This window comes from Hemiscyllium ocellatum, chromosome 18 (genome assembly GCF_020745735.1).
Source record: "Hemiscyllium ocellatum isolate sHemOce1 chromosome 18, sHemOce1.pat.X.cur, whole genome shotgun sequence".
Taxonomy (NCBI): Eukaryota; Metazoa; Chordata; class Chondrichthyes; order Orectolobiformes; family Hemiscylliidae; genus Hemiscyllium; species Hemiscyllium ocellatum.
In genome coordinates, this window is record NC_083418.1 from 6,747,705 (window position 1) to 6,891,883 (window position 144,179).

Sequence of the window (144,179 nt, forward strand, 5' to 3'; positions counted from 1 at the left end):
GTACGAGACATGATTAGAAACTTTGTAGGTGTCATTAATATAGACAGTATCGTGGACAGTGAGGACGTTTATCAGAAATTGAAGTTGTTCCTTGAACAGCTGGGGAATTGTGCCGAGAATTGGTCATTGGTAGTTAACATGGATAAATGTGCAGTCTTGCATGTTGTAAAGACAACACAAGATCGGAGTTTCACGGTGATTTATCGAGTCTTAAGAAGTGTAGTGGAACAGAGGAACCTTTGTGCTGAGATGCACAACTTTCTGAAAGTCGAGTCAAAGGTAGGCATGGCAGTGAAGAACGTTTATTTAATACACCAGCCTTCAGCAGTCAGGTAGTCGAGTATTGAATTTGGGAAGTGTTGCTTCAGTTGAACAGGATATTGCTGTGGCCGCACTTGCAGTATTGTATTCAGTTTTGGTCAACTTGCAAGAAGAAGCATGTTACTAGTCGGGAAACGTGCAGAAGCAATTTTAAAGGACGTTGCCAGAGCTCAATGCTTTGAACTATAGGAGAGGTTGGGCAAGCTTGGACCTTTTCTTTCGAGGGTAAGAAAATGAGTGGGGACCCTACATAAGTGTAAAATAGCATGAGAGGAATACATAGCAGGAATGCATTCAGTTTCCCTCCCAGAGTTGTGGAAACAAGGTCGAAAACATGTCAGAGTAAGCCTGAAAGCGAATGTATAAATGAGAACCTGAGATGCAACTGTTTTGCAAGGAGGGTGGTACCCATACGGAATGGGCTGCTGGCGAAACTGTTGAGGTGGGTGCATTTGCACTATTTAAAAGGCATTTAGACAAAAAAATGGATAGAAACTGTTTAAAAGGATATGGACTAAGTGTAGTGAAATGGTGTTAACACAGGTGGACATTTTGGTTGGTTTGGCCCATTTTGACGGAAGTGACTGTGACTGTGCCATAGAGTTCTTTGACTCTATGACATTTGCTTTCTCGGTTTGTGCTTGGTACCACAGGCCTCTTTTACATAAATCCATTTGGGAAAAGCTTGGTAAACAAAGATCAAATGTCTCATTCAATTTAGTGGAATGTCAAAACTCTTTTTAAGTGTCTTATTTTGAGCTTAAACCCGATTATCTGTGAATAGCTTCGACGTGTACTCATGTCTGCATCAGGAGCGCATATGTGTTTTGCATCACATCGAGCCTGCCATTCAATAAGATTGTGTCCAATCTAAGTGTAACATCAACTCCACAAAATAGCCTACTGTAATAACCTTTGACTCTCTTGTTGACTCGCAATATATTTAGCACTGATATAAAAAAACAATAACGTCCTACCATCTTAATTGTAAATACCAGCTTGCTGACTTTTTTCCCCACTTTTTCGTTTGTGGGGCATGAGAGACATTGGCAGACCAGCATTTATTCCCCAATCGACATTGTCCATGAGAGGGTGGTGGTAAGTCGGCATTTTGAACGACTGTAACCAGGTTCAATACATTAACCAACAATGTTGTTAATGATGTTGTTACGAGGATGTCAAAAGAACAGCAGTGAAGGAATGGCGATGTATTTCGAAGTCAGGGTCGTACATGATTAAATTATCTGATGCTGTTTATCCTACGTGTCTTCTATGCAATCCTTCCAAATAGAAGTGGTCATCCATTTTTATGTTGTTGTTTGACGATCTTTCCTGAATTTCTGCTCGGTGTTTTGCTGATAATATCGAAGTATGCAACTGATCGTCGGTGGTGAAGAGCAAAACAACGAAGTCCAAAGAAAATTGCAGTTCAGGAAGAGGCCCATCAGTTCTCCAATCCAGCGCCAATTCAGATCCTCTATCTAAAACTGTCGCATAAATTCTAACAATTGGTATCCCTTTGCTCTGTGCCCATTCATCTATCCGTCTAGATACACAGTAAATGATGCTAGCATTCCCACCTCGACCAACTCCTCTGGCAACGTGGTCAGACACCTACTACCCTTGAGGTAAAGAACTTTACACTCCTTTCTTCCAACAATCATTCCAGTTTCACATTAACCCATCATGCCTCGCAACTGATTTCCCCACCCCGGGAAAAACCTTAATGCACCTTGTCTATGCAGCTCATGATTTTGTAGACCTCAATCCGGTCTTCGCTCAACCTCTGTGTTTTTTTTCCAATGAAAGTAATCCTAATCGACTTAATCTCTCGTCATAGCTAACACCCTCCATACCAGCAACATCCCAGTGAAACTACTCTGCACCCTCGGCAAAGTGTTCACGTTCTTTTGGCAACGTGACGACAAGAACTGTGCGCTGTATTCCAAATGTGGCCGACCCAAAGTGTTACATAACTGCAACATGCCTTGCGAACTCTTACTCAATAATCCTTCTGATGAAGGAATGCATGTCATAAAACTTTTCAACGACTCTGTTGACCTGAGTTGCCACCTTCAGGGAACAATACCGTTGTACACCCACATCTATCTGTACATTAGCTTTCCCCGGGACTTTACATATTCTGTGCAGTTCGCTTTTGAAATGGATCTTCCAAAGTACATCATCCCTCATTTGCCCATATTGAACTCCATTTGTTATTTTTCTTCTATTTTTCTATTCAACTCACCAACCAACCAATGTATAATCTGCTGTTTTCCCCGAGAGTCCGCTTCACTATCTGCTACTCCATCAATCTTAGTATCATCTGTAAACTTATTAATCAAACCACCGCTACCTCCACCAAAATCATTTATGTACAGCACAAGCATTAGTTGTTACAGCACGGATTCCTGTAGAATACAAATAGTCACAGGTCTCCATTTTGGGAAATTCCCATCCACTGCAACTCTCTGTCTCCTGTTGCCCAGGCAGTTCTGCATCCATTTAGTTAGTGTGCCCTGGACCATGTGTAACTTCACCTTGTCCATCAGCGTACCATGGGGACACTTTTCAAATTCCTTACAGAAGTCAATGCATTTGACATGTACAGCTCTTCCCTCATCAATCACATTTGTCACTTCCTCAAATAATTCTGTTAACTAGGGAAGGCACGATCTTCCCTGCACAACACCATGTTGGCTATAATTGATAAGCCTATATTATTCCAAAATGGAGCAGATCCTCTCCCTTGGATTTCTCCAGCAGCTTTCTTAACACTGACATAAACCACTACAATATATAATTAACTGGATTATCGCTGTTAGCCTTCTGAAGTGAGGGGACAACATTAGCAATTTTCCAGGCCTCTGAGACCTCAACCTTGTTCAAGGCTGGTGCAAAGCCATCTGTTAAGGCCCCAGCTGTTTCCTCTCCCGCTTCCCTCAGTAACCTTAGAGAGATCCCAAACAGATCCGGAATTTTGTGCACCGTATTGCTTTTTGGAATAGCTAACACTTCCTCTATCCTTCTGCCGACTTGATATACAGTAATCAAATATTTATCTCTAATCTCAACATTTCTCATGTTCCACTCCTCAATGAATACCGTGGTAAAGTGCTGATTAAGATTCTCACCATTTTTTTCAACTCCACGTACAGCTTTAGTCCTTTGGCTTTGAGTGAGCTCACCCTTTCTCTATGTACCGCCTTCCTCCTAATGTATGAATAAGCGACTTTGGGATTTTTCTTAAACCTGTTTGCTAAAGATGTCTCAAGACCCATTTTGGCGCTCTTAGTTCTTTGTTTCAGTTTGGTTCTACATTCCTGATAATTTTCCAAAGCTTCGTCTGTCTTTAGTAGCATAGACATTATATATACTTCATTCGTCCTCTTAAATAGTCTCAACATTTCACCTGACATCAATGTTCCCGAATCTTGCCAATCCATCCCTCATTTTCACGGGAACATATCTCTCCTGAAATCCAACAAAAATCTCTTTAAAGGTTTCCTGTTATGGAGTAGGCCAGATCGCTCAACACATTCTTAAGCAGGCAGCACAGACCATTTCTTTGCAATTTGTTTCGATGAGTCAGTTAAAATTATCTGGAGTAAATTACCAGATTAAAAACAGTCAAAAATTAATTTACAAAATTGCAAAATGAAACACAGGGAACAGAATAAAGAGCCCCTTCAGAACTCAGTATATCCAAACTAGACTTAATTATGCTGTTCCAAATATACGCAAACGTCCCAATAAGCAAAACCACTTGAGGCACAGTCGAAAAGTTAAAAAGTGGAGCAGATGCTTACTGGTTGACGTTAGAAGGACAGAAAGAGACAGAGACTGCCCATACAGCACGCTGTTGAAAGCCTAACCAGTTCAGGACTGAGTTAACCTGCACAACCCAGCTCGAGAGCTGACCACTCCCCTTTCAAAAAATGGGCACTTCTAAAACATGAATAATTTGGGCTGAAGTCTCATCTGTTTACATATAACTGAAAGGACTCTCAAAATTATTTTCTTCTTTATACCAAACCAGTCCAATCGGAGCCTGGCTTGGTTTATTACCTCTCTGAAAATAAGCAAGGACAGCATGTCCTTGAGCCAAGGAACAGCTTTTTAGAAAAGAAAGGGATAAGTTTGTGACACCTTCCCTCTTAAAAAGGAATTACCAATCAATACCAAAAATGGACTCATTTTCAACACTTCAAAAACACGGTTAGTGATCTCAACACACATATACACTATACTAACTATAAACATGCACAGCGACATGTGAATTCAGGCCGTGGCACCCCAGGCACTCTCGCCTCCAGTAGTGGAATTGGATATGCATTGGTCTTTGCAACGGTGTTGACTGTTGGATTGTTCACTAATGACCTTTGGGCAACAACTTGCTTTGGTACCGTGACCCTGGGTAAGCTCCCATCACTGAAACTCACTTCAATTATGCCATCTTGGAACATATACTCGATATCCTTCTGAACACATGCCAACCTTAGAATATTATGTCTTTTAGGATGTTGCTTAATTGGAACAGCATCTCCCATATCTACATCATGTCCAATTATTTCTGTACTTTCCAGTTTATTTCCACATATCTGCCCATATAATAGTGATACTTTTTCAATTCATTTCAATTTTCTTGTAGAAGGTAGCTCAGCAATTTATCCCAACATTTGCCAACTTCCTCATTGTCCAATTTGATTTGAGGAATGCCCAATTCGCAGTCCTCTGTACTTGGTTCTCGCTTCTGTGCTGTATTCATTAGCCACTTCCCCTCTTGCTTTCCTTCTTTACCAAAATACCTTTTGGCAAGTTCACGTGACATACTTTGTGAGATTTCTTCCTGAATGGAGTCCTTATCAAGGATCTCACCTCACTCAATTTCGTCTCAATTTGATAACAGTCCAACAAGCCTTGCTTTTAAAGGTTCACCTGTTACTGGAAGTAACAATATTCCCTGATCTGCAGTGGAAAAATTGTGACTTGGTGATTTCTTAACGGCTTCCTTTTTCATTGTATGCTGAGATACTTTTAAATGTTCTGGTTCTGCTCGCCGAGCTGGAAGTTTTTGCTGCAAACGTTTCGTTCCCTGGCTAGGGAACATCATCAGTGCTGTTGGAGCCACCTGTGAAGCTTTTAAATGCTGTCTTGCCAACTGCACAGCTCAATCTAATCGTTCGCTAACATTTGACCCATAGTCCAAATGGGTGGTAGCTGAATTCTAACGTATTAATTTATTTTTAATCATTTTAACGGTCCTCTTAATTCATGCCCAAAAATAGATTAAAATTGACTGAATTGTTCGATTCGTTAGTTTCAGCTCGAATCGCAAAAAGTGAAACCAGAACTCCCTTATCCCAATCATCTGTAAAACACTGAGCATAAGCTCTCAACATTGTATTTTGTGTTTGAGGCCATATCTCTCGCGCACCGTGCGATTATGGATGGTACGCAGTTGATTTGAACTGATTTATCCCCAAGTTATCCATAACCTCCTTGAATAGTTTGATCCTTGATCTGACGCGATATCCATTGGCAGACCGTATATTGAAAAAAAATGTAAATTCTCCCATAAAAAGTTTAGCTGTGATGTTGCGAAAAGGAATTGCCTCTGGAGTACTGGCCGAACATCTACTATTGTTATTAAATACTTATTTCCACGTTTTTCTTACTGTGTTCTCTCTTTACCCTCTCTTTTGCTGATCTCTCGTTTTTCTCCCTGTTCTGCTGCTCTTTCTTTTTGCTTCTTGTCTCCTTTTAACCGGAAATTGAACTGTTTCATTTCTGCTGCCCTTACCTTACCTCTCGCCTCCAATTCGGAGAGAGTTTCCACACAGCTCATCGTTGGACTCTTAACCAGTTCTGGATTGAACTAAACTGCTCAGCTCAGCTAGAGAGTTGACCACTCCCCTTTCATGATACAGGTCACTTCTGAAACATGACCATTTTAGTCTGAAGTCTCATCTTTTATACACATAAACAAAATGCCTCTCAATATCCTTTTCAAATCTGTACCAAATCAGTCCATTCCGAACCTGGCCTAGCTTTTTACCCCGCTGATAAAGATCAAGGACAAATTATCCTTGGGACAGCTTTTAGCGAAACAACGTCTGGCGTTGTGACACTCCTACGTATAATTGTGGATTTGTTTTTAAACAGCTTCTCCTAATCTAAATTGCCCTGACCCTGCCGAATTTTGGTACAGTTTGCCACCGCCCAGTTTAGCACTCTTCGTTTCAGACCACTATTGGCTTTGTCCATATGCTATCTAAAATTTACTGAATTGTGATGACTATTCCCAATGTAATCCCTTACTGAAAATTCAACCACCTGGTTGGGCTCATTCCCCGACATCACCATGGCCCCTTCCCAAGTTGGACTAATTACATACAGCCACGGAATACCTTTCTGGGTGCTTCTTAGAAATTCTGTTTCACCAAGACCTCGGAAAGTATGTGAATGCCAGTCAATGCTGGGAAAAAAAATTTAAAAATATATTTCACCAGCATTCTGTTGATCCTGCATGTTTCTATATTCTGTTTACATATTGTACATCGTTCTCATGCTCACTTTTGGGAAGCCTGTAGTACAGCCACAATAATGCTACTGCGCACTTCCTGTTTCAGAGCTCTGCTGATAATACCTCAATGTTCGAATATTCCAAAGTGCCTCCTTCAGCAGAGCAGAGACATCCTCCTTGACAAGAGGATATGGACTCTATTTATGTTCCTTTATACCCGGTCTGAATCATCTATATCCTGGGGTATTTAGTTACAAATCATGCCCTTTCGTCAGGCAACTCTCAATTATCGCAAAAACGGAATTGGCCCGGATACTGATCCATGCCCTAAGCTCATCTGCTTTACCTAGTACACTTCTTGCATGAAAAACAACACCTCAGAGCACTAGCCACATTGCATTCATCATCTACTGTCTGCTAAATATTCCTCTTTGTCACGCTGATCATATTATCTCATTCCTTATAAGCTTTAGTTACTATCACCTTGCTGTCCACTAACATGCTCATTCATTCCCGTCCCGCTGCTACGTTAGTTTAAACACTCCCAACAGCGTCAGCAAAAGCAACTTCAAGGACACTGATTCCAGTCAGGCCCAGGTGTACCCTATCCAGTTTATAATGGTCGCACCGCCTACAGAATCCGTCCTAATGTCAAAAAACCCTGAACACCCCCTTCTCACACCATCTCTCAACCAGGCATTCATTCTGCTTATTCTTTTATTTCTACTCTGAAAAGCACGGGCACTGGTAGCCATCCAGTGACAACAACCTTTGTGCGCTACTTTACAACTTGATTCCTGACTCCCTAACTTCTACCTGTAGGACCTCATCCCGGTGTTTGTTGCGTATATAAATGGTGCCCACATGCACAATGACAAGTGGTTGTTCACCCACCCACTTGAGAATGTTCTGCGGCCAATATGAGACATTGCCAAACCTTCCATCTTGGAGGGAATATACCATTCACGGGTTTTCGGCCTTTGGACTGCTGATCTACTCCGCTTACAATTAAATCAACGTTGACTATAGCCCTTCTTTTTTTTCCTGCCTTTCGGCTCAGCAGAACCAGACATTGTGCTGTGAACCTGGTTAGTCCATCTCCACCGACAGTATCCAAAACGGTGTACCGTTTCGCAGGGAGTTGGCACAGGCAACAACTGTCCTTTGTGCTTCTTTTTTGCTGCATTTCAGTAACATGTTGCCTTTCTCCCTTAGAAATCCTCATTTGGAATGATAGCAATTCTCCAAACGTACTGTCCACGAATCCCTCCGCATTGAATATATTCTAAAGTGAGTCCATCCATAGCTCCAGTGCCGTCATGGGATCAAACAAGAGCTTCAGCTGGACAACTTTCCTGCACGTGATGGGATATTTTCCTTCCCAGCTGCCCCTATTAATATCTCATTCTCGCTCCTTTCGAAAGTGGAAGCATGGTGCTCATGCTAAGACCCAAATAAGTGGGAAATTTAATCTGCCGACAGTCTCCTGGTTTTCTCTCTCTCCAGCTCCTGACAAAAACGGAGGGCTGATCCTGAACTTAATTTCATTTTTATTTGAACTGAAAATGTGTTGCTGGAAAAGCGCAGCAGGTCAGGCAGCATCCAAGGAACAGGAGAATCGACGTTTCGGGCATAGGCCCTTCTTCAGGAATGAGGAAAGTGTGTCCAGCAAACTAAGATAAAAGATAGGGAGGAGGGACTTGGGGTAGGGGCATTGGAGATGCGATTGGTGGAAGGAGGTCAGGTGAGGTTGATAGGCTGGAGTGGGGTGGGGACGGAGAGGTCAGGAAGAAGATTGCAGGTTAAGAATGCGGTGCTGAGTTCGAGGGATTTGACTGAGACAAGGTGGGGGGAGGGGAAATGAGGAAACTGGAGAAATCTGAGTTCATTCCTTGTGGTTGAGGGGTTCCTAGGCAGAAGATGAGGCACTTTTCCTCCAACCGTAGTGTAGTTATGGTCTGGTGATGGAGGAGTCCAAGGACCTGCATGCCCTTGGTGGTGGGAGGGGGAGTTGAAGTGTTGAGTCTCGGGGTGGTTGGGTTGGTTGGTCCGGGTGTCCCAGAGGTGTTCTCTGAAACGTTCTGCAAGTAGGTGGCCTGTCTCCCCAATATACAGCAGGCCACATCGGGTGCAGCGGATGCAATAAATGATGTGTGTGGAGGTGCAGATAAAGTTGTGGCCGACGGATCCCTTGGGGCCTTGGAGAGAAGTAAGTGAGGAGGTGTGGTCGCAAGTTTTGCATTTCTTGCGGTTGCGGGGGAAGGTGTCGGTAGTGGAGGTTGGGTTGGTTGGGGGGTGTGGACCTGACGAGGGAGTCACTGAGGGAGTGGTCTATTCGGAACGCTGATAGGGGAGTGGAGGGAAATATATCCCTGGTGATGGGGTCCGTTTGGAGGTGGCGGAAATGACAGTGGATGAGAGGCTGTATATGGAGGTTGGTAGGGTGGTAAGTGAGAATCAGTGGGTTCTGCCCTGGTGGTGGTCGGAGTGTCGGCGCTCAAGGGCGGAGGAGCGGGAAGTGGAGGAGATGCGGTGGAGGGCATCGTTGATCACGTCTCGGGGGAAATTGCGGTCTTTGAAGAAGGAGGCCATCTGGGTTGTACGGTATTGGAAGTGGTCCTCCTGGGAGCAGATGTGTCGGAGACAAAGGAATTGGGAATATGGGATGGCGTTTTTACACGGGGCAGGGTGGGAGGAGGTGTAGTCTAGGTAGCTATGGGAGTCTGTCTGTTTATAGTAAATGTCCATGTTGATTCGGTCGCCCCAGATAGAAATGGAAAGTTCTAGGAAGGGGAGGGAGGAGTATGAGACTGTCCAGGTGAATTTGAGGTCGGGGTGGTAGGTGTTGGTAAAGTGTATGAACTGTTCAACCGCCTCGTGGGAGCACGAGGCAGCACCGATACAGTCATCAATTAAGCGGAGGAAAAAGTTGGGGATGAGCCAGTGTAGTTGCGGAAGATGGACTGTTCCACATATCCTACCACGTCTGGGGGAAATTGCGGTCTTTGAAGAAGGAGGAAATATGGGTTGTACGGTATTGGAACTGGTCCTCCTGGGAGCAGATGCGGCGGAGACGAAGGAATTGGGAATATGGTATGGCATTTTTACAGGTGGCAGGGTGGGAGGAGGTATAGTCTAGGTAGCTGTGGGAGCCAGTCGGTTTATAGTAAATGTCCGTGTTGATTTGGTCGCCCAAGATAGAAATGGAAAGGTCTAGGAAGGGGAGGGAGACACGTCTGGGGGGAAATTGCATTCATTTTTATTTGGAACTTTTCGTTCCTAGAAGCTCCGGTCCTGTCTCTCTGTCTCTCTTCCTCTCACTCTCTATCTCTCTCTCCCTTCTCCCGAAAATACTCGAGTTCAGTTCAATTTAAGTCGGAAATTCACCTTTCTGGTAGCCCTGGCTCCTCTCTCTCTCTGTCCTCTGGAAAATGGAGGCCTGACGCTCGAGCAAAGTCCCTTTTAAGTGGACTTTGTGATTGTTGTGCCATGTGTGTGAGTTGCATTCTCAAGCTTTTTGAGTCTTCTTGGGGCTGAACAGGTACATGCAAGTGGGGAGTTATTCCATCATCCTCCTGACTTTTGCCTTTGAGGTGGTGTACAAGTTTTGTAGGGTCAGCAAGTGATTTACTCACCACTGTATTCTTAGTTTCTGACCTGCTTTCTCTGAGAATAGATTAGAGTTGCTGATGGACGGAAATCCCCAAGCATGTTGATCGTCAGAGATTCAGTGATCACGACACAACTGAATGTTAAGGGCTTGACTTAGATTATGTGTTCTTGGTGCATGTAATCCCCTGGCATTTGTATGGCGCAAATGTTATTTTGCCCTTTTTAGCCCAGCATATTGTGCTGATTTCCTTGCAGTCGGACGTCGACTGTTTTGCTGTGTCTCTGAAATCCCGTCTGTCCACAAGGCAAGAATCATTTCAGGACACTCTTTTTGTACTGACGGGAAAAAAACGATATTTCTTAAAACATCAACAGAAGTGCCGACTTGGTCATTGGTCGGATATTTTCTGAAACTCCTGCAGTCCGCCTGATTGACAGGGAATCAACCAATTTCATCAGGGTGTGTTTCTGCTGGTCTTAATAGACGCTGCTTTAATCATAAGTTGTGATTTTCTGAATAAATTCCAAATAAATCAACTTTGTCTCAAACACAAATTGTGTTTTTTTCAGTATCACAAACTCAAGCTGAATTCATTTGGCCTACTTAGCAAGAGTTATCAGTTATAGGAAACGTGATATCCTGCTGCAATTGCACAGGTCTTAGGGAGACTACAACTGGAATATTGTGCACAACTTGATCCCTTTATCTGTGGAATAACATTCTGGCTCTGGAGGGAGAATAATGAAGATTTAGAAGAACGATTCCTGAAACTGTAGGGCTGACACATGCTGTGAGATTTGAACAGTTAAAGCTCGATATTCATTCACTCTCATAAAAGGGGGATTCCGGAAGATTCTGTCTATACTAGAAAGGGTAAATGTAAGAAGAATTCTATTAATAAGCAAGAGTCGAGAACTGCGTGCCAATCTTTAAGAATAGGACTAAGCCAGTAGGGCTGAGATAAGGAGGATTTTCTTCATCGAAAGAGTATCGAGGTTCTGGAATTTTCAGTCACAGATACTGATTAAATCCAAAACATTGAATGTTTTCAAGGTGGAGTGATGCAGAATTCTTGATGTAAAACGAGGAGAAAGGAGTAACAGGTTATTGAGATGCTTGATCAACCACAGAAAGGATAGCAAAGATGATTCTGGATGGGAGCGAAAGCAACAGGTCAATTCTTATGTATGAACTTTACCTTTCCAAACATTGATTGGAAACGCTGCAGTTCGAGTACTTTGAGTGGGTCCGTTTTTGTACAATGCATGCTGGAGGGTTTCCTGACACAGAATGTAGATAGGCCAACAAGAGCCGAGGCCGCAATGGATCTGGTACTGACGAATGAAACAGTCCAGGTGTTAGACTTGGAGTGAGGTGAGCGTGATCACAGCTTGGTTACGTTTACTTTAGCGATGGAGAAGGATAGATATGTTTCGCAGAGCAAGAGCTATAGCTGACAGAAAGACAATTGAGATGCAATGAGGAAGATTCAGAATACGTAGAATGGGGAGGAAGCTTCGGTGATGGGCGAAATTCAAATGTAGAACTTGTTCAGGGAACATCTACTCTGTGTCCTTGACAAGCATGCATCTGTCAGGCAGGGAGGAAGTTGTCAAACATGGAGTCATGGTTTACTCCAGAGGTTGTCTCCCTTGTCAAGTAAAAGAGAGAGATTTAGTTGAGGATGAGATGTAAATCTCTGTTAGATTGTTTGAGAGTTACAAGTTTGCCAGGAAGGAACTGAAGTGGCAGGAGAGGACATGAGAATGCTTTTGCAGGTAGATTAGAATCCCTTCGGCCCAATGAGTCTACACCGACCCTCCGAAGAGCAACCCATTTCATTCTGACGAATGCACCTAACACTATGGACAAATTAACATGGCCAATTCATCTGGCCTGCACATGTTTGGACAGTGGAATGAAACCAGAGCACCCAAAGGAAACCCATGCAGACATGTGCAGAATTTCGAAACTCCAAAGAGACAGTCGACCGAGGCTGGAAACGAACCCCGGACCCTGGTGCTGTAAGGCAGCAGTGCGAACCACTGAGCCACCACGCTTACCCGGTAAGGGCAAGGAAAACCCTGAACGTTTCTATCGGTGTGTCAGGAAAATCACATTGACGAGTATAAGGTATGGGTTAGTGTCGGAATGTGGTACAATGATGTGAGTGGAGTCTAACGAGATAGGAGAGGCGCAAAATGAATACTTTTCGTCAGTATTCACGCTGGAAAAAAGACAACGGTGTCGAGGAGAATATTGAGATAATGGCTATTGGAATATTCAGGATTACGTTTCATAAGGAGGAGATGTTAGTGATTCTGGAGAGTGTGAAAATAGATAAGCTCCATCGGCTGAATGGGATTTATCCCAGGAGTCTCTGGAAAGATCGGGGGAGATTGCAGAACATTTGTCTTTGATCTTTATGTCATCGTTGTCCACAGGAATAATGCCAGAAAACTGGAGGATACGAAATGTTGTCCCTGGTTCACAAAGGGGAAGAGAGACAACCTTGGTAATTGACCACCAGGAAATCTTATTTTGATCGTTGGCAACATGTTGGAAACGATAATAAGAGATATAATCAATCAGAAATAATTGTTCTATTAGGGATGGATGACAGTAATGTGAAGGGTACATCGTGCCTAGCAAACCTTAATGTGTTCTTTGAGAAGGTAACCAAACAGTTGGATGAGGGTAGAGCGGTTGATGTGACGTATATGGATTTCAGTAAAGTGTTGATAAGGTTCCCCAGGGTAGGTTAATGCAGAAAATGCAGAGGTATGGGATTGACGGTGATTTTGTGCTTTGGATCAGACGTTGGTGAGCTGAAAGACAATGAAGGGTGGTGGTTGATGGGAAATGTTCATACTGGTCTTCAAGTCCTGGTGATGCACTGCACGGATCTGTTTCGGGACCATTGTTTTTTTTGTGAGTTTGACAAATGACCAAGATGAAGACTGAAATGGGTGTGTTAATAAATTTACAAATGACACTGAGGTCAGTGGAGTCTTGGTCAGTGCCGAAGAATGTTGCAGATTACACAGAGACGCAGACAAGATGTTGAGCTGTGCCGAGAGATGACAAATGGAGTTTAAAGTAGGAAGGTGTGAGGTGATTCACTTTGGAAGGAGTAACAGAAACACAGAATACTGGGATTATGATAAGATGCTTGGCAATGTGGATGAGAAGAGAGACCTCAGTGTCTCTATATGTATATCTATCAAAATTGCTACCCAGGTGGATTGGGTTGTTAAGAACGCATGGTGGAGCAATGAAGTTTGGGAGCCATGAGGTCATGCTGCACCTGGACAAACACTGACGTGGAAGCACTTGGAGTATTTCATGCATTCATGTTTGTTGCATTAAAGGAATGACATGGAAGCATTCAAAATGGTGCAGAGTAGTATTACCTGGATGTTGCTTGGTATGGAGGGAAGGCCTTATGAGGAAAGCTTGAGGGACTTGAGACTGTTTTCGTTAGAGAAAAGGAGTATGAGAGGTGACTTAATAGAGATGTATAAGAAGGTCAGAGGATCAGATAGGGTGGACATTGAAAGCCATTTTCCTCATTATGATGATGGTTAGCAGAATGGGACATAACTTTAAATTGAAAATGATAGCTGTAAGACAGAGTTCAGAGGTAATGTCTTTGCTCAGAGAGTAGTAATGATGTGGTACGCTCTGCCTGCAACAGTTATAGTCTCGCCAATGCTGAGGGCATTTAAATGGTCATTGGATAAAAATATGTATTATAATAGATAAATTAGATGAGCTTCGGATTGGTTTCACAGGTAGGTGCAACATTGAAGGTCGAAGGGCCTCTTTTACACTGTGTTGTTCTGCGTTCAATGTTTCCTTTCTGTATTGAATGGTGCAGAAAGTTTGAATGTCCATCTCGTCGGCTGCTATTTTCTCTACGAGTTGCAGCTATTCAACCCATACTTGTACGCAGTTCTCACGACACTCCATCACCTTTTGAATTTGTAGGGAGCAATTTTAAAGACATCATCCTGCACCGTGCAATACAGTGAAAGCATTGAAATCTACAATCCCGATCCTGCATATCCTTCAGAGGAAATAAATGCTATTGCAGAGTTTAAAGATTCCAGGTGATTGAATAGGTAATTCTTCTGCCTCAATAACAGCCTGGAAGGAGTTCCTAAGCCAAAAATCTTGGTAAAGAGCAGCAGTTGTCAATTGCGCACACCAAGCCTCTCCTCTATTCAGCAACGCCATGGCTAATCTCATTCTTAAATTTTCTAAATACACATTTACTATTTTATTCAGCAAAGAACAAAGCTCATGTTTGAAGTTCAAACATGAAATTTTTCCATCAATCGGATACCATGATCCGTGGGAATGAAGGCTGCAGACAAAACAATCTCCTGAGAAATAAATACACTTGTGTTGTGATTAAAGTGAAGTTGTTTATTTTTAAAGTGCATTCCTTCACACCACCGTGGAAAGTATGCAATATTCAAATAGATGAACAGATGAAGATCATTCACCTACTTTGCGACTCACAACCCTTGACTCAACATTGAAACAAGAATCAAAATTCTTCATTGCTCTCTGGACAGAACAGTTTCAGGTGCAAATGATACTTGAGAGAACAGGTATCTAATTGTCTTCGCTTAAAGTTTGAAGAGACAGCATTTTACATTTTGAAATCTAGTTCTGACTACCTCATGTGGAGAAACATGACCTGAAGAGTTCCCTGAGATATAATGTCTGGACTTTTATGTCTTAATACGATCACTGCTCATTCATATAAACTTCAGTAGCCAAAAGTTAAAATCACAACACCTCCGCAAATAATGAATATGAAGAACAGCATGTTAGGCAATATGTTTAAAATTAACACCTCAGAGGTCGTAATCTCAAGTTTGCAACCAGTGTCACGTGCTAGTCAAAGCAGGAATGGCAGAACAATCAGGATAAACGTGTGGCTTGGGAGATGGCGCAGAAAATAGAGGTTCAGATATTTGGGGAATTGGGATAGCTGATGGGGGTGGGACTTTTGCAAATTAGTGGCCTACACCTGTGCAGGAGTGGAACCAATGACCTTAGGGTGGTTTGGATAACGCCGTTCCGGAGTCTTTAAAGTATTTTGTCAATGAGAATAGAACCAAATGAGAAGGTTGTTAGACAGGAAGGAGGTAGTTACTAAAGTCTATAAGGAACAAGATAATGAAATCAGCGTGACTAAGCAGAAGATTTGGGGGAAAGTAGAGGATGAATGCAGAGGGACTGGTGGTATCAGGTGCATTTGAATTAACGCAAGATGTATAGTAGATAAGGCAGATGAACTTCGTGCTTGGATTTGTACCTGGGGTATGATGTTATTGCTATTACTGAGACTTGTTTGATGGAAGGGCATGATTGGCAACTAAATATCCTCGTATCTTAATGCTTCAGGCCAGATATAGAGGGAGGTAAAGGGATAGAGGAGTTGCATTACTGCTCACAAAAGATATCACAGCTGTACTGAAGAGGGGTACGATGGAAGACTCGAGCAGTGAGGTAACATGGGCAGAACTCAGGAGTAGGAAAGGTACGGTAAAAAATGTTGTGATTGTACTATCTGCCTCCCAAAAGCGAACATGAGATAGAGGTGCAAATATGTAGAGCGATCACAGAAAGATGCAGGAGCAACAGGGTGGTAGTGATAGAGGTTTTAATTTTGCAAACGTTCATTGGTATTCACTTAGTGTTAGAGGTCTGGATGGAGCAGCATTTATGAGGAAAATCCAGTATGCAAATAGTCCAACACGGGAACGGGCAACACTGGACGTGCTGTTGGGGAATGAGACGATTAGATGGTTGAAGTTTAAGCAGCAGAATACTTTGGGAAGAGTGATCACAAGTTCATAAGTTTCAGAATACTCATGGACAAAGACGAGATTGGTTTTAAAGGAAGAGTGCTAAATTGGGTAAAGCCAGCAATACTAAAATGCAGCAAAAGCTGGGGAACGTATCATAGAATCCCGACACTGTTTGCACAGGCTTTCGACGCAACAGGTCTAAACCAACCCTCTGAAGAGTAACCCTCCCCAAGCCCATACCCGACCCTGTATTTACTCCTGACTAATACTCTTAAGCGACGCATCCCTTGATACCATAAGCGATGTAGCAAAGCCAATTCACCTGGCTTGCACATCTTTAGATCGGGAGCAGCTGTTGGAGGTAAATCCACTTTCGATATGTGGAAGGCTGTTCAACAGTGGTTTATTAGAGTTCAGGAGAGATTTGTTCCTGTGAAAATGAGTGATAGAAATGATAAGATTAGGGAACCATGGATGAACAGTTTAAATTGTGAGACTTGGTAAGAGGAAAGAGGAAAGACATGCAGGTCCTTGGACTCCTCCACCGGCAGGACACAACTACACGACGGCTGGAGGAGGAGCGCCTCATCTTCCGCCTGGGAACCCTCCAACCACAAGGTATGAATTCAGATTTCTCCAGCTTCCTCATTTCCCCTCCCCCCACCTTGTCTCAGTCGGTTCCCTCAACTCAGCACCGCCCTCCTAACCTGCAATCCTCTTCCTGACCTCTCCGCCCCCACCCCACTCCGGCCTATCACCCTCACCTTGACCTCCTTCCACCTATCCCACCTCCATCGCCCCTCCCCCTAGTCCCTCCTCCCTACCTTTTATCTTAGCCTGCTTGGCTCTCTCTCTCTTATTCCTGATGAAGGGCTTATGCTCGAAACGTCGAATTCTCTATTCCTGAGATGCTGCCTAACCTGCTGTGCTTTGACCAGCAACACATTTGCAGCAAGAGGAAAGAGAATGCGTATATAACTTTGAGGCGACTAAATATAGCCTAAGCCTTGGAAGATTATCGGGAATGTAGGACAAATCTGAAATTAAGAGGGGTGCAATTGGTCATGAGATATCCTCAGCGAGAAGGGACAAGGAAAACACCAAAGCTTTTGTTTCATATATAAGCTACAAGAGGGTAACTCGGGAAAGAGTTGGCCCCCTCAAGGACAAAGGAGGAAAGATATGCCTGGATTCAGAGAAAATGTGCAAGATTCTTAATGAGTGCTTTACATCTGCATTCACCAAGGAGACGGACATGGTGAATGTTGAGTTTGGGACAGATCTTTAATTCCTCTACATCACGACAGGGAAATGAGGAAGGAATTGTTGTGTATTCAAAAAGACATTAATGTAATGTCCCCAGGTCCGGATCTATCCCAGGTTATTGAGGGAAGCAAGCCAGGAAGTAACTGGGGCTTTAACAGATATCTTAACAGCATTCTTGAATACGGAGAAGGTCCCAGAGGACTGGAGAATTGCTTATGTTGTCCCCTTGTTTAAGAAGGTTAGCATGGATAATCCACTTAATTACAGACCTGTGAGCCTGACATCAGTGGTAGGGAAGCAACTGGAGGAAATACTGAAGGCTAGGATATGTACTCATTTATAAGAACATGGGTCATCAGTGGTAGACAAAAATGGTTTTGAGAAGGAAAAGTCGTGTTTTACAAACCTTACAGAATTCTTGAAAGAAGTTACAAAGTTGATTGATGAGGGAAGGGATGTTGCATATGGTCCAGTGTGTTTTAGTTAGAAAGGTGGAGAACTGGTTGGGCAACAGGAGACGGACTGTAGTATAGGAAGCTTCTCAATACAAAGACCTGAGACCAATGGTGCGCGCAAGGATCCGTGCTGTGACCACTGTTGCTTTTGATATGTATAAATGATTTGGAGGAAGTTGTAGGTTGCCTTATTAACACGCTTGAAGATGCCACTAAGATTGATGGAGTAGTAGATAGTGAATGGGGATTGTCAGAGAATACAGCAGAATATAGGAGAATCGCAGAATTGGCAGAGAAATGGCAGATGGAGATCAATTTGGACAAATACAAGATGATACATTTTGAAGGTGCAATTCAAGATTAAGCAAGAGAGCAAATGAAAACGTTCTGGGGAATTATGTACTGAGAGATCTGTGTTTTGAGGTACATTGTTCCCTGCAGGTGGCAATGCAGGGCAATAACTTGGTCAAGAAGGCATGCAGCATGCTCTGCTTCATCGGATAGGGTATTGAGTACAGGAGTTGGCAGGTCAGGTTCAAGTTGTATAAGACTTTGATTCGGCCAGATTTGGAATACAATGGAAAGTTCTGATCGCTACGTTACTAAAGGTTGTGCGTGTACGAAAAGGGTGCCAAGGAGGCTCACCAGAATGTTGCTTGACAGGGAGAGCGCCAGCTGTGAGGAGAGGTTCAGTACACTAGGATTAGTTTCATTAGAAAGAAGGAGGTTGAGGGGATTCTGATGAGACCTACAAAATCATGAGAAGTGTATACATGCAGGATAGCAAGAAGCTTTTTCCCAGAACAGAGGACTCAATTATGAGGGGTCACGAGTTAAAGGGGAAAGGGGAAAGATTAGGGTAGATATATGGGAAATGTTCTTCGCTCAGACAGTGCTGCGTGCCTCGAATGCCTTGCCAAAAAGACGGTTAGGGCGGCAGCCATGACGTAATTTAAGATGTATCGAGACAGATACATGAATGGACAAAGAGCATAGAGATACAGATCCTTGGAACTGAGGCAGTAGGTTTCGATAGTGGATCTGGATCGGCTCAGGCTTGGAGTGCCGAAGGGGCTGTTCCTGTGCTCTCCGGTTCGCTATTCTTTGTTCTTTGTCACATGACAAACAAATAACGTGCTAGATAAGTATCATGTCACTAAAAAATGCTTCAAATGTAGAAATTAGCGTTCTCATAAAGTCATACTCTTTCTGGTCACCGGTTTAAACTTTCACGGTTTCTTTTATGCCATCAGAACTCATTCTACGTGCCTCACCTCCCTTCACACGAATCTGCATTCGATTTATTTGATGTAATTTCGGAAAATGAACTGCAAAGATAATGATGACTGGATAATATTAGCAGAACAACCATCTTCCTTCACGAACTCAATTTTGGATTTTATTTTTAATTAACAGCATGAACAATTTCTCGCTCTACTTTCATCATTGCGTTTCTGTTTCTGAAACAAGTCTAAGTAAATTACACTTGGTCATATTTTGTGCTGATGCACACTGTCATGAAGATCTACAGCTCAAAAGCAGGCCCTTGGGATAATTTACTTAAATAAATATTCCAAACACGTATTTCTATTTACATCTCCAGTTTGTTTTATTTTCCTTATAAATGTATAATTTCTAACATATTTCTCCAAATGTGCTCTTTTTAAATTACCAAACTAATTTGACAATGGTGCAGTTTCATATCCATGAAAGACAGAATGATGATGGTCATGTCTTAAGGTATTTCCACCAATGTTTCACTCAGCGATCCCAAAGCCATCTATCCACACTGGGTTTATGTTATGTTGCTTTTTGATAGAAAATATGTTAGTTTGCAAGGTGTTAACTCGAGCTGTTGGCTCAATGATTGTAACTAATGTCTGTCTCCATGGATTCTGTGCCGATGGATCTTTCTCTTTATTAACAAGTCACTCCGTTCAATGATTTATCTTCCATGATCAGTGGAGCATCACCTCTGGCACGCGCAGTGAACAGCTATCCCAGAGACAAAGAAAGAGGAATAATTATCCTATGAAGAAACCATACCGGTGTGCTCAGCAATGGATCAGAATCTAAAAGCAATATACTGTAATGCAGAAACAATGGACAGAAGTTTATCCTGGGGTCTTTACTATCTTTCTCAAGATTGGCCGCCATTATCATGGCGCTTCTTATCTGTACTTTGGGTGATTCAAGCTGGTTACTACCCCATTCTCGCTATTTTGGGTGTTCCTGGTAAGTCTCTCCATCCGACAGTTATCTCCAGAAACCAAGTTGCACCGTATTACTATACTAGTTATTGAAATTCTGAAAGGATTGGGGCAACTGCCATAATTTCCATGCATAGCCTCGATGTCTTATCAATCAACCTTAAAGCCATTATCTGAGGGGAATCCAAATCCGATGAGCGATCTTACACTGAATTGGGTTTTCTCTCCACATTCTCCTTTTCACAAATACTGTAGGTGAAGTTTTGGAATGCAGATGTTGGAGAGTTAGCGCCGGAAAGTGTGGCGCTGTTAAAGCACAGCAGGTCAGGCTGCCTCCGAGGGTCAGGAGAGTAGACGTTTTGGGAATATACCCTGTATACAATCTTAATGAAGGTCTCAGGCTGCAAAACTCGAGTGTCCTGCTCCTCGGATGTGGTCTGACCTCAAGTGTTTTTTTTTCCTACGCTGCACCTTTTGAGCATTAGCAATCTATACTATGATCTCCAACATATTCCTCGTTTCCAGTTCCGTCTAATTCCGGTTATTGAATAAGATCTGTATTTTTGTTATATGCAGGTTTGTGTACTCCAGTTCTCTTTCACCTAAAATTCTAATTGTAACGAATTCGACCAGAGATATTTACTGCTGTTCTGCCAACAGAAGTTGCTTTCAGTGGAATTCTGCTATTGTCACCTTATGACTAACAGAGAGTCCCAGGCTCATACTGTATGGACATGGTCACAAATTCAGCACCACCCCTTTGCAGCTGTTATAATTTAAGACAAAACTGTTCACACTTACTGCGAGTAGATTTTCATGTATTTAATACATTAATTATGGTTCATTCATGTACATTAGTAAAAAGACAGTGTATTCCTTGTCCAGTCTGTGTCATCTGGCATGGTAAGGTTCTAGGGAGTGTGCTGAATAAAGAGGACTTTAAATGCAGGTTCATAAATACTTGGCCGTGAAGTCTCAGGTAGATAGTATAGTGAAGGCCGCGTTTGGTATGCTTCCCCTTATTGGTCAGAGTAGTGAGTACAGGAGTTCAGAAGTTATTTTGCGGCTATAAAGGACATTGGTTCGGCCACTTTTGGAATACTGCGTTCAATTCCTGTTTCCTCCCTGTCAGAAGAATATTGTGAAACTTGAATGGGTTCATAAAAGATTTAAAAGGTTGTTGCCAGTGTTGAAAGATTTGAGTTATAAGGAGAGGTTGAATAGGCCACGGCTGTTTTCCATGGAGTGTCAGAGGCTAAGGGGTGACTGGGCAGAGGTTTACTAAGACTTTAGGAGCATGGAAAGGATAAATAGTCTCTTCCCGGGGTGCAGGTTTCTAAAACGAGAAGGCATATGTTTAGGATGAGAGCGGAAAAATATAGAAAAGATCTAAAGGGCAACTTTTTCATGCAAATTATGGTACATGTATGGGATGAGCTTCCTGAGGAAGTGATGGAGGCTAGTACAATTGCAATATTTAAAATGCATCTGGATGGGTACATGAATACGAAGGGTTTGGAGTGATATGGACAGGTGCTGGCACGTGGAACTATATTGGGTTGGTATGTCTGGTTGGCATGGACAAGTTGTGATTCTGTGACATTATCTGCGACTCTAGAAAATATAATTGGCTCTGAACTGTCGTCAAGAATGGCTGATGAATACACTTATTTCCAGGTAATTCAGGAGAGACAGCAAAAGCTGGTCTTTCCAAAATTGCACTCATGTGATAAAATATTACACAAAAAGAAATATGAGGCAGATTCGTCTGTGTTTGGAATGTTTCCTAAAAATCCTCTCCATTTTCGTATCTAATGTCACATTAAAAGTAAATTCATTTCTCTCTGTTTATTTCCCTGAATGTGGCGTTTGCCTTCACAGGAACCACAAGTGTTGACGTCAGAGATGCATATTTTCAGGAAATGGTGCGAGATACCTCATTAACCACGTCTATGGAGAAGTTATACGTCCAGTTTTTAGATTGGTGGTAGTAATTGGCATCTGGCCATACTTCCTTAGAGAGGGCAATTAACCCAAAAGAGGAAAAAACAAGGAAGTGTACTGTTCTGATCAACACGTGTGGTCATCCTGTATATTTGTGGGATGGAAAACACTTGTTTCATTGGAAAGCTAGTGAAGGTGTTACGAATAGTTTCTTTGAGGTTGTGCTCGAGCTTATCGATAGATCCAGTGAGGACCTGAAAAGTTGTTGACAAATTGGGCCAAGGTTGTAGAGAGGAGAACCTCTGAAAAGAGAGGAGGCAATTAGTTTGGGGTAAGTCAGAAACGTAAGGAAGGTTGGGCTCGCCTGACAAATGCTGACCTTTGTAGGCACACTTTTCCACGTATTCACTAAGTGGTAGAGGTCACCTTCCCAGGCGAGATGCACACACTGTCTCTGGCTTCGTGGACGGGGTTAGCAACAAATTGGTAAAGTCGGAGCACAGGCTTTGTTCAAGCAGGCGTCAGCAATGTGTCACCACTTTCAGCAAAACATGGAGTATAGTGTCAGGATGTGGGTGGTGTTCACATTGACCGTGGAGATAGCAGTTGTATTGAGTTTCTATAATCCGTAGCTTCCCATGCAGTAATGTTTGTGTTTCCATCAATTCCTGGGACGTCGACCACCAATGTATCCATTAAGTGATAGAGGTCAATTTCCCAGGCGAGATGCGCACACTCTTTCTGGCTTCATGGACGGGGTTAGCAAATCTCCTTAAAAAAAACTGGTGAACTGAGTAATTTCTCTTGACTTCATTATATCTATGATAAGCAAATCTCATTGGCTGGACCAGCTTTCATGGCCCTTCCTGACTTGTGTGAAGTAATGTCCAGTCAGTTGGTTTATTGGTCTGCAGCGGCATCGATGGTGGTGATAGAACCAGAGTACTTTTCAGGAGAGAGTTGCAGGGCATTGACCCAGCAATCCTGAAGAAGCGATGACATATTTCCAAGTGTGCAAGTCAAGCGGTTTGGAGGGGAATGTGGAAGTGATGGTACTCCCATGGACCTGCAGCAATTGTCCTTCTGGATGGGTGTTTTCGTTGTGTTAGGTGTTGTGTAAGGAACCTTGGAGATTTTCTACAGTGCACAGTAGAGATTTAAAAACAATCAAGTGCGATGAATTTCTTAAAGTTGAGGATTATTAAATCAGCTTTTAACTTAATGAATAGTGAATCAGATTTGATAGGCGGAATACATTTTATGGGCTTAACTTTACAACATCTTGTGTGATCATTGGGGGGGGGGGTGTAGATGTCACCCAGAGAAACAAGTGATTAACTTTCCTTTCTGTGAGTGGTGAAATTTTGGAACTCTCTATCTGGAATATGATGCAGTAACAGACTGCAAACATGTTGTCAAGGCGGAGGGAAATAGGTTTGAGGTCAGCAAGGGATGAACGGATTTCCAGATTTGGCAGAAATGCTGATTCAACATAACAATCAAGTCAGCTATGAAGTTATTCAATCAGAGGGAGGTTTGCATGAAAAGCTGCATTTCATATTCACAGTTTCGATGCCTTTATTTATAGGTTCTGCAACAAAGTGTTCAAAAATCATACAAAACTCATCTTTAACATTTGATCTCAAAAGGTAAGTCAACTTGCAAAACATAAGGTTTGGACCTATCAAAATGGTAAATATTTTTCCTGTACATATTATGAAGATTATATAATAACTTGTAAATTCATTCTTTACTCGTCAGCGCGCCCGTATTTTTTAAAAAAGGCCAGACTTTCGCCATTTCTATTGTTATGACACTGAGTTGAACCGCTCTGTTAATTAGACCAAACACATCAAAAAGCTCAACTCGGAGTGATAGAGAACGCCAAAGTTCCAGAATTTAAAGAAAATAACATCATTTTTTAACTCTAAAAGTGAACATTAAACATCTACTCAAATCTCGAAGTCTCCCTTTTTCTTAACGACTTTTTAATTGCTGCCAACATTATAACAATAGACTGTTTCAATGGACAATTATGAAAGATACAGCAGCCTAATTTCAAATCCACGCAACCATTGTCTTCTTTGGTGTCTTTCTTCTTCTGGTTGAGAATCTCCCTGCATCGTCTTAACTCTTTTCCAGCAAGTATGTTTTATAAGAAATTTAAACTTTGATAGAGAGAAAGATGTTAGATCTCCATGCATTTCGGTGTCGACATCAGTTGCTCTCTGAACAATTTTCAAAATGTTTGCATTTTTACGCGGTCAAAATCGGATTGCCTCGTTGTTTCGATGTTGGCCAACAACAAGCACAAAATCGATTGGATTTTAGTATCCTGGGTCATAATTTGAAATAATCAATTAAATTCGAATTGTTGCGAAAACTGCAACCAAATCTCACATATCCATTTCATAACCAGATGTGACATGTTTTTTTTTGGACACTCTGGGACTGCTGCCTGTTCATGTCCGAAGTTCTTCTAATCTCGCAGTTCAGAACAGCTTCAAGTCCCTTTTAAAGCAACATTACGCCTCTCCAACTTGATAACACTATGTCTACCAAATTTTGAGTCATAGAGATGTACAACACGGAAGTAGACCCATCTTTCACACTTATTTGTTGAGACTAGATATCCTAGTTAAATCTATCCCCATTTATTAACATTTGGGTCATATCATGATAGATCCATCCAAATAGCATGGATGGATCCATTTTAAATATTGTAGTCGTACCAGCCTTCATCACCTCCTCTGGAAGCTCCTTCCATATATTCACCACCACCTGTGTGAAAACATTATCCCTTTTATTACTTTTAAATCATTCCTCCCCTCCTTAAATCTGTGCCTTGAATGTGTACTGAGTGTGTCGTTTAACCTTCCACGCCCATCATGATTTTATAAAGCTAAAACTCACACGACACCAGGATATAGTTCAACATGTTTAATTTGAAGCACTAGCTTTCGGAGCATCGCTCCCTCATCAGGTGATTGAGGAGTGCACAAATGTAAGACACATAATATATACGGAAGGTTTACAGTGTGATGTAACTGAAATTATACACTGAAAAATACCTTGACTGTTTGTTAAGTCTCTCATCTCTTAGACTGACCATGAGAGTTTCACTTCTTTAACATGTAAATCGCAAAACGTTTACATTAAACGTTACTTTCACAATTTAACAATTGGTGTCAGCCGAGAGAATGTGTTGAAGGTGTTCTCCCCCGTGCGCTATTGTCTGTGCCATTATATTTAGACTGATTCTAATTTTTTTTAAAAAATGAGTTAACAGGATCTCACATAGTTTCATGCAGTTTTTGAGCAAAGTAGAATGTAACTCTGTTGTGGTTCTGCTCGCCGAGCTGGAAGTTTTTGCTGCAAACGTTTCGTTCCCTGGCAAGGGAACATCATCAGTGCTGTTGGAGCCTCGTGTGAAGCGCTGCTTTGATGTTTCTTCTGGTATTTATATTGGTTTGTTCTTGCCGCTTCCGGGTGTCAGTTTCAGCTGCAGTGATTTGTATGTGGGGTCCAGGTCGATGTGTCTGTTGATGGATGTTCTTGCCGTTTCCGTGTGTCAGTTTCAGCTGTCGTGGTTTGTATATGGTGTCCAGGTCAATGTGTCTGTTGATGGAGTTTGGGGATGAATGCCATGCTTCTAGAAATTCTCTGGCTGTTCTCTGTCTGGCTTGTCCTATGATAGTGGTGTTTTCCCAGTCAAATTCATGTTGCTGGTTGTCTGACAAAATACCATGCAGGGACTGCACAAAACACTATATAGGACAAACAGGAAGACAGCTAACAATCCGCATCCATGAACATCAGCTAGCCACAAAACGCCACGACCAGCTATCTCTAGTAGCCATACACTCAGACAACCAGCAACATGAATTTGACTGGGAAAACACCACTATCATAGGACAAGCCAGACAGAGAACAGCCAGAGAATTTCTAGAAGCATGGCATTCATCCCCAAACTCCATCAACAGACACATTGACCTGGACACCATATACAAACTACTACAGCTGAAACTGACACCCGGAAACGGCAAGAACATCCATCAACAGACACATCGACCTGGACCCCACATACAAATCACTGCAGCTGAAACTGACACCCGGAAGCGGCAAGAACAAACCAATATAAATACCGGAAGAAACATCAAAGCAGCGCTTCACACGAGGCTCCAACAGCACTGATGATGTTCCCTAGCCAGGGAACGAAACGTTTGCAGCAAAAACTTCCAGCTCGGCGAGCAGAACCACAACAACGGACACCCGAGCTACAAATCTTCAATCAGAGAATGTAACTCTGCAACTACAAATTCAACACATAAGTGTATATGTGTATGTCTGCATGTGGGCGTGCTTGTGTGTGTGTGTGTGTGTGTCTGGGGTGGGGTGTTATTAGAGAGATTGTATACATGTGTGAGTGTAAAGGGGCCAAAGTTTGGGAGAGGGTGCATGTGTGAGTGTGGAATTGTGTGTTTATGTAGTAATGTGTGTGCGTGTCTCTGGTGTGGTTTGAGAGTGTCTGTGAGAGACAGGTTATACGTGTGTGAGTATAAATGAGTCTAATCTGTGAGAGGGTTCATGTGTGAGTGTGGGAGTGTATGTGTCTGAAGAAGTGGGTATGTGTTTCCGTGGCCGCGTCTGTGTATAGGAGTGTCTGTGCGTGTGTGTATTGAATGGTGATCAACTGCAGTGTGACATGAGCCCAAAGTTTTGTGATTTACGTATGAAAGAAGTGAAACGATCATGGTCATTCTAATAGGTGAGAGACTTAACAAACAATCAAGGTATTTTTAAATGTATAATTTCAATTACGTCAGACTGTAATATTTTGCTATAAATTTTGTGTCTTACAGTTCTGTACTCCAAAACCACCTGATGAAGGAGTAGCACTTCAAATCCTAACGCTTCCAATAAAACCTGTTGGACTATAACCTGGTATTGTGTGAGTTTTAACTTTGTACACCCTAGTCCAACAACAGCATATCCAAATCTTAATTTTATAATCTTCGATAAGGTCACTCAGTCTCTGACGCTCCAGGTACAATGCCCTTGGCCTATTCAGCCTTTCCCCAATGCAGACACACCAACCTTGCCAACATCCTTGTAAATCAATTCTGAACCCTTTCCAGTTTCACAACATCCTCCCGGAAGCATTTAGACGGGAATCGCACACAGTGCTCCAAACATGGCCTAATCAATGTCATGTATGTCCAGAGCACGACCTCCCGACTCCTTGCCTCAAAAATCTGACAAATAAAAGCGACGATACAGAACTTTTTTTTTCGTTATCTTAGTACTGTTACTTCACTTTCAAGCTTCTATGAACCTACACCTCTGGGGCATTAATTGAGTAAACTCCCTCTGGACCTCTTTTAAGGAATTCACATATTTGCAAAAGAAATACTGACAAAATCTGCACATAAGATTCAAGATGTAAACTCAAGAATGCCCTGTATAACTGAAGTACAGCATCCTTACTCTAATGTTGATTTCCACACAGAAAAAGAGAGAGAAAGAGAGAGAACGAGGGAGATATGTATGATATATGACTCAGGTAAAGCCTCTGACATTGCCGAAATGGGGACATCTACGCCCTAACTATAACATAAATGATGGAATTAGTGATACGCCCTGTTATTATAATATAAGTTTTGTTTCTGCCTTTTGCTCCAGTGATAACTCATGTACTGATCAGTACCTCAATACCGAGAAAAGAAACCAGAAGCTCATTGTAGCTAAGGCGATTTTGAGCAGTTTTTTTAAGTGAGCTCGGGAAAGAGTCTAATAGGAAATGCAGTTGATGAGCGTTGGCAAATATGTAAACATGTGTTACATAATGAGCAAAGAAATCTAAAGGAATTGATGAGCATACAAACTTTCCAAGATTAGCAAGTGCAGTCAAAAAATAAAATAACACCCATAAAACGATGTAAACTGTTCGTAGGCCAAAGGATAGGGATGTCCTTTTTAGGATCGCACATGTGAGATGTGTAAGTCAACAAAGTGGGCAAGAATTAACTAGGTTCATAAATTGCTCGGAAATATGAAGGAGAATAGTGTGAACTTCTATGTGAGTATAAACAAAAAAAGAGAGCTGTTAAAGTCATTATGAGACATTTGCAATATAAGACTAGGAATATTGGGTAGGAAAGGAGATTTTGTAGATCATTCAAACTAATATTTTACATTAATAATCACATTGGTTAGATACAGATATATCAAAAAGGATTCACAAGCTGCAACAGCAGAAAGATCTTGCAACAGGTCTTGTCTTCAGGACAACTAACTTGACAAAAGAATGAGACGACATGAAACCACCACAAACTGATTGTCTGTATAATGGACATTACAGAGATATTCCGACATTTTTTCTGTTGAAATATCCGTGAAGTCACTCGCGTGATGGAGGATTGCAGTGTTTTCAAAGTTAGAATGTGATGCCCATCTTCAAGGTGGGCGGGACACAGAAAGCAGGAACCAAGAAGCTAGGCAGCCTTAGTTTGGAAACTGCTATAATTTATTATTATGGGGAAAAAACACAGGGTATTTACAAAAACCGAACTGAATCAAAGAGAGTTAATATATTTTGCTGAAAATGAAAACGTTGCTGACAAATGTGTTGAATTGTGCGAAGATGCTGCTCCTTGGACAAGGTTATGTTGTCCTTGCTTTTTCTTTTCAGAGCCGTGGTACATAATGCTTTGAAGTCCTTTATTTAAAACACAATTTTTCAGTCCAGGGTCTTGTTTGGTTTAGTTTAATCAAGCAGTTAATTTTCTTTTTGAATCTGCCGGTCACAGAAATAGTTCCATTCTGGTTCTCTGTCCCACTCGCCCCCCCCCCCCCCCCCCCCCTCACTCTCTCTCTCTCTCTCTCTCTCTCTCTCTCTCTCTCTCTCTCTGGCATCTTTCTTGTGAGAACCCACATTTGATTTTCCTTTTTTATTCAAGAGTGTGTTAATGGGGATGTTGCAACTACTTGGAACAGCTTGATTAAGTCGTGAAAGATTCGATTGGATTTTAAGGTAAACTATTTTATTGTATATTCGACTTTCTTTTGTTCGCGTTTTGTTTAAAATTGAGTGGTTGGCCATTGCATCACTCATGGAAAATCCAACTCACAACTGCTGAAAACAACTAGAAACGTTAGGATCTGGCTATGTTCTTGAAATGCTTTTAAGGGGGTCTGGATGGTCCATAACAATGTATTGAGTGTAGAAAAAGCAATACAAATAAAATATGAAGCATCCGAAGATCATTTAGATTTTACAAGCATTTGTTAGTGTACCACATAAAACGTGTATTACACAAGATAGGACTTTGTGTGTTTTCTTCCAGTTTGGTAATGTGTTAAGACAACAAAGATTGATTCTTGTATAATAGGTCTCTAACACTTTGGAAAGATATAATTAGTGACCTAGCACAATTTTATTTCCCTTGGATCCCAGTTACTTATTATCTATGCTAATTAATTTGAGGAGAGAATAGAACGTAATCGGTCGACATTTCATGATGTTGTACAATATTTTGCAGTGAATGTTCAGATAAGGATATAAGAAAGCTGAAAGGAGAAATGGGTAGATGAAATTCCATTTAAGAAATTGTGATGTCATGCACTTTCGTGGGAAGAATCAAAGAAAAATATATTATTTGTATGGTGAAAGTTATGCCAAAACAAGCAGCACACAGATCTGGGTGTTGTTGGAAATGGAACATAACATGTTAATGCAGAAATGCATTGAGGAGCGAGGAGAATTCATTGGGAGATTTCTGGAATGAAGGAAATAACTTATCAAGAGCAGCTATGAACAGATAGATAATTTAGGCCTTTTATCCAAGTGGTTGAGACTAATGAAGGATCGTGTTATTAATACAAAAGAAATAAAGATGTACTTGACAAGATGAATGATAAGACGGTTTTGCTAAAACCATGCAAATCTGGGAGTGAGGAAAACATAGTTACAGAAATATGGACGCTGGTTAATAACTCAATTGCAAAGGAATGTCGTCCTCAATATGGCAGTGAATGCTTGAACTCTCAAAACTACAAACTTGTGGTTGCTCGATCACTGGAAGTATTTTCAGAGGAGCAAGATTTTTTTTGGTCCGTCCTGGAAGTTGTTGGATGCAAAGAGTGGACAAAGTAGAGGGACAAAGCAGAGTTGAGATCAAGAGTGAGTCAGCCATGATCATTTTGAATGGAGGCTGGAAGTTGTGAATGGCGCAATCTTTCTCCTGTGTTTTCTTTTATATTTTCATGTATTGATATTGGAAAATCTGTGGTTGTTTACCTCAGAAATTTTGTAAAATTTTGCATTCAGTTTGATTACATGTGGAGGTTCTCGTGTTTGATGGGGTGGAAAATGTCAGATGTCACATGATACCAGTTTATAGTCTTAGAATCATAGAATCGTAGAGATATACAGTACGGAAACATGACATTAGGTGGAACTTGTCAAGGCTGAACAGACATCCCAACCCGATCTAGTCCCACCTGCCATCACCTTGTACATACCGCTCCAAACTCTTCCTATTCATATGCCCATCAGTCCTTTTTAAATGTTGTAATCACACTAGCCTCCACCACTTCCTATGGCAGCTCATTCCATACACATACTATCCTTTGCGTGAAAAGAATCCCACTCAGGAATACCGCATGTGCTCACATCTAAATCATTTATGTAAATAACGAAAAGTAATGGACTTGTGGCATTCCACTTGCCACACGCCTCCAGTCTGAAGAACAACCTTCACCCACCACCCATTGTCTTCACCTTTGATCTAGTTCTGTGCGCAGATGACTAGTTCTTCCTGCATTCCATGACATCTAATCTTGTTAACCAGTCTCCTATGAGGAACCTTGGTGAACGCCTTACTGAAGACCGTAGAGACCAGGTTCACCACGCTGCCCTCATTAATTCTCTTTGTTACGTCTTCAATAAACGGTAACGAAGAAGAGAAAATGATACATCAACGATCAGCAAGGCGGAATTTGTGTGGAATTGTAAGAGATGTGGGAGATACTAAACGAGTAGTTTGCATCAGTGTTTACTGTGGAGAAGGATATGGAAGATTTAGAAGGTTGGGAAACAGGCATCTTGAAAAATGTCCATATCATAGAGGAGGAATTCCTGCATGTTGTGAAATACATAAAGTGGACATTTCCCCAGGACCTGATCGCATGTCCCTAGAACTCCTTGGGAAGCTGGGAAAGTGATTACTGGTCGCCTTGATGTGATATTTGTATCGTTGATAGTCATAGCTGGGGTACCAGAAGACTGGAGGGTGGCTAAAGTATTTTCACTGTGTCAGAATGGTGTTAAGGACAAGCCAGGGAACTAGAGGCCAATGAGCCTAAGGTTTGTGAAAGTCAAGTTGGAGGGAATCCTGAAAGACAGGATGCACATTTATTTGGTACAAGCGCATTTGAAACCGCAAGGTTTCTGAGCACTCTCCTTCATTAGCTGAAGGGAGAAAGAGGATTTGGTAAGCCAATTCCGGCTGAGGCATGACGGCTGTATTTACAGTAAAACTATTTCTGGAACATGGCCATCAAATAAAGCAAGAGACAAGGAGATGACGAAAAAGGTTAGTGTGCAAATCGGGGTGAGTGGTTATCTGGTCGACCCAAAGTGTACCTTCCAAGAACTGATTCTGCCCATGCTTATCCGTACATGCAAGCCACTAGAAGGACTCAATGTTCTCCTTTTATTTCTGTGTATCATGCTAAAGGAATGAATAGTTCACTGATTGCTCTTGCGTTGAATGATCGGGGGGTTGGGACAGAACATAGACTGAGGAGCAGGAGTGGGCCATTCGACCATTTCTTCATGATCCAACAGCCACTGAGACGGTGTCTGATCTAGTTGTGATCTCAGCCACATTTTTATTCAAGTGCCTAATTTTCTCTTATTCTCTATTCCATCATAATTGTAAACGACTGAACCTGGATGCAAGCATTAGCATCCATGAACGTCTGTGGGAAAGATTTCCACTTTGGAATGTACATTAGATAATTTCTCCTCATCCCTGTTCTATTGGAGGTTGAGGGGAGTCACTGTTTCGATTTGTAAGCAATCACAACAAATTTTATTTTTTTTCAGTTTTGGTTGGTGATGTAATCGATGGCAGCATTTTCTGATTGGATCGAGTTTAATGTTTCAATCAATTGAGATAGTTTTGTCTTAACAAAGTCAAATATCTGGTTAATTTTGAAAATAAATTGTCACAAATGACAATTGAGTAACAATTTGGACAATGCAATATGTTCAGGTAAGTTTATCTTCGTAAAAATACTGACATGTTTTGCACTTGCACACTGAAAAACAAATACACAGAAAGGTACATAATGACACACGCAGAAAGACACAGAAATAAATATATTCTGATGGGCACGTACACACATTGAGGTACACATGTTCAAACAAACATCTGATGGCATTCATCGGGACGGCAGGTTGGCAGCATTGGAGGATGCTGCAACTGGAACTCCTCTACTCCACCAGGTCATTTTCTTAATTTCCTTCTTTTTCTTCGCTTTCCGGCAGATTTTTCTCAACATACAATCATTCCCAAAATTTTTACTTGTGAAACTTACTTGGAGGGAGAAGAGGAGGTCAATTCCACACCACAATTAATTGCTAGTGTGTTTCAAGGGTGTGTGCCAACCGAGGGCAGTTCAGAAAGCATGCAATAGACGAACCCCAGGTCAGAGGCTGCGGGTGAAGCGTATCCTAGGCCCTATGCCATCGCAGATGATGCAAGTCTCTTGCGGATTGGAAATGATGCCTCGGGTTTTGATGCCCAGCATGTTTTGGAGACTTTGTCTGAGGTGGTCTGCAGGCTTGGCGCTGGCATTGACTGGGTGAAAAGTGCTGCAGTTCGAGTATTGCACAATAAAAGATTGATTCTTATAGTGGAATTCTTGAATAATTCCAGTTCATTTTGTAAACATTGTGTTTCTTTGTGAGAGTTACTTATTATACTTTTAATTCTGTACGAAGTACTTCAGTATCTGTACCAAGGCATATTGTATTCAAGATGGCGACATATGTGGCGAACTTATAAACTTTTCACTCCACTCATTCGATTGTATGTGACAACGGAACTAAATCTGATTCTGGAACAGTAAAACGAAAAATATACAGAATAATAACTCCAAAGTTTTTTTTTCTCATTAAATAGTGCATCTCGTGGCAAAAGGAGAATTGACAGACTGTCAAAAATTTTATTCTTCCATCCAAGCTAATCTATTTTCACAAGATGCTGGCACTGGGGTTTCTTCCAGTGCATTGAAACAGACACACTTAGCTGTGAAGGCAAACAAAGAAATACAGAGGGGATAATAGACTGTTCCTTCTCCAGTAGGTCACATTTTCATCCTCTTTCGCTTGAAATATACGGTAACATTGCTGGAGCCAAAATTGATGCATGTGAGGTCTCTTTGAGGATTCTCAACTGTACGATTCAATCCCAGTTTCGTGTTCTGTGTAGTTTCAGTACTTCTGCTATTTTACCCACGAACTATTCCTCAGCAAGAAATACTCCCACTTCATACTTTGAGATACATCGATTTATGTTTGCATAACTTTCATATTAGTGGACAAAGATATAGTGGCAACCAGCCTCAGGACTTTTTTTTTACTTTTGAAACGGTTCACATTACATAAGAGGAACTCTGAAGATCTTAGAAAACGAAAAGTTCGATAAATAATCAGATTAATTCTGAACCCAGGTTCCGTGGAAAATTGGGAATGAAATTGGAGGATCACTGGCAGATACATTTTCTTCAACCATACAAACGGGTGAAATATCAGGGGGATGAAGGGAAGCTAATTTTGTCAATTAGTTTTATAAAGACTGGTAGAAACAAACCGGAATTTAAACAACTGTGTGTTTGACACCTGCGATGGTTAATTGATTAATTTATTGTGCAAGCCAGGAATACATGCATTTGGGCAGGCAGTGACTAATTGGGGATAGTTTTATGTGATGAAAATCATGTTTCATCAATTTGCTTAAGTTTTGTTTTTGCAAAGTGAGCCAAGAAGATTGATGACAGCATACAGTGAACGTTGTCTCTGTCGTCTTTTGTAAAGCCTTTCAACCGGTTGTTATAGTAAACTAATTAGATAAATTGGACCACTTGGGATTCAGGGCGAGCTTGCCAATTGGATTATAAGTTGCTTCAGAGAGAGGGTGGCAGTTGAGGATTGTTTCCAACCAGTAAATCTCTACACTCTGTTATATTCAGCTTCCTTGTGTCACAGCTTAGATGATTTAAATATCCTCTTCATGCGCAGTGTAGTGTCGTCAAAGGCCCGAAGAAGGTCAGTTTGCCCCTGACTAGTCACATACATGTGCAGAATGATCTACTACTGTCTCATTGCAACGATCCTGACTGTGAATGGGTTCTTTCTCTACCTCAGTAACAACGTCGAGAAGTGAATTTAGACAACAACACATATCTGGAACATTAATTGATAATTCAGCTCTCCTGTCTGCCACATTATTCTGATAGTTCATGGTTGATCTGATTGTGACTGAGCACCCATTTCCTCTCTGTTCCCAAGAAACATCGAATCCATTATCCACCAAAGATCATTTAAGCCGAGCCTTGAATATCTTCACAAACACAATCTTTACTGCTTCCTGGAGATGAGAATACCACAGATCGCACAACCCCAAGAAGAAATGAGCGTTCTTATCTCAACCTTAAAATCAAGGGCTCATTTTTAAAATGTGTGAACCTGAAAATAAACCACCATCTCATTCGTTGGACAAGGAAACAACTATTACTAACAGACATAAACCACTCAGTTCTTCACATCTGGAGCACACAGTAATATTGCATTTTTTGTTTATTAAATATCTATCAAATTTAGCCTCCACTGCACTTTTGTACATAAAATTTCTAGGGAACATAAGACCATAACAGAATAAGAAATTGTAGCAGAATTAGCTCATTTGGCTTATCGTATCTTCTCCGCCATTTATACATATTTGAAATGTTTCTCCATCCCATTTTCTTTCTCTCTCTCTCCATAACCCTTGAAATTTTATGAAGCAAAAACCTTTCTAACTCTGCCTGATAGAAACGAATAATTCTTTGTCTGCGTGTATCAGTGTGCTTTAGTGATTGTCTGTATAGTGATTTTTTTGTCTATGTGTGTCTGCCTATGTACATCTCCGTGTCTGCGTCTCTGGGCAATGGGACCTCTGATTTTTGGTGTTAAATTTATTGAAATGAGCGTCAAAGCCTCTCTCTCTCTCGACAGTTTAAAATGATGCCCTGTCACCCACTGCTGGTTTGTGCACAACACTGCACAAGCAGCGGATTCTTTTTTTGAGAAGGAGTTAGAGACTGTGAATCTCTTACATTGCACAGCTGCTTTGTTCTTCAAACAACACCGTTAAAGACGCTGAGCGTTTTCGTAGAATCTCTTGCAACGTTGTCCTGAGATATTTGCAGAAAGTTATGGACATGGCAAGTCAGTTCTTGTGGATGGCTGTAAATCTGAAAGAATTTGTAAAGTTTGTCGAGGAGACTGTAGAGTTGCTGTCGTGTTCAGGCGTGTGGCAGACGAGGATCAATGCAAAGTAGTGTAAGTTTAAAATACATTGAAAGGCAATGTAAAATTGGTGGTATCATTAAAAAAGAGTACAGAGGAGGAGAGGAGTACACGTGAGTACAGAGTATTGAAAAGGTCAGAGTTTGTGGGGAGAACAATACATCGAGCAGATTACTTTCAATGCGTGATGTGATTGAAGGAGCAGGTACAGAAGGAAACCTCTTTGTTCTCTTCCTCGTCGGTGTTGCAGTCAATATGATGTGAGCACTCCGCCCGCCCAACCACCGATGAATCAAGACTTTGAAAATGCCAGTTGTTCCATTGACAGTGAAGACAGGTGACATCAGGGCCATGGCTTCTCAGTTGTGCTAGGTGAAAATGGAATTGACATTAGAGTTAAAGTGAAAACTGTCGTTCAATTGACATTGCTTCTTACTCAGTTTGTGGATCGTGGCTATTTTGCGATCACAACGCGTGTCGTCCTCGTCCTCTCTAATTCGTAACAAACTCCTCTGTACAACACAGCAGAAAAGGTGCTGGACACTCCATCACCCGGCTTCCCTGTTTCTAATTTATTATAGATTGCTCCTCCTGAAAAGAAGCAAAATGAGGTCACGAGTTATGGCATAATGGTGAGCCCCTGTTGTTCGTGATGATTTAAGCATGGAAATGAGGTGGATAGGTATAAAAAGTAAACCAGTCAACAGCTTTCAATTCAAGTGGTGTTTTCAGAGTAGGGGTACAGGGGAGGCGACAGAAAAATAGCGATAGAGACAGACACACTGAAAAAAGAGCATACAGCAGGCAATCGCGAGAGTTTTCGAGCAAGAGAATTGATTCTATGTAGGCACCAGGACAGCAAGACAATGAGCATGAGTGATCAGAGACCATGCAGTGGAAATTATCCTGGAATATTGGGGAAGGTTTAGTGCAGTTGAGCACGAGTGGAGACGGGACTGCTCAGTAAGTGAAGTAATATATTTGGGTGGTTGTGTTGCCCGAAGCACAACTGAGATAGCATCTCCCATCCATTCTCCTCCTCTAAAGAAAACAGAAGATTCTGTACGCCGAATTAGGAAGTTTTTTTTACTATTCTTCATTTTTCTACAGTATCGTTCTGAATTTCACAACAGTGTGAATGGTGGATGGGGCAGTTGGATGTTCCTCCTGCAGAAAGTGGGATGTGAGGGTCACCATTCGTGTACTCAACTCCATTTCCTCGAAAACTGCGTTGGGGGAACTGGAGCTGGAGTTGTTTAAAGTTCTGAATATTCTGGATGCTGGACAGGGTTATTAGGAAGAGTTACAAAGTTACATACCTCAAGTGCAAGATAAATTCAGATGAGTCACAGTCAGGGGACGGAAAGGAAATCGACAACCAGGTCAGGAAACCCTCGTGACCGTTCCCCTCAATAACAGCTATACCATTTGGATGCTATTGAAAGGATGACGAAAGCAGGGGTAAGCCATGGGGTACAGGTCTCTGGCACAGTCTTTGGCCCTGTTGCTCATACGCGACGGGGGAATCTAAATAGAGGATTAGTCATTGGAGATTCTATAGCTAAGCGTACAAAAACGAGGTTCTGTTGTAACGAGAGACACCTGGGATTGTTGTGTTGCCTGTCAGGTGCCAGGGTTTGTGATGTCTCAGATCGTGTTTTCAGGGTCCTTGAGGGAGATGGGAAGCAGCCTCTAGTCGTTGTGCAAACATGGACTGAGGACATAGGGTAAAGGACAAAGATTTAAAGCCGAAATTCAGCGAGCGAGGGTGGAAGGTTAATCCAAGAACAAACAGAGTTGTTATCTCTAGAATTTTGCCCGTGTCACGTGCGGGTGAGGCAGCAAATATGGAAAGAGAGGAGTTGAACACTTGACTACAGAGCTGGTGCAGCAGAGAGGGTTCCAGATACTTGGACGTTGGGGATCATTCTGGGATATGTAGGACCTCTGCAAACAAGATCGTCCTCACATGAACCAGAAGAGTACCACTATTCTGGGGTGGAAGTTTTTTAAATGCTCTTGGAGTGTGTTTAACCAAATTCAGAACGGGGATGCGAAGTTAAATTGTAGTTCGAGTAGATAGGAGCTTGAGAATAGTAAGGCCAGAAAAAGCTTTCTAGGTTGCAAGAGTGCAACAACAAGCAAGATGTTGGTTTGAAGTATGTTTACTTCAGCGCCCGGAACATCTGGAATGAGGTGGGTGAAAGTGCAGCTGGCTTGATACGTGGGACATGAATTTCGTGGCCATTTTAGAGACATGGAAAGAACACTAACAGAAATGGTTGTTGCAGGATCGAATATTTGAATGTTTCTTTGCTACTAGAAAAGGCGTTCAAAAGATTGGGGTTGTGGCATTTTGGTCAAGGAGAGTATGACGTGGCAGAAAGAATATTGACGCTTTGTCGACTCAGGTAGTATGCTTTGAGGGTGTAAACAGGAAAGGCGAGGTCACCCTGTGGGAATTTTCGGCGGATCTCCAATAATTCCAGATATGTAGAGGAAAGGATAGCAAATATTATTTGGACATGAGCTAGAATAACAAGGTCGTTGTTATGAGGGTCATTAACTTTCTACTATTTTCTGTAAATACTATAGTTCGAATACTTTAATTGGTCAGTTTTTGTCCGATGTGTGCAGATGGTTTCTTGACACAATATGTAGACAGGTCAACATCAGCGGTGCAACATTGGATTTGAAACTGGTAATGAACCTGGCCAGCTGATAGAATTCGTTGGCAGACTGCATCAAATGCTTCCGCTTTCTGTAGGTATATCATGAAAAAAAAATGAACAGAGAAAGATTAGCGTCAAACCATGACTGTAGTCGGAAATGGTGCATGCAGAGTGAGGAGATAGGGGTAGCGCTAAATGAATATTTTTTCGTGTGTACTCACACTGGAGAATTAAAAATGTTTCGACGACTTTGCTGAGATATAGGCCACTAAACTAGAAGGGATTGAGGTTCGCATGGAGGATTTATTAGCAATTCTGTAATTTGTAAAAATAGAAAAACCCACTGGGCAAGATAAGCTTTATGCTCGAATTTCCTGGGAAGCTATGGAGGAGATTGAGAACCTTTGGCTTTAACTTTTTTGTTGTCACTCTCTACAGGCATAGTGCTGAAAAGATGCAGGTTTGCAAATGCTGTATCCTGGACCAAGAAGGGGAGTAGGTTCAACTCCAATAATTATAGACCAGTAAGCCTGACTTCGGTTGTGGTAAAGTGTTAGAAAGGTAGACACAGAGTGGCGGTTGCTAGGCAATGTTCACCCTGGAGTTCAGTGAATGGTGGTGTAACGCAAGGACCTATTTTGTTTCCATTGTTCTTGCTCATATTTATAAATGACGTAGATGAGGAAGCAGAAAGTTGGGATAGCCAATTTGCGAATGACACCAAGTTCAGTGGCATTGTGGATAGTGATGAAGAATGTTGCAGGTTACAGACGGAGATAACTAAACTCCAGAGCTGTGATGAGAGGTGGCAAATGCAGTTTGATGTGAAAAGGTGTGAGGTGAATCATTTTGTAAGTAGCACCAGGGTAAAAAAAGAGTACTGGGCTAAGAGTAACATTCGTGGTAGTGTGGATGAGCAGAGAGAAGTTGGTGTCCTTGTACATAGGTGCCCAAAAGTTGTCAGCCAGGTTGATAGGGTTGTTAAGAAGGCATACGGTGCGTCAGTTTTATTGGTAGAGGGATTGTGTTTGGAAGTCACAAAGTCATGCAGCAGCCATGCAAACACTGGTCCAGTCACACTAAGGGTATTGTGTACTGTTCTGGTCGCTGCATTATGAGAAGGATGCAGTTGATTTTGAAAAGGGTGAAAAAGAGATAACGACGAAGTTGTCCGGTATGGAGGGAGGTCTTACGCGATAAGGCTGAGGGTCTTGAGGCTGTTTTCTTTAGCGAGAAGTAGTTTGAGTGGTTACTTATTTGAGACATATTATCAGAGGGTTACATAGGGTAGTCAGAGAGAGCCTGTTTCCTCATATGGTGATGTCTTGCACGAAGGAACGTAGCTTAAAATTGAGATGCGATTTATATAGGGTAGGTATCAGAGATAGTTTCTTTACTCAGAGAGTAGCAGGCGCGTGGAATGCACTGCTGGCAAATGTAGTAGACTCACCAACTTTAAGGGCATTTAAATGACCATTAAACATTTGGATGAACTTGGAACAGTGTGGAATAGGTAAGCTTCATATTTGTTCTGCAGGTCAGAGGGTCGAAGGGTGCTGTAATGTTCTAGTTTCTGTATTACTGACACTTGTCATAGAACATAGAACATAGAACATAGAAGGATACAGCGCAGTACAGGCCCTTCGGCCCTCGATGTTGCGCCGACCGAATCCTACCTAACCTATACTAGCCCAATAACTTCCAAATGCCTATCCAATGCCCGCTTAAATGACCATAAAGAAGGAGAGTTCACCACTGATACGGGCAGGGCATTCCATGAACTCACAACCCGCTGTGTGAAGAATCTACCCCTAACATCTGTCCTATACCTACCACCCCTTAATTTAAAGCTATGTCCCCTAGTAACACCTGACTCCATTAGCGGTAAAAGGTTCTTAGTATCTACCCTATCTAAACCCCTAATCATCTTATACACTTCTATCAGATCTCCCCTAAACCTTCTCTTCTCCAATGAGAACAGCCCCAAGTGCCTCAGCCTTTCCTCATAAGATTTTCCTACCATTCCAGGCAACATCCTGGTAAACCTCCTCTGCACTCGTTCTAAAGCTTCCACATCCTTCCTATAGTATGGCGACCAAAACTGCACACAATACTCCAGATGAGGCCTCACCTCGTCATGTATTGCTGGATGTTTCTTCAAACCGCAAATACTTCACTGAGCTGGTTGCTGAGCTCACATCATTCTTACTGTGTTTGCTGGTGTGGTGTCCTCTGGGAATAGAATGGTACGCCTCTATACTAACCCATCCACAAGGATCTCTATGTCACGGTCGACAAATTGTGGGACAATTGCACCTTATCTGCCATACTCGGGTAGTGCAGGGCAGTTCAAAACTGAGAACACATAAGCATGTGCCAATGCACCTTTTAAATATGACACCAGTGCCAGGAATTAAGGAATATACAGGGGTATTGTGACGACGGTGAATACGTCAAGCCATGATGATTAGGGTAATCAGGCTGTCATTGGATGAGAGGGATGCTTTTGGCTGGGGCAGCTATTCAATGAAGTAAGTTCTGTAAGATCAGACCAGAAAACAATGTTGGTATTGTGCATGCAATCACTCTGTCACACTTAATTGAAATGACACAAAGACCAAGTTTTTTTCTAAATTCAGTCCAATGATTCAAAGATTCTCGCAGATACACAGCTATGAAATAAATTCTCTTTCAAAACTCTCCATCACCTGAACTCACGTGAAAATCAATGCTTTAATAATGGTCCATGTTGCAAGTTGCTATCGAAATATCTTCATTTCAACATTCTGAAGCATGTGAACACATCCTTCGATGATACTGTCTCTCAATCTCTCCCTCCCAAAACCGTCGCAATGGTTGATATTTAAAATGATTCCACTGACATCTCTCTCTGGCAGAAATTCTCATTTCCACAGCGCCACTTGTCACAATACTCATATAAAGGGACAAGGGGGAAGGTGATCGCCGACTGTAATTATTGCTCCTGCAGATTGTGAAATTTCAATTTAACAACAAAGTGAAATTAAGAATTAATGATGACCATGAATCCATTGTTGAAATGTTGGAAATAAGCCATCTGCTACACAAACATCCTCGATGGAAGGAAACTGTCATCCTTACCTGATCCAACCTACATGTGACTCCAGAACCATATGATGTATTTGACCCTTTAATACTCTCTGGGCAATTAGGAATGGCCAGCAAATGTTTGCCAAGCGACGCCCTCATCCCAAATCCCGTCACTTACAGCATGCACTACGAACTTCCAAATGTTAGGCTGGGATCTACCATAATGCACTGTGGTGGTGTACACAGCGCGACATGCTGGAAGGATTAACGGCTCCAGGTTGACGAATGAATTCAGTAGTGTTCACTGCACAGCTTTCCATGTTGGACAGATACTCAGTTCGGATTAATAAATCAAGGCGCTGGTGTGGTTTGCAGTTTTCCGCTCTAGATAGATTACCAGATTGCACTGAGAAGTACACGAGGCTAATCTGCAATGTTTTCAATGCTGAATACATATTTCATATTGGGTGTAAGCTGACGGCTTAGTGGTATTCAGAATAAAAGTGAATAGCATCTCTACGGTGAGGAAACAGGTCATTTGGCCCAACAAGTCAAGACCGACCATTTGAAAAGTTTTCCAGTCAGAACCATTTCACGTCCCTGAAACTCTACATTTCCCGTGACTAATGTTTTTAACTTACATGTGCCTGAACGTATTGGTCCATTTAAATTGAGCAATTCATATTTTCTCATCCTTCAATTGTAGGAGCAAACCAATGGAAATTACTACGTTGTTCATCCAAAACCTAGGTAATACTCTGGGATAGTGAGTTCAAGTACTGCCATCGAAAATGTTGGAATTTGAACTGAAACAAAATTTGGGACTAAAGTCGAATGATGAATCAATTGTCAGGGTAAAAAACGCATCTGGTTCACTAATGTCGTTCAGAGAAGAAAACTGCTGCCCTTATCTGTTCTGCCCTACATGGAAGTCCAGACCCACAGCAATGTGGTCCGATCACTACCACCTGGGTAGTGATGGGTAGTGAATGCCGACAGGGTAAGTGAGATCGACATCTTGTGAGTGAAGTTTAAAAAATAGGAGCTCTTTAACAAAAAGGGTTGTTTCTGCGAGATGAAATGAGCACGTGATATAGACCAGCAGAAATTGCAACACCTTTATTTTATGTACACATTCTTGCCATTAGACCCTTCAAAGTTTCAATCCATTCATTCTGCAATGTGACCATGCATCATGTTGTTGAATACACACTTTCCAGGCAGCGGCTCCAGCCTCTATATTCAGAAGCAATCAGCCACTCTCATTATCTTGATATTTGCAAGTCGATAGAAAGGATCTCCTAAACACCTACTCCCTCACCTTTCTTATCCCAAAAAACCACATCAATATATCCGGTGGACACACAACGCAATGGAGCCACTGAAAGACAGCAGACTATTAAAGACATGGTGCAACATTTTTGATGTCTAAACGGATTAAAGATAACCCTCCAGTACACATTATAGTACTAAGTCCTGCAACATCTCTCCATTTATATAATGTACAGCATTTTAAATTTCCTGAAAAATTCACAGATTTACAGTTACCCACATTATATCCAATTTGCCAAATTTTTGTGCATAACCAATTTATTTATAGTGCTTTTACCTCCTCTTGATAAAGTTGCTTCCTGCGTTATGGATCGGGCCATACCTCTTTAAAACATCGCGAGGATGAAGTCCAAATACAAGCTGTTCTTCTTGTGTTAGCAGGTGGTGCGTGCATATTCCAGCAAAGATGCAGCAGGAAAGCATCTCTCCGTTTTAAACAAAACAGAATTTATTTACGGAGCACTGGAAAAATCAGAAACACAAGAAGACAGAATAGAGAATGACTTAACCTATCTGAAAAGCCAGAAGATGATCACAACTTAATGATGGTGTTCCAAATGTTTGCAACAGCCCTCGCAAGCATCCCTTTGACAAAACCTAAAATCAGGAACAGGTTATTGCAGGAGAGAGAGAGAGAGAAAGGGTCGGTCTTGACTTGTTGGGCCAAGTGACCTTTTTCTTTACCGTTGAGATACTATTCACTTTTATTTAAATAGTACTAGGCCGTCAGCTTACACCCAGCATGGACTATGTATTCAGCACGTTTCTGAAAGACGTTTAACAAAACTACTAACACCAAAACATACCAGAGTTAAGCTGACTATGAGAACTGTCGACTCCCCTTTCATTGTTCAAATTTCATTTTTAAACTTGAAAGTCTTTTGCCTGAATCACTGTTTGTTCGCGATAATAAAATTGACACTAAATCGCTTACAAAACGGACACATTGGTATCTATGTTTTACGACCCCTCTGAAAGAAAAAAAATCAAACCAAGGAGAACCTAACCTTATTCGAAGAACATCAACGTCATTCCAGACTGTCTTAGCGTCACTGACCAATTTAGTTAGCATACATTTGTTCCGTTAATCTCCATCTTTGATGTAGATAGAAAGTATTTGAGGACCAAGCATGATGACTGTGTCACTGCAGTTGTCAATTTCCGTCCTGCTACTCCTATGTAGCACCTTTTCAACGCTTCCATTTCTCTTCCATTTGCTGCATAACACTCATGAGAGATTAAAAGTTCTATTCCAATTGAAGTGTAACAGGCTAGATTGGCAGAACGGTTTCATTCCATTCCTGATTTTTCTAATCCTGATAGGCTGGATACACTACTTCAACACAGGTACAGTCATGAACGGTACTGAACGTCTTTGAATCATTGATGATCAGCTCACTTCTGACTTCATGAAGGTGGGAAGGCTATGGATGTCGCAGCTGCTGATAGCCACAGTGCCACATGGATGTCCAGTTTCGAGTTCCTCGATCCTTTGGAAGTTTTCCATATTTCGCAGGAGGTAGGGCCACGTAATACAGTGGATGGTATCTTCAGTTTGATGTTGAGATACTTGCTCACCTTGGACTGAGTGTTGAACACCACAACAGATATAATTAAGAGCAGATACGTTTATGACAAGTACTTGATGAGAATATTTCTCTCTTGTTGTTTCACTCATCACTTCCTACAGCCTGGCTGCTGCGTACTTGAGGTCCTGCCCTGCTCAGTCGTGATGGTCCTGTGGAGACACCCGTGCTGATGGACATTGAAGCACCACTGCCAGAGTACCTTCTGTTTCCTTATCACTCTCATTGTTTCCTGGAAAATTATTTTTACATCGAGGAGAACTGAGTTGTCACTGAGGGGTGATGTGTATGCCTGTAAATGACCATCATCAGGCGATCTCCTTGACCATGTTTGATCTGTTACCAAGAGATGTATTAGATCCAGGAATCATTCTTGGGTAATTGCAGGGCAACCCCTGCCCTGAATGCATACAATGGGGTCACCACGACAAGTGAGCTGAAAATGTGTTGCTGGAAGAGCGCAGCAGGTCAGGCAGCAAGCAAGGAGCAGGAGAATCGAAGTTTCAGGCATGAGCTTTTGCAGCAATATATTTTCAGCTCTAATCTCCAGCATCTGCAGTCCTAACTTTCTCCACCACCACAAGTGAGCCTAATATCGCGATAGGACATGACATATCCAGGGATGGTGGTGATGTTTCATGGAATATTACACATCAGGTTGATTTAGTTTTTATGATGATGCCAGACAGTTTCTTGAGGAGTGCAACAGGTCAGGCAGCACCCAAGGAGCAGGGGAATCGACGTTTCGGACATGAGCCCTTCTTCAGGAATGAGGAAAGTGTACCAAGCAGGCTAAGATAAAAGGTAGGGAGGAGGTACATGGAGGAGGGGCGTTGAAAATACGAAGGAGGTTAGAGTGACTGTGATAGGCCGAAGTGGGAGTGGGGGCGGAGAGGTCAGGAAGAAGATTGCAGGTTAGTATGGTGGTGCTGAGTTCGTGGGTTGGGACTGAGACAAGGGTGGAGGGGTAGGGAAATGAGGAAACTGGAGTTCATGCCTTGTGGTTGGAGGGTTCCAAGGGGGAAGATGAGGCGCTCTTCCTCCAGCCGTCGTGTTGCTATGGCCTGGCGATGGAGGTGTCCAAGGACCTGCATGTCCTTGGTGGAGTGGGAGGGGGAGTTGAAGTGTTGAGCCACGGGGTGGTTGGGTTTGTTTGTCCGCGTGTCTCAGAGGTGTTCTCTGAAAAGTTCTGCAAGTAGGCGGCCTGTCTCCCCAATATAGCGGAGGCCATATCGGGAGGAGCAGATGCAGTAGATGGTGTGTGTGTGGAAGTGCAGGTGAATTTGTGGCGGATATGGAAGGATCCTTTCGGGCCTTGGAAGGAAGTAAGGGGGGAGGAGTGGGCTCAAGTTTTGCATTTCTTGCAGTTGCAGGGGAAGGTGACAGGAGTGGCAGTTCCATTGGTGAGGGTTGTGGACCTGTCGAGGGAGTCACGGAGGGGGTGGTATTTTCGGAAAGCTGATAGGGGAGGGGAGGGAACTATATCTCTGATGGTGAGGTCCGTTTGGAGGTGGCGGAAATGACGACGGATGATACGATGTATGTGGAGGTTGGTGGGGTGCTAGGTGAGGACCAGTGGGGTTCTGTCCTGGTGGAGATTGGAGGGGCGGTACTAAAGGGCAGAGAAGCTGGAAGTGGAGGAGATGCGGTGGAGAGCATGGTTGATCACGTCTGGGGGGAAATTGCGGTCTTTGAAGAAGGAGGCCACCTGTCTTGTTCAGGATTGGAACTGGTCTTCCTGTGAGCAGATGCGGCGGAGACAAAGGAATTGGGAATATGAGATGGCGTTTTTACAGGGGGCAGGGTGGGAGGAGGTGTGTCTAGGTAATGTGGGAGTCGGTCAGTTTATAGTAAATGTCTGAGTTGATTCGGTCACCCGAGATAGAAATGGAGAGGTGTGGAAGGGGAGGGAGGAGTCTGAGACGGTCCAGGTAAATTTGAGGTTGGAGTGGAAGATGTTGGTTAAGTGGATGAACAGTTCAACCTCCTCGTGGGAGCACAAGACAGCGCCAATATAGTCATCGATGTAGCGTTGGGGGTGGTGCCAGTGTAACTGCAGAAGAAGAACTGTTCCACATATCCTACAATGAGGCAGGCATAGCTGGGGCCCATGCGGGTGCCCATGGCTTTCCACCTATCGCGTTTCCAACGCCCCTCCCCCAAGTCCCTCCTCCCTACCTTTTATCTTAGCCTGCTTGTCACACTTTCCTCATTGCTGAAGAAGGGCTAATGCCCGAAACGACGATTCTCCTGCTTCTTGGATGCTGCCTGAGTTGCTGCGCTTTTCCAGCAACACATTTTCAGCTCTGTTCTCCAGCATCTGCAGTCCTCACTTTCTCCTAGTTTCTTGAGCAGTCAAGATTAGGAAAAAATGCGTCAATGGAACAGGGAAAAATGACTTAAAAACTGGATACAAGGCACTCTATCTGAATCTATTTTGCATTCTTTAAAACATTGAACTATTCATTTCCTTCAGTCAGTTGAATGGATAGGATTAAATGGCCTTACAGAGACTTGGCGACAGAGTTACAGATGTAAGCTCTTTCCTGATGAAGGACTTTTGCCTGAAACATTGATTTTCTACTACTAGAATGCTGCTTGACCTGCTGTGCTTTTCTCCCACCACTCTAATCTAGACTCTGATCTCCAGCATCTGCAGTCCTCACTTTTGCCTAAGAAACTCAATACACCAAGCATTTTAGTTTTGTAGTTTTGGACAGAAAATAAAAAAGGAAGTGAGATAACCCTCCTAAAAATTGTATGTTAAATGAAATAACACACATGTATGAAAAGTATCAATTGAGTCGAGCTTGGGGTGAGATTTCCACTTTGAGGCTGAATGTAGTTCACAAAACTCGTCACATTAATTGGATTTCGAGCCATAGCAGCGACAATCACATTGGGTGTCCGTCACATCTTTCTGCATGCAACTCACGACTGACTGGAGATCCTGCAATTAATTAGCATCCCTGGCACCAGTGTCACATTTGATATTCCAAAGCGTGGCTGGACAATGAGACAATCCCTACAGTGTGCAAACAGGCCATTTGGGCCCACCTGTCCACAGCAACTCTCTGAAGCGTAACCCAATAACAATCATCCCCTTACGCTTATCCCTAACTAATATAACTATGGAAAATTTAACTTGGCAAATTCACCTAACCTACATATCGTTGGATGGTGGGGGGAAACTGGAACACCGGGAGGAAACCCAGGCAGACACGAGGAGAATGTGCAAGCTCCACACAAACAGTCGCCTGAAGCTGGTATCAAACCCGGGATCCTGCCACTGTAAGGCAGCTGTGCTAACCATTGAACAACAATGTCACTCTGTCATTCCAGAAGTGGAAAAGCACAGCAGGGCAGGAAGCATCAGATGAGCTGGAGAATTGACATTTCAGGCAAAAGCCTTTCATCAGAAAAGTATTGGCAGTACGCACTTTCTTCTGTAAGTCCAGAGGTACATTACACAGTCCCTGACATTGAGCCTGCACGTGTCAGACCAGGTGAAATTGATCTCCTACACATCCCCCGATGCAAGCATGGGCATGGGGCTCATTGGGTTAATAATCACATTGCAAGGTGACATTTAACCTTCTGCACTCCACTGCTATCCAACGAAACGTCGATTCTCCTGCTCCTTGGATGCTGCCTAACGTGCTGTGTTTTTCCAGCATCAAACTCTCGACTTGGATCTCCAGCATCCGCAGTCCCCACTTTCTCTTCCATCACAAGGGAAACACCACGGAGAATCTCGCCATTCCTCTTGAGAATAACGAACCAAAAGCAGTATGATGATGGCAACATTATGATGGGCCTCACGAAACATCTCTCCAAATCTGCCATTAATCTCGTCGCAGCCTATGTCGCTCAAATTACATCGAAATAGTTTGGCTAAATCATGTTGTGGGTTTTATGTCGAAGTCTGAACTGCAGGGCAAATTTTGTGCTTGTTCGCTGCAGGAAATTAAATATGCAAGTACAGACATAGCTGGCGAAACTTGGCAAGTCTGGCAGCATTTGCAGTAAGGAAACAAGGATAACGTTCAAATTCAGGTGTCACTGTTATCTGAACAATTTTCTCAGATCTCCAGCATCTTTACTTCTTAATTTTACTATAAACAAACAAATATTTTTTCATACTGCAATACTAATGGACAATTTGATTTCGATAAAGGTGAGGGCAGAAATGCAGGATGAGTCAGTCACAGCTGATGGCCCTTTCCAGCGGCGTTTTGGATGTTGTGGAATTCTCAGGTGAGAGAAAAGAGTGTTCTGTCAGAGTTACGTCACTGGAATCCAAGCGACATTACAAACATGACGAATCTAGAGAAGCTGGTGGTAATGCAGTATCTCTGAGTTCATCTTCTGTTTAGCCACACATGCATGCCCAGACTTCAAATATTGAAAACAGCCAGAATCGAAATTGCAGCTATTGGCTTGTATCTTGCTGAAAGGAGGATGTAAAAATGCACTCAGGAGAACATCAGCAGATAAACGTGGAGAAGGCAGGAGAATGGGGTTGAAAAACAAATCACCCACAATTGAATGGCAAAATGATTTTGATGGACCAAATGGCCAAATTCTCCTCCAACGTCTGATGGTTTTGGAAATATTGGTGTACATTTGAGCACATATTTCAAGTCTCTCAGTTAGACGTTATTCTGGGCAAAAAGAAAGGCATCATTGAGAAGTTGAACAAACCATTGTTCACAGACTGGAGTAATGAGACGTTATTCAGGGCTGCGCAGTTATTTTGAAGATGTCATCTTACATTCATTATAGAGTTGAACAGAATTATTTTATACTCTCAGAGTGTTGTGAGTGGTTGGAACTTTTTTGCCCAGACTGGAGTGAAAGCAGAAACATTGAGTTTTTTTATTACTTAGATAGATCAACGACATACTCTCTACTTATCTGGGTGCGGCCAAACATATCGAGGTCAGGACACAAAAAGATGAGGAATATTCAGATTTAATGTTCGAGTTGGTTTGACAGGCTAAATGGCCTATTGATGCATCTTAATGGAATATACCATTAATTGTAGCAATTCGTCTCTACTCCTCCCCATGTGGCCTGGATGTTATTTCGAACAATGTTAGGTGGCTGGTATGGACTGGGCCAAATTTTACGGATAGAAGTGCCTTTGTCTGTAGATATTCTCAGGTACATAATTAACATTGCATTCTAATAGCCATCCTCAGCTAATTGAATAAATATTAAAATCCTGAGGAAAGTGATCCTGTTCCAGCGAGAAGGAGTCTGTTTCGTAGTTCCACAGACAGCTAAAAGCGTAAATACGTTCTTCGTTCATTTTAATTTTCATTTATAATAGGCCAACCAGAAATTAGACTAAAACAAGAAATTTTCAGCCTCTGTTTGCTTTCAAGTACCAGAGAAAGACAATGGTTTCAGTCTCGGTCTTCAGAACTGTAAGGAAGTGATCTGTGTATACCCTCGAGTGATCGAGTGTGTGGAGATGCAGTAGGAATCATCTGTTCTTATCGATATGTGTTTTTTATGTTAACAGAGGCGAAATTCCGTGTGATTTACGTCAATTTTTCTGAGTAACTTACACATTCCCATTTATTATTTCAGCTTCATTCATTCCAATAAAACCCCTGAAGACAGTGAGGCACTGAACAATCTCACTAGGTTTTCAGTCAAACTAGTACATTTACCTCCATGCTGATGTATACTTTATTTGTTTACCTCCCTCACAGTTACCAGAGTGACGATCCATGTCCTCCTTCATAAAGATTGTGGATTGTCTTCATGTGTCAGTCATTACCTGGTGGCCATGGCAGTGGCAGATCTAATGGTCATTATCCTCGACCTGATATTGAGACAAATTCCAATTGTTTATTGGTCAGAATTTCAATTCCTGAGATACATCCCCGTGTGTAATATCCACGCCGTCTTGCTTAATGCAGCCACTGACTGTTCTGTCTGGTTCACCGTCACTTTCACCTTCGATCGATTTCTGGCCATTTGTTGCCAAAAACTGAAAAGGAAATATTGTAGGGCGAAAACGGCGGGTGTAGTTCTGGGAACCGTGACTGTGCTGAGCTGTTTAAAGAACATTTTCTGGTATTTTATGCTCACAAACCGGTATCGGCTGGAGAACGCCCCCTGGTTTTGTTTTGTAACAGATGATGTTCGTTACTCTCGTATCTGGGTCGCAATCGAATTCCTCCACAACATTCTAAACCCAAGTCTTCCTTTCGTCCTTATTCTGCTGCTCAATATTTTCACTGTCAGACATATTTTAGTGACCAGCAGAGCCCGCAGGAGACTCTGGGCTCACTCAAATGGGGACGCTCAGTGTGACACAGAAATGCGAAATCGAAAAAAATCCATCATTTTACTGTTTGTTGTTTCGGCCAATTTCATCCTGTTATGGTCGATGTTGATGGTGTATTCCATATGGTACCGAATGGACTGGATTGGATATAACGCTGTGTACCTAGATCCTTTTGTGCGTGAGTTGGGTTACATGTTGCAGCTCCTCAGTTGCTGCACAAACACCACGATTTATGCGGTGACCCAATCTAAGTTCAGACAGCAGCTGAAGAATATGCTATCCTTTCATCCAAATTAGTGAATCAAATTCGTCAATCAATCCAGAATTATCTCATTTCAATTCACTATTTCAGAAATGAAAACGCTTGTGAATATGTTAACTGAATGAAGATCGTGCTCATTTGTCCACAATTAGCACACAGTTTAGAGGGGCCCATTCCATGTTTCTCTCAATTCAGGGGTCAGTGAGAAAAGGCGACATTGCACTTACTGTATGTATAACTTCGACCTGAAAACAATCAAAAACGTTCATCAAAGAGTTCCAAGCAGCAATATCAGTACAGATCTATTTCTGTCTTTTTTGAAGAAGCTAAGCTAAAGACAGACTCAGCCTCAACTCCTGCTGTTTAGGGAAGGGAAGGGGATCGGGGCTCAGATAAAGAGTTGGGTTAAAGTCAGATCTGCCTTAGGTGTTACCCACCCTACAATGGCTTAGGTAGAATTGTTCTCTTTCCCTTGTTCCATTTCCCTCTGTACCTCCCTTCCACTCTCGCATCATATCTCTCTCGCTTCTCTTCTCAACCTATTTAATTGTCCGGCCCTTTCCATTTTCCATCCCTCTCTATCCTTCCTGCCCTCTGAAATTTTGTGTTAGAGAACTGGCCATGCCATGACTGAAGATGTGGCAATAGGTCTACAACACTGGTTTCTAGCGAGCAATGAGGGAAATTACCCAACAATATCCTGAGCACGAAATGCATGGAATGTTCTGTCGAATTAATTTGAATTCAATTAGTTACTCTCCAATCATCAATGAAGTTATAGAAGTGAAGCCAATCGTGCTCTGATGCGCCACAATCTCAACAATAAACTGTCGACTGATACTCAATATCTTTGATAGTAAATGTCTCTGCTGATCCTTGAAACTTACTTCTCGTATTTGATTTGTCACTAAACTCCCGAACGTTCTGACAAGAAGGTGGTGTTCAAGTGCAATCACAACAATCTTTCTGAATGGTCCGCCAGGTTTGAAGAAAGAGAGAGAGGAGCACAGGGAGGAACAAATTGGGAGATCACGAGAGACAGAAAAATATGGGGACAGAGAAAGGGAGAGAGAGTGGGGGAAATCGAGACGGAGAGAGGGAGATAGAGAAAGTGACACATGAAGGTTGGAAAAGGGAAAGAGTGAAAGGAGACTGATAGGCAGTGAGGGGTGCACAAGGGAATAGAATGAGCGTGTGAGAGGTCGAGAGGGAGAGACACTGGGAGAGACAGTGGGAGAGGGAGGGAAAAAAAAGGAAAAATGTGAGAGACGCGAGGGCAAACAAGGCAGAGAGGGAAACAGAGAGACATGGAGATGGAGGGATCAGAGAGAGAGTGCGAAATGGGGCAAAGCGGGGAGATAAATGCTGTGAACAAGACGAGTGAGAGGGACAGAGAGGTCCACAATTGTCCACAATTAGCACACAGTTTAGAGGGGCCCATTCCATGTTTCTCTCAATTCAGGGGTCAGTGAGAAAAGGCGACGTTGCACTTACTGTATGTATAACTTCGATCTGAAAACAATCAAAAACGTCATCAAAGAGTTCCAAGCAGCAATATCAGTACAGGTCTATTTCTGCCTTTTTTGAAGAAGCTAAGCTAGAGACAAACTCAGCCTCAATTCCTGCTCTTCGGGGAAGGGGATCGGGGCTCAGATAAAGAGTTGGGTTAAAGTCAGATCTGTTTGAGGTATTACCCACCCCACAATAGCTTAGGTAGAATTCTTCTCTTTCGCTTGTTCCATTTCCCTTTGTACCTCCCTTCCACTCTCGCATTATATCTCTCTCGCTTCTCTTCTGAACCTTTTTCACTGTCCCGCCCTTTCCATTTTCCATCCCTTTCTATCCTTCCTGCCCTCTGAAGTTTTGTGTGAGACAACTGGCCATGCCATGAGCGAAGATGTGGCAATAGATCTACAGCACTGGCTTCTAGTGAGCAATGAGGGAAATTGCCCAGCAATATCCTGAGCACGAAATGCATGGAAAGTTATGTCGAATTAATTTGTATCCGATCAATTACCCTCCAATCATCAGTGAAGTTATAGAAGTGAAGCCAATCGTGCTCTGATGCGCCACAATCTCAACAATGAACTGTCGACTGATACTCAATATCTTTGATAGTAAATGTCTCTGCTGATCCTTGAAACTTGCTTCTCGTGTTTGATTTGTTACCAAACACCCGAACGTTCTGACAGGAAGGTGGTGTTCAAGTACAATCACAACAATCTTTCTGAATGGTCTGCCAGGTTTGAAGAAAGAGAGAGAGGAGCTCAGGGAGTTACATATTGGGAGAGCACGAGAGACAGAAAGATATGGGGACAGAGAAAGGGAGAGTGAGTGGGGGAAATCGAGACGGAGAGAGACAGATAGAGAAAGTGACACATGTAGGTTGGGAAAGGGAGAGAGAGAAAGGAGAGTGATAGGCAGTGAGGGGTGCACAAGAGAATAGAATGAGCGTGTGAAAGGTCGAAAGGGAGAGACACTGGGAGAGACTGTGGGAGAGGGAGGGAGAAAAAAACAAAAAGTGAGAGACGCGAGGGCAAAGAAGGCAGAGAGGGAAAGAGAGAGAAATGGAAATGGAGGGATCAGAGAGAGAGTGTGAAATGGGGCGAAGCAGGGAGATAAATGTTGTGAATAAGACACAAGAAGAGTGAAAGGGGGAGAGAGGTACATTCTCAGGTGGGCGACGGGGAAAGAGACATGAAGGGAGAGAGAGGGGAGAGACATAAAGAAAAGAGAGGGGAAGAGGGATTGTGGAAAATGAGGGCGAGGGTGCGAGACAGGGAGAGACAGATTGGGAGAGAGAAAATGAGCAATAGAGATGGAAAGACAGAGAGAGGGAAAATTTCTGGATCTCTCTTCTGATTGCTCCCTTGTGATTAAAGTGATGCAATGCCACCGTCTGCTTGTTTTCCCATGCCAATGCACAGCGGATGATGGGGTTTGAAAACTATGAACATTTAAATCAGAGAGTGAAATTAGTTGACAGCAGTATCAACAGACAGCGACACACAGTGACACAGATAGGTGATTTGGAGAGGGTTGGTTGCACAAATGCTCCTAAGATCGAAATGTGCTACCATTTAGAAATACATCTGTTACCTGTGAAATGTAGAAATTATTTATGTTGAACCGTTTTCCTGCCGTTATCAAACACTGTGGCTCAGCATAAAAATAGGAAAGCTCAGATTTACATGTGTCTTAACTTTTCTTCTTAGCTGCAGCTCCTAGGAGACCATTTAAATGAGATGGAGGTTGAACTGGATGCATTCAGGATCATCCAAGACTCTGAGCACTTCGTAGTTAAAAGTTTGTTATGAAATGGCCAGCTTAAGGTGCAGGCAGAAAGTAGCCTGGTTAAAACAAGGACAGACAAAGGGAGTTGGCAGAGAGTGGAAAATACCCAGTGGCCATTGTCCTCGAAAACAAGTATACCATTTTGGATATTAATGGACGGATGAGGAACGGAGATGACTGTTCAGGGGAAGGCAGCAGTAGCACTATAGCTGGATATGGGACACAGCGGGAAAGGTAAACGTTAATAGGACTTAAATAACACTGATAGTTAGGGGACAGACAAGAGATTATGTGATCTCAAAGCAGAATCCGGGATGGTGCGTTGCCTCTCGGGTGCCAGATCGGCGATATCTCGCAGTGGCTGGAATATATCCTCAATATATATGTGTGACTGACAAGAAGACATTGCGCACGTTGAAAAATTGACATAGGTAGAAATAGGAATGGGGTTTAGAAGAGTAACTGGAAAACCAGGAATTAATTCCAGTGCCACGTGCTGTTGAAGGATATGACAGATGAACGCGTGGCTGAAAAAAAATTGTGCAGCGGCATGGATTCGGATTGTTAGGTAATTGGGAAGTTTACTGGAGTAGAAGTGAATCGTTCAACATGGACGGTGTGTATTTGAACTGCAGGTGGACCAATATCTTTATGGCCAGCTGTGGCAGTTCTGCAAGAAGTTGTTTAAATTATTTTGGCTCGGGGTAAGGGGATGGGGGTGTTGAGGGCTGTGTGATCCTCAACACAGAGACGCAAGTGCAATGCAGGAAGGAGGTGCAGTAATCAGAAATAGTACATTGAAGAATAATGTCATGCTAGAAGCTGACAGGGGCTGAAGAATGACTATTGGATAAAATTACAGTAATTTCACAGCAAGTGGTCTGACAGGTGTAATCGATGAACTCAGGGCATGGACAGGTAGGTGTGATATTGTAGCCATTACAGAAATGTAGCTGAGGGAGATGCAGAGTTGGTAGCATAATGTGCCAGGGTTCAGTTGCTTTTGGCAGTACAGAGGTGGTGGAATGAGCGGCGGGGCTTTGTTGCATTTTCGATTAACTTGAGTATCACAGCATTAATCACAGATGACATGGCTGAAATATCCTCCAGGTTTGTGGGTGCAGCTAACAAATAAAAATGAAATGTTGCTAGTATTGAGTATACAATATAAACCCTCATGTACTCTACGGGAATTCGAGGAACAAACATGCAGCGAGACTGGGGAGAATTGCATGAGCAATAGGGCTGTCATAGCAGAGGACTTCATTATTCCTAACATAGGCTGTGAGTACCACAGCGCTAAGGGTTTAGATGGGGTCAAATTTGTTAATTTCGTTCAGGAAACTTTCCTCACACTTTATATAGACGGCACTACTCTGGAAGGGAACGAACTGATTTACACTGGGGAATAGGGCAGGGCAGGCGAATGATGTGACAATGGGGAGCACTGTGGGACGACTGACCATTACTCTATTCATTTTAAAATAGTTATGGAGAAGGGCAGGCGAATGATGTGACAATGGGGAGCACTGTGGGACGACTGACCATTACTCTATTCATTTTAAAATAGTTATGGAGAAGCGCAAAACTGGTCCACATGTTTAAGTTATAAATTGGGCTATGGGGAATTTTCATGAACATAGGAAAGATTTTGCAGGGATTGATTGGAGCATATTGTTTGCAGGCAAAGAGATCGCCGGCAAGTGGACTGGGTTTTAAATTGAGATACTTAGGTTTCAAGGCTTGTATGTTTATGTGAGGGTGATAGGGCAAGTTTGGCAGAAATAAGAAACTCTGGATGAACCGATATATTGAGGGTTTGAACAGAAAAAAAGGAGGCGTGCATCAGTTACAGGCAGCTGTGATCAAGGCAATCCCTAGGGGTTTATTGGGGATACAGGAGATTATGAATAATGAAATCAGGTGGGCCAAAAAATGGCACGAGGTAACATTGGTAGACAGGATGCCGGTGTCCCCAGAGAGATTATTCGTATATGCTAAAGGAAACACTATACTTAGGTGGAAAGAATAAGACGTCTGAATGACGAAACTATATGTTTGCTAAGGTTTCCCATGGTCGGCTCATTCATAAATTAAGGACGCGTTGGACACAGGGAAACTGGTCAATCGAGATGCAGAATTGTGTAGTCCACAGAAGACAGAGGGTGGTGGTTGATGGATAGGATTAATTCTGGAGCATGGTGACCAGTGGTGCTCTGCAGTGGTCGGTTCTGGTACCTCTGTTCTTTAGTTTATTTATAACTAACTTGGATGAGGAGGTAAAGGGGCAGGTTAGTATGCTGACAGATTACATGACGGGTGGTGGAGTTGAGGATATTGAGGAGGGATTTTGTCGGTTGCAACAGAACATTGACAGAATGCAGAAAAGAGCTGATAAGTCACAGGTGACGTGCAACCTGGAAACGTGTGATGTTCATATTGGAAGCTCGAATTTGGAAGCAGAATACAAAATTAAAGGTAGGATTCATGACAGTGTGGAGGAACAGAGAGATCTTGGCGTCCTTATCCACAGATCCGTCACAGTTGCTACCAAGGTTGATAGTACAGTTCAGAAGGCATATGATGTATTGGCTTTTATTCGGAAAGGGATTGAAGTGAAGGGCCACAGGGATATGCTAAAGCTCGATAGAGCACTGGCTAGACCATACTTCGAATTTTGTTTTCCTTTCTGGTCGATTCATTGTAGGAAAGATGTGAAAGGTTTTGAGAGGGCGCTGAGATTTTTCAGGACGCTGCCTGGACCAGGGTGTATACCTTCTGAAGAAAGTTTGAAGGAGCTCGAGTTTTTTTCTCAATGGAGAGAATAAGGATGAGAAGTGAACATATAGAGGTGGACACGATGATGAGAGACAGAGATCGAGTGGACAGCCTGACACTTCTAAACATTGTGGAAATTTCTAATAACGGGAGCAAAATTTTAAGCTGTTTGGAGGATGGTTTAGGGACGATGTCAGAGGAAGATTTTGGGGCGGCACGGTGGCACAGTGGCTAGCACTGCTGCCTCACAGCGCCTGAGACCCGGGTTCAATTCCCGCCTCAGGCGACTGACTGTGTGGAGTTTGCACGTTCTCCCCGTGTCTGCGTGGGTTTTCTCCGGGTGCTCCGGTTTCCTCCCACAGTCCAAAGATGTGCGGGTCAGGTGAATTGGCTATTCTAAATTGCCCGTAGTGTTAGGTAAGGGGTAAATGTAGGGGTATGGATGGGTTGCGCTTTGGCGGGTCGGTGTGGACTTGTTGGGCCGAAGGGCCTGTTTCCACACTGTAAGTAATCTAATCTAATCCTTTACTCAGAGATTTGTGAGGACGTGATTTACACTGCCAGCAGTGGTCGTAGAGTAAGATACATTGGGGAGATTTAAACGATTCTTGGATAGGCACATGGAAGATAGTTCAATGAAGGGTATATAGTTTAGTCTGACCTCACAGTAGGATAAAAGGCCAGGGTAACATCGATGGCTCAAGAGCCTGGATTGTTGTAAGTTTCATGCTCATCCGAAATGCTGACCTCTCCACTTCCTGATGCCGTCTGGCTTGCTATGCCCTTCCAGCCTCCTGCTTATCGACCTTGAATTCCAGTATTTGCAGGGTTTCTTTTAAATCTCAAACAACACAATTTTATTCTGAGAAGGGAACAGAGTCCACTGCGGCCAGGAAACATAGCATTATCGCACAGGGGAACACAGTATTTTCACACAAACGAACGCAACATATGAGGGAGATGGAAATTAGCCAGTAAAGTTAATGCATTTCTGGTCATGAACTTCAATCTATTTCAAGATATTTCATGTATCTGTTCTATGATTGAACATGTCTTCATTGCACAAACGATCATGAATTTATTGAACACATTCATTTCCTCCCTGACAAAAGAGCGATGGACATGCCCGACGCGGGCATCGACATTTCAGCAGTACAAATTGGGAGTTGTCTGATTGACATAAACTGTGTCAAAGTTGGTTAAGTTCAGGACTGTGACAATAACTGCTCACAGAGTGTTTGCGAGTGCACTTTGTTCCTGCTTTTTTGGTGTATCGGTCTGACTGTTGGTCTGTATTTTTCTTTTCTGTGTGGGTGTTAGTTTGTCCATAAGTTTGCATGTCTCTGTGTGTTTGGCTGTGCGTCGTATTTTATCTGTAAGTGTTCATGTGCGTGCGCATGAGTGTCTGTGAGTTTGGCAGTGTGTCTCTCTGAGGGTTTTTCTGTCTGTGTGTGTCTGTGTCAGTGTGTGGATCTGTGTGTCTGCATGTATGTGTGTTCCCCAGTGACTGTATATGCATATGTTTCTCTGAGTTTAGCCGCGTTTCAGTGAGTCTGTTGATGTGTGTGTTTCTGTTTGTCTGTTTGTATGCACGTGTATCAGTTTGTCTGTGTGCATATGGTTCTGTGCGACTGTCTGCACGTTACTAGGTGTCAGAGTATTTGAATGTTTGTATGTTTCTGCGTGTGTATATGTGTGAGTATATTTGTCTGTCTGGGTGTTCTGTGCGTCTGTCTACAAGTCTGTGTGTGTTTGTGTGGTGTTTGCGTGTATGTGTATGTCAAAGTGTCAGTCTTTCTGTGTATTTTTGTGTACCTCTCTGTTCATATTTGTTTCTGTGTGTCTATACGTATATGTGCTTGAGTCCGATTGTGTATTTGCACATCAGTGTGTGTCTGTGTTTACCAGGATGTTGTTGTCTCGATGTGTGTGTTCATGTATGTGTCTCTATGTGTCTCTGTGTCTCCATGTGTTTCTTTCTCTGTGGGGGTGAAGTCTGTGAATAGGTATTAAGATTTTCCCCAGTTTTCCTCTGCTGTCCCTGCTGTGTTTTAAAAAATACAGTGGTCACTTTGATGTATGGCTCCATATATATGCCACTGTATATGCTCACCAGTGTTTCTGTCTCTGGCTGCAATGGGAATCAGTAGAGGTAAGTGTGAATGAATTACTGAATTCAAAATTGCGAATTCAATAGCTCATTTCCTCTCTCTCTCTCTCTGTTTCACTTGCGTATATAATGATACAATGCCACCCATGGTGTCCTCCACATCTCACTGCACAGGCGGCAGGTATTCCGAAGTAGAAAGCAACACAGTCTGTGAATTTTTCAGATTGCACGTTTGTTTTCTGTTCAAACATTGTCTTTGGAGACACAGCGCACTTTTGTCTGAACGAAGTTGCCCCTGAGATATGAGCATAAGAATATAAAAATTGGAGAAGAAGGTGCGAGAGAGAGAGTTATTTTTTTTAGATTAGATTAGACTTACAGTGTGGAAACAGGCCCTTCGGCCCAACAAGTCCACACCGAGCAACACTAAGCAACAGAATCGGTAGAAATGGAGAGTTGGGGTTAGAGTGTGGTGGAGGAATTCAATTGTAAACCAGACACAAGAGAATTGAGCACTGATTGTTACATCACAAAATCAGGGGGTGCTCCCCAGCTGATACTGTGCTCAGGGCACAAAATATTAGAAAATGTTCTTTTAACAACTTGGCACAGTCACTGTTCGCAGAAACATGCTTCCGATTTCTCACTGCAATATTTACTTTTCAGGTCCTGGTAACACATGATCAAAGGTGAAAGTGATAGTGAATCAGTCAGTGGCAGCATAAAGCAGGATGATGGGGATATAACACGAGTATGGAGAGAATCAGGAAATAAAACTGATCTCAATAAACAATGAGACTGTTTCTCAGTCTAAGGTAAAGCATAATGACAAGTGGAACCGCCATTGAAATGACCACCAGTTAGCGTCTGATGTATGGAGTTAAATAACAAGCTTTACAAAAACAGGGCGAAGATCGGCACTATGCTAAACGTGTGGGAGGAAAACAAGCAAATAAAATATCAGCCTGGAGACAATTTTACAGTTTTTGAGGACCGTGTGAGATCTCCAAACGTCTTGTTGTATTCCAAAAATTATTGAAACAACTGGAGCTGAAACAGCAAATGGTAAGTTCTGAATTACGGACGAAAATGTGCTGTAAAGCAAGCAATTATTTAATCAATTCCCAGGAACAGGAAAGGACCAGGTTCCCCCATCATGTTAAAGAATAAATGGGCTGAATCGCATTTCCAGGTGCATCATGAGGCCATTCATCCTCCAAAACTGCTGCATCAAATGATTAGATTGGAGTGATCTGATTGTGTCTTGAGCTTCATTGACAGGAACTTTCTATCATTACATCTATTGGTTTATCCGTAGTGACCAGATGTTACTGAGATACATTTTGCAGCGATTTTCTTCAATCAACTGTTCGGTTGGCATTGAAAGTGAAAAAAAGAGAAGGGGAAGACGGGCATTCATGATAAGGGACAGAGTTACAGCTGTGCTGAGGGAGCATATTCTTGGAAATACAATCAGGGACGTTATTTGTGTTGAAAAGAGAAATATGAAAGGAATGATCAACTTCTTCAGATTGTATTATAGACGCTCGAATAGCACGAAATTGAGAAACAAACGAAATTGAGAAACAAATTTGTAAGGAGTTTTCAGTTATTGTTAAGTATAATAGAGTGACTTTGTTAGGAGACTTTGACTTTACATAGACTAGGACTGCCATCGTGATAAGGGTTTACATGGAGAGAATTTTTTCTTCTGAATCAGTATGTAGACGTACCTCCAAGAGAATTTGCAAAATCTGATCTACACTTGGGAAATAGGCAGATGTCAGTGAGGGAGCACTTTGGAGCCAGCAACCATAATTCTATTAGTTTTAAAATAGCAATGGAAAACGACTGGCTAAATATAAAATCGAAAGCTGTAAATTGAAGGAAAGCTCATTTTGATGGTATTAGTCAAGAACATTCAAAGGCTTATTCGGGGCAGATGTTTGTCGGTAAAGAGAAGGTTGGAAAATGGGACGTCTTCGGAAATCAGATAAGGATAGTCCAGTCACAGCATATTATTGTAAGGGTTAAAGGCAAGACTGAAAGTGCAGGGAATGTTGGATGACTGGAGAAACAGAGGGTTTGGTTAAGTGAAAGAAAGAAACATTTGGCAGTGTGGGATGTAGGTAAAGCAGTGTTGCTACTGCAGCTATAATTGCTTCTGCAAGGTGACGAACTAACTTACACAATTGTGTAATTGTTTCAGCAAAAAGCTGAGTTAGCTAAACTTGCATGCAAAGATCGGAGTCAGTTAAGATTAGGATGAGCAACAATGGAGTATGTTACGGACAAGTAGATAAGGAGGAAAAGAGCACTGAACCATGCCAGTTCAGTAGATCATCTTCATGTAGGCAGCAGAACGAGCCACGTTAATTGCAAATAAGGATAAAAGAAACAAGTGTAAGGGGCGCCAGGCTTAGAGTAGTGGGAGAAGTAAACAAGGGCAGAGTACAGCTAGGCAGGGGTGGAATACAGTAAGGAATAGTGATAGGTTTGACATGTAATATGCTAGGCCAATGAAGTAAGCGGGGAAGTACTGAGAGAGACTTAATTAAACTGTATAAATTGCGAAGTAATTTTTGGAGCAGTGTGCCTGCTTATCAGCCACCCGCCTTGCAAGTACGTTTCAATAAAGTTCGCTGCTTCAGAATTTGACACAGACTGAAATTTATTGATATGTGAGATTTGTTTCTCACAACTGGCGGCCTCGTCCGGGATGTCCACCATCGCCAGCGGATTAGGCACTGTCGACGGCTGGGGAGATGCATCCCATTCTTTTTAGAACAGTCCCGTGTTCCTCGGCGATGGGTTCCCCATTCTGATTGACTGATCGAGTTCCAATGAGAGGGCATCTGATCCAGGGGAAATGCTTGTGAAGTAAGAAATTTAAGTAGGCGCAGGCAGAAATTGAGCCAGGCAACTCCGTGCACAGACCAAGATAAGAACATTGACTTTTAAGTACTGCTTTGTTGGCTGGGATTGAGTTCCATTAGTTGATAAGGGACTAACTAAGGAATTTAATTAGGAATGATCAGCCATGATCATATTGAATGGCGGTGCAGGCTCGAAGGACTGAATGGCCTACTCCTGCACTTATTGTCTATTGTCTATTATCTTAATATGGGTCTTTCCGAGAATAAAAAATAAGTCTCTGGGGGAAAAGGAAATGGAAATGGAAATGGAGGTGGAGTCTCCGATAACATGCCTCCAGAAAGTCCATTGGGGAGGATGTTGTGGAATTGGAAAAATAATACTTGTACAAGGGAAACATAACATAAGGATTATTAAATATTGTTGCTTTGTATGGACTGAGGAATCCATTCTTGGTCTCGCTGTCTTCTGACCGAAGTGCGGGTAGACAGAAGACTGGGTTTGCAAATATTTGAATTTAAGTATCAACGGAAAACAACTTTTCAGTCAGAAGGAATCAGATTATGTCTCGTGGCGGAAGTGCTAGTAGGTGAAGGGCTACTGAGGATACACTTCGTGACTAAATCATGGCCAGACATTCAAAAAAATGCTCAAAGATGGAGGGATAGAGCAAGAAGCCTCTAGAGGAGCTCAGAAAATGTTTGTGAGATGTGGTGTGTGCGTGTATGTGTGAGTGTGTGTGTGTGTGTATGTGTGAGTGTGAGTGTGTGTGTGTGTGTGTGTGCGTGGGTGTGTGTGTGTGTGTTTCTGTGTGAGTGAAAGAGAGAGAGAGAAAGAGTTGTACAGCTAATAGAAAGTTTAATTCTTTGTGATTCGGTTTGAATGCACACTTGTTTATTGCTGATTGAATGTTTGTGCTTTGTTTCCTGGAGCTTGTGATCCGGGACTGTTTTGAATCTGATTTATATTATGGAAATTTAACATGATTTCTTTGAAGGTTAAGGATTTTACAGTGATTATAAAATAACATACTAATGGCCGTTCGTTTTACAGGGCATGACTTTCTGACTATCAGTTGCTAACTAATCTCCTTTATCTTCCCATAAAAGCTATCCTTATTCGATTTCAAATCAGCTTAATGCGGAGGAATACAACATTATAATTTTTTGTGCTTCAGACCCATTTGTTTCCACTTAATTTTAAGATTGATGTATTTAATTGGTGACTATGATGTGCCAGCCGTTGCTTTATTTAGAAAGTCCCCTCCCTCAATGACAGTTGAAGTTTCAGTTCAACAATAGGTAGTAATAAATAATCAAAAATAACCCTATGGTTAATATCTGCGACCTTTGGATTAGAAGTTTTTTTTACTTGAATAGGCAAATCCTTTTAAGGTAGCTTCAATTATTTCACGACTTATAGCATTGTCATTGAGCAATGACTGGTCAGGACAACTTAAGAAAACTAATTTTGGATTTAAATTAAGGGACAAACACCTCGTAATTATAAGGGCTTGGTACGACTCCACTCAGTGCTCTCGCCAAAATTCAAACTGAATTCTATCCATATCATTCGGTGTCCCTAACGATGAAAAAGGACTACTGCCTGACTTAAGCAGGCACTGCTGTCACCCAGCATTCCAACGTCTTGAAAAATGGGGACAGCCAAACATATCGAGAAATAATGTGGTATATCAATCATTATTTCTTTTGTAAACAAGTGAATGAGACAAATCACCTATTTATTTTTGCTCCTCTTGCAATTTTTGATTAGTTGAAAATTCAAATCCTAAATTTAGCTTTCAGATTATGAAAAGTAAGATTCCAAAATGTATAGTTACGAATAGGCTTTAAAGTAAGACATGCATAAATTGATAAATTGGCTAAATGAGGTTAAAATGAAAATAAAATCAAGGTGGTCATCTACAGAAGGGAAGAGAATGATACAATATGAAGTATAAAGAAGCAGAGTACAGTTTTTAAAATGTTTTAGTCTCTTTTTGAGTTTCCACCTGAATTACAGATAACGATTACTTTGTTTAATATTATAAATATTTATTATGAATTATATATTATTATTGATATTATTAATATTAATAATAAATCAATGTATTAGCCTGAATCAATATTAATTGACAGGCTTCTTTCACACATTCTCAGTGACCTGCCATATTGATTAATGACTAATTTAAAATATGACTGCATTAATTCATTGTTAATTAAAGATTGGAAAGCTACATGACTGGCCAGAGTGTTTGCAAGAAGTGGCAGTAATAGCCTTATTAATAGATTAAAGTCAGAAACTTACTTTAGGGAAGCCTTAATAGTCAACACCCTACACCAGGTACGGAACATGCTAAATCAGAAAGCAGGAAGATGGCTCACAGACTCTGGGATATTGAACTATGTGGCAATCTTAATAGAGCAAAATGAACTTGTGTTATTCACAGACAGTTGCTTAAATCTAGTTGCATTCATGTGGTGTGGAGACGGGGAGGTCCTCGGCAATCCAGAACATGACTGCCTTGGTGTCATTGAATATCAGAAGAAAGTGCAGATGGGCCTAAAGGACAATCCGCTGCATGAGGAAAATCGGTTGTTTATCGACAGGTCCTCCTGGATGATTGAGTGTAAAAAGCACAGTGGATATGCTGCAATAGACGGGATAGAGCAAGCGTTACAGAGGCTGAAAGACTGCCTAACAGCTGGTCAGCCCAAACTTGTGAACTCCATTCCCTAGAAGCAGCTCTCAGAGCCTGAGCAGACAAGGAAGGAGCAGTGTACACAGACTCCAAATATGCATTTGGAGTGTTACACACCTTCGGAACAGTTTGGAAAGAAAGAGGAATAATAAATAGCAGAAGAAAAGAACTAGTGCATGCGGAATTGATAAAACAAGTAATGGAATTCCTGTTACTGCCAAGAGAAATGGCCATAGTTCATATCAACGGACATCAGAAGGGGAATGAAAAGGAATTAAGGGGAAATAAACTGTCCAATGAGGTAGCTAAAGAAGAAGCCCTAAATCCACAAGGAGCAGTGATATATTCCTTAATACCTACAATTCCAGACCTTCAGGGTGCCCCGTTGTTTATTGCAAAGGAGGAACTGGATCTAAAAGATTTAAGAGTTGCAAAGACAGCGGATGGACACTGGATGTTACCCGGTGGGAAGGAAATGGCGAATAAAATGATGTTGCGAGAAATTGTGGCTGTCTTGTATCAGAGGAGTCACTGGGGAGTACAAGCAACGTGTGATTTGCTCATAACGAAATATGGATGCAAAAGGGAAATATACGATAACCAAACAGATATGTGAGGGATGGATAACATGCAAAAATGTAAACACGATGGTGTTAAGGAAACATGTCCCAGGAGCGAGAGAACTGAGCTAAGACCATTTCAGAGCATCCAGATAGATTATACCGAATTACCCCGAGTGGGTAGACTGAAATATATTCTGGTAATAGTTAATCACCTATTTGGATGGGTGGAGGCGTATCCTTTAGATACTGACTCCGCAAGTGGGGTGTCCAAGATAATACTTGAACACATAATCGCCAGATACGGGATAGTGGAGTGTATAGATTCAGATCAGGGAGCTCCTTTTATTTCCAGGGTACTCCAGGGAACGATGAAGGTGTTAGGAATCTCTTGGAGTTCCACATCCTTTGGCACCCACCTTCATCAGGGAAGGTTGAGAGAATAAACCAGACACTCAAGCCGCAGTTATCTAAATTAATAATAAAAAAACAGACTCCCGTGGACTACGTGTTTACCTACAGCCCTTTTGCGAGTGTGAACGGCCCCAAAGAAAGATGAGGAGCTGTCGCCTTATGGCATATTGTTTGGCCTGCCCTATCTGGGAACAAAAAGGGAACTGCTGACCCTGGAGACGAAAAAGTTGTTGTTAAAGAAGTGCATGCTGGGCTTGTCCTCCTCTTTGTCTTTCCTCTGGGAACAGGGTTTATTGGCACAGACACCATCCCTTGAATTCAGTGTCCATTTGATCCAACCGGGAGATTGGGTCCGAGTAAAATCATGGACTGAGACCAAGTTGCAACCGGACTGGAAGAGGCCGTACCAGGCTCCTTTGATTACCGAAACTGCGAAATGAATGGCAGTGAATGGCTGGACTCACTACACTGGGATTAAGGGGCCAGTGGAATCTCCGGTTGAGAGAGAAGACTGGACAATGGAATCGACAAAAGAACCACCTAAATTCAGACTATAAAGACTTTCAATAACTGATTATACGTGGCGACGCGAGCGTGGGACATTTTCAATAGCATTGTATGCAAAGTCTCGCGATTTATCAGTGCCATTGACGAATGAGGGGGATGTTTAGGTACACGATATTAGCTCTTCTAGGCGTAGGATTTAGTCAGACCGGACAGTGGTCGTCTTACTTAGTAATAACAGTCACAGAGATTATTAATCCACAAATCATAGATTGGGATGCCTGCAGCCTAGTGGATTGCAGAGATGTAAGAAGTCAGAGACAATACAGTAGCTCAGAGATACATCTTAAGTTCTACGAAAAAGACCCCGAAAGCGGGCGGGCGGGGAATGGGGGTGTGGTTGGCAGGACGAACTTGTCTCGGAGAGAGAAGTGTAGGGATATCTTTGGGATGGAGGATGTTAAGGATGGCGGAGGCAAGAAGATCGAGAAAGGAATCTTTTGATTAATCCACTTGTCAAAGTACACAGGAGCCCCTTTCGGTCAGCTTTTGACTGTCCTGGTGAGAAGTGTGACCCTATATATTAAACATTAAAGAAAACCTCATGGCATGAAGTAGTTTTGGGGGGAGAAACCTATCAGGATCAATTAAGCAAAACATTCGGGATAGAGATGAAAGCAGACAGGAAGGATTTATTGGGATGTTGTTTCAATATACAGGTGAGAGTTGGAACCCGAGTAGGAGAAAGGAATAGTAAAGCCCTTTTCTCTGACCCTAAGGTGATAAAAATTGTAGAAGTAAAAGACTTAAAATAGACCATTGAAATAGAAATAGGATACGGGGATCGAAATGCCTGGATTGAATGGGTAAAGCACACTGGGAAAAGTCTGAATAAAGGCAATTGTTATGCATGTGCCTCTAGGAGACCAATGGCCCAAGTAGTCCCCTTTCGGCTCGAATGGAAGCAAGATAGTAGGGGCATGACATGCATGATAGCCCTGTATCAGGATGAGATGGCATGGAGTAATAAAAATTTTATGCCCCTTCTACCAATGTTCTCTCCCTTAAATAAGGAAGATTTAAAAACGCCCCGCATGAATTCTGCCATGGTTGGAAATCATTATCGTGTGTAAACAGACGAAGAACAAATCGGTCCAGATATTTGCGGGAGCTGAAATCATGTACCCAAATTGAGTACTTGACAGAAACGGACAAGTGAGGTATCTACCCAGCATTAATAATTTCATAAGCAGATCTGTGGTGGTACTGCAGAGGGAAAATATTGAGTCCCACATTAACTCCAGATTGGAGGGACAATTGTGCGATTGTGCAATTGGCAATCCCGTTCACCCTGGCATTTGAAAAGAAAGAGATAATAAAAAAAGGGAACGAAGTAAGAGATCATTATTGGATACTTCATTGATTATTGGATATATCTGGACTCTCTAGGCATTCCAAAAGGGGTTCACGATGAGTTCAAGGCTCGTAAACTGATTATAGCAGGTTTTGATTCAGTTCTCTTCTGCTAGGTAACAGTCAACAAAAATGTGGACTTGGTGCATTATATTTTCTATAAACAGCAAAGATTCATTAATTACACGAGAGACGCAATTAATGGCATAGCCAAACAACTTGATGAAACCAGCAGAATGGCCTGGGAGTATAGAATACCCCTAGATATGATTCTAGAAAAAAAATGTGTGTGTGTGTGTGTAATGTTAGGAGGGTGCTGTTGCACTTTTATTACAAATAACACAGACCCAGGTGGGTCTATTACGCGGGCCCTGCAAGGACTAACAACACTGGTGGAAGAAATAGCCAAAAACTCGGGAGTCAACATATCACTCAATGGGTGTCTAGACTTGTGGTTTGGAAAGTTGAAGGGTATGATGGTTTCAGTCCTTACCTCTTTTGATCGTGGTGGCAGGGGTACTGACCACAATAGGATGCTGTATCATACCTGGCTCACGAGGGCTAACCCAAAGACGGATTGAAAAAGCTTTGGCCTCGCAAATGCCCCTGAAGAGCAATTAGGGAGAAGGGCTCCACTTGTTGAACAATGAGAGAAGAAGTGACCTCGGGAAAGTTTCCAAAATAAATGAAATCTCGGGGATGGTGCTCGCCAACTTGGAGGCAACATATAAGGAAAATGCAGAAGACAAAAAAGTTAATTGTAACAAAGGGTAAATTTGGGGTATAGGTAAAGCAGTGATGCTTCTGCGGCTATAACTCCTTCTGCAAGGTGATGAACTAACTTGCACAATTGTATAACTATTTCAGTAAAGAGCTGAGTTAGCTAAGCTTGCATGCAAAGATGAAACTATATGAAGGGAATACATGATTGCTTCTGCAAGGCGATTAAATAACTTACACAATTGTATAATTGTTTCAGCAAAGAGCTGAGTTAACTGAAATTGCATGCGAAGATGGGAGTCAATTAAGATTAGGACAAGAAACAATGGAATATGCTACAGACAAGTAGATAAGGAGGAAAAGAACCCCGAGCCATCCCAGCTCAGCAGATTGCCTTCGCGTAGGCACCAGAATGAGCCAAGGTAGTTGCAAATAAATGATAAAACAAGAAAGGGTAAGTGGCATCAGGCTTAGAGTAGTGGGAGAAGTAAAAAAGAGCACATCGCAACTAGACAGGGGCGGAATATAATAAGGAATACTGACAGGTTTGACGAACAACATGCTCGACCAATGAGGTAAATGGGGAAACACCGAGAGAGGCTCAGTTGAACTATATAAATTGTGAAGTTATCTTTGGAGCGGTGTGCCTATTTGCTAGCCACCTGTATTGCAAGATCATTTCAATAAAGTTCGCTGCTTCAGAATTTGAGTCCGACTGAAATTTATTGATGTGTGAGCTTTGTTTCTCACATCAGGTATAGTCTGGACAGATCGAGTGAATGCTTAGAATGGCATAGATGCATTTGGATACCAGGGAGTCACAAAGGGGGCATGCGACAGCTTTGACAAATAGAGCTAAGGAGAATCCAAAGGTAGTTTATAAATACAGTATGGACAAAAGGGTACCTAGGGAGAAAAGAGGACTCCTCAAAGATCAGCAAGGTGGCCTTTGTGTTAAGCCTCAGGAATTGGGGAGATATGAAACGAGAACGTAGCATCAGTGTTTACTGTAGAAAAGGACATTGAAGACTTAGAATGTCGGGAAATAGATGGTGACATTTTGAAAATTGACCATATTGCAGAGGAGGAAGTGCTGGATGTTAGGAAACGCAAAAAAGGGGATAAAACCCTTGGGCCAGATCTGGTGTATCCTAGAACGATATTGGAAGCAAGTGAAGTGATCGCTGGGCTCTTGTTGAGTTATTTGTATCATCTATAATCGCAGTTTAGGTGCCAGAAACCTGGATGTTGGGTAACGTGGCACCACTATTTAAGAAAGGTGGTAAGGACTTGACAAGGGACTGTAGACCAATGAGCCTGACGTCGGTGGTGGGCAGGTTGTTGGGTGGAATTCTGAGGGACAGGATATACATTTCGTGGAAAGGCAAGGACTAATGAGGGATTGTCAAAGACGTATTCCGAGTGTGAAATTATGCGCCCCAAATTTGATTGTGTTTTTTGAAGAAGTAATAAAGAGAATTGGTGATGGAAGAGCGGTAGACATAATCTAAATGGACATCAGTGAGGTGTTTGACAACGATGCTCAGAGAAGATTGGCTAGAAAGTTTGATCTCATGGAATACAGGGAGAACTAGCTCTTTGGATACACAACTAGCTCGAAGGTAGAAGTGAGAGGGTGGTGGTGGAGGGTTGTTTTTCAGACGGGAGTCTTGTGACCAATGATTGCCACAAGGATCGGAGCTGACTCCTTTTTTTTCATTTATATAGATGTGTTGGGTGTGAACATAAGAGTTATTGTCTGTACCTTTGCAGATACCACCAAAATTGGATATTTATTGGACAGCGAAGAAGGTGATCTCAAATTAAAACGGGAAATTGATTAGATGGGACAATGGGCTGACCGGTGGCAGACAGACTTTCCTTTAGATTAATGTGATGTGCTACATTTTGGGAAAGCAAATCAGAGCAGCAGATATATAGATAACGGTAAGGTCATAGCGAGTGTTGCTGAACAAAGGTTGCAGGTTCATTGCTCCTCGAAAGTGGATTTGCATGGCGATAGGATAGTTAAGAAGGAGTTTGGCATGCTTTCCTTTATTAGTCAGACTATTGAGTACAGGAGTTCGGAGGTCATGTCGCAGCTGTACAGGACAATGGTTAGGCACTTTGGAATATTGCGTGCAATTATGGTCTCCTCCCTATCGAAAGGATGTTGTGAAACTTGAAAGGATTGTGAAAATATTTAGAGGAATGGTGCCAGTGTTGGAGGAATCGAGCTCTCGGCTGAAGTTGAATAGGCTGGGTCTGTTTTCATTGAAACATCGGAGGCTGAGGGGTGACCTTACAGAGATTTACAAAATCATGAGTGCCATGAACAGGTTGAGTAGGCAAACTCTTTTTCCCTAGGGTTGAGGAGTTCAGAACTACAGAGTATAGGTTTAGAGTGAGGGGGATAAATGTAAGAGAGGTCTAACGGGCAACTTTTTGCACCACAGAGGATGGTAGGCGTATGGAATGAGCCGCCAGAGGAAGTAGTGGAGGCTCGTATAATTGCAACATTTAAAATAATTCTGGATGGGTATATGAATAAGACGGGTTTGCAGGGATATGGGCCTGGTGCTGGCAAGTGGGATGAGATGAGTCTGAGATACTGTTTGGCATGAATGAGTTAGACCGAAGAGTCTGTGTGTGCCTCTCTATGACTCTCTGACTTTAAGGAGGATTGAACAATATGTTCAATAGATACAAACTGCAGCAATATTTTCAGTGTATTTACTCATGGCAATCAAAAATGTTGACTATTTTTAGAGCTATCAACAGTCACTTACATTTCGGAGACGTGGGCATTTCATTTGACTCAGTGTATAGATTTTTTTTAAATGAAAGCTTGTATTCGATTGTCTCATAATCAAAAAAAAACAAGGGGCTCTGTATGCAGAGAATGAGGAATTAGATACAATATTGCAGAACACGACATTAAATGTTGTAATTTCGAGCCACGTTAAAATTGGCGCTGAAAGAAGATAGTTTGGGAAGTAAAGTGTCAAGGAAAGTGCAGGGAAGAGGTGACATGTTCTGGTACACTGCCATCAGAATTGGGGCAGAAACAAAGTAGATCATTGGGATGAGCTCCAACCGTATGAATCAGCAAACAGGATCCGTGTAGAAGGATTAAATATTGTGGGAACAAGGAATGGATACTGGTGAAAAGGGAAAAGGCACAGGAGAGATTTCTAACGTTTCCAGAACAAATGAAAGGAGATTGATTATGGAGAGAGTAAATAATGTAAATTCAGGCACACAATATAACAGATAAATATCGGAAGAGAGAAAGCTAATGTAGCACTGTTGAACTTAAAATGCATGCAAGACATGAAACAAGCTTATAGCTCAGACTGAACTTGTTGAGTACAATGGTGTGGCTATCACAAATGTGTGGCTGCAAGGCATCAAAGTTGTGAAATAAATATCCAAGTATAAATTTCCACTTGAAAGGATTTCAAAACGGGCAGGCTTGCATTGTTAGTAAGAGATAAAATTATGTCAGTTATGGCATTAAGTGGGAAGAACGTGTGGAATCGATGGGGGCTGAGATGAGGAAGCACAAAATGCAAAAAAAAAGCATTGTTCGCAGACCTGTACAGCACTCCTAGCAGTAGTCAGGATGTGAGGCAGAAAATAAATGAAAAGATGGAAAAGTCATATGTGAAAGACGCTATTCAAGTAAAATCGCGTGTCGTCAACATGCACATAGACTGACCAAATCAGGTTGGTAGCGGGTTCTAAGGAATAGAATTTACGAAATATGTGTGAGGTTTGCCCTTGCATCAAGTTGTAGTAGAACCAAACGAGGGAACAGTATCCAAGGAGCAGGATAATCGATGTTTCGTGCATGAGACCTTCTTCAGGAATGAGAAAAATGTGCCAAGCAGGCTAAAATAAAAGGTAGGGAGAAGGGACTTGGGGAAGGGGCGTTGTAAATGCGATAGATGGAAGGGAGTTAAGGAGAGGGTGATAGGCCAGAGTGGGGGTGGGGCGGAGAGGTCAGGAAGAAGATTACAGGTAATGAAGGCGGTGCTGAGTTCGAGAGTTGGGACTGAGACAAGGTGGGGAAGGAGAAATGAGGAAACTGGAGAAATCTGAGTTCATCCCTTGTGGTTGGAGGGTTCCTAGGCGGAAGATGAGGCGCTCTTCTTACAGCCATCGTGTTGCTATCGTCTGGCGATGGAGGAGTCCAAGGACCTGCGTGTCCTTGGTGGAGTGGGAGAGGGAGTTGAAGTGTTAAGCCACGGGGTGGTTGGGTTGGTAGGTGCGGGTGTCCCAGAGGTGTTCTCTGAAACGTATCACGAGAAGGTGGCCTGTCTCCCCAATATAGAGGAGGCCACATCGGGTGCAGCAGATGCAGTAAATGATGTGTGTGGAGGGGCAGGTGAATTTGTGGTGGCATGGAAGGATCCCTTTGGGCCTTGGAAGGAAGTAAGGGGGAGGTGTGGGTGCAAGTTTTGCATTTCTTTCGGTAGCAAGCGAAGGTGTTGGGAGTGGAGGTTCTGTTGGTGGGAGGTGTGGACCTGATGAGGGAGTCACGGAGGGAGTGGTCTTTTCGGAATGCTGATAGGGGAGGGGAGGCAAATATATCCCTGGTGATGGTATCTGGAGGTGGTGGAAATGACGATGAGCTTTAAAAGAGTGAAATAGCAATGGCTGGAGTTTCTGGTGTAATTTGCGAGGCGCTCCAAAAATTCACCCCAAGGAATGAAACACTTACTTAGGGGGTCGATGAACATACTGGAAAATCGGTAAAGTAAAACCCTGATTACAGCAGGAAGGAGTCAGAATAGTGCAAATTACACGCTGGGTAGGCAGACTTCGGTAAATGGTTCGATTTTTAATCTATTATTAACCTGAGATTGAGGAATGTTCGGAAGTGTATGGTAAAATAGGCATAAGTCAACATGGCTTCATAAATTCTCATCCATGACAATGTTGATAGAAGTTTTGAGGAGGTAACCAACACGTTTACATTAAGCAGAGTCAGTGGATGTGATCTACTTGGACAATCATCAAGCCTTTAATAAGGTACCACAAAGGAGACTGCTAAGTAAGATAAGGCCCGTTGGTGTCAGGAGCGAGATACTGACATGTTCACATTGTGGGATAAATTATTCAAAATGGATACGTTACGTTGGGATTTACAGATCTTTGCGTCGGCCACGTTTGAGTAATAGATGTCATTTCCATGGAATTGGTACACGAAGATCCATCAGAACTATACCTGTGCTAAGACAGTAAGATAAAGAGAAGAACTCAGCACATCAAGCACACAGCGTCTGCTCTGACATTCATGGCTGATCAGATAACCCTCAAGCTCCATTCATTCCATTTTCCCGTTTATTCTCATACTGATTGAAGCTCTGTCGATCCCAGACTTAAATGTTGTCCCAGCCTCAACAGTCCTCTGTGATGTGAAATCCACAGAATCAGGAAATGAAATCTACAAGAAAACGACAGGAAGTATGATGTTAATTAAAAATACAAACAGCAGGTTAGCATGTGTGCAGGAGAGTTTAAGTTCAATGCAATGTATGATGGACGTAACAGAGAAGGATAACTCAGGAGATATGATTAGAGAATTTGGAAATCATGAACGTAAGGAAACCTGCATCCGGGCACCTTATCATAATGCTCATAGCATTTATAACAAGATCGATAAGTTAATGACACAAATCATTGCGAATGAATATGATTTATCAGCTATCATAGATACATGGTTACAGGATGGTAGCAACTGGATGTTAAGTATCCAGGTGTATCAGAGGATTTGGAAGGACAGACAGGAAGGTAAGGGAGGTAGTCTGGCGCTGATATTAAATGACGACATTAGGACAGTGTCGGAAGATGATGTGGATCCGAAGAAGATTGAGATCAAGTCAAACAGGGTGCAAATTAGAAATTCTAAAAAGAAAAAGTCACTGATAGTCGTGGTCTGTACGCCACCAAATAATAATAGCACATTGTGGCTTGCAATAATCAAAGAAATAACTAATGTCTGTCGAAATTGTATCGCAGCTTTCATGGTGTACTCTAATCTACACGTCGATTAGGCGAGCCTGTTCAGTATGTGTAGTCTTGAGCAGGAGTTCATAACTGTATCCATGATAGTTTACTTAACTATTTAATTTAACCAATGAGGGAGCAAACCATACTACATTTTGTCCTGAGAAACGAGACGTGAATACTTAATGGCCTCATAGTAAGGAATTCTCTTGGAAGAAGCAATCATTTTATGGTTGAAGTTAGAATATAGATGGAGAGTATGAAGATAAAGTCCAAGAACAGGGTCTTGTTTTCAAACAAGGGTGACTACAATAGAATGAAGGAGGACTTGAATAAAATCCACTGGAATCGAATATTTTATGTTTGCCTCCGGGATCAGTGCTGGGACCGCAATTATTCAGATTTGCATAGATGATTTGCAGTTGGCGACCACGTGTAGTGGGGCAAAGTTTGCAGATAACACGAAGTTGAGTGGCAGAGCAAACTGTGCAGAGGTCTCCGAAACTTTGCAGTGGAGCACAGATAATTTAAGCGAGTAAGCAAAGGTCTTGCAGATGGAATACAATGTTAACTAATGTGAAGTCATTCATTTTCTTCGAATTAAAAGTTAACAATGGGTGGAGGACTTTCAAAACTACTTTTCAAAAAAGAAAATGTATATCCCAATAGAAAGAAGGAAATGGCCTCACCTGCCAAATGAATCTAAGGAAATAAGGGAGTCTACCAACTTGAAAAAGAAGCCGTAAAAAGTGGCCCAGAGTAGCAGGGCATTAGAAGAGTAGGAAACTTTAAAGGTCAAAGAAAGCCAGAAGAAGTGTTATAAAGAAAAGCAAGCTAAAATATGATAAAAAAAGACTAGCAAATACTATAAAGACACTTAGCAACATTACCATAAATGCATACAATGAAAGTGGCTAAAGTGGATGTTGACCCTTTAGAGGACGAGATGGGGCATTTAGTTTTGGAATATGATGAAATTACCGAGGCAATGAACGGGTATTTTGTATTGGTCTTCATAGAAGAGGGCATTAATAGCGAGCAAAAAATTGACAAAGAGACGAAGGTAGGAGAGCAAATGGAAGCAATTATTATTACAGAAGAGCTAGTACTGGGCAAGCAAATGGGGCTAAGGATAGAAAAGTGTACTGGCCCTGATGAAGTGCATTGAAGGGCACTAAAATAGACGCCGTGAGAAATAGCAAATGCACTTGTGGTAATTTTCCAAATTCTGCGGGATTCTGGAGGAGTTCAAGCAGAATGGAAAACAGCAAATTTGACGCCATTGTCACAAAAGAGAGGTAAACAAAAGATAGTGAATTATAGACTGGTTAGCTTAATATCTGTAGTGGAAAGATGCTTGAGTCTATTATCAAGGACGAAGTAGCAAGGAATTGAAATAGAAATGGTCCCATTGGGCAGATGAAGCATGGGATCATGAAGGAATGATCGTGCTAAACAAATCTTGTGGACTTTTATGAAGACATTACGAGCAAGATGAGCAAGGGTCTAATTGATGTGGGGTACCAGGAATTTCAAAAGACATGGTGCAGCACAAGAGAGTGCTGCATAAGATAAAGATGCATGGTATTCGAGGTAAAGTGTTAACACGGATAGAGATTAAGTTGTCTAACAGAGAGAAAAGTGTTGGGAGAAATCAGTGTTATTCTGTTTGGTAATCTGTAACTATTGGTTTGCCTCATGGAATAGTGCTGGGACCGCAACTATTCAAATTTGCATAGATGATTTGCCGTTGGCGACCATGTGCAGTGGGGCAAGGTTCGCAGATAACACAAAGATGAGTGGCAGAGCAAACTGTGCAGAGTTTGCAGCAGAGTACAGATAATTTAAGCGAGTAAGCAAAGGTCTGGCAGATGGAATACAATGTTAACTAAAGTGAAGTCATTCATTTTCTTCGAATTAAAAGGGAAAAGGGTTATAATTGAATGCTAAACAGTTGCAGCATTCTGCTATGCAGACGGACATGGATGTACTTGTGCCTGAATCACGGAGCCTGAATCTGCAGGTACAACAAGTAACTGGGAAGGGAATTAGAATGTTGTCATTCGTTGTTAAAAGAATTGCGTTTACAAACAGGGAGATTATGTTACAGATGTACTGGGTGCTGGCAAGGCCACACCTCGAGTTGTGCTTGTGATTTTGCTACCCTTATTTGAGAAAGGATGTATTGGCACTGGAGCGTGTACAGAGGAGCTTTTGAGGACAGACTGAGTAGACTGGTATTATATTCATCGGAATTTAGAAAAATGATTGGAGACCTGATACAACAATATAAAAATATGAAGGGGATGAGTAACACAGAAGTCGAGAGGATGTTTCCACAGCCAGGTGAAATTAGGGCAACAGGGCATAGCCTCAAAATTAGGGGCAGCAGGTTAGGACTGAATTGAGCAGGAACATCTTCAAACAGAGGGCTGTAGGTCTATGGAATTAATTGCTCAGTGAAGTTGTTGACGCTACTTCTGTCAATGCTTTTAAAACTAAGAGACATCTGTTTTAACAATAAAGGAAATATGGAATGTGGTAAGAGCGTGGATAAGTCGATACGAACAAAAAGAGGACATCGAACAATACATCGTAAAACAGGTTCTTCGGCCCTCGATGTTATGCTGACCTGTGGACTCTTCTTAGCTCGTCCCCCTACACTGTCACATCATCATCCAGGTCCTTATCCAAGGATTGTTCGAATCTCCCTAATATGGCTGAGTTAACGATATTGGCAGGTCTGGAATTCCACGCCATTCACACTCTCTGAGTAAAGAACCTTCATCTGACATCTTAAATATTTCACCCCTCAATTTGTAGTTACGTCACCTCGTACAAGCAAACGTCATCATCCTAGGAAAAAGAATTTTACTGTCTTGCCGATCTAATTCTCTGATCATCCTATATGTCTCTATCAAACCCCTCGTAGCCTTCTGCTTTCCAATGAGAACAGATATCAGTCTCTTAGCCTTTCGTCGTAAGACCTTCCCTCTAGACCACTCACCATCCTGGTAAATCTCCTCTGCACCTTTTACAATGCATCCACAACCTTACCGAAATATGGCGACCAGAACTGTACACAATATTTCAAGTGTGGTCGCATTAGTGTTTTGCATAGTTGCAGCATGATATTGACAAACATCAGTGGTCCAAAAATAGTGCCTTGTGGCACACAACCAGTAACAGGCCTCCACGCAGAACACTTTCCATCAGAAAGCCAGTTTGCAATCCAAACTGCTAAATCACCCTCAATCCAATGCCTCTGCATTTTCTCCAACAGCCTACCATGTGGAAATTTACAACAAGTAACTGGGAAGGGAATTAGAATGTTGTCATTCGTTGTTAAAAGAATTGCGTTTACAAACAGGGAGATTATGTTACAGATGTACTGGGTGCTGGCAAGGCCACACCTCGAGTTGTGCTTGTGATTTTGCTACCCTTATTTGAGAAAGGATGTATTGGCACTGGAGCGTGTACAGAGGAGCTTTTGAGGACAGACTGAGTAGACTGGTATTATATTCATTGGAATTTAGAAAAATGATTGGAGACCTGATACAACAATATAAAAATATGAAGGGGATGAGTAACACAGAAGTCGAGAGGATGTTTCCACAGCCAGGCTTTAGTGAAACCACGTCAACTGCCCTACCCTCATCTACATGCTTGTTCACCTTCTCAAAAAACTTCATGAGGTTTGTAAGACATGACCTGCCCTCGACGAAACCACGTTTACTATCTGAAATCAAATTGTTGCTTGCTGGATGATTACAAAATATTAAAATTATAAATCATATCTCTTACAATAGTTTACAAAACCTTTCCTAAAACCGAAGTAAGGCTCACTGGTTTATAACTACCTGGGTCATCTCTACTGCCCTCCTTGAACAATGGCAGAACATTTGCAAACCTCCAGGCCTCTGTTACCAAGCCTGTATACAATGAGGACTCAAATATTAAAAACAAAGATTCTGTTATCTCATCCTTAGCTTCCCAGAGAATCCTCTGGGCTTTAAATCTAAGGGATTCCTTGCCCATTGAAGTTGTTGATGCTATATCCGTCCCAGGGGACTTGACCACTTCCACTCCTTCTAGAATTTATAACACCTGTTCTGAACTAACCTCAATCCTTTCTTGTCTAATATTTCGTATCTTATTCTTCTCCTCTGCAATATTCTCCTTTTCCTGAGGGAAAACTGATTAGCAATGTTCGTTTACCACCTCTTCGATCCCCACAGGGTCCACATTAACCTTCCCACTTCTGTCTTTGAGTGGTCCTATTCCTACCATAGTCATCCTTTGATTCCTCACATAACTACAGAAAACGTTCGCGTTCTCCTTTGCTCTATTTGCTAAAGTCTGTTCGTGTCCTTTCTTTGCTCATAACTCTCTATTTAAATTCTTCTTAGCTGATCTATAACTCTCCATCGCCTCATCTGAACCATCTTGACTCAAGAACACATAACCCTACTTTTTCTGCTGAACAAGAGATGCAATTTCTGTATTAAACCACGGATCCCTTACATTATCGTTTCTTCCCTGCCTGACAGGGACATATATATCAAGGACACGCAACACCTGTTCCTTAAACCAGCTCCACATTTCCATTGTCTGCATCCCCTTCATTTTGCTACACCATTCTATGCATCCTAAATCTTGCCTAATTACATTATAATTGCCCTTGCCCTATCAACAATTCTTGGCCAGTGGCATGTACCTATCTCTTTCCATCGCTTCCATTTTAAGATTATCATTCTTCTGAGGTTCTCTCCATGTTGCCGTACTTCTAATTTGATACATTTCTTGAAAAACGTTAACTTAGTCATCTGTATCTTGTCCCTTCCAGTAGTGCCATATTCTGTGTTTGAAGTGAATGCCTTTCCCCTGCTTTTTTTCCTCAGCTGGTTCCTCCAGCTCCGTTGTGTCAGTGATGCTTGTTTTATGCAGTTCCAGAACCAATGAAGTTTTGCAACTTGCGTTCTTGTTCAGAAGATGCACTGCATGTTCGACAGGGCCTTTGAGCAAATTTGACAAATGGTTTTGGCACGTGTTCAAATCAGAAATTGCTGGAGAAACTAAGCATCTCTAGCAACACCAGTGTGTGAAAACAGAGTTAATTCATCTTGTTCAGTGACCCTTTTCAAAGCTCCCAGAATCTCCAGCATTTAAAAAAATATATTTCGAATTTATGTTATCCACAGTTCCTTGGTTTTATTGAAAATGCGCTTTGTGCCTATTTATTTCTGGAAAAAAGAACCTCAGCAGATCTGACAGCATCTCTGACGATAGGAAAACAGAGATAACGGTTCAAGTCCAGCATGACGCCTGTTCAGCACTGAAAAGGATAGGAAAATGAACATTTTTCTCCCATGATTTTTAATCAACTTCATAGTAGCTCCAGTGTAAGGACGTTGAGGATTGTGGGGTCATGAATAAGTTTTCAAGATCGCACTGTATACCGGCAGGCAGAAAGATGGTTTGAAGTATGTGTACTTCAATGCTAGTTGCATCCGGAATAAGGTGGGTGAACTTGCAGCATTGGCTGGTACCTGCTGTGCCCATTTCGGAGACATGGACTGAATAGGTACATAAGTGTTTGCTACAGATCCCGGCTTTTCAATGTTCAGTAAGATCTGGCAAGGTAGTAAAAGAGGGGGAGGTGTGGCATTGTATGTCAAGGACAGTATTACTGTGGGGGAAAGGCCGTTGGATGAGCCTCGTCCACTGAGGTAGCATGGGCTGACGTTAAACAGAGGAAAGGAGAGTTCACCCTGTTTGACATTTTTTAAAGGCCTCCAAAAAATTCTGAAGTTATAAGGAAAGGATTGCAAAGATGTTTACGGATAGGAGTGAATGTAAACGTGTAATTGTTATGAGGGCATGTAATTTTCCAAATATGGTCTGTAAAAGCAATATTTCGAGTACTTTAGATGGGTCAATGTTTCTCCACTGCGGCGACAGGTTTTCCTGATAAAGTATTTAGATAGGCCAAGAAAAGTCTAAGCCAAACTGGATTTGGTACAGGTTAATGAACAAGGCCAGGTGTTAGATCTGGAAGTAGGTAAACAGATTGGTGACAGTGACCACAGTTCATTTCCATTTACTTTAGCGATTTAAAGAGATAGTTAAATAAAGCAGGGGAAGAGTTATGGTTGGGGGAATGACAATTATGAGGCGATTACGTAAGATTTAGGATACATGAGTTGGGGAAGTAAACTGCAAGGGATGGGCAAAAGTGAAATGAGAAGCCTGTTGAAGGAAATACTACTGCTCTTCCTTGATCAGTATGGAGCTATCGGGCAGGTAGGAAGTGGTTGAGTAAGGGAGCCATATTTTACTAAAGAAGTTTAATGCTTGTCATAAGGAAGAAGGAGGCTTATGGAAAGATGAGGTGTGAAGGCTCAGCTGGGCCACTTGAGAGTTACAAGGTTTCCAGGAATGAAAACAGAGAGGTAAGAAGACCAAGGAGGGAACATAAGACGTCTTTGGCAAGTAGTCGCAATGAAAAGCCTAAAGCGTTCTACAGGTATGACAGGAATGAAGGAATGACTGGTGTCCGATTAGGCCCAGTCAAGGACATTACTGAGCAGTTGTGTGTGGAGAAAGGAGAGGCGCTAAATGGATATTTTTCATCAGTATTTACTTAAGAAAAAGACAATATTGTCGAAGAATATACTGAGCTACAGGCTATTAGACTAGACAAGATTGAGGTTCATAAGGAGGAGGTGTTATCCTTTTTGGAGTGTGTGAAAATGCATACGTTCCCTACCGCGAATTGAATTTATCCAAGGATCCTGTAGGAAGCTAGGAAGCGATTACAGAGCCTTTGGCTTTGAACGTTACATTGCCATTGTCTATAGGAATAGTGCCAGAAGACGGAAGGAGAATAAATGTTGTCCCCTTGTGCAAGAAGGGGAGAAAGGAAAACCGTGGTAAGTATAGACCCCTGAGCCTTGCTTGGGTTTTAGGAAAAGTGTTCGAAAGTATTATAAGTGATAGAATTCCCAATAAACTAGAAGGGAATAATTTGGTTAGGGTCAATTACTACAGTTTTCTGAAAGATAGATCGTGCCACACAAACTTTATTGAGTTCTTTGAGAGAGTGACCACGCAGGTGGATGAGGGTAAAGTGTTTGGTGCGATGTACTTGGATTTCAGTCTCTTGCAGAATGTACAGAGACATGCGATTGAGGGTGATTTAGAAGTTCTGATGAGATTTTTGCAAATTAAAGAAAGAGGGTGGTGGATGATGGCAAAATATTTTCCTGAGTTCACTTACTAGTGGTGTATCGCAAGGATCGTTTTTTGGGGCCAATGCTGTTCGTTGTTTTAATAAATGACCTGGATAAGGGCATAGACAGTTGGTTTAGTAAATTTACAAATAAGACTTAAGTCGGTGAGTTGTGGTTAGTGCAGAAGGATATTGTAGGTTACAGAAGGACATGGATAAAATGCAAAGCTGTGCTGAGATTTGGCAAATTATGCTCAAATGGAAAAATGTGAGGTGACGTCCATTGGAGGCGGAAATTTTAACATTCTTAGTCGTGTGGATGAGCAGAGAAATGTCGGTTTTCAGGTGCATAAATTCCTGAAAGTTGCGAACCAGTTTAATAGGATGGCTGAGAAGGTGGACAGTGTGTTAGGTTTTATTGGAAGAGGAACTGAGTTTCGGAGCCATTAGATCATGTTGCAGCTGCAAAAGTATCTGGTGCAGCTGCACGTGGAGTCTTGTTTACATTTGCAGACTGGCAGGAAGGATGTGCAAGAATTGGGAAGGGTGCAGAAGAGATTTACCAGGATGTTGCCTCGTATGAAGAAAAGGTGTTATAAGAAAAAGCTGGGAGATTTGACTTTGTTTCCGTTAGAGGGACGAAGGTTAAGAGGTAATAGAGACATATAAGAAGATCAATGAGGTAGATAAAGTGGACAGTGAGGACATTTTTTCCTGCAATAGTGATGACTACCACGAGGGGACAAAGCTTTAAATTGAGGTGTAATAGATATAGGACAGATGTCAGATTTCGGGTTTTATTCAGAGGCCGTGCAATGCCATGCCTGCAACAATCTTGAACTCGCCAACTTTCAGGACATTGAAGTGGATTAGCGTAAGCTAGATGAGCTTCAGATTGGTTTCACAGGTCGACACAACATCGAGAGACGAACTGTCTGCACTGCAGTGCTTTGTTCCATGTTCTATCTTCTATATTTGACAGACGTGTATGAAACATGTGGAACAGTCATAATGTGGTTAGACTGTGAAGTCATGGAATGGAATATTACGTTCTACAGTTAGTAAAGCATCACAGCGTAAAGTGACATGTTACGTGAGCTTGAGTAATGCTTCATTGATACATTGCAGCAGCCCAGGACCGAAATTTTAGCATGAGAGCAAGGTAATTTCGTGAAATGGAAAGCAATGAAAAGATCAGTGTCATTCCTGCAGACAGAGTAGATGCTTTCTTCAGTGCACTGTCTGTTTGATTTCGCCAATACAAAGGAAACTGAATTGTTTCCAGCAATGATGGTAGACTGGATTGAAAGAGAACACATGAAATGATATTTCATGTTGGTTTGGGAAGAAATAAGGAACGATTAAAAAAAAATAAACATCCGTTTTCATTTTTTCTTTTAGGTAGACTACATACTTTCACGTTCCGACCTCTACAGTAACATCTTCAATCATGCTCCTTCAACTTTGTTTAGTGTGTTTTGTAACACGCTGTTTCCCAATCTCCAGAACAAGGTCGAGACCGCAGCTTGTTTGACACGTATGCACCTGTCTGCTCCAAAGTGGTTGCATTTGTTTCTACCAGACCTGCATTTCTGCTCTTTGAAAACGTTTTTTTGTAAATTTAACCCTGGATATGCTGTAGCTTTATCATGAATTTTTATATATACTCCACAATTTCCTTTCGTGGATACTCTCAGCTTCTATTCACAAACCCAAGGATCCACGAATCCTTATTAACATTAGTTACAACTTGACTGGTCACGCATAACTTCCGGTATTCTGCAGCCATGTCTCCTTAAATGGAAGACTATATTTGCCAGTCCTCTGGAATCGTCCCTGACTCCAGTGATTCCTGGAAGATCAGCAGCAGTGCCTTCACTATCTCCTCAGCTATCTATTTAGAACTAGCGGTGTAGTCCATTGGTCGGGGTGAATTATCCACCATTAGACTTTCCGCTTCCCGGCACCTTCTCCTTAATGATGGTCACTACACTCACGTCTGCCCCTGACTCTTGAATTCTGATAGGCTGTTGGTGTCTTCCTCCATGAAGACTGGTGCAAAGGAGTTTTTCAATTCCTCTAACATTTCATTGTTTCTCAAAACAACTCCAGCTTCATTTCACAATGTTTGCTTTTACCTTCCTGTTTTCTCCGTTATATTCTAAAAACCTTTTCCAATCCTCTTTTATATTATTCATATGTGTATGAATGTATATCATCTTCTCCTTCCTATTGCTTTTATAAGTTATCCATTACCAGTACTTGAAGTCTTCCTAATCTTCATGATTCACAATAACCTTCATCACATTCTGTGCTTTTCCTTTTGATTTTATTCTATCCTTGATTTCCTTATGAAATACGGCTGCCATGTCCTCCACTGAAAATGTTTTTCTTCCTTGGGATGAAATTCAGCTGCGAGTCCGAATTATCCCCAGAAATTCCTGTCGTTGCTGCTCCATCATCATCCCTGCTCAGCTCACCTTACAATTAATTCTGTACAGCTCCTCCTACGTGAGGATGTAGTTATGTTACTTAACTATAATCACGCCACATTCAAAAGTGAACAACAGACAAAGACTGAACATGGAGGTTTCTGAGGCAGGACACTGAGAAGGATTGGAGATTTATTAACTACACATGAAGTGAGAAAAATACAGAGACAGTATACAGATAAGAAGATATTTTAAAAACGATAAATACTGTACATCCACAGAAGTTGGTGTAATTCCTTGTTTGTCTTGCCAATTCCAGTGTCCTGCCCAACTCTGTACAGTGTATGCACAACAGAATATTTTCAAAACCTGGGTCTGATGCCAGAACGTTTATTTCCAGTAATATGACAGACACCAGCTGTTGGGCAAGTCCCAGTAGGCAGATATATCTACTTGTCGGGAAAAAATAGATTAATTGGAATAACGTGGAATACCAGAAGCAGGAATTAACAATTCACTTCCTGATAAGAATGAGAACCAGGGAAACAGGGTGGGATTTCGAAACGTTGACTGACGTGGAACACTTCAGCTGAGGATTACATAATGGTTTAATGTTTTGGAAATTTTGCACATCACATGTACAATATTTTGTTAACTATTTCCATTGATACTTCTGAATGTCTTCTGCACATCTGAATAATCTCATCCGTTTGAGCACATGCTGATTAAAGAGTGCATAGAAAGTTGTTTCCCTCCATTCAATTTTAAATTATCCTGGTTTGTTTACATTGCCACTCGCCTTTCCTCCTTTCCATTGTTTTCTGCTTTTTTTCCTGCATTTTACATTATTCTGTCTTACACAAAGTTATTGGTGACTGGGAAACATTGCTTTACTACTTGTCAGTTGCCTCAACTGGGCGGCACGGTGGCACAGTGGTTGGCACTGCTGCCTCACAGCGCCTGAGACCCGGGTTCAATTCCCGACTCAGGCGACTGACTGTGTGGAGTTTGCACGTTCTCCCCGTGTCTGTGTGGGTTTCCTCCGTGTGCTCCGGTTTCCTCCCACAGTCCAAAGATGTGCGGGTTAGGTGAATTGGCCATGCTAAATTGCCCGTAGTGTTAGGTTAGGAGTAAATATAGGGGTATGGGTGGGTTGCGCTTCGGCGGGAAGGTGTGGGCTTGTTAGGCCGAAGGGCCTGTTTCCACACTGTAAGTAATCTAATCAACTCCTGCCTTCTCTTCCTTGCCGTTTCTTAACCAATGACGCATGCATTCTGTCTCTGATACTTTAAAAGCACAGAAACATATAGACACGGAAGATAGGAGCAGGAGGAGGCCATTCGCCTCTTTTAGCTTGCGACACCATTCACCATGAACATGGCTGATCATCCAACTCAATAGCCTTAACTTTGCTTTCTTCCTAGGATAAACTTTTGTCCTATTCTCCCCAAGAACCGCATCTCTCCACCTCTTGAATGCATTCACTGTTTTGGCATCAACTACTTCCTCTGGTAATGAATTCCACAGCTCACTACTCTTTGGCTGAAGAAATGTCTCCTCATCTCCGGCCTAAATGGTCCACCCAAATCCTCAGACTGACCCGAAGTTCAGGACTCAGCCACCATCTGTCCTACTTCAACTAGGTCTCGTCCTGTTAGCATTGCATACGTCTCCATGAGATCCCATTTCATTCACCTGAACTCCAGAGAAATCATTCCTAACCAAATCAATCTCTCATACGTTGGCCCAGCCCTCTCCAGAATCATCCCAGGAAGCCTTCAGAGTACTCCCTCGAGAGCAAGAGCATTCTTCCTCAGAAAAGGACACAAAAACTGCACACAGTATTCGATGTGTGGACTCACCAAGGCCCTGTATAACTGCAATAACACATCCTTGTTCCTATATTCGAAACCTCTCGCAATGAGGGCCAACATACAATTTGCTTTCCCTACTGCCTGCTGCACCTGCATGATTACCTTCAGAGGCTAGTGCACAGGGAAACCCAGATCCTGCTGTACACTCCCCATCAACAAAGCAATCCCAGTAAACAAATGCAGCATTTACATTTAGGCCAGGATTTTTAAAAAGCATACAAATTGTGTAATAAGAGGCTTTCAGCGTTAGAAACACAATATTGAAGTGTGTTGCCTTAAATACAACTTCAGACATATTCAAGCAGCGAGAAGAAAGTCTGAAAAAGTCCCTACTTGCTGTGTGTGTTCAGGGTAGTTCTGCCAAGAGTCAATTCTGGAGTTGACAGTTGTTGGGGTGGGGATGACTTCAGTGAAATAAACCTCCTCATCTGCGGGAACGACGGTTTCAGAGAGCATTGTATGTGGATAACACTGCAGAGTCATCGGGTGTGTGAAGCGAAAGCACCTCCATTCTCATTTCCCTCTAACATAATTGAAGTAAGGTAAAAAGCACACAAACACCAGGTTATAATCCAGCAGGTTTATTTTGAAGCACTAGCTCCGAAAGTTAGTGCTTCCAAATAAATCTGTTGCCATTATTACCCGGTGTTGGCTGATCTTTATTTCCTCCACCCCAGTCCAATACAGGCTCGTCCACATCATTATTAGCTGATTGGAGACGATCAGCAGGCGATGTGAAAAGCTCACCCACACCAGTTATTGCTGTTAGTGAAAAATGTTAAATGGAGGTGTTTGTTCAGTGACTGCGATTGATATCAGCTTCCATGGATCTGAACTTGATCTCCAGAAGTCTTCTTATCTTAATAATGGGTTTCCTTCAATGCGTTATCGCACAGTATCAAAGACAATATCTTCCTCAAAATGATTTGGATCAGTACCTCCAGAGATAGGGAGAGATCAGAATCTGAGCATAACAGACTGGGATGATACAAAAATGGACAGAAGCTAATTTTCGGTTCTTTACCATCTTTCTAAGTATTGGGCAGGGTTAGCATTGCGGATGAAATGACTACTGATGATTATTCAGGAGGGTTACTATCCCATCCTTGCTATTTTTGGTATTCCTGGTAAGTGCATCATTGTACATTTACTAATTCTGTAAATCATTCACAATAATGATTGCTCCACATTATCCTGAGCTGACTGAAATGTCAACATCCCCTCGACCACCAAAACCTTCCTTCACCACCCCCATCCCCCAATAGCATCCACACTTTTCACTGATGCCTAGGTGCTGTTTCAGAGAAAAAAGAAAGTCAACTGCACATGTCTGGCTGCAGTTCTCTCAAAGCTATTCTTCCACTTACAAGTACTTTGATCGCAAACTTACTGTTTTGTCTCGACCTAGACGTATAAGAAGTGCAATGTATGAAGTCAGTTTGATTTTGAAATGCGGTTGTCACCTGTTTCAGCATAACCAGTAACATCACATGAATGAGAGGACTGTGCTGCCAGTGACCAAGAAATGACAGCTTAATTCAACTGTTCTAATTCGAGTACTTTCTGAACGCGTGCCTTGACCAATATCTTCCATGTGTAGTCCTCCAATGCCTTCATTCTGCAATTGAGTCTACGTGTGCCCTCCACTGAGGCAAATGCATTAGTCTGCCTGCACAAAGGAAGACACCGAAAGTTGTCCAGAAATACTCCTAGAGCGTTTGGTGAAAATGGGAAACTGGGATATTAGAATTAATAAAGACGAATTACTCAAAAACAACTAATTAAAGTGAAGTTTCGTAAGCTGCTGTATCAGATGAGTCCCACCCCAGAGTATTCAGGTAGGTGGTAATAACTACAGTCGAAGTGTTATACAGTCGTACAGGACAGAGAAAAAAAATTTCCAAACTGACCTAACGCCACCTGCCTACGCTTGGCTTATACCCCTCCAAACATTTCTTGTTATTGTACTTAAACAAATGTCTTTTAAACATTTTAATTACACGAAATAATTGTAGAATATCGTTCAAATTTTTTTGAAATCAGGAAGTTATATTTCTCAACAACTTGAAAGTGGCTTATGTCACTCGAAATATTTCAATAGGGAGTGGGAGGGTAATCGAACAATATCTAAATATTGGAGAGATTTATGTCAGTGCTGAGAAAATATTAGAATTACTAATTAGGAAATTGATAACCAAAGACTTGGAGATTTACAATGTGACTTGTCGAGTCAGTTTAGCTTCAGGAAAGGAAAATCATCTATGATAAGATTATACAGTCATGGGGTCATAGATTAATACAACATGGAACCAAGGGACTTCAGCCCAAACTGGCCCAGGCTGACCATGGTGCCCACTCAGCTCATTTGAATTGCCCGCATTTGGTCCATATCACTCTAAACCCTTCTCATTCACGTGCCTATCCAAACGTGTGTTTTTTTTTTAAATTTTGCTATCGTACCTGCATCAATTACTTTCTCTGACAGGCCATTCAAGATACGCACCACTCTCTGTATGAAGAGGTTGCCCCTCACATCCTTCTTAAATCTGTCTCCAGGGAATAAATTTCTATCCCTCATGATTTCACACTCTTCAGTAAGATCACTACTCATTCTCCCACTATCCACTGAATCAAGTCATAAAATGGCCAACACTTTCAATGTGAAGAATCCACAAATGAGAATCAGTGGAAGTGGTGTGTATGCTTTTGAAGAATACTTTTTACATAGTTGTTAACAGGTTAGCTAAATTCAGTAGGTAAGGCTCAACATAATACATGGATTACGAATTAGTTCATTGGGACAATACAGAGACCAGCGTCCTTTTCTGAACTGAACGGTCCCATGAACTGAGGGGTATCATATGTATTAATTAGATTAGATTAGATTAATTAGATTGGAAACAGGCCCTTCGGCCCAACAAGTCCACACCGACCCGCCGAAGCGCAACCCACCCATACGCCTACATTTACCTATTACCTAACACTACGGGCAATTCAGCATGGCCAATTCACCTGACCTGCACATCTTTGGACTGTGGGAGGAAACCGGAGTACCCGGAGGAAACCCACGCAGACACGGGGAGAACGTGCAAACTCCACACAGTCTGTCGCTTGAGTCTCAGGCGCTGTGAGACAGCAGTGCTAACCACAGTGCCACCGTGCCGCCCACAAAATGTTTGGGCCTCAACTTTTTTACAAGGCAGATAAATGATTTGGATGAAGGAAACAACTAGCATCGATCTCATTTTGTAATGTTAAACTGGCGGGAGATTGTGAAGTGTTGGGATCCAAACAGAGCACCTCACTCCCCACACATTCCCCACCAGCAACCTCTTTCCGCCAGAACTCCTCCACCACCAGGTTGACTCCACTTTGCACACTCCCCCACCTCCACACTCAGTCCCCACAACACTCACCCATCTCTACACTCACTCCCCCGCATACTCTGCCACTGCAATGCTCACTCCCCTGTCGATTCTCCAAGCTTCATGCTCACTCCACCACAGTCTCCCACTGTCACACTCACTCCTCTGCAGATTATTCCAGCTTCATGCTCCTCCACCATCATACTCACCCCCTCACCTCCACGCTCACTCCCCTGCACACTCGCCCACTGTCACACTCATATCCCACATAATTCCCCAAACATCACGCACACTTCCTTGCACACTCCCACCATCGTCACGCTCATCCCCGCACACTATGCCACCTTTGCACTCACTCAAACACACACTTCCCCACCTCCACGGTCGCTACCCCACACACTCCTCTACATACACGCCGACTGCCCCACACAGTCCCCCAAGATCACCTTCACTGCCATACCCTCCACTAACATCGCAAACACTCCCTGGCACATTCTGCCACAGTCACGCCCTCATGGTCATGTTTGCTGCTCCAATCACTCCTCCAGCGTCATGCTCACGCCCCGCACACTCCTCCATCGTCATGCTCACTGCCCTGCACAGCTCCCACCGCTACGCTCACTCTTGCAGAATCATTCTCATGCCTGCATACAGACCCACCATCACGTTGACTCCCCCACACACTCTCCCACTGACAAACTCACTCCCGTGCACACTCCCCCACCGTCATGCTCACTCCCTTGTAAACCTTCCCACCATCATGGTCACCATCCACACGCACTTCCACCATCGCACTCACTCCACTGCACATACCCCCACCATCACACTCACTCCCCTTCAAACTCCCCCACCATCGTGCTCATTCCCTACACGCAGCACCACCGTCATTCTCAACCCCCGCATACTCCCCTACCATCACACTCATCCCCCGAACACGCCCCATCTTCACGCTCACCCCTCTGCACAATCCACCCCTCTGACTCACTCGCCTGCACACACTCCCATCATCACTTTCACACTGCAAATGTGGCACTCACTTTTTCACACACACCTCCACCATCATGCGCACTCCCCAATATGGCACTGACTCACCTGCTCACACCCCCACACTCACACCCACTGGCCAATCTGACTCCTCTACCCCACACTCACCCATCATCATGTTCACTCTCCCTCACACTCCTTCAAAATCACTCTCACTGCAGTGCACACCACTCCACCAACACGTTTACTCCCTCGTACAGTGCCTCACCGTCACACTCTCTTCACCACTCATGCTCTCACTTGAACTGAACCAGCGCCGAGCTCACTTCCATGCCCACTCTCCCACTGCCAAGCTCACTCCCCCACACATCCCCCATTTTCATGCTCACTCTCCCGCACACTCCCCCACCTTATTCACACCCCAGCACGCTCACTCACCATTCCATTCATTCCTCTGCATACACATTCACTCAGCACATTCATTCTCCCGCACACTCCCCCACCACCACATTAACTCCCCATATACTGCCTCGTGCACATGTTCCCTCCCTTACACACCACTATCAAGCTCAGTCCCACGCATAATCCCCTACCTTCACTCTCATTCGCCTGCATACACCCCCATCGCCAGGCTCACTAATCTGCACACTCTCCCACCGGCAACATCTCTGGTCCAAATCTTAACCCACTTAAATGCTCACTCCCCGCACCCTAAACCACCGTCATGATTATTCCCCTCACATTCACTCACTACTATGCTCACACCCCTTCACAAACACGCACACCTTCATGCTTACACCCTCGCTCACTGCTTTACTGCCAAACTGACTACCGTGCCCACTGGCCCATTGCCACACTACACAACTGTCACACTCACTGTCCCACACAGCCCCCACCATCACAACCACTCACCTACATACTCCATCACCATTAGACTCAATCCCCTGAACAATTGCCCACCGTCATGCTCTCTCCCCCGCACACTTTCACCCCTCCACACTCACATCCTTCCATTGTCATGCTTGCCACCCGCACCCTCCCCACAGCTATGTTTACTCATCTACGCACTCCCCGACTGTCATGCCACCTCCCCTATGCAATCCCCCATGGCACCTTCAACCCTCACATATTTCCCACCAAACTTCTTACTCCCCGTACAATCCCCAATGTCATTCTCACTCCCCACACATCCCCCCACCGTCACACTCACCTCGGCACATAGTCCCGCACTGTCATCATCTCATGCTCCCGCACACTCCCACACCACCACTCTCACTCCACTCTCACTCCCCCACATACTCCCTCATTCCCACGATTACTCACAAGAGATCTCCCCTCCATCAGTTTCACTACCCCACACACGCCCATACCATCACGCTCACCGCACTGCAATCTAACACACTACCATTCTCACTCAACCGCACCCCGCCGCAGCCCTATGTTCACTCCCCCGCACATTCCCGTACCATCACACTTGCCCCTTCTCACTTACACCATGAGACACTCCCACATTGTCAAGTGCACTCGCTCACATATTTCCCGGCTGTCAAGCTCACTCTGCTATACACTTGCCCACCATCGCGCTTACTTCACAACACGTTTTCCCACCCTTACACCGACACACCAGCATATTCCCTACCCTAAGGAATGGCCTTCAAACTTTTCATCTTTTGATCCCCAAAATGTTTTTTGTCCCTTTCCCTACTGGGTTTCCGAAGTAAAGGAGAGTTGGTCGACTGCAGGCTGTGCCATGTGTAATAATTTTTTTGCAATACCCATTCATTACGCCTACCCACAGCTTATTTTTCTACCCTCACGTTTATCCCCGAGTAATGGACACGGGCCTCAAACCTACTGTGTTCCCTACCACAAACATTTTGCTCTCGGTCATTACTGTTCCCGAGCAACAATCTGAAGTTTTATACGCCCCTCTGTTCCCCGAGCAATGGAAGATGGGGAAGGAATCGAGGGGGAGATTTTTGCAGCAAGGGAGATTGGGAGGTAGATTATCCAAAATGGCAGGGATGGACAGTGAATTAGAGTAGGTAATTGGGAGGAGAGAGAAATAGAGTGACCACGTGAGAGTGTAAGGGAGATATGGTGGGAGACTGACAACTGGAGAGAGATGATTTCTACCAAAGGAGTGATGGACCCAGAGGTGAAAGCAAGAACAGAGTGACTTAAACTCAACTCCTGAGGTCGTGGCGGTTCCCTCCCCTTCCCTGAAAACCAGGACTTGAGTCTGAGTCTTTATTGCTCCAGCTCAGCTTCTTCAATCCAAAGACAATCAATAACATCGTTGACTCTCGTGTTTGGCACTTTTTAATGAATATTTTTATTGTTTAAAAATTGAAATGATAGATACAATCAGTTGGATGGTGCCTTTTCTCACTGGCCACGGAGTTGAGAATGCATTGAAATGCGTCCTTGTACCTCCCTGAAGGGGAACGTTGGACAATTCAGCACCAACGTCAGTCTGTTCCCATAGCGACAGCCTGCTGCACTGCTTAAACATTGACCTGAAATTAGGAAATCCTGAATGCATTTTTAATGCATGAATTTAATTGATTACAGAATTGCTACCAAGGTATATTACAGCATATTCTTCATCTGCTGTGTGAACTTCGTCTGGGTAACATCGTAAATCGCATTGTTTGTGCAGCAAGAGGAGCTTCAGCAATTCCTGAACAAACCAATTTAGAGACACAGGAAAAAAGTGAGGACTGCAGATGCTGGAGATCAGAGCTGAAAATGTGTTGCTGGAAACGCGCAGCAGGTCAGGCAGCATCCAAGGAGCAGGAGATTCGACGTTTCTGGCATGAGCCCTTCTTCAGGAATTCCTGCTCCTTGGATGCTGCCTGACCTACTGCGCTTTTCCAGCAACACATTTTCAGCAATGTAGATACACAGACCTATACACAATATTCCATATCCTTAACAATATAGAATACACTATTAACGTTTATGTTAACAGGATGAAATTGGCTGTAATAACAAACAGTAAAATAATGGATTATTTTCAGTTTCTCCTTTCTGTGTCAGACTGAGCGTCCCCATTGATGTGAGTCCAGAGTCTCCTGCATGCTCTGCTGGTCACTAAAACATGTCTGACGTTGAAAACATCGAGGAGCAGAATCAGGAGAAATGGGGGAGCCGGGGTCAGATTGTGGCCCAGATACGGCTTTTGTTACATCACAAAGCCAGGGGTAGTTCCCCAGCCAATACCAAGCTGTGAGCATAAAATACCAGAAAATGTTCTTTGAACAACTCAGCACAGTCACTGTTCACATCCGCCGTTTTCTCATTGCAATATTTATTTTTCAGCTTCTGGTTACAATCGACCACAAATCCAAAAAGGTGGAAGTGATAGTGAATCAGACAGAACAGTCAATGGCTGCATAAAACAGGACGGCGTGGATATTACACACAGAAAACGATTCCAGGAAATAAAATTGTTCCAGATATACAATGGAAATGTATCTCACTATCATGTCGAGGATAACTTCCATGACCACAGGTATCTTCTGACACATGGAGGCAATCCACAATCTTTATTAAGTAGGACACAGATCATCATTATGTTAACTATGTGGAAGGACAGTTATACATCAGCCTGGAGGCAAACTGACCAGTTTGATTGAGGACCCAGTAAGATTCAATCTCGCTTGTTCTGGAGTCTGGGTCTAGTGGAGTCACGAGACAGGGCCCAGTGCATCCTGGGGACGTGGCGCTCCGTGGACTGGAACTGCACCGGGCGTGGTCTGAAGCATTGGTCCAGTGCTGTCTGGACACTCGGCCCACTGCTGTGTGGAGACCAGACACGGTGCAGTCTGGAGACTTGGGCCAGCAAGGTCTGGCAACTGCGCACGTTGTGATCTGGAGACTGAATCTTGCGCTGTCTGGAGAATGAGCCTTGCGCTGTCTACAGACTTGTTGCGGATCAATCTGTAGGCTCTACCCAGTGGAGTCTAGAGGTGGTCCGATGCAGTTGAGAGATAGGGTCGGGAGACTCAGCCCAGTGTGTTCTGGGGATTGAGCCAGTTCAGTCTCGAGACGGAGCCCATTGCAGTTTCGAGACTGGGTCCAGTGCTCTTTGGAGTCTGAGCTTGATGCGCCCTGGAGACTCGGCCTGCTACAATCTGCAGACTTGTCAAGGTGCAGTGTGGAGATTCGGTCCGGTGTGGTCTCGAGACTTGATGCAATGTGGTCTGGAAATTTGGTCCAGTGCAGTCTAGGTACAAGGCGGGGTGCAGTCTGAAGACTCAGACCGGTGTGGTCTGGAGACTCAGCCAGGTGCGAACTAGAGCAAGTGCCTGATGCGGTCTGGAGACTTAGCTCGCTCGGTGTGGAGACCAGGCCCAGTGCAGTCAAGAGGCAGGGCCCAACGCAGCATGAAAACTCAGCAATATTCAATCTGGAGGGTTGATGTAGTGTGATTACAACCAGAAGAAATGAAACTTGCCATTTTTTTTGTTGACTGTCCGTTTGGTAACGAATGATGTGCAGACATTGACAATGATCAAGTTATTAAAATGAAACTTCGGCTGTTAATTATTGGACTTAAGTTTCTGGTGGTGAAATGAATAGACAACTAATATGCAAATACAGCACGTCCATGAAAGGTGATAGATTAATTAAAAACAAGATTGCACTTTCTGGAAAGTTAGCTGTGGATCAACACAAGTTGTTCAGGAATCTGTGCGCATTAATAATTCAAACGGAATTTCTTCCTTACTGTAAATTTCTGACAATTTTACCCATTAATAATGGTATGCAACATTTAGATACTCTTATTTTCTGCATAAAATTTAGTCCAAACTTCAAATTCTATTATAGCTTGTGGAGAATTTGACTTTCAATTATAAGCACCAATGCTACGATTAATTTTTAATAAATTGGCATGACTGCCATGCTAGACCGAGCATTGATTTGTACCTCAGTTTGAATATTTAATATTGTCACTTGACTATCGCATTCCACTTGAAGAATCCAAATCCAGTTTGGTTATCAGATTAAAAAGAACTGCACAGCAGTGTTATAGCAGAGCATCACAGACGTCATTCAGTCTGAATTAAAATTACATGTTTTCACATTATACTTTGAGTTCATACTATCTACAGTCAAAGAACAATCTATGAAAATTTTGAATTGAAAGACTTTTAATGCCTCTATGAGTTTGGTTTCAAGACAGAATGATTGAGAAAAAAAACAAAATCTTCAGTTTTAGACATTTAAGTAACATTTATTTATTATAAATTAATTCTCTTTACTACTATACATAATAACCATAGAAATATGAGGCTTTGTTTTATATTAACATTAGGTAAAACTAATCTATCTCATTTTGTTCATGTCTGATTGCTCATGTATTCTACGCGTTTTCGTCGGGAGACTTTGGTGTGTCGAATGGAGTGTTCCAATTGGTCTAAACTCTTTCAATGCAGATTGTTGAATAGTTTCAAAAACATCGCTGGGACACCTGCACCCACCAGCCCCACCACCCCGTAGTTGAACACTTCAACTCCGCCTCTCCAACAAGGACATGTTGGTCCTGGACTACCACCTGATACCTGGAGGAGGAGCTCCTCATTTTTCGCCTTCAGACCCTGCAATCACTAGCGATAAATGTGGAGTTCAACAACTTCCTCATTTCCCCTCATCCCACATTATCCCAGCCTCAAACCTCCACCTTGGCATCACACTCCGGACCTGTCCATCACTCCCTCCTCTGACCTATTACCTTCTCCCTCACCTTCATCCACCTATCGTTTTTCTAGCTACCTTCCTCCAACATCACACACCTACCATTTATCTCTCAGCCCTGACTCACCAGCCTCATTCATCATGAAGGGCTTATGCCCAAAACGTTGATTCTCCCGCTCCTCAGATGCTGCCTGACGGGCTGTGCATTTCTAGCACGACACTCTCGACTCTGAGCTCCCAGCATCTGCGGCCCTCAATTTCTCCCTGCAGAATAGTAGCTGTCTGGACGTCTAGAGTGTTTTACCTCTGCCCACAATGTGGTATTCAAAGTGATGCACAGAATCTGTCATTGCAAAGTTGCTCCAGGTTCCTTACAGAACCCAAATAAATGTGAATGGTTGGATTATTTGTCCTATAAAGTGCACTACCTCTCGCGCAGAGGAGTTTTATGGTCGGTATTTGCAACTGTAGCCTTATTGTTGTAGATGACAGCTGGCAGTTTCGTCTGAGGTTTGGGTATTGCTGAGCTCTTCCTATGTAAGATGCTGTGGGATGCAACGCAACAATTTCCACGTGCACACTATATGAAATTGACCAAGCATTCATAGAGCCCGCTCGACTGAGCAGAACCCATGACACACCTGTCAGTTAGGAATCCCTGATTGGGGGTATTAACCTGGTCCAACCTTGGAAAGTATATTCAATGACGTACACTCGCTGACCGCGTTCCAATCATTGTCTCAAGAATTAGATGGGTAGGGAGGTAAAGGCACATTCTCTTTCCTGTAGCACTGCAAATAATTTTCCTATGAGGTCCACATCCTTAGACTTTGGCTTGGATACGACTGGCATATGATCGACTGCGGTCCACCTCTTGCATTTCAGAAAGAAAAGTCTTCTTCAGCAGGTGTTAACGGTATCAAGGCTGCAACATCTCTCATGTCCATCTAATCCTCTGATTCCTTCCACACTGAGAGGACAGGGAGAACCCAGAGGTAGGGATAGCCTTGCCGATGCTCTGAAGGGCTGGGTATGCTTTCCTCCGGGCAAATTGACAGTTTACAGCTACCAGGTGATCCTCACATTTGATCAGGGCCGCACCTGCGACCCAAACATAGCACATCACGGAACCTGCCCTAACTTCAAACATATCACTTACCCATGCACGGCTATTCTCATGGTTACAACAGCACATTTTGTCCCATGAAGTAAACTGCTTCACATGTAAAAAGGCCTTCTCTGGCAGTCATTGGAATTCCTGCTGCTGTCTTACCCGCCACACAGAGGCCCATGATGATCAGATTTAACCTGGAGTCTTCTACACATTAGCAATGCTGGTGCTCTCCTGTCAGTTGCGTGAGCAAGGTTTCTGTCAACAAGCAAAAAATTCAGACAGTTTCGCATCCAGTGAAGTTTTAGGCTGTGTTCTTAATCACACCTTCAAATGTTTGGACTGTTGTTCTTTCCAGGTGACTATCAGACAACGAATGCAAATGCCACTCCACTTGAGTTTTTTTCTAAACTCCCAGCTGGCTAATAAACACCTTTTATCTGTGACCAGCATGCCCATTCACCCATAGCTTTTCAGTCATCGCCCTAAACATTTGTCAAATAAACTTTAATCATATCAAACCACTTTGGATGAGTGTGCACAATGAATAAAATATCCCACAAACCGACTGTCACAATTGAAATATAACTGAGTCCAGTCCCATGAATGTGCTGCATTGCTGGTGACGATTCTTCTCCTTGTTGGCAGTCTAGGTACTGCCCAACAACATGGCTGTCACAGCATGCAATCCGGGCCACCAGAAAAATTCTAATCTTCATCTTCGTATTGGAAATTACAGGATGACCTGAGAGATCAGCCAGTATCTGAGAGTGAAATTTGCTTGGGACAAACATGTTTGTTCCCCACATTAGTAAGCAGTCTTAAAATGGACAACTGGTCTTGCCAAGTCCACGAACGATTCAATCCTGCTTGTGATGATCCTTTCATTTCCAACACCAACAGTTGTTTTTTGTTCCCGCCAAGACAGGATCGTTTTCTATCCACAATCTGATATTGTCAAGGACTGGAAGGGTTTTGCAGAACGTTTAAACCCAGAGTGGACTCTTCCTGTGCTGGGAATTGCCCTGGTGCACCCTCCATTGGAAATGAGCTTCAGGCATTAACGACTTGATCGCCCCGATGTGTTCCAAGTTGTAATTGCATGCACTCAGAATACCCGCTATCGGCTGAAAACTAACCTGAAGCTAGACGTGGAATGGCTCTGTCCTCTTCAGGTAACCCTGTAAAGGGTTTGTTATCCTTCAAAGTTATATGCAGAAAGGTATTGGCTGAAATTTCTCACACAAAAAGTCTGTCAAACGTTCCTTCTCTATCTCTATTCATCTTCATTCTGCATCAGCTAAAGGCTGGGAAGCGTGCACTAATCAGGCAGTCCTACCTGTTGAGCCATCGATGAGTCAGCAGTAACTGGATACCGTATGGGAAGGCTTCGCATGTCAGCATCACATCTCTCTGGGGATTCTTCTGTGCTAAGACTTTAAAATAACGATAGCTGCTTTTTCACTTCCGAAAGGCTACTTCGTGGCAACCTGTCTATTTGTAAGATTTACTATTCAGAAAGGGATGATCTAAGCTGCCAAACTGGAGGCCAGGGTATAACACAATTTACCACAACAGTTCAACAACCCACGGAAAGTCCAACGTTCTGATGCTGACGTGGGAGCTGTGGAACACTTTATTGCCCTTGCTTCATCTTTAAATATGTGTAACCTGATCTTGTCGATGTTCCAGCTCAAGGAGATCACTTGGGGTGCCTTGGAAGATATGTTTCCCTTCCTAAGGCCTTGTCGAAACATTAAACGTTCTTTGTTGATCTGCCCAATTATTAGCACACTATTCAGATAAATAGCGACCTGGGGACACTTTGGAAAAATGTCCGCCGCCGTTCACTGAAACATTGCATCGGCTAATAATACCCCAAAACAAAGGCAATCAGGTACAGTTATTCCAACCCTCATTCGTATTAATTGCGGCATACTTATGGGAATCATCACTGAATCACAATGGCACATTTGCATGGCTCATATCCAGCTTCATGACGCACAGGTCTCCTGCAGTTCCATGTAAAGGTCCTCGATATGATGGATTGGTTATTTATCTGGCTTCAAAAATGGCTCCCCTTTTCTTTAAAATCTCCACAAAGGCGAATCGAACCATTATGGCTCCGACCAGAGCTGCCCAGGGCAAACTGTAGTGGTTAGATGAATGCTTCACTGTCCAGCCACATGAACTGTGCCTCTACTTTTGCATGCAAGGCAACAGGCACTGTTCGTGTGGACCTGTTTTGCCGAATGGCCTGCTTCCACACTGTAGAGGTTCCGTTAACCCCGAGGAGCCTATCTTATCCAACACTCCATCTGCCCTACCATCAACTGATAAATCTTGCCCTGTTCCTCTTGCCAAAATGAAACACTCTGAATGTATTAAAAATAAGTATGATCTGCAAATCTTATAAACGTTGTCTCCCATATTCTCATCCAAATAATTACATAAATGTCAGATGGCATTGATTCCAGCACCGTCCCTGTATTCATCGCAGGCCTCCAGCCTGCAAAACAACCCTCCACTGTTTTCAACCTATAGATTAAAGGGAAATCACCAAGATCCACAAACTGCCTGAATGTGACAATTGCAGTACAGGTGCAGCATCCTGACATATATTCTGCTTTTCCAAAACAGAAATTAAACAGGGGCGGCACGGTGGCACAGTGGTTAGCACTGCTGCCTCACAGCGCCTGAGACCCGGGTTCAGTTCCCGACTCAGGCGACTGACTGTGTGGAGTTTGCACGTTCTCCCCGTGTCTGCGTGGGTTTCCTCCGGGTGCTCCGGTTTCCTCCCACAGTCCAAAGATGTGCGGGTCAGGTGAATTGGCCATGCTAAATTGTCCGTAGTGTTAGGTAAGGGGTAAATGTAGGGGTATGGGTGGGTTGCGCTTCGGCGGGTCGGTGTGGACTTGTTGGGCCGAAGGGCCTGTTTCCACACTGTAAGTAATCTAATCTAAAAAATTAAAGGTACTTCACTTTTTAAAATTAAATAAAGAAGACATTGTCACTCCAGGGAAGGACAAAGACATAAACAAACAAAGGTTGGCTCTCACTGTCGTCAGTTACCACCAATCACTCTTTGGCAGGGGTCAGAGGGGGCCAAAATAAAAATAAAAATGAAGTCAGAAATAGGAAAGGTGCAGTCACCTTGTTGGGTGTTTACTATAGGCCCCCCAATAGCAGCAGAGATGTGGAGAAACAGATTGGGAAACAGATTTTGGAAAGGTGCAGAAGCCACAGGGTCGTAATCATGGGCGACTTCAACTTCCCAAATATTGATTGGAAGCACTTTAGATCAAGTAGATTGGATGGGGCGGTGTTTGTGCAGTGTGTCCAGGAAGCTTTTCTAATTCAGTATGTAGTTTGTCCAACCAGAGGGGTGACCATATTGGATTTGGTACTCGGTAATGAACCGGGACAAGTGATGGGCTTGTTACTGGGTGAACATTTTGGTGATGGTGACCACAATTCTGTGACTATCACCTTGGTTATGGAGATGGATAAGTGCGCACAACAGGGTAGATTTTACAATTGGGAGAAGGGAAATTACGATGCTGTAAGACAGGATTTGAGGAGCATAAGTTGGGAGCATAGGCTGTCAGTGAAGGATGTGGTGTAAATGTGGAACTTTTTCAAGAAGCAGATACGACGTGTTCTTGATATGTATGTACCTATCAGGCAGGAAAGAAATGGTCGTGTGAGGGAGCCTTGGTTGACGAGGGAGGTTGAATGTCTAGTAAAGTGGAAGAAGGAGGCTTACATAAGGTTGAGGAAACAGGGTTCAGACAGGGCAGTGGAGAGATACAGGATAGCCAGAACGGACCTGAAGAAAGGGATTAGGAGAGCTAAGAGAGGGCATGAAAAATCCTTGGCGGATAGGATCAAGGATAACCCCAAGGCATTTTATGCGTATGTGAGAAACATGAGAATCACGAGAACGAGGGTAGGTCCGATCAAGGACAGTAGTGGGAGATTGTGTATTGAGTCGGAAGAGATAGGAGAGGTCTTGAACGAGTACTTTTCTTCAGTATTTACGAACTAGAGGGACCGTATTGTTGAAGAGGAGAGTGTGAAACGGACTGGTGAGCTAGAAGAGATACTTGTTAGGAAGGAAAATGTGTTGGACATTTTGAGCAACTTGAGGATAGACAAGTCCCCCGGGCCAGACGGGATATATCCTAGGATTATGTGGGAAGCAAGAGAGGAAATTGCAGTACCATTGGCAATGATCTTTTCGTCTTCACTGTCAACGGGGGTGGTACCAGGAGACTGGAGAGTAACGAATGTTGTGCCCCTGTTCAAAAAAGGGAATAGGGATAACCCCGGGAATTACAGGCCAGTTAGTCTTACTTCTGTGGTAGGCAAAGTAATGGAAAGGGTGCTGAGGGATAGGATTTATGAGTATCTGGAAAGACACTGCTTGATTAGGGACAGCCAGCACGGATTTGTGAAGGGTAGGTCTTGCCTTACAAGTCCTATTGAATTAAGTGAGGAGGTGACCAAGCATGTGGGTGAGGGTAGAGCAGTGGATGTAGTGTACATGGATTTTAGTAAGGCATTTGATAAGGTTCCCCGTGGTAGGCTTATGCGGAAAGTCAGGAGGCATGGGATAGAGGGAAATGTGGCCAGTTGGATAGAAAACTGGCTAACCGGTCGAAGTGAGAGAGTGGTGCTAGATGGTAAATGTTCAGCCTGGAGCCCAGTTACAAGTGGAGTTCCGCAGGGATCAGTTCTGGGGCCTCTGCTGTTTGTAATTTTTATTAATGACTTGGATGAGGGAGTCGAAGGGTGGGTCAGTAAATTTGCAGATGATACGAAGATTGGTGGAGCTGTGGACAGTGAGGAGGGCTGTTGTCGGCTGCAAAGGGACATAGATATGATGCAGAGCTGGTCTGAGGAGTGGCAGATGGAGTTCAACCCTGCCAAGTGTGAGGTTGTCCATTTTGGAAGAACAAAGAAGAATGCAGAATACAGGGTTAACGGTAGGGTTCTTAGTCAGGTGGAGGAACAGAGGGATCTTGGGTCTATGTACATAGATCTTTGAAAGTTGCCACTCAGGTGGATAGAGCTTGTAAGAAGGCCTATGGTGTATTAGCGTTCATTAGCAGAGGGATTGAATTCAAGAGTCGTGAAGTGATGTTGCAGCTGTACAGGACTTTGGTTAGGCCACATTTGGAGTACTGTGTGCAGTTCTGGTCGCCTCACTTTAGGAAAGATGTGGAAACTTTGGAGATGGTGCAGAGAAGATTTACCAGGATGTTGTCTGGAATGGAGAATAGGTCGTACGAGGATAGGTTGAGTGTTCTCGGCCTTTTCTCGTTGGAACGGCGAAGGATGAGGGGTGACTTGATAGAGGTTTATAAGATGATCAGAGGAATAGATAGAGTAGACAGTCAGAAACTTTTTCCCCGGGTACAACAAAGTGTTATAAGGGGACATAAATTTAAGGTGAAGGGTGGAAGGCATAGGGGAGATGTCAGGGGTGGGTTCTTTACCCAGAGAGTGGTGGGGGCATGGAATGCGCTGCCCGTGGGAGTGGTAGAGTCAGAATCATTGGCGACATTTAAGCAGCAATTGGATAGGTACATGGATGGGTGCTTAATCTAGGATAGATGTTCGGCACAACATCGTGGGCCGAAGGGCCTGTTCTGTGCTGTATTGTTCTATGTTCTATGTTCTAACTCAAGCAACCCAAAGAAAACAAACAATACATGAACATTTCTGATGAGGAGTCATCTAGAACCGAAATCCTAGCTTGCTGTCTCTCATGGATTTTGTATGACATGAATTGCTCGTTTCAACTAAATGAATAAATTCTCTGTGCTCTGTCGCTCTTCAACATTTGGACAAAAGAAACAATTGTTTAAAATCCAGAGGATGTACGCCTGCTCATTTCAAATAAAAATGACTTACCACTCACACCGATCCCCATCAAGTGCTTCTGGGACAGTGCAGGACTAAAATAAATGCCACCTTGGCTTACAGGTGGTCAGATTATCAGCGTTGAGGTCCTGCAGCAAGGTAGATGCAGGACATTGTTGAGGTAATGACACAGCCCTGATTCACATTGGTTCAAAGGGGGAATGGATTGGTGATGGAGCTATTTGGTATTCTGATGACTTACATATCAGTGTGGATCAGGCGAAGGATGATGACAAACTTCATGGTGCAAGTAAAGTCGAGAATAACGCTCCACAAATGCTTCCAAATGTATGGTGTCAAAAGGTCCAACAAGGCCATATACAAAGTTAGGATCTTTTCTCTGCACTACAACTGAAGTTGTAACGCATTGAAAAGCATATCTATTGTCCTCTTGTGACTGAAAGTCACACTGAGACTCCAGGAGGAGTTCCTCAGCGACAGGGAGGAGACAATTGAGAAAGATCTTGGCACTGACATTCTCAACGGTCGACTTCAGGGACATTCCCCCTGTAGTTACCAAAGGCTGACATTTTCCATTTCTTTAAATATATTCATGTCTGTCGAATCTGGGAGCTCTCCTGGGATGTTTTCTTCTTTCCAGATAAGACAGACAAGGACAGTTATCTGCACTGTACAAATAAGTGTACTTCAATGCCTCAGCAGGAATACTGTCTCCTCCTGCAGGCTTGATGTTGCTCAGCTGTTGGACAGCCTGTCTATTTCGCCCAAGGGTTTGGTATTGCTGAGCAGTATGGGGCCCAACATTTACATGTGGACAGTAGATGACACTAACTTAATTTTCACAGAACCAACCACTTGAATATTCAGCGCACCTGTCAGTCCTTGATTGGACAAGGCTCATAACCCCAGTCTAGGAATTCTTATTCAATAATGTTCAGATGGTTGACCTGGTCCAATTACGATTTCTCACCCCGCCCCCACCCCCACCCCAAGTCCTGGGACATATGCCTGCAGTATCACCTGGGACGTTTTCCCACTCCTTCTGATTCCTCGGTCTCTGGCTTGGATAATGCTGTCATATATCCTGTGGGCTGCTTCTTGCCCCTGGACTGTCTGAGCAGACATTCATTATCTTCTGAACGCTTCAGGGTTGCGGCAGGTGCCATTTCCACCTCATCCTCTCAGGTTTGTTTGACACTGGGAGGATGGCGAAAAGCCATAAGCTTCGACAGCCTTGCCAGATATTCTGAGTGACAGGGCAGAGTTTGCACTTGGCCATTTGAAGAGAACACAGCTGTCATGTATTCCACATGCTGTTCAGGACCGCCTCTGTGACCCAAACATTTTGCACCATGGGACCTAGAGTCACAGAGATGTACAGCATGGAAACACACCCTTTGGTCCAACCCGTCCATACTGACCAGATATCTCAACCCAATCTATTCCCACTTGTCGGCACCCGGACCGTATCCCGCCAAACTCTTCATATTCATATACCCATCCAAATGCCTCTTAAATATTGCAATTGTACCAGCCTCCACCACGTTCTCTGGCAGCTCATTCGATAAAATACCACCCTCTGCATGAAAAAGTTGCCCATTTGGTCTCTTTTATGTCTTTCCCCTCTCACCCTAAACCCAAGCCCTCTGGTTCTGGACTCCACAGACCCCATTTTTTTTTTAATCCTATCTATGCCCCTCATAATTTTGTACAATTCTATAAGGTCACTCGACAGTCTCCGACGCTCCAGGGAAAACAGCCCCAAACTGTTCAGCCTCTCCCTGTAGCTCAGATCCTCCAAGCCTGGCAACATCCTTTCAAAGCTGAAAATGCGTTGCTGGAAAAGTGCAGCAGGTCAGGCAGCAACCAAAGAGCATGAGAATCGACCTTTCGGGCAAGAGCCCTTCTTCAAGAATGAGGAGAGTGTGCCAAACAGGCTAAGATAAAAGGTAGCGAGAAGGGACTTGTGGGAGGGGCGTTAGAAATACGATAGGTGGAAGGAGGTCAAGGTGAGGGTGATAGGCCGGAGTGCGGGTGGGGGGGGGGGGCGGAGAGGTCAGGAAGAAGATTGCAGGTTAGGAAGGCGGTACTAAGTTTGAGGGATTTGACTGAGACAAAGTGGGTGGAGGGGAAGTGAGGAAACTGGAGAAATCTGAGTTCATCCCTTGTGGTTGGAGGGTTCCTAGGTGGAAGATGAGGCGCTCTTCCTCCAGCTGTCGTGTTGGTATGGTCTGGCGATGGAGGAGTCCAAGGACCTGCATGTCCTTGGTGGAGTGGGAGGGGGAGGTGAAGTGTTGAGCCACGGGGTGGTTGGGTTGGTTGGTCCGAGTGTCCCAGAGGTGTTCTTTCAAACGTTCCGCAAGTAAGTGACATGCCTCCCCAATATAGAGGAGGCCACATCGGATGCAGCTGATTCAGTAATTGATGTGTGTGTAGGTGCAGGTGAATTTGTGGCAGATATGGAAGAATCCATTGGGGCTTGGAGGGAAGTAAGGGGGTGGTGTGGGTGCGAGTTGTGCATTTCTTGCGGTTGCAGGGGAAGATGCCGGGAGTGGAGGTTGGGTTGATGGGGCGTGCGGACCTGACGAGGTAGTCACGGAGGGAATAGTCTTTTTGGAACGCTGATGGGGGAGGGGAGAGAACTATATCCCTGGTGGTAGGGTCCGTTTGGAGGTGGCGGAAATGACGGCGGATGATACGCTGTATATGGAGGTTGGTGGGGTGGTAGGTGAGAACCAATGGGGTTCTGTCCAGATGGCGATTGGAGGGACGGGGCTCAAGGACGGAGATGCGGGAAGTGGAGGAGATGTGATGGAGGGCATCATTGATCACGTCTGGGGGAGGTTGCGTTCTTTGATGAAGGAGACCATCTGGGTTGTACGGTATTCGAACTGGTCCTCCGGGAATCAGATGCAGCGGAGATGAAAGAATTGGGGGTATGGGATGGCGTTTTTACAGGGTGCAGGGTGGGAGCAGGTGTAGTCTAGGTAGCTCTGGGAGTGTGGCGGTTTATAGAAAATGTACGTGTTGATTCGGTCGCCCGAGATATAAATAGAAAGGTCTAGGAAGGGGAGGGAGGAGTCTGAGACGTTCCAGGTAAATTTGAGGTCGGGGTGGAAGATGTTAATAAAGTGGATGAACTGCTCAACCTCCTCGTGGCAGCACGAGGCAGCGCCGAGACAGTCATCAATGTAACGGATGAAAAGGTGGGGTTTGGTGCTAGTGTAGCTGCGGAAGATGGACTGTCCCACATATCCTCCAAAGAGACAGGCATAGCTGGGGCCCATGTGGGTGTCCATGGCTACTTCTTTGGTTTGGAGGAAATGGGAGGATCGGAAAGAGAAGTTGTTCAGTGTGAGGACCAGTTCAGTCAGTCGAAGGAGGGTGTCAGTGGAAGGTGAGTGGTTGCTACGGCGGGAAAGGAAGTAATGGAGGGCTTTGAGTCCTTCGTGATGGGGGATGGAGGTGTACAGGGATTGGATGTCCATGGTGAAGATAAGGTGCTGGGGACCGGGGAAGCGAAAATCATGGAGGAGTTGGAGGGCGTGGATGGTGGCCCAAACGTAGGTGGAGAGTTCTTGGCCTAAGGGGGACAGGACAGCTTCGAGGTATGCAGAGATGAGTTCTGGGGGGCAGGAGCAAGCTGAGACAAAGGGCCGGTCGGGCAGTCAGGTTTGTGGATTTTGGGCAGGAAGTAGAAATTGGCCGTGCGGGATTGTGGTACTATGAGGTTGGAGGTGGTGGGTGGGAGATCCTCTGAGGTGACGAGGTTATGGATGGTCTGGGAGATGATGGTTTGGTGGTGGGAAGTGAGGTCATTGTCAAGGGGGCAGGAGGTGGAGTTGTCCGTGAGCTGGCGAAGCATTTCAAGTTTCACAACATCTTTCCGATAGGAAGGACACTAGAATTGCACGCAATATTCCAACTTTGGCCTAACCAATATCCTCTAGAGCCGCAACATGACCTCCCAACTCCTGTAATCAATACTCTGACCAATAAGGGAAAGTATACAAAACGCCATGCTCACTATCCTAGCTACCTGCGACTCCACTTTAAATGATCTGTGAACCTGCACTCCAAGGTCTCTTTATTCAGCAGCACTCCCTAGGACCTTACCATTCAGTGTATATGTCCTGATAAGATTTGTTCTTCCAAAATGCAGCACCTCAGATTTCTCTGAATTCAACTTCATCTGCCACTTATCAGCCCATTGACCCATCTGGTCCACATACTGTTGTAATCTGAGGCAACCCTCTTCGCTGTGCACTGCACCTCCTACTTTGGTGTCATCTGCAAACTTACTAACTGTACATCTTGTGCTCGCATTCAAATCATTGATGTAAATGACGAAAAGTAGATGGCCCTGCACCGATCCTTGTGGGACTCCACTGGTCACAGGCCTCCAGTCTGAAAATCAATCCTCCACCACACTCTCTGTCTTCTACTTTTGAGCCAGTTCTGTATCCAAATGGCTAGTTCTCCCTGTATTCCATGAGATCTAACCCTGCTAATCAGTCTCCCATGGGGAACCTTGTCGAATGCACTACTGAAGTCCATATAGATCACATTTACTGCTCTGCCCTCATCCATCTTCTTTATTACTTCTTCAAAAAACTCAATCAAGTTTGTGAGACATGATTTCCCACGCACAAAGCCATGTTGACTATCCCGAATCAGTCCTTGCCTTTCCAAATACATATACATCTTGTCCCTCAGGATTGCCTCCAACAACTTGCCCACCACTGAGGTGTTCCCTGGGTGTGTTTACCGCCCTTCTTAAACAGTGGCACCATGTTTGCCAACCTCCAGTCTTCCAGCACCTCGCCTGTGACTATCGATGATACAAATATCTCAGCAAGCGGTGCAGCAATCATTTCTCCAGCTCTCCACATAGTTCTCAGGTGTACCTGATCAGGTCCTGGGGATATATCCACCTATAACCGTTTCAAGGCATCCAGCACTTCCTCCTCTGTAATCTGGACATTTTTCAAGACGTCATCATCTGTTTCCCTGCAGTCTATATCTTCCATATCCTTTTCCACAGTAAATACTGATGCAAAATATTCATTTAATATCTCTCCCATTTTCTCTGCCTCCACACAAAGGTGGCCTTGCTGATCTTTGAGGGGCCCTATTCTTTCCCTATTTACCCTTTTGTCCTTAATATATTTGTAACAATCCTTTGGATTTTCCTTAATTGTATTTCCCACGCTATCTCATGTCCCCATTTTGCCATCCTGATTTTCCTCTTACCTGTCGTCACTTCGACCATGTCTCTTATCATGCAGGGCCATTACTATGGTTTCAACACCAAACGGTGTCCCATGAAGGAAACAGTCCCTCTCATGTTAAAGTCTTGAAGCTGGCCTTGGTGTTCCTGATGCCGTTTCACCCTCCACACAAGGCCCTGGAAGAACATATTTAACCTGTTGTGTAGTCTTCTCCGCAGCCACAATTCTGATGGAGGCGTACAAGTCGTTACATGATCTATAATCAAAGAAAAACAGTGATAGTATGGTATCGAGTGAAAGTATTGGCTGTTTCTTTAAACTTGCCTTCAAATTCAAACTACTCTATCCAGATAATTGGACAACATTAGAATCCCTGCAGAATTAGAATCCCTCGTGTGGAAACAGGCCCTTCGGCCCAATTCGTCCACACTGACCCTCAGAAGAGAAATCCACCTACATCCATTCCCTGCCTTTCATTTATCCCTGACTAATGCACCTGACATGCACATCCCTATGGACAATTTACCATGGCTAATTGACCCAACCTGCATATCTTTGGGAAGACACCTATGCAGACACAGAATGTGCAAGCTCCTTGAACACAGCTGCCCGTGGCTGTAATTAAACCCTAGTCCCTGGAACTGTGAGGCAGGAGTGCTAGTCATTGAGTCACTGTGGCAATCCAGCTGACCTTTCGACTTTAGTAAATGGCTACATTTACTGAATACCATCCACATTTGGTATTCGGCCTCCTGGTATGGTGTTCTAATTTGTAATTATAAACACTTCACATTAGAACCCACTTCTTTTCCTCACAAAGTTATTGCCAGAACTATTTTGTTATGGTCTACATTCACATCAAGCTTCCTGAAGGACAAACCTTCTGTCGGCTTTGTGTGTAAATCCCCTCTAATTAGCCCACATGTGGGGTGTGTGGACCGTGATTATCACAAGTTGTCACCTATGAAGTTCAAGAACAGCTGATAGAAAGCAATGACGGCAATTGCTGGAGTTCAGAGTCAAAAAGTATGGTGCTGATGGAGAGGTTATGCTCAAAACATGAATTCTCTTGCTCCTCTGATGTCTCCTGACCTGCTGTGCTTTTCCAGCACCACACGTTTTGAATCATGGACGTTATTATTGGAACTTATGACTGCCAACCCTCCTTTTCCTTTTTGGGCTAATTTACACTCTGCATTAGCAAGAACTGTGGCTATTGTTCATCCTCATCCGTGCACCATGTGTTAATATCAATTGATGCCATATGAGAAGACAATACACGTCAATACCCGATCTCTGTTTGGGAGCACGGTATGCCAACACATTAGAGGACTCATCAAATGCTACAATTTTTGAGACCATATCAAAGGTTGACCCCTTTTAAGAATTGATGCAATGGTGCCCGGATGGATGCCAGTTGTGTATGAAATTTGTAATAATTTACCAGACTCAAATCACCCAAGCTCTTGGACAGATTTGGGAGCCCGGTCACCTTTGGTCACCCTCATGCTACTTTTCAAGTGTAACCTGGCCTTATGGACTCTGTAGCTCACATATGCGAAATGGGAACTTGGGGGAACTAGACCAAACAGTTTTTTTCCCTTCCAGACATACCTTCCTGCCTTGAAACATAGAACTTAGAACTATACTCAAGTTCTCCATGGTTATTTAACAACGTTTCTTGGTGTCAGGAGGTTATCCAGGTAAATGGGGAACTTATCCAAATGATACAAAGCCTTCTATATTGTCCATTGACTGTTGATATGCTGAATTGCAGCACTGTGTATTAGTACAAATCCTTATGGGTATTAATTGCAACATACCTCTGAGGATCCTGGTCTAATGCAATTGTAAGTTAGTATGGCTCATGTCAAACTTCGTGAAGGACAAACCTCCTGCCAATTTTGATTCCAAATCTGCTATCCTATCCAAGGATTAGGTATTTATCCCAAAAAAATCAATTTACTGCTTCTTCAAAATCCCAAAGATAAGCTGAGCTGTCAAGCTTCAAAAACTGGTACAACCAATAGATATTCCTTCACTTTCCAATTTGAGTCTGCTTTTAGGATTGAGCATAAAGCAAAAGGCAGTAGGTAAGCCATGCAAAAAACCTTCCTCATTAACATGCAAAGTTGCATTGTCTCCTCCACAGTTCGTAAATCTTCCTGGAAAACTTCCAAGTATTTTAATTAGACTTCACTCAGGCAGCAATTTTGTCATCGAATCTCTCTCAACCAATTTCAACTCATCAAACTTGCTCTCAAGCCACCTTCCACAATCACCTGTAACCGAACTAGCTGTCTTTCATAACGGACTGGAAGAGATGTTTTACCTCGAATATGCAAATATTCCCGGGTGTATGTTATCAGGCTAGCTGACGTCTTTCACAAATGTAAGGGCTGGATTCCACATCGAATTTTATTAAAAACTCATTCAACAAACATTAACACGGCAGTGGTGGCATTGACGTTCATTTGAAAGAGATGGGCATTTAACCAGATGCTCACCTTGCTTGGTTCTGATTTGGATATTGCTAATCAATTTAACTGTTTCAAAACAGTTGGAGTATGAACTCACACGCACATCTTGTTTACCATCATATAAAGTTACTTCATTTAAGTTTAGTCGGGTTGTGTTGTTGTCCCAAATCTGTATATTGACAACAATTCCAATCTCTTACCAGGCAGGATTCAGAAAAAAAATCTAACTGTTTGGTGGAGATTTGGCTTTGCTTTATGGTTTTCCTGCATGCCTACTGATAGTTGCGATCAGAATATCTCCTCATTAGGGCGTTGTAGTTGCCTGTACTCAAATTGTGCTCCCCCAGCTCAGGCAAACTGGCAATGGCATCGCTCTATATTTTGCAACTCACAAGCACTACTTGTGACATTTTCCAATTATAAAGCCAGTTGTAGCACATGTTTGAATTCCAGCTGAGCTTCATCCAGTATGAAGTTTTGCCTAGTCCCATAATTAATCCCACATACTAGATGGTCGCTAAGCAGCTAAATACATATGCACCTGCCAGTTGTCGTAACCTAGGCACAAATCCTGGTAATGATTCCCCTGGTCCTCAAATTGCTAAGGTAACTTGATAGTGTCTCAAAATTTAAAGCGGCTTGAGAATTATAATATTCCTTAACTATGTCAATCAGTTCGTGAAAGTTGTATCGGATATCTCAGGAAAATTATTTTCCTAATGACAGGAAAAGCTGCAGCTTCACAGGGATGGCATGATACTTGCTTTTAACTGCCATAATACATTATTTCTACATATTGGGCACAGACCTCAATGGAAGGATTGAATGAATCAAGCTCCCTAAACAGAGGAATGATTTAAACAAATGGTTACCAACAACATCTGCAATTGAGTTTCTTCAGGAATGTGCTTCACTCTCATTGTAACTGATCACCAAACACCCTTCATATACAAACGCGTAACCTTTGCCTATAGCACTTCCTCCCAATGTGTCAAGTATTCCACGGGCTCAACATTCGAGCCATTCACCCTTTTATGACAGTCAGGTCCCCCTGTTTGGACTACATTTTCATTACCTATTAGGAAACACATTCTATGTTGTCCGGCTGACTGACCCAACTACATTCAGCACACCATGATCTGACAAACATAACTAGCTGTACAAAAGCTCCTCAAATCTGACCGTACCAATCCAGGTTTACAAGGGTTTTTTTTAGAGAAGCGGGGCAAAAGGAATGCCAATGACTTCTGGGATGTCGGTTGAGGAGCAAGTGGTTCTGGGAGGTCACATCATTAGATGTGGTTCTAATCAGATGTGTGGGTAGCCATAAGAAAAGTCATAAATTAGTAGAGTTGAGAAGGTTACGGTGAGTAATCATCCAAAACTCAATGAAATTCGGACTTGGATAGGTACACACAAGTGAGTCAATCTTGCAACAGTAGTTACTGTCTCACTGTAAATTGGTGTCAATGTTTTATTTGCAAAATTTGAAAAATCCATCTGGTTGTTTAACATATTTCAAGTAAAGAAATCTGTCATCTCCATCTGGTAGGGTCGACATGTGAATCCTCAGGCGCAGCAATATGGTTGGTGCCCTATGAAATTGATTTGCATGCTACTCAGTTGTTATTCAATGGCTACAAAGTCTCTTACAAGAAACAAAACCAAACGGACCACTTGACATCAATTTAGACACTGGAAACAACAGCAAAAATGACTCTGTCAAACCTGTAAAACCCTCTGTATTAACATTTGCAATGTTTTGCAAATAAAACATTGACACCAATTTACAGTGAGACAGTAACTACTGTTGCAAGATTGACTCACTTGTGTGTACCTATCCAAGTCCGAATTTCATTGAGTTTTGGATGATTACTTTCTCAACTCTACTAATGCTAAATGTGAGAGAGCTGTCTCACAGACTAGTCACTTAACAGCTTGATTGTCATATTCATTAAATCATACCTTCCAGACAATGTTCCGGATGCCACTATCAACAGATACATCATGTTCACCAGCAGGAGAGTTACCCAGGAAATGTTAACCTGTTATCCAAAACAAACAGGAGGCTGTAAGAGCACAACTGGACATGCAGTGTCAGTTAATAAGTCAACATTTCAGGTATAAGACTTCCTTCGGACTGGGGGGTGGGGTTAAGGGGAGTTACAGATAAAGGGGGTTGGCTTGGATGGGGAAAAGGCAGAATGCCGTGGTAGAGATAGACAGTTACAGGTGGTGGGTGCAATCCGATTGGTCAATGGAAGTGAATTATTGGTAACTGAAGGGAAGGGTCGTTGTGTGGAATGGAAGGGAATGGGAGAGGCTGAAAAAGGAGCATGGACATAGGTGGTAAGATAATTTTAAATTGAAGAACACCATGTTGAGTACTCTGGGCTGTAGGCTGCACGGGTAGAAGACAACGTGCTGTTCGTCCAGTAAGTGATCCGATACACTGTGACAATGGAGGAGGTTGAGGATGGAGATGTTGGACAGGGAGTGGGAGGGGGAATTGCAATCAGCGGTGACCAGGAGGTCAGGTTGCCCATACAGGCCCAGCTAAGGTGCTCAGCAAAGCATTCACTTGGTTTACGTTTGATCGTACCGATGTAAAGAAGACCACATCGAGAGCACTGGATCCAGTAAACTGGGTTGGAAATGCAATTGTTTGACCTAGAATTACTGCCTGGGGCCCTAGATGGAGGTGCGGGAGGTGGTGTGCCATCAGGTGTTGCATCGTTTTTGGTTGCAGGGGAAGTTTCCAGGGTTTTGGAGTCTTTGGGAAAAGCAGAGAATTATGGGGAGGAGAAAATGCTCTGGGTGGTGAAGGTGGAAGTGTTTGAGGATGATGCGTTAGATGCATAGGCTGGTGTGTGGTAGTGAGGACGAAGAGGACCCTATCCTTTTTTGTTTAGATGGGCCAGGGTTTAGTGAAGTGGAGCGGGGAATATCGGAGGGCGGTCTGGATCACAGTACAGAGTAAAAATTGTTGTTTGAAATAGCAGGGCATCTGGGATGCTTGGGAGTGCAGCATGTCTTTGTCAGAGCAGATGCGATGGAGACAAAGAAATTAGGAAAGCAGGATGGAGATTATGCTGTGTACATGGTGGGAGTAGGTACGGCCTATTTAGCTACGGCAGTCTGTGGATTCATAGTAAATGGTCTGTAAACTGTTACCGAATATGGAAACGGAGGTCAAGAAGGGAAGGAAGGTGTCTGTGATAGACCACGTGAATTTGGGGAAATGGTGGAAGTTGATAACGAAGTCGATGAACTGCTCCAGTTCAGACTTGGTGTAGGATACAACACCGATGCAGTCATCCATGTAACGTCATACGAGTCAGGGAAGCATATGTACTGAAGAATAACTATTGGACACACTCAACAGAGGCAGGTGTAGCTCGGGCCACTGGTCATCGGCCCTCCCCTGGATGGGGTGAAAGCAGGAAGCGTTGAAGGAAAGATTTAGGATGAGGTCTAATTTGATGAGGTGGAGGAGTATAGTGGTGATGATGGTTCTGTTATGGATTCTGTTGGAGAGGAAAAAAACTGAGGCCCTTTCACTATCCTCATGGATTATGGCGGTGTATAAGGGCTACACGCCCATAGTGAAGATGAAGCATTGGGGGCCATGGAAGTGGAAGTTTCCAAAGATGAGGAGCAAGTGGTTTGTGCCCCAGATGTAGGTAACAAGTGGCTGGACCAAGGGGGAGAGCAAGGAATCAAGACGGGTAGACATGTCATTGGTGGGGTAGGAGCCTGTGGAGACACTGTGTTGGCCGGTGTAGTTGGGCTTGTGGATCTTAGGGAGCAAATAGAACCTAGCAGTGCGGGGCTGAGGGACTACGAGGATGGAGACAATGGAAGGGAGACAATGGAAGGGAGACAACAGGCAGTCTGTGATGTTGTCACAGACAAGGTGGGTGATAGTGGCCTGATGAGCCATCGTAGGGTTGTGATCAAGAGGAACATAGAATGAGGCAACAGAGAGCTGGCGTTTGGCATCTGCGACATAGAGCTCTATCTTGCAGACTACCACTGCCCTGCAGTTGTCAGTGGGTTTGCTGTTGAAACGGGGATTAGTATAGACAGACTGGAGTGCTGCACGTGCAGAGGGGAAAAGAGATTGGAGTGAGTGCAGGGAGTGGAGAAATCAAGGCGGCTGAAGCCACATCAGCAGTCAGCAATAAAGAGGTATGAGGTGGGTAAGAGACCAGGAGGGGATGTGCAACAGGAAGAGGAAGTTGGAGGCAAAAGAAAGGGTAATTGAAAGGTGGTTGGGAGTCTCTAAAGGGAGCCAGAGGGGGCACAAACAGGAGCTCTTTACTGAGGACAGACCATTCGGCATCAGAATTCAAGGTCAGGGAGTGGGGGAAACAGTGAAGATGTGGAATTGCTCATGGCTGTGTTCCTGAGGAGGCTGGATGGGGCAGGATAACAGCATCTGATGCATGAGACTTGGGTGTATCATAGTAGCTAAGTAGTAGCTGTGAGAGGGAGAGTGAAAGAGGGATGGGCTGGGAGATTGAACTTAGACTGGGATTCAGGGGGTGGGAATGATGAGGTAGTAAGCATTCTGGGATTGGATAGGTTATATTGGAGTGCTGGTGTGGTGGCTCATTGCAGATGGGCAGTCGGACCCAGGAGTTACCCTGTCGATTGAAGAGTGGGTGGAGTCTGGAGTGGGGGCAGAAGTTGCAGCGAAGTTGAGGAAGGTGCCAGGCTTTTCATTTGGTGCAATCTGGATCAGCGTTCGAGAAGTCATCCGGAGCAGAGACAGAGGTTGAAGGTGGTTTCCTGTCGGCCCCGGTTCAGATGATCCTCTAACACTAGCCCTATTCCACCCAAGAAAATACGGACTTGCCTCAACCTCCCTGCTACTCCCACTCCGGACTCCACCTATTCTCCAATTGACGCAAGGAGTCCGACCCCCAGGGTCAATCCTGTGTCCTGCTGCCCACCTGCATATGGTCAGCGCACCAGCTGTCGTTCATCACCTGTCCATCTCCACAAAACACACAACCCCCCACCTCTCCTTCCTCCTCTCGACGTCATCCCCCTCCACACCCCTACCCAAAATAAATTTTCCCCCAATCACAGCACACCTCTCTCCTCCTTTGGTTCCCTCCCATAACTGCACAGCCCCATCAGACCACTCCAAACCTTACTTATCACATGCTATCGCCCTCCAGCTCCTTCAGACTTCAGACACATCCTTCAAAACCCCATCAGCACCTTGTCACATAATTACCGTGACCACCCTACACGAGGTTCCATGCCCAGAACGTGGAATTTTGTTCTGCTGCCTCCCTGCCTTCTTTGGAAAAGACCCCCAACCACCATCTGATGAACCCTTCTACCACTGCCAACCTTCCTCTTGCACTACCACTCCTGGCCTCTTATCCAACATAGACCTTTATTGCTGACTTCGAACACTACTCTCAACTGTTTTGATTTTTCCTTCCCTCTTGCCACTCTGAATATGCAGCGCTCCACTTTCTCTGCGCCCATCCTAGTTTCACAACCAAACCCGTCCGGAGGACAGGCCGCTATGTGGCAGAATCTGAACACCACCTCCCAAATACTACGTCCTCCCTCCCTCTTTGTCACAACCCCACCATTGCCCATCTGGCCGTTATCACCAACACTGTCCATAAAGTCACCACCCCCAACGATCTGTCCTCCACCATCTCCAAGCTCAGAGCCCCAGCACCACACTCTTGGTTTTACCTGCTCCAAGAACCACAAGCCCAACAACCGAGCTGACCTACCATTTCCATGTTCCTGTCCAAACATACACATTTCTTTATACCTCAACTCTATTGAGTCTGTGGGGGAGGGGGAGGGGTGGGACTCAGATAGATCCGAGCTATGCCTGCCTCTTTGTCGGTTGCATGGAATAGTCCCTCTTCAGTACATTGACCCTAACTCTTCCGCCATTACTTTAATCACTGCATTGGTGCTGTATTCTGCAACGGGTTTGAACTGGGCTTTATTAAAAACTTCCACCCAGCCCTTAAATTCACTTTGTCCCCTTTCTTGATATCTTCACTTCCATCTCCGGTGACTGTTTATAGACCAGCATTTCCAATAAATCGACAAACTCCCACAACCACAAAGCCTGCTTCATTTCTCACCCTAAATCCTGGAATAATTCCATCCTGTTGGTGCAATTTCTCCTTCTCCATCGCATCTGGTCTGACAAAGAGATGATCCACTCCCAAGCATCCTAGATTCCCTCCTATTTCTAGGAATGATTTCTTTCCCTCCTCGTTCATCCAGATAGCTCTCCACAGTATCTATCTCTACTAATCTAAACCCCACCCCATCCAAACATAATAAATGGTCCCCGTTGTCCTTAATTTCCAAGCCATCAGCCTGTGTGTCCAACACATCAGCCTCAAACACTTCCACAAACTCCAATTAGGCCCAACCACCCAGAAAATTCTCTTCTCCCTACCCTTCTCTGCCTTCGACAAGGACATTTTACTTTCCAATCCTTAGGTCACACCACACTTCCCACCAAACCCTTCCATCAGCTCCTCCCACCCCTGGAACTGAAAAAAGATGCACCACCTGCCAGCACACACCACCCGCTCACCTGCATCCAGGGCCCGAAACAATCCTTTCAGGTGAAGCAGCAGTTCATCTGCATCTCCTCCAACCTCGTTTACTGCATCCAGTGCAGCCGAAGTGGTATTCTATACATACGTGAGACCGAACAAAGTAAACTAAGGGTCTTCCTGACTTCCTAGTCACCATGCATTTCAACTCCCCCTCTCACTCTGACCTCTCAATCTTTGACCTCTTCCATTGCCGCAGTGAATCCGACAATAATTGGAGGAACACCTCATCTTCTGCCTTGGCAGTCCACAGCCTGGTGAACTCAATATTGAGTTCTTCAATTTCAAATAACGTTCCCACCCATGCCCCAAATTGCTGTCCAGCTCCACCTCCTCCATTCTGTCCCACATAACAACCCTATCTTCCAGCTACCAACTGGATATATCCTTCCCATCGAGCAACCAGGTTGCACCCACCTCCTGTGTCTCACTAGTCTGCTGCTCCCCCACCCGACCATCTCTCTCACTCTCTCTCTCTCTCTCACTCTCTCTCTCTCTCTTTCTCTCAAGCTTCCCTTACACCACCCCCCCATGTCCTGAAGGTTACACCTGAAACGTTGACCTTTCCAACTCCTGATGCTGCCTGGCTTGCTGTGTCTTTTCAACCTCCCGTGTGTCTACTTTGGATTGCAGCATCTGCAGTTTTTTTTGTCACTAGCCAGTTCCTTAAGCAGTATAAATCGGAAGTGCACTGTGGGATCAATGAAAGTTTTTATGTTGCTGAAGCCATGGGAATCTCCTGGAAAATTCTAGACTCTGATAGGAATAAAATATCTGTGCAACTGGAAATCTCCTTAACTTTGCAGCATTGTGAGGGTTCTAACTTACTCAAGCTTAACAATTACACCACAAAACTTCTGAGATGAAAAAGTTTGGTAATCAAGAATCTAAACTCCACACAATCTCCTGGCTCCGCAACAACTCTTCCCACCCCACTCCCCAATTCCAACTCACCCTACCCCCTTCAGACTCCTCCCCAAACCCCAGTTGATCTGAACCCAATTCAACATCTTCATCTGAGCCCACACTGACCCTGACCTTCTCTCCCTCACACCCCACTGGCTACACAATATTGTTCCCCTCTGGACCTCACCCACACATAACTGTTAACGCCCGCCCAGCCATCGAGTGCACCCTGGCATCCCACTGACATTATCTGGGGCCATTCCCCAACGGCAATTAACAATGCCACACCGCGCCCCCAACCCTTCACCTAGCCAGCCCTGATTATTAAAGCGTCATAGAGATGTACAGCACAGAAACAAGATCCTATGCTCCAACTTGTCCATGTCGACCAGCCATCCTAAAATAATCTCGTCCCATTTGTCAGAACTTGGCCCACTAACATCTATATTCGCTCTATTCGTGCACATATCCAGATATCTTTGATAAATGTTGTAATTCTTAAACTCTCCCTCACCGCCAGCCCCTCCCCCGGGGGTTACTGCTCAAAAGGAATGATAGGTCGAGGCTGATTGCCGTTTTCCCCGCGTCCACGCCCAGCTCGGACGACATCCCTCACCACGTTCCTGAACTTGCCATTCAACTGTTCCCTCTTCCCTATTTCCGCTAGAGCATAGGCAATGAGATTGCCGGGAGGCAACATGTGAACTAAATGCCTGCCGAGGCCTCTGCCCACGCCCGACATTGCTTGTCTTCGGACCCCGCGGTGGAAGTGGCTGCAAACGGCGCTGCTTTCGAATTCAGCCAGTTAGTTGGATGGGAGATATAGTCTTTTAGAGAGGAGATGGGTTGTGGATTGCTGATGAAGGAAAATATGCTGGAAATAGCTTCCAGAGAAGCAACGTGAAAACAAACATAAAAGAAGGAACTGCAAGTACTGGCGATGTGAATCAACACCACAAATTGCTGTAGAAATTCAGCAGGTCTGACAGTATCTGTGAAGAGAGGAAGCAGCACTAATGTTTTGAGTTCAGTATGTAAATAAAGCAATAATGGAATGAGGGAATTCAATTGATTTAAAGAGCGGAGATCCCAGGATTTGCCCGTTACCATCCAAGTGTATTAAACAAATAGAGGCGCACACTGTAGATTCCCACATTAACATCTTGCAGAGTGTTCCAGATGCAGGAGTTGCCGATCTGGATCGGAAAATAACACCAATCCAAGGAAAATCAGGGAATTACAGACCAGTTAGTCAAAAATCTGTGATTGGAAAAGTGTTGGAGTTTATAATCAGGGATTGAGTCACCGAATATCCTGAAAATTTTAAGTTATTCAGAGAACGCCATGACACGTAGGTCACGCCTGACAAACCTCTGAATTATTTGACGGGGAAACTGACGTGCAGACATGAGAATGTCAATGGGTCTTGCTTCTGTGGACTACCGGAAGGCATTTGATGAATTCCCACACTATATTGTAAGGCAGAAGCCCATGAAATTGAAGGCAAATTACTGATGTGGATGGGAAAACGCTTGAGTAGCAGGTGATAGAAAGTTTAGGTAATGGATAGGAACTTAAATTTGTCAAGATGCGACCAGTGGTGTCCTGTAGGGATCTGTGTTAGACCTTCAGATATTCACATTATTTATTAATTAATTGGACAATGACGCAAGTATCCATATGTCCAATTTTGTGTCATCAGCAATGTTAGGTGTTCAAGGCTTGTATCATCGATAGTCACAGGTGGGGTGACAGAAGACTGGAGGCTGGCAAACGTGGTGACACTGTTTAGGAAGAGTGGTAAGGACAAGCCAGGGAGCTATAGGCCAGTGAACCTGACCTCGGTGGTGAGCAAGTTGTTGGAGGGAATCCTGAGGGACAGGATCTACATGTATTTGTAAAAGGTAATGACAGATTAGGGATAGTCAACATGGCCATGTGCGTGGGAAATCATGTCTCATAAACTTGACTGATTTTTTTTGAAGAAGTAACAAAGAGATTGATGATTTCAGAGCAGTAGATGTGATCTATCTGGACTGTAGTAAGGCGTTCGAAAAGTTTCCCCATGGGGAACTGATTAGCCAGGTTAGATTTCATGGAATACAGGGAGAATTAGCCATTTGGAAACAGAACTAGCTCAAAGGCAGAACACAGAGGGTGGTGGAGGAGGATCGTTTTTCAGACTGTAGGCCTGTGATCAGTGGAGTGCCACAAGCTTCGATGAGGGTCCTTTACTTTTTGTCAATTACAGAAATGATTTGGATGCAAGCATAAGAGGAATAGTTAGTAAGTTTGCAGATGACACCAATATTGGAGGTGTAGTGGACAGCGAAGAGGGCTACCACAGATTACAACAGGAACTTGGCCAGATGGTCCAATGGGCTGAGAAGTGGCAGGTGGAATTTAATTCAAAAAAATGTGAGGTGCTGAATTTTGGGAGGGCAAATCTCAGCTGGATTTATAAATTTAATGGTAAGTTTCTCGGGAGTGTTGCTGACAAAGAGACCTTGGAGTGCAGGCTCATAGCTCCTTGAAAGTGGAGTCGCAGGTACATAGGATAGTGAAGAATCCTTTCTTTTATTGGTCAGAGTATTGTATACAGGTGTTCATAGGTCGTGTTGCGGTTGTACAGGACATTGTTTCGGCCACTGTTGGAATATTGCGTGCAATGTTCGTCTCCTTCCTATTGGAAAGATGTTGTGGAACTTGAAAAGGTTCAGAAAAGATTTACATGGATGTTGCCCGGGTTGGAGGATTTGAGGTATAGGGAGAGGCTGAACAGACTGGGGGTCTTTTCTCAGGAGCGTCTGAAGCTGAGGGGCGACCTTATAGAAATTTACCAAAATTATGAGGGTCATGGATATGTTAAATAGGCTTAGGCAAAGTCTTCTCTCTGGGGCCGTGGAGTCCAGAACTAGAGGGCATATGTTTAGGGCGAGAGGGGAAAGATATAAAAGAGACCTAAGGAGCAATATTTTCACACAGACTGTGGTACGAGCTGCCAGAGGAAGTGATGGGGGCTGGTACAATTGCAACTTTTAAGAGGCATTTGGATGGGTATATGAATGGGACAGGTTTGGAGTGATATTGGCTGGGCGCCGACAAGAGAGATTAGATTGGGTTGGGATATCTGGTAGACATGGATGGATTGGACCGAAGGGTCTGTTTCCATGCTGTTCATCTCTATGACTCTATTTGTAGCTCATGTTGTGGGTGTGTTCGCTGAGATGGAAAGTTGGCTTGCAGACGTTTTTGTCTTGCATTTAGGTGACAACTTCAGTGCATGATAGATGGCCTTATAGTCAATGTAGGTGATGACATAAAACTGCAAGTGGGTATTCACTATGTAAATGGACAAAACTGTGATACAGAGAGTTCAATGTGAGTGTGAATTTTGGACTGAAGAGAATAGATTGTGATGTTTTTCTAGACGGTATGAAGTTAAGAAGAGTGGAAGTCCAAAGAGAATTGGTGTTTAGGTGAATAATCTTTAAAATTTCACGAATAGATACAGAAAAAAAAGTCATAATATAACACATGCCAGCCTTTGTATCGAGATGACAATAATAAAAGTATGCAGACGTTATGCTGCAGTTATTCAAAACTCTTTGGACCTTGTTTGGAATACTGAGAACAGATTTGGGCACCAGGTCTTAGGAAATGCCCATTGGCCATGAAGTGAGTACAATATAAGTTTACAAGAATGATCCTTTTACTTTATTCAGTCATGGGGTGTGAGCTTTACTGGCTGGCGAACATTTATCGTCCCACCCTAGATGCCTTTGTGAAGGTGGTGGTACTGTGTCTTCTTGAATCACTGAAGTTGATGCAGTTTGTTCATCCATCGTAAGGTGATAAGTTGGAATGTTCACTGATAATTGTACAGTGTTCAGAACTGGTGACTCCTCAGATACTGTACAGTCCACGTCCGAATGCAACAAGATCTGAATAGTTTCCAGAATCGGGCACTAAACAAATACTGGGCCATGACCATCACCAATAAAAGACAATCTGACCACCATCCCTTAATAATAAATTGTATTATCATCAACAAATCCCCAACTATCAACATCCAAGGTGTTACCATTGACTGTAAACTCCACTGGACTTCTCACATCAACACTGGCTGCAGGAGTAGTTCAAAGTTTAGGATTATTGTAGCAAGTAATTTAGCTTGTGACTCCCAAAGTCTGATCATTATTTATACGGCACAAGTCCGGAGTACGATGGAAGACACCCCACGTGCCTAGATGAGTACATCTCCCCAACATTGAAAAAGCTTGACACCAACCCGGAAAAAACAGACTGCTTCATTGGCTTTACATCCACTCCTGCTGCCACTGATGCTCTGTAGCAATAGTATGTACTGACCACAAGATGCACTGCAAAAATTCACCAGAATCCTCAGATATCACCTTCCAAAACCATGGTCACTTCTATCTCGAAGGATAAGAGCAGCAGAAACACGGATAAACCACCACCTTCAAGTTCCCCTCTTAACATCCATTTAACTTTCTGACTTGGACCTATGTTGTATTTCCTTCACTGTCATTGGGTTAAAATCATTGAATTCGGTTACTCGTAGCGTTGTTGGTCAACCTACAACAGGTGAACTGCAACACTGCAAGAAAGTAGGTCACCATCACCTTCTCAAGGGCAACTGGGGCAGGCATAATTTGCTGGCCAGCCATCGATGCCCGCATGCTATCAATGAATAAAGGGTCCATACACTGTTGGTGAATCCACAATGCCCTTAGGGAATTCCAGGGTTTTGACTCAAAGACTGAACAAATGGTAATATGATAACTCCAATTCTGGATGGTGAGTCGGTTGGAGGGGAACTTGAAGATGTTGGTGTTTCCACGAATCTGGTGCTTTTGTCACTCTGGCTGGAAGTGGTTTTACATGAAGAATCATGCTAGGTACGTATGAATTTGATTGGAAGCCAGACTGCTCAACTCCAGTGTATATTTTCAGAAATTCTTCAGGGTAGTGGCGTAAGCCCAACCACCTTCAGCTGCAACATTGATGACATTCCCTCCATTATAAGTGCAATCTAAGGATATTTGGTGAACGTGTACATTTCATGTTGTTACAGTGCATTATGGTGCCTGGTGTGACTTCAACCAGCAGATAATCTACCAACTCCCATTCCAGTTTTCCTGCAGCTCCTTGATGCCACACGCAATTGAATGTGGCCTTGCTGATCAGGGCTATCAATTTGACTTCACCTTTAGAATTCAATTTATTTGACCATGCTTGAACCAAGGTTGTAATTAGGGCCGGAACAGTGTGGCCCTCGTGAAACCCAAACTGAGCTTCATTGATCAGATTATTGCTGTGCAGGTGCCAGGACGGAACTCCATTGGTCCTCACTTACCACCCCACCTAACTCCAGATACATCGTCTCATCCTTTGTCACTTCTACCACCTCCAAACAGACCCCACCACCAAGGATATATTTCCCTCGCAACCCCTATCAGCGTTCCGGAAAGAACACTCCCTCCGCGACTCCCTTGTCAGATCCACACCCCCCACCTACCCATCCTCTACTCCCGCACCTTCCCCTGCAACTGCAAGAAATGCAAAACTTGCACCCACACCTCCTCCCTCACTTCCCTCCAAGGCCCCAAGGGATCCTTCCATATCCGCCAGAAATTCACCTGCACCTCCGCACACATCATTTACTGCATCCACTGCACCAGATGTGGCCTCCTATACGTTGGGGAAACAGGCCGCCTACTTGCAGAACGTTTCAAAGAACACCTCTGGGACACCAGGACCAACAAGCCCAACTGCCCAGTGACTGAATACTTTAACTCCCTCTCCCACTCCCCCAAGGATGTGCAAGTCCTTGGCCTCCTCTATCGCCAGACCATGGCATCACGACGCCTGGAGGAAGAGCACTTCATCTGCTGCCTAGGAACCCTCCAATCACAAGGGATGAATGCAGAGTTCTCCAGCTTCCTCTTTTCCCCTCCCCCCACCTTTCCTCAGTCTCAAACGTCAGACTCAGCACTGCCTTCTTGACCTGCAATCTTCTTCCCGACCTTTCCGCCCACTTCTGCACTCCAGCCTATCACTCTCCCTTAACCTGCTTCCACCTATCGCATTTCCAACGCCCCTCCCCCAAGTCTCTCCTCCCTACATTTTATCTTAGCCTGCTTGGTACACCCTCCTCATTCCTGAAGAAGGGCTTATGACCGAAACGTCAATTCTCCTGCTCCTTTGGTGCTGCCTGACTTGCTGCGCTTTTCCAGCAACACATTTTTATGCTCAGATCTCCAGCATCTGCACTCCTCACTTTCTCCTGGTTGATAGCACTGTTGATGAAACCTTGCATCATTTTACTTATGATCAAAAGCAGTTTGGACACTATTGGTCAGGTCGGATTTGCCCTACATATTTGTTTGCAGGAAATGCCTGTGCAATTTCCCACAGAGGTAGTTAGCCCTTGGACATCAGATGTTACAGTTAAGAGGAGAGATAATATAAATTGCAATTGATTTCTCCAGAATTTAGAAATTAAGTCTGATCGAGGTGTTGGTGGTATCACAAGGAATGGACAAAGTAGATTGCGATAAACTATTTCTGCCGATTTGTGGATTCGAGAATTAGGACCCGACCATTCAGGAGATATGTTGGAAGCACTTCTACACACAAGGTGGTAGACATTTGGAGCTTTTTGCTCAAAAGGCGGTGAATGCTAGATTGGTTAATTTTAAATCTGAAATAGGTGACTCTTTTGTTACAAAGGGATGTTGACCAAAGGCAGCTTTGAGAGTTAGCTGTAGATAGGCCACAATTAATGTGCAGAATCTCTGGATTTCAGTCATTTCAATGCCAGCAGAGATGGAATTCTTTAGTTGCTTCTTCTCCATAGAGTCACAGAGATGGACAGAACAGAAACCGACCCTCGTCCATGGCAACAAGATATCCGAAACAAATCTTGTCCCGTTTGCTAACACTTGGCCAATATCCCACTAAACTCTTCCTATCTGTACACCCACCCAGATGCCTTTTAAATGCTGTAATTATACCAGTCTCTACCACTTCCTCTGGCAGCTCATTGCATACGTGCACCACCCTCTGCATGTAAAAGTGGCCCCTTAGGTACCTCTTTTATTTCTCCATACTCACCTTAAACCTATGCCCACTAGTTATGAACTCCCCAACTCCAGGTAAAATACCGCATCTCTTTATCCTATCCATGCCTGTCATCATGTCATATACCTCTATAAGGTCACCCCTCAGCCTCTGAATCCTCAAGGAAAGCAGTTCCTGCCTATTCAAACTCTTCTTATAGCTTAATCCTACAACCCTGGCAACATCCTTGTAAATCTTTTCTGAAGTCTTTCAAGTTTCGTAGCATCCTTCCGAAAGGAAAGAGATGAGAATTGCATACAATATTCCAAAAGTAGCCGAACCAATGTCCTGTACAGCCGCAACATGATCTCCCAACTCCTACACACAATACTCTGACCAAGAAAGGAAAGCACACCAAACGCCTTCTTCACTATCCTATCTACCTGCGAATCTACTTTCAAGGAACAATGAACTTGCACTCGAAGGTGTCTTTCTTCAGCAACACTACCCATTGGCCTATCTGATCAAAATACCATTATAACCTGAGTTAACCCTCTTCGCTGTTCATTACACCTCCAATTTCGGTGTCATCTGCAAACTTATTAACTCTACCTTCTATATTCCTATCCAATTCATTTATGTAAATGACTAATCAGTGGACCCAGCACCGACCCGTGTGACACTCCACTGGTCGCATGCCTCCAGTCTGAAAAGCAAACCCCACCATCACCCAGTGTCTTCTACCTTCATGTCAGTTGTCTGTCCAAATGGCTAGTTCTCCCTTTGTTCCACGAGATCTATACTTGTTGACCAGTTTCAGATTTTTGTTTCAGCATTTCAATAGTGAGGTATCATATTTTTGCCTGCCTGTGTTTCCTTAATAATTTTCAATATGCTTCATTGTCAATCACGCTGTGCAAATAGACGGTATTATATGTACCTTATTGTGTAAGAGTGTAGACATGTGCCAACGTAACTAGATGAGCAATCTAGACGTACGAGCTTTAGAGATACGAATTCAAATACCAGCACAGCAGCTAAGGGTAAATTCAATTAATTGGCAAATTCTGAATGAAAAAATTCCTCGCACGATTACGAGTTTGTCAATGTGTGCATTGAAGACATTTAATGTCCTGTCTCCACTGAGCTCCATGGCAGTGAATTCCGCTGACTCGCCACTCTCTGGCTGAAGAAATGCCTCCTCATGTCCGTTCTCAATTGACCCGCTCTAATTCTAAGCTGTGCGCACGAGTCCTCGTATCCCCACCTGACAGAAACAATTTCCTAGCATACACACTTTCTAAGCCATGCATTACTTTGTAAGTTTCTATCAGATCTCTCCTCAACCTCCTGAACTCGAATACAATCCCTGAATCCTCAGCCGTACATCGTATGTTAGGCCTACCGTTCCAGGGGCCATTCGTGTGAATCTCGGCTGGACATGCTCCATGCCAGTATGTTCTTCCTGAGATGTGCAGCCCAAAACTGGTAACATTATTTTAAATCGGGCCTAACCAGAGCTTTATAAATTCTCGAGGCACCTCACTGCGTTTACATTCCAACCCTCTTGAAATAAAATACAACATTACATTTATTTTCTTAACCACAGATTAAACCTGCAACTAAAACTTCAGAGAATCCAGTACCAACACTCCCAGATCCCTTTGTACTTTAAGTTTATGAATGTTCTCAACGTTTATAAAATAGTCCATGCCTGTGTTTTTTTTCAAAATGCAAGACCTCGCATTTGCTCACATTGAGTTTCATCAGCCGCTTCTTGATTCATCCTCTTTAACTGTCTAAATCTTTCTGCGGCCTCCAGACTTCCTTAGAACTACCTGCCTGTACGTCTAACTTCGTATCATCGGCGATCTTCGCCAAAATGCGTCGAGTCTCTTCGTCCTGATCATTTATAAATAAAGTGAACAGCTGCGGCCCCAACACTGAACGCTGCTGTGCACCACATATAATCAGCTGCCATTCCAAAAAGAACCTTTTATCCGAATTCTCTGCCTTCTGTCAGACAGCCAATGCCAGGAGCTCACCTGCAACACCATGGGCCCTCACGTTACTCAGCAGCCTCCCGTGGAGTACGTTATCAAAGGCCTTTGGAAGTCTTGGTAATAATGGCCACTGGGTTTCCTGGTATAACCTACTTGTTACCTCTTCAAAGAATTCTAACAGTATTTTCAGTCACGACCTCCCATCATTAAATCAATGCTGACTTGTTCTAATCCGACCCTGCACTTCCACGTATTCAGAAATCTCATCCTTAATGATGGATTCTAGCATTTTACCTACAACAAGCTTAGGCTCATCAGCCTATAACTTTGCATCTTTTATCTTGATCCTTTTCCCCTCCCCCCACCTTGTCTCAGTCAAATCCCTCGAACACAGCACCGCCTTCCTAACCTGCAATCTTCTTCCTGACCTCTCCGCCCCCACACCACTCCGGCCTATCACCCTCACCTTGACCTCCTTTCACCAATCGCATCTCCATCGCCCATGCCACAAATCCCACTTCCCTACCTTTTATCTTAGCCTGCTGGACACACTTTCATCATTCCTGAAGAAGGGCTTATGCCCGAAAAGTCCTGTTCCTTGGATGCTGCCTGACCTGCTGCGCTTTTCCAGCAACACATTTTCAGCTCTAACTTGCTTGGTCAGCCATGGTTGTCGAATTCTTCGCCCCACCCGAGGTAATCTTTCTTTTCTTTGGAATGTACCTCTGCACTGTGTTGTCAAATACACCCGGAAACTCCTGCCATTGTTGTTATACCATTCGATTGTTGTGAAAAACAATCTATTGCACAGATGTTCTTCAAAGTAAGAAATGTGCTATCCTCATTCAGTCTCACCTACCGTCGACCAGAATCATTGCAAAGTGGTTAATTCCGTCCTGCCCACTGAAATAACTTATAATGCAGTAGTGTGGAATCAGAGCACAAATATCATTGAGGAATAAAACAGGACTGATCATCTGGCATGTATTAAGCTTAGATTTTCCTACAGTGTGGAAATGGGCCCTTCGGTCCAAACAGTCCACACTGGCCCTCTGAAGTGTAACCCACCCAGATCCATTTTTCTCTGACTAATGCACCTAACACTACAGGCAATTTAGCATGACGAATTCACCTGATCTGCATATCTTAGAGGACTGTGGGAGGAAACCACCACAGACAAGGAGAGAAATTGCAAATTCCACATAGTCGCCAAGGATGGAATAAATCCTGGGTCCCTGGCGCTGTAAGGCAGTAGTGCTAACCACTGAGACACTGTGCTGCTCTGAATCTGGGCATTAGATACTACAACTGCACGTTCCATCATTCCAATTCTGATTATTATGATGTACCTATATCAGCAAGAGTCTGATATAGTCATATTCACTTAATCATGCCTTACAGATTTCAGACTCATGCTTCACAACGCTACTTAAGTTCTTCCCCTCCAGCAGGGCAGGTCCACCAGAGGTGGTGGCACATTGGTGTGCAGTCGGGAAGGAATTGCCAAATAGGTCACAGTACTAATTCGGAAATCGATTCAGTTTCATGTTGTGAAGTCAAATGTGGTAAAGGACATCGTCTGCTGGTTACCACCGTCCAATCTCCCTCAGCTGGTAGCTCCAAAGCTCAGTAAACTCTTAAAAAAATGTAAGCGAACAACTTGGAACAGACAAAGGCTCTTAATCTCTTTGAATCTGCTCCAGCAGTCAATTACTTCATGGCTGATCAGTTTGTGTTCGGTCTTCCATCTCCCCCTCCCCCTATATCCCCAACAACAATTGATTCCATTGACTATCAGGAATCGAACTATTTTTATCTTACTAACAGTCAATGAATGCATATCTACCAGTTTCTGAGAAGGAGATCCCTCTGAGAGAAAAATAAATTTTCATTATTTGTGCCATAAAAGGATGACCGATGTAAAATGCTGGCCAGTCTCCTGGCCTACTATCCCAATTCATTTCAGCTAGCTCAGCTAGCATAGTTTTCCTAATTTAAATGTATAATACTTGGTTTAGCCCATATTCTACCTTCCAAAATGAATGCAAAATTACGTATTATGATCATTGCTGCCTATAAATGTCTTTGCCCTGAAATCATTCATAAATCCTGTCAGGTTATACAATGCCAATTCTAATATAATGCTCTCTTGTCAGTTACAGATCATGCTGCTCTGAACAACTGTTTTAAAAGCATTTGATTAATCTTCCATTAAGTCTCCCGTTACCAAACCAATTTTTTTCCAGTTTATGTGTAGGTTAAGATTATCTATACTTATTCCTTTCTCTTTGATACAAGCACGAAATATGTTGTATCATATATATGTGCCTGCGTCATGGATCGTGTTCAGGGAGCTGTAAGTCACTCCCATGTGAGTTTTTCGGTCTGCCAGCCAGTAAGGTAGGATTAAGTGAACATGATTATTTTACAACATACCTCCTCAAATATTGATACAAGTCCAGGATAATAGTAATATGTAGTCAGAAGGATGGAATGGCAATGATGTGCCATTGTGGTATCTGATCCCCAGATATATGCGATACTGTCAGTCCAGTTTTACTCCTTATTGACATTTTTGTTCTGATTTCATATTGAACAGGCAATTATGATAATAAGGGTAACAGATACATAGGAACACCTCCAAATTATACCGCCATACTTGTGAAGGATATTGCCATTCTTTCACATTGTGAAATTTCTGGAACTCGATCTTGCCCAACTCTGTGAATACACTTCTACTACAGAATTAATTTGTTGCATGCTCCACTGTACCCATCACTTAAGCTGCATGATGGGCAGTACGTGGGTTTATTCCATGTGCTGATTTACTACTGAGTCTTGTCGAACCCCCGTTTTTGCAATAATACATTAATTTTCTGTGGTGGTAGTGGCAGACAATATGAAGGAAATGTCCTCATTGTAGTTATAGACAAATGCAGTTGCAATGTGTCAGCTGTGCAAGTGACTTAACTAGGCTTTCTCTTCTGTTGACTCTCATAACACATGCCTCCGTTGAGTGGAGCAGCCAAGTCCTCCAGTCATGGCCAACATGGTCAGGCATGGTAGTATTGAGCTACTTGGTGCTGGGAATTGAAGACACCATCCAAAGTATATTCCATACCGTTGTCGGTTGAATTCTCCTTCCCAATGGTGTTCCATGTGGAGATGCACTGATTTATCAATTGAAGACAGGGTAGCAAAACGGGACGGTGTCAATAAGCAGAAGATTTCAGTGACCATATTTGACCTGGTGACCTGAAGTCTCAGGTGGTTCAAAGTCAAAGTAGAAGAATCCCAAGACTCTCACAAACACCTAACTGTATATCTTTGTCCCTCACCCCTCTATTACGCCTTTCTGCTAGTGGATGTTGATGGAGAAGGCTGAAGAATTGGCTGTAAGACATGATTTATGACTAGGAGAAAGTGAGGACTGCAGATGCTGGAGGTCAGAGCTGAAAATGTTTTTTCAGGAAAAGCGCAGCCGTTCAGGTAGCATCCAAGGAGCAGGAGAATAGACGTTTCGGGCATGAGGCCTTCTTCAGGAACGAGGAAAATGTGCCAAGCGGGCTAAGATAAAGGGTAGGGAGTAGGGACTTGGGGGAGGAGCGTTGGAAATGTGGTAGGTGGAAGGAGATCAAGGTGAGGGTGATAGGCCGGTGTGGGGGTGGGGGCGGAGAGGTCTGGAAGAAGATTGCAGGTTAGGAAGGTGGTTCTGAGTTCACTGGTTGGGACTGAGATAAGATGGGGGAGGGGAAATGAGGAAACTGGAGAAGTCTGAGTTCATCCCTTGTGGTTGGAGCGTTCCTAGGCGGAAGATGAGGCTCTCTTTCTCCAGCCGTCGTGTTGCTATGGTCTGACGATGGAAGAGTCCAAGGACCTGCATGTACTTGGAGGAGTGGGAGGGGGAGTTGAAGTGTTGAGCCACGGGGTGTTTGGATTCGTTGGTCTGGGTGTCCCAGAGGGGTTCTCTGAAACGTTCTGCAAGTAGGCAGCTTGTCTCCCCAATATAGAGGACGCCACTTCGGTTGAAGAGGATACAGTAAATGATGTGTGTGGAGGTGCAGATGAATTTGTGGCGGACATGGAAGGATCCCTTAGAGCCTTGGAGGGAAGTAAGGGGGGAGGTGTGAGCGCAAGGTTTGCATTTCTTTTGATTGCAGGGGAAGGTGCCGTGAGTGGAGGTTGGGTTTGAGGGAGTGTGGACCTGACGAGGGAGTCAAGGAGGGAATGGTCTTATCAGAACACTGATAGGGGACGGCAGCAGGTCAGTTTATAATAAATGTTGATAGTAAATATCGATCGATTCCCACAGCTACCTAGACTACACCTCCTCCCACCCTGCCCCTGTAAAAACGCCATCCCATATTCCCAATTCTTTCGTCTCCCCCGCATCTGGTCCCAGGAGGACCCGTTCCAATACCATACAACCCAGATGGCCTCCTTCTTCAAAGCCCACAATTTCCCCACAAACGTGATCGGCAATGCTCTCCACCGCATCGCCTCCACTTCCTGCTCATCTGCCCTGGAGTCCTGCCCCTCCCATTCCCACCGGGACAGAACCCTCCGTACACATCATACTAACTGTCATCATTTCCGCCACCTCCAAACAGACCCTACCACCAGGGATATATTTCCCTCCCGTCCCCTATCAGCATTCCGAAAAGACCACTCCCTCTGTGACTCGCTCGTCAGGTCCACACCCCGCACCAACTTAAACTCCACTCCCGGCACTACCCCTACAACCGCAAGAAATGCAAACCTTCCACCGACACCTCCCCCCTTACTTCTCTCCAAGGCCTCAAGGGATCCTTCCATATCCGCCACAAATTCATCTGCACCGCCACACACCTGATTAACTGCATCCACTGCACCCGATGTGGCCTCCTCTATATTGCAAAGACAGGCCGCCTACTTGTGGAATGTTTCAGAGAACACCTCTGGGACACCCCCACCAACCAACACAACCACCCCGTGCCTCAGCACTTCAACTCTCCATCCCACTCCACCAAGGCCATGCAGGTCCTTGGACTCCTCCATCGCCAGACCATAGCAACACGACGGCGGGAGGAAGAGCACCTCACCGTGGGGCGGCACGGTGGCACAGTGGTTAGCACTGCTGCCTCACAGCGCCTGTAGACCCGGGTTCAATTCCCGACTCAGGCGACTGACTGTGTGGAGTTTGCACGTTCTCCCCGTGTCTGCGTGGGGTTCCTCCGGGTGCTCCGGTTTCCTCCCACAGTCCAAAGATGTGCGGGTCAGGTGAATTGGCCAAGCTAAATTGCCCGTAGTGTTAGGTAAGGGATAAATGTAGAGGTATGGGTGGGTTGCGCTTCGGCGGGTCGGTGTGGACTTGTTGGGCCGAAGGGCCTGTTTCCACACTGTAAGTCTAATCTTCTGCCTAGGAACCCTCCAACTACAAGGGATGAACTCAGACTTCTCCAGTTTCCTCATTTTCCCTCCCCCCACGTTGTCTCAGTCCCAACCCTCGAACTCAGCACCACCTTCCTAACTTGCAATCATCTTCCTGACCTCTCCGTCCCCACCCGCATTCATACCTATCACCCTCACCTTGACCTCCTTCCACCAATCGTATTTCCAACGCCCCGCCCCAAGTTCCTCCTCCTTACCTTTTATCTTAGACCGCTTGGTACACTTTCCTCATTCCTAATGAAGGGCTCATGCCCGAAACATCAATTCTCCGGCTCATTGGATGCTGCCTGACCTGCTGCGCTTTTCCAGCAATACATTATCATGATTTATGACTATGCTAGCCTGATTATCTGTTGAACACCTGTCCAAATTATGGTGCAATTCCCAGCTGATATTGTGGAGGTCATTATAAGGACCACTGGTCAAGGTATGCTTTTCTTATTTCCATTTTGTAAATTGATTTCGGAGGATACATTCATTTTTTTTTCTCTTTTTTAAATAATGACATACAAGGTTATTTCAGAAGGTAGTCAATGAAGAGTTCATTATATTTTAGTGGGTCTGGAGCCATATTTAGGCCACACTAAATAAGGATGTCAGATTCTTTCTCCTCAAGGCATTAAAAAATAAATGGGTTTTCCTCAACACCTTGGCCTGTTTGTTCCATTATCCATATAAGTGACTAAAATGTTTGTCCATTTTTAAAACGTTAATTACATTGAAATTATTTTAGCTTTGTGTTAGTGTTTGAAATGATGGTCGCAGAGTTTGAGTCTAAACCTTGGAATAGCATGTTCCAGCAGTATTGGCAAAAATGTCACCATTCCCAAATTCAACAAAAAGCATAAGCAGTAACTGCTGATGGTAATAAAAACAAATACTGTGGATGGAAATGGCATGGTATGAGTGAAGTTTTCTGAAGCAGTGTCAGACAGGACTTGAAACATTAACTCGGTTTCTCCATTCACAGATAATGCCAAAGCCACAAAGTATTTCCAGCATTTTCTGTTCATATTAAATTTGTGGGCACCTGTTTAACGTGTTAAAGTGGTGATAGAAGGTTTGGAGGAATAACCAACAGTACTTAAAAACAAAAAGAATGGTTTCAGAATTTGATTGTGTTTAGAAATCAGCTTGGTTTTGAAGTACGTAACGCAAAATGAGAATGCTGACAATAGTCATGGTGAAACTTGGTGAAAATTCCACACAAGTGCAATATGTAGGCGAAGGCTTGTAGAAAACTAACCTGGATCTAAATTACCATGGGTGATGCAATTGTCTTTCAAATGAAGTCTTCTGGAGTTAATAATACTTGTTGTGGTTCTGCTCGCCGAGCTGGAAGTTTTTGCTGCAAACGTTTCGTTCCCTGGCTAGGGAAAATCATCAGTGCTGTTGGACCCTCGTGTGAAGCGCTGCTTTGATGTTTCTTCCGGTATTTATAGTGGTTTGTTCTTGCCGCTTCCGGGTGTCAGTTTCAGCTGCAGTGATTTGTATGTGGGGTCCAGGTCGATGTGTCTGTTGATGGAGTTTGGGGATGAATGCCATGCTTCTAGGAATTCTCTGGCTGTTCTCTGTCTGGCTTGTCCTATGATAGTGGTGTTTTCCCAGTCAAATTCATGTTGCTGGTTGTCTGAGTGTATGGCTACTAGAGATTGCTGGTCGTGTCGTTTTGTGGCTAGCTGATGTTCATGGATGCGGATTGTTAGCTGTCTTCCTGTTTGTCCTATATAGTGTTTTGTGCAGTCCTTGCATGGTATTTTGTAAACTACGTTAGTTTGGCTCATGCTGGGTATTGGGTCCTTTGTTCTAGTGAGTTGTTGTCTGAGCGTGGATGTTGGCTTGTGTGCTGTTATGAGTCCTAAGGGTCGCAGTAGTCTGACTGTCAGTTCTGAGACGCTCCTGACGTATGGTAGAGTGGCTAGTCCTTTTGGTTGTGGCATGTCCTCCTTCCTCGGTCTATCTCTTAGGCATCTGGTGATAAAGTTGCGTGGGTATCCGTTTTTGGCGAATATAGATGTTCCTCTTCCTCTTTTCGCAGTTCTGGTGTACTGCAGTGTGTTGTGGCCCTTTTGAATAGTGTTCTGATGCAGCTTCGTTTGTGTGTGTTGGGGTGGTTACTTTCATGGTTTAAGACTTGGTCTGTGTGTGTTGGTTTCCTGTGTACCCTTGTGGTGAATTCTCCGTTGGGTGTTCTCTCTACTAACACGTCTAGGAATGGGAGTTGGCTATCCTTTTCCTCTTCTCGTGTGAATCGGATTCCTGCGACCCTTAGGACTCATAACAGCACACAAGCCAACATCCACGCTCAGACAACAACTCACTAGAATAAAGGACCCAATACCCAGCATGAGCCAAACTAACGTAGTTTACAAAATACCATGCAAGGACTGCACAAAACACTATATAGGACAAACAGGAAGACAGCTAACAATCCGCATCCATGAACATCAGCTAGCCACAAAACGACACGACCAGCAATCTCTAGTAGCCATACACTCAGACAACCAGCAACATGAATTTGACTGGGAAAACACCACTATCATAGGACAAGCCAGACAGAGAACAGCCAGAGAATTCCTAGAAGCATGGCATTCATCCCCAAACTCCATCAACAGACACATTGACCTGGACACCATATACAAACCACTACAGCTGAAACTGACACCGGAAGCGGCAAGAACAAACCACTATAAATACCGGAAGAAACATCAAAGCAGCGCTTCACACGAGGCTCCAACAGCACTGATGATTTTCCCTAGCCAGGGAACGAAACGTTTGCAGCAAAAACTTCCAGCTCGGCGAGCAGAACCACAACAACGGATACCCGAGCTACAAATCTTCAATCAGATTTTAATAATACTTGCTGTCTGTGTCTAAATTAAATTTCACGTTATGTAAATGAACACTTTTTCTTCCTTTTAGTAGAATGCATATATTTTTAACAGATGGACATTCATATGCAACAGAGGCAAATGCTGTGTTAAAACAGTTTATAATGTAATATGATCTGTTCAAATAATATAAATGAATGGCTTTTGAAGTTTGTGTGCAGATATCTTGTTCAACACGAGGCAATTCATATCTTATCATGAGAATTTATTTCTGCACAGCATCCGTTATGATTTATATTTTGTTTGCAGTCAGCAATCTAATGATTTTTCACAAAAAGGGAATCCACTTCTGTCAGATCAGTCTCCTCATTGCTTCCAAGAAAATGGCGTGAGCTAACAATGTTCGCATTAAGTGGGAGCATTTGAGTGGGAGCAGCGGCTGAGTAAAAGCGAACCCGGGAGACTACATCTAAGGTAAGACAGTTTGTTTTAAAATTACTTACCTGTAGCAGGCAGCGGTGTTTTTTTTTCTCTCTCTCTTCACAGAAAGAGCGGGAGCAGCAGAGGAAGTGACGGCAAGCAGAGGGGCAGCCGGGAAGGAAAACAGTGAGTATGAATACTCACCCTTTGACACCAACGGTCATTTGAGTGGGAGCAGCGGCTGAGTAAAAGCGAACCCGGGAGACTACAGCTAAGGTAAGACAGTTTGTTTTAAAATTACTTACCTGTAGCAGGCAGCGGTGTTTTTGTTTTCTCTCTCGTCACAGGAAGAGCGGGAGCAGCAGAGGAAGTGACGGCAAGCAGAGGGGCAGCCGGGAAGGAAAACAGTGAGTATATAACTCAGGAAGGTGGCTAAACACGTGATTCTACACCTGTAGTATCTCCCACCCACCCTCCTCCTCTAACCTTATTAACTACTCTATTTTTCCTTTTAAGGTAAGGATTTTTTATTTCTTTACCAGTGACTAGTTAAAAATTTACTTCGTTTTTTTGTGTGTATATATATTAAGTCCTTTTTTAGGGAAAAAAAAAACTATAGCAGAGAGGTAGCAGAAAGTATTCAAACTCATACTTGTACAAAGTAACTAAGTAGTTAACTAACTAAGCAGAGATGGCTGGGCAGGCGATGTGCTGTTGCTGTATGATGTGGGAGCTGGCTGATCCCATTGTGAACGGCAGTGACCACATCTGCAGCAAGTGTTGGTTGCTGGATGAACTCCGGATCAGAGTTGATGGTCTGGAATCTGAGCTTCAAACACTGTGGCACATCCGGGAGGGGGAGAGTTACCTGGACGCTTTGTTTCAGGAGGCAGTCACACCTGGGAGATTAAGTAATTCACATTCAGCTAGTGATCAGGCACAACAGAGTGTGACTGTAAGTGAGGCAGGTAGGGGGAACCTGAGTTCAGGAGTGGAGGAGCCTCAGCCCTTGACCTTGTCCAACAGGTACGAGATTCTTGCTCCCTGTTCGGGTGAGGAAAAGGGCTCTGGACAGGATGAGCCAACTGACCAAGGCACCATGGTGCAGAAGGCCATTCAAGACGGGGGAGCTAATAGACAAGTAGTGGTTATAGGGGATTCTATAATTAGGGGGACAGATAGTATCCTTTGCAAGCCGGATCGGGAGTCTCGCAAGGTGTGTTGCCTGCCCGGTGCCAGGGTGTGGGACGTCTCCGACCGGCTTGAAAGGTTATTGGAGCGGGAGGGGGAGGATCCAGTTGTTGTGGTCCAAGTTGGTACTAACAACATAGGCAAGACTAGGGTGTAGGACTTGTTTGGGCATTACGAAGCACTAGGCAGGAAATTGAAGCACAGGTCCTCAAGGGTCATAATCTCCTTATTACTGCCCGAGCCACGTGCCAATTGGCATAGGGACAAGAAAATTAGGCAAGTAAACACGTGGCTAAGGAATTGGTGTGGGAAAGAGGGATTCCACTTCATGAGGCATTGGCATCAGTTTTGGAACGGGGGGGCGAGTATCTGTACCGTTGGGACGGTCTCCACGTGAACCGATCGGGTACCAATGTTCTAGCGAAGAGGATAAATAGGGTGGTCAGTAGGACTTTAAAGTTCTGAGTTGGGGGGAAGGGAAAGTGAAAGCGACAGGGAGTATGGCGTTAAATGGAAAGATAAGCAGCAAAATAGCATGTGTCCAGGCGGATTTAAAATTGAGGCAGACTGAGAATGCAGAAAAAAGCAAGGATAACTTAGAACATCATATGACTTCCAACATCTCTAATGATAAGGAAGTTAGCATTAAGGCACTTTACCTGAATGGTCGTAGCATTCATAACAAAGCCGATGAACTAATGGCACAGATAATAGTGAATGATTATGATGTGGTAGGCATCACAGAGACTTGGTTACAGGGGGTCAGGACTGGCAGTTAAACCTCCATGGTTTTTCAACTTATCGAAAAGACAGAGAGGTGGGCAGAGGGGGTGGGGTTGCCTTGTTAGTTAAGAACAAAGTTAAATCCATGGTATTGAATGACATAGCGTTGGATGATGTGGAGTCTGTGTGGGTGGAATTGAGGAACCACAAAGGCAAAAAGACCATAATTGGAGTTGTGTATAGACGTCCTAACGGTGGTCAGGACCAGGGACGCAACATGTACCGGGAAATAGAGAAGGCATGTCAGAAAGGAAAGGTCACATTGATCATGGGAGACTTCAATATGCACGTGGACTGGGTAAATAATGTTGCTAGTGGATCCAAAGAAAGGGAATTCATGGAATGCTTACAGGATGGCTTTTTGGGACAGCTTGTCATGGAGCCCACAAGAGAACAGGCTATTCTGGACCTAGTGTTTTGCAATGAACCAGACTCTATAAAAAGATCTTAAAGTAAGGGAACCCTTAGGAAGTAGCGATCATAATATGGTAGAGTTCAGTCTGGAGTTTGAAAGAGAGAAGGCAAAATCGGATGTAATGGTGTTACAGTTGAATAAAGGTAATTATGAGGGCATGAGAGAGGAACTGACAAAAATAGACTGGAAGCAGAGGCTAACCGGGAAGACAGTAGAGCAAAAATGGCAGGAGTTTGTAGGAGACTGTACAGAGATTCATTCCCAAGAAAAGAAAGATTATCTGGGGAGGGATTAGACAACCATGGCTGACAAAGGATGTCAGGAAATGTATTAAAGAAAAAGTGAGATCCTATAAAGTGGCTAAGAACAGTGGGAAATCAGAAGATTGGGAAGGATACAAAAGCAAACAGAGGATAACAAAGAGTGTAATAAGAAATGAGAGGATCAAATATGAAGGAAGGCTAGCCAGTAATATTAGAAATGATAGTAAAAGTTTCTTAAAGTACATAAGAAACAAACGACAGGCAAAAGTAGACATTGGGCCACTTCAAACTGATGCAGGAAGCCTAGTGATGGGAGATAAGGAAATAACAGGAGAACTTAACAAGTACTTTGCGTCAGTTTTCACAGTGGAAGACATGAGTAATATCCCAAAAATTAAAGGGAGTCACGGGGCTGAGTAGAGTATGGTTGCCATTACGAAAGAGTTAGTGCGAGAAAAGTTAAAAAGTCTTAAAATTGATAAATCTGGCCCCGATGGGATACACCCTAGAGTTCTGAGAGAGGTGGCTGAGGAAATAGCAGAGGCATTGGTTGAGATCTTTCAAGAGTCACTGGAGTCAGGAAAGGTCCCGGATGATTGGAAGATGGCTGTTGTAACCCCCTTGTTCAAGAAAGGATCAAGGCAAAAGATGGAAAATTATAGGCCAATCAGCTTAACCTCGGGTGTTGGTAAAATTCTAGAATCCATCATTAAGGATGAGGTTTCTAAATTCTTGGAAGAGCAGAGTCTGATTAGAACAAGTCAACATGGATTTAGTAACGGGAGGTCATGCCTGACAAACCTGTTGGAATTTTTTGAAGAGGTAACAAGTAGGTTAGACCAGGGAAACCCAGTGGATGTGGTCTATCTAGACTTTCAAAAGGCCTTTGATAAGGTGCCACACGGGAGGCTGCTGAGCAAGATGAGGGCCCATGGTGTTCGAGGTCAGCTGCTGGGATGGATTGAGGATTGGCTGTCTAACAGAAGGCAGAGAGTTGGGACAAAAGGTTCTTTTTCAGAATGGCAGCCGGTAACGAGTGGTGTCCCGCAGGGTTCGGTGTTGGGGCCACAGCTATTAGCATTATATATTAATGATTTGGATGAGGGGACTGCGGGCATTCTAACGAAGTTTGCCGATGATACGAAGTTAAGTGGACAGGCAGGCAATACTGAGGAAGTGGGGAGGCTGCAGAAGGATCTAGACAGGTTGGGAGAGTGGTCCAGGAAATGGCTGATGGAATTTAACGTGAGCAAGTGCGAGGTCTTGCACTTTGGCAAAAAGAATAAAAGCATGGACTACTTTCTAAATGGTGAGAAAATTAGTAAAGCCAAAGCAAAAAGGGATCTGGGAGTGCTAGTCGAGGATTCTCTAAAGGTAAACATGCACGTTGAATCTGTGATTAAGAAAACGAATGCAATGTTGTCTCTTATCTCTAGAGGGTTGGAATATAAAAGCAGAGATATGCTACTGAGACTTTATAAAGCTCTGGTTAGGCCCCATTTGGAGTACTGTGTCCAGTTTTGGTCCCCACACCTCAGGAAGGACATACTGGCACTGGAACGTGTCCAGCGGAGTTTCACACGGATGATCCCTGGAATGGCAGGTCTAACATATGAGGAACGGCTGAGGATACTGGGATTGTATTCGTTGGAGTTTAGAAGATTGAGGGGAGACTTAATAGAGACGTACAAGATACGGTGGCACAGTGGTTAGCACTGCTGCCTCACAGCGCCTGAAGACCCGGGTTCAATTTCCAACTCAGGCGACTGACTGTGTGGAGTTTGCACATTCTCCCCGTGTCTGCGTGGGTTTCCTCCGGGTGCTCCGGTTTCCTCCCACAGTCCAAAGATGTGCGGGTCAGGTGAATTGGCCATGCTAAATTGCCCGTAGTGTTAGGTAAGGGGTAAATATAAGGGTATGGGTATGGGTATGGGTATGGGTGGGTTGCGCTTCGGCGGGTCGGTGTGGACTTGTTGGGCCGAAGGGCCTGTTTCCACACTGTAAGTAATCTAATCTAATAATACATGGCTTGGAAAAGGTGGACGCTAGGAAATTGTTTCCGTTAGGTGAGGAGACTAGGACCCGTGGACACAGCCTTAGAATTATAGAACAGAACAGAACAGAAATGCGGAGACATTTCTTCAGTCAGAGAGTGGTGGGCCTGTGGAATTCATTGCCACGGAGTGCAGTGGAGGCCGGGACGCTAAATGTCTTCAAGGCCGAGATTGATAGATTCTTGTTGTCTCTAGGAATTAAGGGCTACGGGGAGAACGCTGGTAAGTGGAGTTGAAATGCACATCAGCCATGATTGAATGGCGGAGTGGACTCGATGGGCCGAATGGCCTTACTTCCACTCCTATGTCTTATGGTCTTATGGTCTTAATGAGCACAGTATATTACTTGAAAGCCAGAGGACTGATTATTATATCAACTGTAACTCCGTTTATTCATGTTATGAAGCTGGGCTGCATAAGAATGTTCAGTGTATTGTGCAGAGATACCCAATCTATAGCATTCCGGTTTCTGTATCCTGTGAAACTACAACATCCCAATCTCAGGAGAAAGCTCACAACAGGAAAGAAGACCAAATCTATACTGCAGCCAGGAGCCCACATTTTGAATTTATGAGTACTCTGGGCATATTCATTCACATTTGTAAACAGAAAGATTGTTGCTTGATTTCACTTTCATACAAAATTTAGATGTTTACTCATCAACTAGTTCAAAAATAGTATTACACATCATTGGAACGAGTTGGCCTTGAAACCAGGCTTGTTGGCCCAGAACTAGGGGTACTACCATTGCAACTGAAGAGCACTCTTCCATTTATGTTTAGTCTGGTAATACTAAAAGCCACCAGCTGCTCCTTTGTGGTCAGTAAAAGAAAAAAATAAATGAACACTGATCTGCGCAAGAATTATTTGAGTTCAGTGTGGTTTCTAACTTGTGGGAATCACAGACCAGTCCATCTTACGTTGGTGTTGGACAAATTATTGGAGAGGGTTTTGATATAAGGGATTCATGATTGTTTGGAAAAGCATAGTTTGATTAGTGATAGTCAGCATGGCTTTGTGAGTGGCATGTCATGCCTCATAAACTTCATTGATACTTTGAAGATGTGACAAAACAAATTACTGAATGTAGAGCAGTAGCTGTAGTGTGTAATAATTTTACCAAGGCGTTTGATAAGATTCCACATGGTAGGCTCATGCAGAAAGTAAGAGGACATATGTTCCAGGGAAATTGGCTGTTTGGATACAGAATTGTCTGGCCCATAGAAGACAGAGGGTGGTAGTAGATGGAAAGTACTCAGCCTGGAGCTCAGTGACCAGTGATGTTTGTCAGGGACCTGTTCTGGGAGATCTGCTCTTTGTGACATGGTAAATAATTTGGATGATGAAGTGGAAGGATGGGTAAGTAAATTTGCCGATGTCATGCTGTTTTGTAAAGTTGTGGGTAGTGTGCAGGGCTGTCGTAGTTTGGGATGGGTCATCGATAGGATATGGAGCTTGCCTGAAAAGTGGCAAATGGAGTTCAGCCTAGAAAAGTGTGAAGTGATTCATTTTGGAAGGTCAAACTTGAATACAGATCTCATAGTTAAAGGCAAGGTTATCAGTGTGGAGGAACAGAGGGAACTTGGGGTCCACGTGTGTAGTTGCCTCAAAGTTACCATCCAAGTTGATTGGGTTGTTAAGAAGGTGTATGGTGTTGTGGTTTTCATTAGCAAGGGGAATGATTTTAAGAGCTGTGAGGTCATGCTGCAGCCCTATAAATCCCTGGTTTGACCACACTTGCATGATAGTGATCAGTTCTAGTCACCTCCTCTGAGGAAGTATGTGGAAACTTTAGAGAATGTGCAGAAGACATTTACCAGGATGCTGCCTGGACTAGAGTGCATTTCTTCTGAAGAAGAGTTGAGGGAGGTCAGGATGTTCTCATTGGAATGAACAAGGATAAGAAGTGACTTGATCGAGGTGTACAAGATGAAAGAGGCATAGATAGAATGGGTAGCCAGATACCTTTACAATGGGCAGAAATGTTTATAACGAGGGCACATAACTTTAAGGTGATTGGAGAAAGATTTAGGGAAAATTCAAAGGTAGGTTCTTTACACAGTGTGGTGGGTGCGTGGAATTCACTGCCAGCAGTCGTAGTAGGGTCAGATACATTAAGGGCATTTAAGTTACTCTTGGATAGGCACATGGATGTTAGTAAAACAAAGGATATGTAGATTAGTTTGATCTTAGAGTGGGAGTAAAAAAAGGAACAACATGAAGCGTCTGTACTGTGCTGTGCTGTTCTCTGTTCTATTTTATCCCAGTATCCATGCAGTAGAGGGCAAAGGTTGTACAAAATAGTCACAAAATATCCAATGTTAAAATGATGGTACAGCAGCTTTGTATTTCACTTGAAATCATGCATTCAGTTGTTCTGGCATATTTTCATTTTGCTGATAATGTTCTGTCAACAGGTTTAAACCGGTGGAAACAACAAGGCTTGTGTGTCACATTGAATGAAAAACTGTATTCGTGGATTTGCATTGGGTATCTTACACGGGTGATTGCTGTGCGTTCAACTGAATAAAACCCTGTTTCAAAGTGATAACCAAAATATCAGTAGTTCTACTTAATACTGACTTGTTATTCAGTAATGTAATCCCTTATTATAGGTCATTTTGAGAGTAATTCAGAAACTTTGCATTCATTATGATATATACAAAATTGCACTGTTTTTGATAGAATTCCTTGCCAGTTTCCATAGAGGACAACAGTATAATATGTTTCATGGTCTGTTTTGAGAAAAATGGGCTGTATATGCTCTTGCTCTTGTTACCATGAGTGAATCATCTCCAGTACCATTGAATTTGCTTAGTATACACTTTCTTCCTCCTCGGAACAGGCAGCCCAGCGCTACTTGACTAGGAATCTGACTGTAGTTGTGCAATAGTTTGAACAAAAGTTGGTGGTCACTGGAAGGTTACAACTTCCAGCCAAGCTGCCATTTGTACGGAGTATCAGCATGAGACCCCTGCCATGTAACTATACGCTAGGCTGCTAAGGGACTCATATTGTTGCAGCTGGTGAATAAACATATGTGATAACAAAAAATGTATACGAGTTTAGCAGTTCTAATGGAGTGTTGGTGGAAATGTTTGTGCAGAATCTAATGGTGTTTCCATTACAGTTCCAAGGAATTGGAAACGTTGCCTTCCTTTGCTGGTTACATCACATGCTGATTACTGCTATTTGTATTATTTCTTGATATGGGATGGATAGAGCGAATCTTGGGCAATTATGTCAAAAACAAAGCAAACAGCTTCATGAAGCCCAGCTACAACCTGGGAAACGAACAGACTTGGGGTCATCACAACCATTTCTCTCATTCATGTTTTTAATCTCAGGTGTAATTATTGCTTTATATATTCTATGAGAAAATGCTGCAGAATCTAATTGGACATTATGTTTTAGCTCAATTCAGAAAGCGATTTTGAATATCAGTTAAAATCTGGACTCATACAAGGTTCGTAATCTTAATTTTGGGATTATGAAATCTGAATATCACCATGACACAAAATAGCAGA